At 39.7% G+C, this 144179-nt stretch overlaps 2 long non-coding RNA genes across 2 annotated transcripts; both read left to right on the top strand.

Annotated features, from left to right (window-relative positions):
- Window positions 1-59136: 59136 nt before the first annotated feature.
- On the top strand, window positions 59137-102583 carry LOC122230108. Its single transcript, XR_006207285.1, has 3 exons — window positions 59137-59228; window positions 93312-93353; window positions 101539-102583. It is a non-coding gene; the product is annotated as an uncharacterized LOC122230108 (long non-coding RNA).
- Window positions 102584-104209: 1626 nt separating this feature from the next.
- On the top strand, window positions 104210-108739 carry LOC122230109. Its single transcript, XR_006207286.1, has 3 exons — window positions 104210-104482; window positions 105026-105108; window positions 108656-108739. It is a non-coding gene; the product is annotated as an uncharacterized LOC122230109 (long non-coding RNA).
- Window positions 108740-144179: the final 35440 nt, after the last annotated feature.

The following is a 144179-nucleotide window of genomic DNA, read 5'->3' as shown; positions in this document are numbered from 1 at the left end:
AAGAACATTATATAAACAAATAGTCAAAAGATATCAATTATAGTCAGAGGAGCCAAGATGGCGGAACAGCATGGAAGTTTTTTATGTGTCTCGCATCCATGAAATACAGCCAGACCAACACTAAACCATCTCACACCTAGAAAACTGGGGGATTAACACAACAATCTGCACAACCTGAACCACAGAATTCAGCAGGTACGCAGCACAGAGAAGGTGACCCTAGGGAGCTGAACTTGGGGAGCGAGAAGCCGCAAGGGGCAGGGAGGTGCTTTTGCGGGTGGAGACAAGATGGAGATGGGGGGGAGGGGAGAATATGAGGAAAGCACCCCTCCCCAAAAGCAGCTGGAGAGAAAGTGGAAAATTGGAAACAGCTGCAGGGACTAAACTAAAATGGGAGAAAGGAGAAAGGAGAGGGTTTAATTAAGACTGTAAACAAGGGGAGCACAGACTCTGCAACTCCGCGGCTCCATACCTGGCGGTGCTCTGGTGGGAAGGGCGAATCCCCAGGAGCAGAGTGGGGTCCGGGAGGTTCTCGGGCCACACGGGGAAAAGCGGTTTCACTGCTGGAAGGACATTTGGTAGAGACCGTTGAAGCCACCTGGTCCCGGCAGACCCCGGAAGGTGGCCACATTCGCTGGTGCTGGAACAAGGTCGTTAAGGGTGAAGCCTGGTGCCGGATGTGTGTTGCGATTTTCCATAATCCCTGAAACACTGCTGCTACAGTCTCGTGAACTTTTTCCGGGGCGGGTGGCACCTGGCCGCAGTCTTGGGGCACCGGCACCAACAGGGTCCAGTAGACGTACCTGGGTGCAGCTGATATTCGGCCCTTGCTCATTCGGCCATTGCTCAGTGAGACCCTCCTGCAGAAGGGCGGAAGGAGTCAAAGTCGCAGTCCTTCGGAAGTAAGGGGCCAGGGAAAACAGCCGCATCTGAGACAAAACGGGAGAGAGGTGCTGCCTGGGACCTGGTCACGGAGAGTGAAAGAGCGGGGAGTGGACGAAAGCTGAGGACAGAGGACGGGTGTGCTGCTGACCCAGGAGAACAGCCTGGGTGGCTGGGTGACGCCATTTTAACCGCTCCAGCGGATGCGCATGCGCACCTACGAGCACCACGCTCCGCCCCAGTAGGCCAGCAGCGCTATCTAGTGGAGAGCAGAGCCATTACACTGAGCCCCGCCCAACTGCGCCAACCTCGCTCTTCAAGAACACAAGTCTCATCACCTGCTTAATTTATGGACTATAAAGCGCTTCATAGTCTGACTTCTAGGGGAAAACGAAGCAACTTCAGTCCTACTTCAATCTGTTAGCAGGTTCATCTATTCAATTTTCTTTCTTTTTTTCTCTGTTACACTACATTTCTTTTTCTCCAATACAGAGAAAAAATTTATTTTTATTTTCAATTTTTATTAAAAATATTTTTCTTTCATTTTTTTACTATATGTTTTACTTTTGTGTAAATTGTTTCAAATTCTATTTTACTTCCGTTATTTTATTTTAGTCTACTTCAGTGTATTCACTTTTTCAAATTTTCAAACGATTTCTTTTTTTCTCTTTTTTCTTTCTTTTCTTTTTCTTGAATACAGAAAGAGAAAAAATTCATTTTTCTTTTTAATTTTTCCTGAAAATATTTTTCTTTAATTTTTTCTACTATATTCTTTACTTTTGTGTAAATTTCTTCAAATTCTATTTTACTCCCATCATCTCCATTTAGTCTACTTCAGTGCATTCATTTTCTCAAAATCTCAAACGATTTCCTTTTTTTCCCCATTTTTTTCTCTAATCAGTCAAACCACTTTCACCACCCAGACCAAAACAAACCTAGGATCTAACATCATTTATGTGACTTTGTGTGTGTATGTTTAATTTTTTAACTTTAATTTTTTTAATTTTAATTTTTCTACCTAATTAATTCCTTTTCTCCCTTCAAAATGGCAAAAAGAAGGAATTCACCCCAAAAGAAAGAGCACGAAGAAATGACAGCCAGGGATTTAACCAATACAGATACAAGCAAGATGTCTGAACCAGAATTTCGAATCACGATAGTAAGAATACTAGCTGGAGTCGAAAATAGATTAGAATCCCTTGCTGCAGAGATAAAAGGAGTAAAAACTAGTCAGAATGAAATAAAAAATGCTACAGCTGAGCTGCAATCATGAATGGATGCCGTGGCAGCAAGGATGGATGAGACAGAACAGAGAATCAGGGATATGGAGGACAAACTTATAGAGAATAATGAAGCAGAAAAAAAAGAGGGAGATTAAGGCAAAAGAGCAGGAGTTAAGAAATAGAGAAATCAGTGACTCATTAAAAAGGAACAACATCAGAATCATAGGGGTCCCAGAAGAGGAACAGAGACAGAAATGGGGGCAGAAGAGTTCTTCGTGAGCAAATCATAGCGGAAAACTTTTCTAACCTGGGGAAAGACACAGACATCAAAATCCAGGAAGCACAGAGGACTCCCATTAGATTCAACAAAAAACGACCATCAACAAGGCATAACATAGTCAAATTCACAAAATACTCAGGCAAGGAGAGACTCATGAAAGCAGCAAGGGAAAAAAGTCCCTACCCTACAAGGGAAGGCAGATCAGGTTTGCAGCAGACCTATCCACAGAAACTTGGCAGGCCAAAAAGGAGTGGCACGATACATTCAATGTGCTGAATCAGAAAAATAGGCAGCCAAGAATTCTTTCTCCAGCAAGGCTGTCCTTCAAAAGAGAAGGGGAGATTAAAAGTTTCTCAGAGAAACAAAAATTAAAGGAGTTTGTGACCACTAAACCAGGCCTGCAAGAAATTTTAAGGGGGACTCTCTGAGGGGAGACAAGATGAATAAATAAATAAGTAAATAAATAAATAAATAAATACCAAAAGCAACAAAGATTAGAAAGGACGAGAGAACACCACGAGAAACTCCAACTCGACAAGCATCATAATGGCAATAAATTCATATCTTTCAGTACTCACTCTAAACAAAAGCAGGAGGCATCACAATCCCTGACTTCAAACTGTACTACAAAGCTATAACCATCAAGACAGTGTGGTACTGGCACAAGAACAGACACTCAGATCAATGGAACAGATTAGAGAATCCAGAAATGGACCCACAAACATATGGCCAACTAATCTTTGACAAAGCAGGAAAGAATAACCAATGGAATAAAGACAGTCTCTTCAGCAAGTGGTGCTGGGAAAACTGGACAGTTACATGCAGAAGAATGAACATGGACCACTTTCTTACACCATACACAAAAATAAACTCAAAATGGATGAAAGACCTCAATGTAAGACAGGAAGCCATCAAACTCCTCAAGGAGAGAGCAGGAAAAAACCTCTTTGATCTTGGCCACGGCAACTTCTTACTCAACACGTCTCTGGAGGCAAGGGAAACAAAAGCAAAAATGAACTACTGGGACCTCATCAAAATAAAAAGCTTCTGCACAGAAAAGGAAACAATCAGCAAAGCTTAAAGGCAACCGACAGAATGGGAGAAGATATTTGCAAATGACAAATCAGTTAAAGGGTTCATATCCAAAATGTATAAAGAACTCATCAAACTCAACACCCCAACAAACAAATAATCTAGTGAAGAAATGGGCAAAAGACATGAAAAGACACTTCTCCAAAGAAGACATCCAGATGGCCAACCGACACATGAAAAAAATGCTCAACGTCACTCATCATCAGGGAAATACAAATCAAAACCACAATGAGATTACCACCTCACACCTGTCAGAATGGCTAACATGAACAACTCAGGCAACAACAGATGTTGGCGAGGATGCGGAGAAAGAGGATCTCTTTTGCACTGCTGGTGGGAATGCAAACTGGTGCAGCCACTCTGGAAAACAATATGGGGTTCCTCAAAAAACTAAAAATAGAACTACCCTACGACCCAGCAATTGCACTACTAGGCATTTATCCCTGGGATACAGGTGTGCTGTTTCGAAGGGACACATGCACCCTCATGTTTCTAGCAGCACTATCAACAATAGCCAAAGTATGGAAAGAGCCCAAATGTCCATCGACAGATGAATGGATAAAGAAGGTGTGGCATATATATACAACGACAATCAAAAAGAATGAAATGTTGCCCTTTGCAATTACGTGGGTGGAACTGGAGGGCATTATGCTAAGTGAAGTTAGTCAGAGAAAGACAAAAATCATATGACTTCACTCATATGAGGACTTCAAGAGACAAAACAGTTGAACATAAGGGAAGGGAAACAAAAATAACAGAAAAACAGGAAGGGGGACAAAACAGAAGAGACACATAGATATGGAGAACAAACTGAGGGCTACTGGAGGGGTTGTGGGAGCGGGGGATGGGCTAAATGGGTAGGGGGCACTAAGGAATCTACTCCTGAAGTCATTGTTGCACACTATGCTAACTATTTTGGATGTACATTTAAAATAAGATAATAAAATAAAATAAAATAAAATAAAATAAAATAAAATAAAATAAAATACATAAAAAAATGAATAAATAAAATGACTTGGTCAGGCTATGCCACTTTGAAAACCTATAGTAGAGCAAAGACTGGAAGGAGGTGGTAGATTGAGCCACGCAGCTATGTGGTAAGTCGCGTGGAATAGCAGTGCAGGAAGAGGGAACACCTTTAAAAAAGCAAGGTGGTGTGGGTATGGTAACGAAGCCAGTGGGCTAGGGCAAGGAAGCAAAGAGGAGAGTACTGGAGAGGTCAGAGGGTATGAGGGATAAAAAACAATGAGTGACCTGTTACAACTGTGCAGATGTGCTTGAGTAAGACGGGAAGTCATCCAAGGATTTGCTAAACTGAATTATGTTTGCAAAATCCTTTGTCTGCTATGTAAGAATACAACATAGAGGCAAAGGTGGAAGTCAGGGGACCAGATAGAAGGCTTGTACATTTTTCTGGAGGCGAGCCACAACGGTAACTCCGAGTTCAAGACCAAGTTCATGAAAATGGAGGTAGTAAAGGTTCTTAACTGGGGATATCTTTTAAATGAAAGTCAAAAGGATTTCTTGACCACTAGGATATAGGTAAGGGAGAAAGAGTTAAGGATGACTCTAGGATTTGTAGCCTGGGAAACTAAATAGACTTGCCATTTAATGAAGTGGACTAGGTTTGGAGAGGAAGATCAGGAGTTTAGTTTTGAATGCGTCAAGTTTGAGAAGTTTATCACATATGTAAGTTGAGCTGTTGAGTGTAGTTGAACCTATGATTCTAGAGTTTAAGAGAAAAAAATGGAGAAGGAAATATACATTTGGGGGTCAACAATATATTCATAGGACACTAAGCCATGAGACTGAATGATTTCTAAAGGAGTGGGGAGAAAATGGACAGAAAGGAGGAAAAAGAACACACACACACACACACACACACACACACACACACACACCAAGGACTAGTCAACTGCCATATTTCTGGGAGAAAAACAAAAATTTTTTAGTTAAAGGTGAAACTTACATCACAAAAGGCAGAGCATCTGTTTCCACATCTTTCAGTAGGTGAAATGGTTTTATCTTATTTGTGTTGGGTCACAGCCAGAGCTATAAACCAAAAGATTATTTAACCTTAGAGTTGCTCTGCCAGACATGCTTAGGCACCATTAGATTGGTTGTACCCAATTCTCTTCACTTTGTTTTATGTTACGTGCAGAACATAGGAAAGATTATAGGCTCCCTGGATTTTTTCCCCCTAAGTTCCTAGAATCATCTAGCATCACATGGTTTCTAGGTAGCTTTGCTAATGTTTTAGGGCTGCAGACTGTGGCTTCCACCAGACAGAAATGGGAAGGTAATGAAATGAGCCAGTCCAAGGAATGGCCTATAATCTGTTAATCTATTGAAAATATAACTTATATTTCAACGGAAATGGAGGGAAATTTGAAAGACACATCATAAGTACAATGAGCTAAAATGCATTAAAGTAAGCTTGTGCACAGAATATACAGTCTTTGGAAATAGAAACAGAAGCAGAATAAGGGGAAACTTCTGGACAGTTTAAGTTAATCAAAAAATTTTGGCCCAAGACATGGAGAAGGACTTTACATTGAGAAGCTTCTATTTTGAGAAAGACAACTGGGAAAATATCAAGACATCTTCAGAGGAAGGCCAAGTCTTGGAAAAAATATAACTCCTTCCCCTCAAGAATTTGAGATCTAAGAAAATACAGAGAGCTATTGTGTTAAAGTCACAGATAGAGCACCGGCTATATAAGCTTGTGAGAAATTGTGCCCATGATACTCGGGCTAGTGGAACCAAGTAGCTACAGAAAATAGGGGCTGATGTGAGAGGGATTCCTCCTGGGTGGGCAGGTAAGTTCTAATATACCATAGTTGTTTTTAGTAGGCTTATTAGGCATTTGATGCCTGAGGAAAATGTACAGAATGAGGACCCCTACAGAACAAGGGTGACCACATAATTTATTATCTAAACTGGGACACATCTTGAGACTGAAAGCGGTGTTATTAACCTGTCAGCTTCCTGGGGCCGCCATAACAAATTACCACAAACAGAGTCAGAAATATATCCTCTGACAATTCTGGACACTCGAAGTCTCTGTGGGATCTCAGGGGAGGATCCCTGCATTACTCCTTCTACCTTCTGGTGGCTTCCAGCAACCCCTGGTGTTCCTTGACTTGTAGCTACATCACTCCAATGTCTGTCTGCCTTGCTCTTCACATGGCCTTCTTCTCTGTGTCTTCTCCCTTTCTTATAAGGACAGCATCAGTGAATTTAGAGCCCATCCCATTCTATCCAGGTAGGTCTCATCTTGAGAACCTTACCTTAATTACATCTGCAAATACCCTTATTCCAAATAAGATTACATTATGAGTGTTTCCAGAGATATATTTCTTTTGGGGGGGACCACTATTCAACCCACCACAAATAATTTCACCAGACCAATCAGATTAAACCAGGACTGTTGTGAGCAAACAGGGATATAAGATAAATCTAATAGAAAGTGCAAGAAAGATGGGATTTATGAAGGGAAGCAAGACAATACAATGACAGAACAACCCTATGTCCAGCTTGGGGGCTAGTTGAATGGAGACTCCTTCCGGGTGAGATTTTCTTACTCAAGGAAGTGAATGAAGACAATATTTTGTTGAACAATGGATGCCCTTGCCTGTCTAATTCTCAGTGGTTTCAAATCTCTCCAACAGCCGTTGGTACCACAAGGGGAAAAAAAAATCTCAGAGTATGTTAGAAAAAAAAATGCATAAGAACAAGGTTAAAGTAAAGAACAAGTTCAGATTCTGAAAACAGTGCTATCCTAATGAGAAAGAGAGAAGGAAAGGAAAGGAAATGACTTTAAAATATTGTTAAAATGGTAAAAACTTTGGTGAGACATCCCAAAAGGAAAAGGGGAACAATACAGGGAAATTCAATCCCACCAGGGATATGTATATACCTCGTTTCAAAAATATGAGGAGACAGGAAGAAATGCCACTGCTGTTATTGAGCTAAAAACTAACGATTCAAGGTCTACAAATAAATGTTGTGATTATTTTTATGTTTTAGTAAATTTTCATTTAAGAATAACAGGCAGAAAAGGGCACAAATCACAAGCATACATCCAGGTGACTGAATTTTCAGACTGAATACAACCTTGTAACCAGCCTCAGAAACTTCCCTTATGCCCTCTTCTGATTGCTACCCCTTGAGAGTAACCTTACCCTGTTTCTAGCAGCATAGCTTAGTTCTGTCTAGTGTTGAACACTGTATAAATAGAATTATGCAGCGTGTACTCTTTCGTGTCTTATTTGACCTAACTGTGGTTTGTGAGAAGCTTCCATATTTATTTTGTATATATCGCAATAGTTTGCATGGAACTACACTCTCTGAGTATTCTTCACCATATTTATCATTGTTAATGAATACTGAGATGGTTTCCAACTTGGGGATGTTATCAAAGGGCTGCTGTGGACATTCTTGTACATGTCTCTTGGTGAGCATATGTTTGCATTTCTGTGGACACACACCTAGCAGTGGAATTTCTGGGTCAAGGGGTATGTTTATGTTCAGTTTTAGCGGATACTGCCAGATAGTTTTCCAAAGTGAATATACCAGTTAAGGGCTAGACATTTCATTCTAAAAATAGAAAGGATTCCTGAGAAGGGCTTGTGGCAGAGATCTTGGTCCTTACAGGGCCCCAAGGGCCTTGGGTTTCAGAATCATCAATGGCAGCTTCGCTTCAGGAATTTGCTGGAATTCTGCTGCTGAAGCCAAGGTAGGGAAGAGAAGGAAATAGCCCACAGTGGGCAGAGTTCAGAAACCAAGCGAATCAACTCCATAGCAAGAAGCAGTGATGGTACACCTTTGGAAAAGGGCTAAAATCACTTCCTAAAATGCCCAGAAGTAGCAGTTACTGTACCAGACAGAGGTGTCGCTCAGCCCTGGAGAAGCATTGGACTCAATGGACGCTGGACACTTAGAAGCTTTGGGTATGTAACATGGGGACCAGGGAGACTAGAGCAAGATGTAATGCTGGAAAGTATGGTGGGCATGATGACATCGTTCAGTGACAGACTTGTTCACCTGGTGGGAAGACCGCTAGTGGGGAAAGTGCCTTCAGTATCAATTCCCTCAGGGGTCACCTCAGAGGCAGAGAGTCACCCGGCCCGAGGTCACACCCTTGTCTGGACAACCCACATCCAATGCCTGGTCAGTGAAGTAGGACAAAGTCCCGGACACCTTGGCCTAAAACTCAGGACAATTCTTAATCCTTCTAGCTCCCCATGGAAGTTGGCCAACACTGTCTGGGGACTATATCACCATTTTCCTCCCTTTACCTACTTGTTTCCTTGTCCTCCCTTCCACAAGTTTTAATCCCTTGGGAACTCATTACTACACATCCTACATACTACATTCTGTTTCAGAGTCTACTTTCCAGGAAAGCCAACCTGAGACAAGGCCACTTTGCAAAAATGACAGGAGTATCTCCAATGTCCCTCCCTGCTTCTATAATAAGTATGTCCTGCTAATTTGGAGACTCTTCAAATAGCATCCATACAATGTGAGACTCAGTCTTGAATTACTTCAATTTCAGGGATCACCAATCCAATGAGAGATCACTAGGTTCCAGCTGCTAAAATCATTCCATTTATACCTTGGCATCTAGGTAAGGAACCTCTGGCTGAGACTAAAGGGAATTAGGCACTGGGGAGAAGGATTTGGACTTTAATTTCTTTAGACTTTAACCTAAAATGGCAAAAGGATTTAATTTGAAGCCTTGTATTTTACCCCAGATTTAATAAGAAGAAGGAAGCTATATTATTCAAAGTAAGGACATTTTCATTGTGCTACTGCTGTATTATTTGTGATGGTTTTGTGCTGTCTTTAGGATGAACAGCTCTTGACCTATATTGGACAAAAAGGCTGGACATGATAATGGAAGTAGAATGGGGGGCAGTCATTTAACTCAGGGCACAGCATGAGTTCATAGTTGATGTAATGAATGTCCTGTTCTGAACCATTTCATAATCTTCTCTTGCTGAAAACTAACATGCCCACCAGAAGGTGTAGCTGAATGAGGGTAGGAAAAAAGTCACTTTATTGAAACATACACCATTGTTTGCCCAGTGGATTAAGAAATCAAAAAGATGCTAAATGTTGGGAAGAATCCCCTGGACAGATTCTGTATCCCCATAAAACGTCTGCAAATGGGTTGCCTGGGTGGCTCAGCTGGTTGAACATGTTACTCTTGATTTCGGCTCAGGTCATGGTCCCAGGGTCATAGGATCAAGCCTGATATTAGGCTCTGTGCTGAGCATTGAGCCTGATTAATATTCTCCCTCTCTCTCTCAATCTCTCTCTAAAAAAAAAAAAAAAAAAAAAAAAAAAAAAAAAGTCTGCAAAAATAACATATCTGTGCTCTCTCTTTCTCTGTCTGTCCCTTTGTCTCTGTCTTTGTCTCTTTCCCAACTTCCCAGGAAGGAGGAGTGACTATTCTGACTGATGAAAATGGGAAGATCTGAGTATGCATGAATTGGCCCAATTCCGTGTGGAAAGAACACATTGTAATGGCCAAGACTTGCGTTTGAAAGCAAGTGTGGAAACCCCTAAGTCTCTACACATGACGTCACGGTGGAACTAAGGCATCAATTCCGGGAAAGCATTTTGCTCGGCAGACCCAAATTCATTCTTGAGTGGACTGTCTCAAAATCAGGATTTGGGGAAATCTCATTGTGATTATGGATGCAAGAAGCCTAGCAAATAGAAAGCTAACGTCTTACCATCATTAGTTTGATTCATGTGTCTATTCCTCAAATACTCTGAACTTTGGAAGATAGAGACGAGAGTTATTTACTGGATGGGAAGATTGGAGGCATATCAGAGAGGGCCTCAAGTGACAAACTAAGGATTGGGACATTTTCAAGAAGATTTATAAGACTATTTGAAGACAGAAAAGGGTATTATTGTTGCAAAGGAGGTTTTCCCCCTTCAAACCCCTGGCTCTGGGTACACTCATTTAAACCTCAAATGTTCATTTGTGCCTCAGGCATCAATGATGGGCATGTATGCGGTCCATTACTCATCCAGCTCTGATGGGTTCAGAGGCAGGCGCCTGCCCTGAATTTCACACCAGACGAGGCGGTCTGAGTTTAACACTTTGGACCTCAGACTTCACAACATAGCTTCTATTCCTCAATGAATACTTGAGATGTTTTCGCCCACGCTTCTTATTCAGTTTTGTTAATTACTTTCACATTGAGGAAATTTGCCCAAAGGCTATTAGAAAGTAATAGAGGGATAAGAACGATTACTGATTTAAATAAATAAACATTATTGATATTCTCTTCTGGTGTGTAGTTTGCCTATCGTTTTAGCAAATGTAAAATACCTAGGAGATTTTTCATATTTTTATTCAAGACTTGATTCCTCTAATGCTGGTGCCCTCAACTTCCATTGTTCCCTGTAAAGAAGAACTTCATCCACTAACCCCAGGCTTTTACACCCCTCACTGTGGGGAAAGGACACGATCCTTTGGATATCACATCAGGTCATTGTGCTTGCTTGGGGTACTCTTGACCCCCGGTCTTCATTGCTGGCTTTCTATCATATTCCATGACACTGTTTTCTCTTCTTGATATTGTATGAGATTTTTCTCATGTCATCACTTACTCACTTATTTATGGTAGAAAACCACATGGAAAAAGAGAAGCCACTGTATGCTCAGCCCAGAAAAGTGCCTGGTAAGTATGTGATGAAGAAATGCCCCTGGGCCTAGAAAAGGAAATCTGTTTCAGCTTTACACGAATTCTAGATTACGGCTAAACAGGAAAAGAAGTCCAGTGGTTTCTCTGCTCTGAAATAACTTCTGGAGTAGTTGAGGAGAGACAAGAGTTAAGAATAAAATCACTCAGCTTACAAAGCAACAAAATTGTAAATACCTGAAACAGGGACCAAGCATATGTGCTGATACAGACATTCATCTACAGACGTCTCGGGTTAAACATGAGCTGGAGAAACTCCCATTTTCCAGAAAGGCTGCACCAGTTGGAACACTTACTCCAGTGGATTGAATCACTAATCCTGGAATTTCAGGCACAAGTGCAGTTTTATTTGAGCTAGGATGTCAGGGAGAGGTGAGCAGAGGGAAAGAAACTCTCTTAAGAATAGGAATTTAGTGCTGGGATTGCTCTTCGGGTAGATGCCGATGTGCATGTTACAAACTGGAAAATCAATGACCATTCAGCTTTCCCAAACCCTGCTCCTAAGGGGGCACTCTTATATGGGGCCTTAATAATCATACTTTCAACAAATAGTAATAATAATAATAATAATAATAATGGTAGTAATTACAATTACAAGAGCAGCTGTTCAGTTTCTATGTAAAAGTATCTGGCAAGAGAGAAATTTAGAGTTGTTTTCTTTGTTCGTTTGTTTTAACTTACTACAGATGTAATTATTCTCATCTCAGTTAAGAAGTCACCTCAGATGGATGCCTGGCTGGCTGGGAGGGAAAAGCATGTGACTCTTGATCTCAGGGTCATGAGTTCCAGCCCCACGTTGGGTGTAGAGATTACTTAAATAAATAAACTTTAAAAAAGAAAGAAAGAATGTCATCAACTGCTCTATCTCTTTGGCAGATAAACTCTTCAATTCCTCCTGCAACCTGGCAGAATCCTTGAATGGTTTACACACAGTTAGACTTTTTCACACTTCCTGATTTGGGAAACGTCTGGAGAAGTCCCTCCACAAGCTCAGGAATGCACTGAGTGAGAAGATAGCACCGCGGCAAGACTCAGATATGATGGATGCCCATTGCATGGTTTGGGAAAGTTGTTTTCCATGGGAGATGTGGTTCAGACAATCATTTATCATAACCTGTGGCTCCACTTCCTGCCCCCACCAACTCACCTCTAATCAGGTCTGTCTGTCCACCATGGTAGAAAAGCAGTGGTTTGGACCCAGGTAGCCCTAGATTCAAACTAGTCACGTCACATTGCAGAGGCTTGGTCTCTCCATTTGGGGAATAAGAAAAATAGTGTCATGAAGGCTGTACTACATATAACTCTCCTGCTGCATAGCTGGTGTTCAATAAACATCACCAACTGTCATAAGCTTTGGAGAGGAAAAATGCAAGGATGAAATCCTTCGTTCATCCATTTCTCTTGGTTGGCCATTCATATTTCTTCTGCCTAATAAATTGCCAGAAACCCTCATTTAAAAAAAATGACAGACTGTTCTGTTTAGATCACTGATTATGAAAACTGAATAAATTGTCTGTTTTACTCTTCCCTCCTGATTGACCCAGAAGTGAGATGCCTTGATTCTCAGCCCCAGTGGATTCTCAAATCTCACTCCCAAACAAAACCACGGACAAAGGCATAAGACGCACAATCAAGAACGTTGGGAGATTTCCCTTTTAGAATCACTGCTAGGGACTTAATAATTATTCAAATGACTTATCAAGCATGTGTCAAGTCCGTTCACGTCTCGCAAGTGATGATTTCAAACTAGCAGGGTCCCTGGCTCCTTTTGCTTCAGTGTTTGAGCTGCGTTAGTGTTCTAGCTGAGGGTTTACTAAAGAAATACAAATTGGTGGCATTTAGATTACAGTTATGCAATTATGCTACATATTAGCAATCCATAGGAAAAGAGTAGAAGGGGAGCGTGATGTGAAGATTTCCTTAAATAAGAGTCGGGATTGTACAAGGTTTAATGTAGCATGACAAAGGTCATGCATTATCATACCCTTGCATAGCATCCTAATGTACAATGCACTTTCACATGCCACGTATATTTCACTGAATACCAACAACTACACTATGATGGAGTTATTAACAGTGCCATTTTACAGATAAACAATTGATCCATGGGAAGACTGACATGCATGACATATAATAATAAATGGCAGATCTTGTATTTAAACTCAGGTAAAGATAAAATTCACATACCTACTAAGGCTCAGGGGCCTTAGATATAATATAATCCTTATTCTATAAGTCAACCATGCAAGAAAGGTGACATACCCCTGATACGTACCTACTGTGTAGAAGCACTTAGGTAAAGGCACCTTTCAATGGATGGATACTGGGGTACCCCACCCAATCATAAAAAAGGGGGTGTGTGTGAAAAAGTCAAACATATCAAAGGTAGGAATATAGTTAGGCTTCAGCAAAAGCTCAATCTAGGAATTTAAAGACTTTCTCCAGCCCATCTCTACTTCCTTAAAAAAAGTTTTTTTTTTTTAATGTTTATATTCATTTATTGAGAGAGCATGAGTCAGGGGGTGGGCAGAGAGAGAAAGAGAGAGAGAGAGAGAGAGAGAGAGAGAATTCAAAGCAAGCTCCGGGCTCCAAGCTATCAACACAGAACCTGGCACGGGGCTCGAACCCATGCACCGTGAGATCATGACTTGTGCCAAAGTCAGAAGCGTAACCAACCGAGCCACCCAGGTGCCCCTCATCTCAGCTTCTGACTCTGATGGCTTCATTTCTGTCACTGAAGTCCTGCTCCTTCTGCATGGCAAATGTCAGAGTTAACTGTCTCCTGTATCCCAGCTTCATCACTAAAAATGAGAAGCATATTTCCCCTCAGTTACTGCTTGAAAAATCCAGCTGGATGACCTATTTGCCCAATTTGGTTTGGGTGTCCGCTCCTGGACAAATGAATTGTGGCCAGTGTAACAGGGCCATCTAAGAACATAGCGACTTACTCTGTGACCACACCAATGAGATATGTAAAGAAATAATGGGGCAAGAAAGCAGTGTTCTATTCTAGAAGGGGAGAATGCTAGGTACAGAAAAGAACCGTCCACCTCCAAACTGTAGCATATTGGCCTAACTTGTACCTTATGGGCCATCAGCCTCATGAACCACTCTCTCCATGTCTATCACAGGTGGATCAAGCCTGTTACTTAAAGAGTAGGGAAGTAAGGAGAGGGTAGGCGAGGAGCTAGGACATGTTCCAGGTACTAAGTCATCCACATCCTCATAACAATTCTTTTTATGGAAGAGAAAACTTAGGCCCAGGTTAGCTAGATAACTTGACCCAAACCCCAGAGCGCCTACGTGACAGAAGCAGGATTCAAACCCAAGCTGGCGGTTACAGAAGCCACTACCCCCTAAAGCCTCTCAATGAGAACAGAGAATAAGATATGACAAGCACAAGATGGCGGAGAAGCTGTGTTTCAAGCCTGTCCTGAGGCTGAGGAGCAGTCGTCAAGCAACAGAGGCTTAGGGGCCCTGCTGCCGGCCAACTGTGGGATCTTGCACGACAACTTGACATCCTTTAGACAGTTTCTTCATTACCAGGAGAGCGCACTGAACAAGCTTACGCGTTCCCAGGATCTGTCGTGCCATACGGTCAACTGCATCCGAAAGTCCAGACGGGTGACTTGGGTTACTCTCCTTTTCCTAGAATAGAGCCTCTGGGTGAATCGGACGCTGTGTCTTGAGATTCTTGCCAGGCCTGCCTCCCTAGCTACGTGCGGTGCTCCCTGGGAGTGGTTAGAGAATCGCCAGTTGCTCAGCCCAACTGTGATAAACTCATGAATCAGGGTTACTGGATCTCAACGAATATGATGAGGCAGGGAAAATCTCTCCAGGACACACACGCCAGAGAGGCCACAAACGAACCACTGCCTTTTTTTTTTTTTCTTTTTCAAGTCATGACATCATTCAGATTCCTTTACCCTTTTTCACAACTCATGCACTCCTCCAGCCCCAACTCATCCACACCCCAACATGGCTCGCATGTCCTTGCCTTCCACCGAAACCCCTAAGTCAGAACTGTCTTAAATGCTTATCCTAATGGAAGGAGCCTGGCCCCGTCGAGCTAAGAGGTGAGAAGAAGGGCTGGCTGTGGAAAGACAAATTTGATGAATGTCTGCTGCTGAATAATGCATGTGCTCTGTTTGTGAAGCTAATTAACTGAATTCACTTAATGGAAAAAACGGTGCTAAGAATTCTTTTTCTTTCAGAAAGGGCTGAGGAGCTGAATAGAAAAATGCTCCCTCAACAGCATACCCCTGCTCTAAGTGTCACCGGGAAGTCACATCAAATGCTCTGAAGGTGCCGGATATATTCTTCCAATTGCTTTTTAGCTTTGTAATTACAAGGATCTAAAAACCTTGATTTGCCTTTTCAATAACTTACGGCGAAACCCCGTTGCCAGCACAGGCAAAGCGATTTCCAGCGTGCCTGTGGGACGGATTGGACTGTGAAGAGCAGAAGGCTAGGAAAGCGATATTTCTTTTTCTCTCTCCTCCAGTGTTCTAGTTTGTCACTCATTTTCATTTCCTATTTTTAACTGCTAGCTAGTGAGCATCCAATTCGGCATGCAGGGATTGTTTTCCGATTTCAAAGCCCTGCAAGGCCACATTCAAATAGGAACGGGGACTTATTTCAGTTAAACTCTGGAGAGCATGGAAATGAGATTTTTGTTTCCCTCACTGCATGTGTATTATTCATCATTCTCTGCTATTTCGGTGAATTTTAAGGACAAGGCAATGTGTTGGTACCGTCTTTCACCATTACTCAAATGCCATTCAGGGCCTTTAATTTGTTCTTTTCTGATTCACTTTGTGCAGGATTTGTTTTTGTGCTGTTATTTTTTGCTTGGTTATTTCCTTTTTCCTTTTTTTTTTTTTTTTTTAATTTAATCTACCCTAAGTTTTTTTTTTTTTTCCTTAAATAATCACCCAATGTTTGTATTCATCTTAAAATCATTCACACCTTTCAATAACTGCTTAGTCTACTGACAGTTGACTTTAATAGCACATATACTGAACTTTCAGTCTTGAAATCCACATCACTGATAGCGAATAAGGGAGCCTACGATATCTGCAGGGAGAGAAAAGCCACTGGGCCTGTCCCCAGATTTTCTCACCTGGAGTTGTCCCACTTGGCTACCTTAAGGCTCTCTGGAGGGCAATTCAAAAGCTTGGGAGACTTTTCTTATGAGCCCCAGTGGGGCTTTGAGCTCAACCCAACCCAGCTTAAACCACAAGCTGCCTCTGTCTCTTGGATCTGTGAGTTTCCTCTGCTCTTATACCGAGGGGCTATGAGCAATCAGCCAGCTATGCTATCCCCAGACTTGGGTGGATCCTAGAACAAAAGGAGTTTCCCTGGGTCTATGCCCTCTGCATGCCATTGGCCCAAACTTCCCCAACATGTAGCTACTGTACATTTTCATTCTGTGAAGAAAACGATAGGGAACAAAGATTACGTCAACATCACTTGAGAGGGTACAAAAGCCAGATCAAAGATGGGGATGTTCTCCAGAGCAGCATTCCTTCAAGGGGTAAAAATGGTCACAACTGATTGTGTCGTCTGAGAAGAGAGTTGGCATGACTGTTCTTACCAGGATCCACTCAAAGGTGCCCTCACGGGTATCTACCTGATATGATACCAAAGGCCTGGGAAGATTTCCACATACAGAAAAACTGAAAAAGAAAGAAAGGCAAGAGAGAGGACGAGAGAGAGAGAGAGAGAGAGAGAGAGAGAGAGAGAGAGAGTGAAAACAACCCCACCCAGTCACCCTGATTACTGTAAGATCTCTACGATTTCACTAATGAGAATATATTCCTTCCAACTCTCAGCCTCCTTGGAGAGGCGGGCCTGGGGCCTCTTTTGAACATCATTAGTCACTGATTTTCTCAGTTGAAATCAGTGATGGGAGATTACTAGGCCTCGGGGCCAGGACTGGAGTGAGGCAAGCCAGGTGTCCAGGGACAAATATTTCAGGAGGCTCTCACTCTCAGGTGCTGACAGAGGAAGATAGAATAAAGACGACTGAAACAAGAGTATCCAAAGTGCACTTTTAAGAAAATGGGTTGGGGGCTTCTGAGTGGCTCAGTAGATTAGGCATCTGACTTTGGCTCAGGTCATGATCTCACAGTTCGTGAGTTCGAGCCCCACGTCAAGCTCTGTGCTGACAGCTCAGAGCCTGGAGCCTGCTTCAGATTCTGTGTGTGTGTGTGTCTCTCTCTCTACCCCTCCCCTACTCACACTCTGCCTCTTTCGCTCTCTCTCAAAAATAAACATTAAAAAAAAAAAATTTAAAGAGAGTTGGGACACCAGGCAGGAAAGGAAAGATGAGAAAAATAAAGTGACTTATCCTAAGCACATGCAGCAAAGTAAAGGAAACACAGATCTTCTGACTTCTGCCTGGACTGCTTTACCTGCTTGTTTTTGACTGCTTTGGGATCCAAGATTTTTGTTTTATGCTGGTTGCTGCAAGAACGTTTTATTATCTCTGCATTTTTTGTGTGCTTTTTGACTTAATTGAAATAGCTAAGCTTTGGGGTAGGAGAGACTGGATTCCAGTTTTACCGCTTACAAATTTATGCAGCTTTGGAGAAATTATTTACCATTCGTGAGTCACAGTTGCTCATCTGTAAAGTGGGGCTGTTTGAGAACTGATGAGATCATTTAGATGGGTTTAAGCAGGCATTCATTCAGCAAAGTGTATTGAATGTCTGTCTAAGCCAAGTCCTGTGCCAAGAGCTGCAGTTGAAATAGTAAGCAAAACCAACATACCCCCGGTTTTCAGTCACGTGAAGGAAACAGAGAAACAAGATCTTTTGAGTAGATCAAACATTAATGAACACCTGCAAATGGTTTTAGGTGGACTAGATACCAATACCCGTGGATTCACTTCTTCTTCATAAAGGGGCGCAAGGATTAGTTGGCATAAAGAATTATTTCTTCTTTATTCACAGGTTTCATTTTTTCCCCCCAGTGGATTAATTTAGCTTTAAACCTCACCAGGCAGACATTAGAGCTTATTGAATGGATAATGCACTTTTCATAAATTCCCTGACATAAAGGAGTACAATGAGTCATGCTTCCAAAAGTGTCTAAAGGTGGATTTACACCACATGATAGTCATAACGGTTCATTTGGAGCAGTTATATAGTCTGTTGGGTAAATAATGAAAGTTGTATAAATCACATCAATGCTGTGTTTACACAATAGACCGTAACTACTCCAGAGGAGCTCAAACAATCTGATACAAGAACATTTTATAAATGATGTAAATACAGTTCAAGTTTAAGTTAATCAAGTGAAGCAGCCCCAAAGGAGGACAGGGTTGTCGGGAAGGCCTGCAGGAGACAAGAGGAATGAAATATTTATCTTTGGTGAAAGTTTATATCAGTTAAGCCTCCTGGCTTTCAAATAGCGGGAGCCAACTTAAGCTCCCTTAATAAGAAACAAAAAGGGGTGGGGTGGGGAGAAGGGCAGGACAATTTCTTACAAATATACAGGGGTGCTTCACAGAGCCTGAAAGTCAGCATACATCTAGGTTTTAAGGAGAAACTGCAATGAGGAGAGACAATGCTGCAACACCCCAGAAAGTGTGTCCTGTCTGTTGTTTTCTTGAAACTTCATTCTACTCGCTGCAAATCTGCATTCTCTACGTTCTTGTCCTTGTGTCTTCCATAGCTTCCCTGTTTACTGTTCTGTTCTGTTACTGTTTCTATCCCTGGTTACTGTTGCAGCTGCATGTAGAAATAGATTCCCTGCCTCTCTAGGTCAGAGTTTCAATTTCCCAGAGAGGGAGTTTCAGGGGCTCAGTTTGAGTCAGACACACACACACACACACACACACACACACACACACACACACACACACACATGTCCGCCCTGCTCCCAGTAAGTTCTGAGAGAAGGCTGGGGACAGAAAGTATAATCATGGCCAACCGTGGCACATGCCTGTGTGTAACGAGAGAGTTCTCAGAGAGGAGAATGACTTCTGAGCAGGAGAGACTAGATAATCATCTACTGGAAGTGTTACAGTCTTGTTAGAGCCCAGGGGCAGAGACATACACTGTGACGAGACCCGAGAGATATTGAGCCTCTGTAGAGCCAGCCCATTCCTTGCTACAACCAGGAGAGAGAAGAGCCAAGAAATTTACTGGCATGTTGCCTATTTTATGACTCAACTTACCTTATAATTCTTCTTCTAGGGAAGTGCTTTTTATAACGAAGCACTCATGTCTTGGCAGTATGCACTGCAAAACAAACAAAACCAAAAATTCGAAACACCAGAAGGACAGGTTTTTTGGTGTTTCCCTTCATGCCCTGTACCCATAAAAGGAACTCAATAAATATTTGCAAATTTTCATACTTTATATAGAATCCAGAGTAGAAACCTCTTAAGAGAGTAGGCACTTGATGAGTATCGTGGGATTATTATGGGATGACCATTACCTTTTTAAGTGCATTATTTATAAAATTCATTAGCCTATCTCAAAGTGCTTCAGTACCTGTGTGACTTTGGCTCGCCCCAGTTTTGCCAGAAAAAAATGACTGCAGACTATTTTCATCATCATAGTGTTAGGATAGTTCTTTGAATATACAACACATGTGCTCACCACCTCCTCCAACCTCAGTGGTCACCCTCTAAGGAAGCCCAGAACCTCTGCTTTCCTCTCCTTGTCTCTTTTCTTCATTCCCCTTTCTGGATGGCTCTCAGAACCAAAGAAAAAAATTCATCAGCTCACTAGTTGAGCTTGGACATGACACTTTATTTACCTTATCAAACAGTCCAGTGTATATGTAAATGGACCAGCGCCCTTTGTGGAGTGTCTGGGAGAACCCTGCTTCCTTTTCTTCCATCACAGACATAATCAGTGTCAGAAACGCCCATCAAATTTGTCGTGATATTTGCCGAAAGTTTGTTGGTTGTTTTTCTCCCTTTGTAAAAAACAAATACAAGAAAGTGTAAGAAGGAAAGCAAACAACAACAAAACACACATAATTCCACCAATCAAGAGACGATCAAGGTCAACATTTGAGTTTATTTCTTTTTGGTTATATTTATTAATAGGCTTAGCTGAGCCCACATGGTGTCAGCAGAATTATACAGGACTTTTGTCCAAGTATTAAACATCTTCATAAATATTTTAAGGGATACAACATATTATTTCTTATGCAGGTTCTATCATTTTCCTAACTGCATCCTCATTTTTCATATTTATGTTTTTTGCAATGATTTTGATGTATATTACCAAATTATCTTTCACAAAGATGGTATAAATTAATATTCCCACCAGAAAAACCCCCTCACATGTACTGACTACTGACGAGAAATTTAAAATGTAAAATGTCCTGCCCTTATTTTAATGCACAGTTCTCTATGTTACATTTCATGTATTTATTAACCATCTTATTGCTTCTTATATTATTTATGCTGTGTCTCTCTATATAATTGATATCTTTTTTTAATTTATTTTTTTATTTTTTGTAATTTATATCCAAATTAGTTAGCATATAGTGCAACAATGATTTCAGGAGTAGATTCCTTAGTGCCCCTTACCCATTTAGCCCATCCCTCTCCACAACCCCTTCCGTAACCCTCAGTTTGTTCTCCATATTTATTAGTCTGTTATATTTTGTCCCCCTCCCTGTTTTTATATTATTTTTGTCTCCCTTCCCTTATGTTCATCTGTTTTGTCTCTTAAAGTCCCCATACAAGTGAAGTCATATGTCTTTGTCTCCCTCTGACTAATTTCACTTAGCATAAAACCCTCCAGTTCCATCCACGTAGTAGCAAATGGCAAGATTTCATTCTTTTAGATTGCCGAGTAATACTCCATTATATATACATACCACATCTTCTTTATCCATTAATCCATCAGTGGACATTTGGGCTCTTTCCATACTTTGGCTATTGTTGATAGTGCTGCTAGAAACATTGGGGTGCATGTATCCCTTCAGAACAGCACACCTGTATCCCGGGGATAAATGCCTAGTAGTGCAATTGCTGGGTCGTAGGGTAGTTCTATTTTTAGTTTTTTTGAGGAACCCCCATATTGTTTTCCAGAGTGGTTCCACCAGTTTGCATTACAATCAACAATGCAAAAGAGATCCTCTTTCTCCGCATCCTCGCCAACATCTGTTGTTGCCTGAGTTGTTCATGTTAGCCATTCTGACAGGTGTGAGGTGGTATCTCATTGTGGTTTTGATTTGTATTTCCCTGATGATGAGTGATGTTGAGCATTTTTTCATGTGTTGGTTGGCCATCTGGATGTCTTCTTTGGAGAAGTGTCTATTCATGTCTTTCTCCCATTTCTTTACTGGATTATTTGTTTTTTGGGTGTTGAGTTTGATAAGATCTTTATAGATTTTGGATACCAACCCTTTATTTGATATGTCATTTGCAAATATCTTCTTCCATTCTGTCAGTTGACTTTTAGTTTTGCTGATTGTTTCCTTTTCTGTGCAGAAGCTTTTTATTTTGATGAGGTCCCAGTAGTTCATTTTTGCTTTTGTTTCCCTTGCCTCCAGAGACGTGTTGAGTAAGAAGTTGCCGTGGCCAAGATCAAAGAGGTTTTTGTCTGCTTTCTCCTCGAGGATTTTGATGGCTTCCTGTCTTACATTGAGGTCTTTTATCCATTTTGAGTTTATTTTTGTGTATGGTGTAAGAAAGTGGTCCAGGTTCATTCTTCCGCATGTCGCTGTCCAGTTTTCCCAGCACCCCTTGCTGAAGTGACTGCCTTTATTCCATTGGATATTCTTTCCTGCTTTGTCAAAGATTAGTTGGCCATATGTTTGTGGGTCCATTTCTGGATTCTCTAATCTGTTCCATTGATCTGAGTGTCTGTTCTTGTGCCAGTACCACACTGTCTTGATGGTTATAGCTTTGTAGTACAGTTTGAAGTCAGGGATTGTGATGCCTCCTGCTTTTGTTTAGAGTGAGTACTGAAAGATATGAATTTATTGCCATTATGATGCTTGTCGAGTTGGAGTTTCTCGTGGTGTTCTCTCGTCCTTTCTAATCTTTGTTGCTTTTGGTATTTATTTATTTATTTATTTACTTATTTATTTATTCATCTTGTCTCCCCTCAGAGAGTCCCCCTTAAAATTTCTTGCAGGCCTGGTTTAGTGGTCACAAACTCCTTTAATTTTTGTTTCTCTGAGAAACTTTTAATCTCCCCTTCTCTTTTGAAGGACAGCCTTGCTGGAGAAAGAATTCTTGGCTGCCTATTTTTCTGATTCAGCACATTGAATGTATCGTGCCACTCCTTTTTGGCCTGCCAAGTTTCTGTGGATAGGTCTGCTGCAAACCTGATCTGCCTTCCCTTGTAGGGTAGGGACTTTTTTCCCTTGCTGCTTTCATGAGTCTCTCCTTGCCTGAGTATTTTGTGAATTTGACTATGTTATGCCTTGTTGATGGTCGTTTTTTGTTGAATCTAATGGGAGTCCTCTGTGCTTCCTGGATTTTGATGTCTGTGTCTTTCCCCAGGTTAGAAAAGTTTTCCGCTATGATTTGCTCACGAAGAACTCTTCTGCCCCCATTTCTCTCTCTCTTCCTCTTCTGGGACCCCTATGATTCTGATGTTGTTCCTTTTTAATGAGTCACTGATTTCTCTACTTCTTAACTCCTGCTCTTTTGCCTTAATCTCCCTCTTTTTTTTCTGCTTCATTATCCTCTATAAGTTTGTCCTCCATATCCCTGATTCTCTGTTCTGTCTCATCCATCCTTGCTGCCACGGCATCCATTCATGATTGCAGCTCAGTTATAGCATTTTTTATTTCATTCTGACTAGTTTTTACTCCTTTTATCTCTGCAGCAAGGGACTCTAATCTATTTTCAACTCCACCTAGTATTCTTACTATCGTGATTCTAAATTCTGGTTCAGACATCTTGCTTGTATCTGTGCTGGTTAAATCCTTGGCTGTCATTTCTTCATGCTCTTTCTTTTGGGGTGAATTCCTTCTTTTTGTCATTTTGAAGGGAGAAAAGGAATTAATTAGGTAGAAAAATTAAAATTAAAAAATATTAAAGTTAAAAAATTAAACATACACACACAAAGTCACATAAATGATGCTAGATCCTAGGTTTGTTTTGGTCTGGGTGGTGAAAGTGGTTTGACTGATTAGAGAAAAAAATGGGAGAAAAAAGGAAATCGTTTGAGATTTTGAAAAAAATGAATACACTGAAGTAGACTAAATGGAGATGATGGCAGTAAAATAGAATTTGAAGAAATTATTCAAAAGTAAAGAATATAGTAGAAAAAATTAAAGAAAAATATTTTCAGGAAAAATTAAAAAGAAAAATGAATTTTTTCTCTTTCTGTATTCAAGAAAAAGAAAAGAAAGAAAAAAGAGAAAAAAGAGAAAAAAATGAAATCGTTTGAAAATTTGAAAAAGTGAATACATTGTAGTAGACTAAAATAAAATGAGGGAAGTAAAGTAGAATTTGAAAAAATTTATATAAAAGTGAAAAACATAGTAAGAAATATTTAAAGAAAAATATTTTTAATAGAAATTGAAAGTAAAAATGAAGTTTTTCTCTTTCTTCATTCAAGAATAAGAAAAGAAACAAAAAAGAGAAAAAAGAAAAAGCAAAAAAGGAAATCGTTTGAAAATTGGAAAAAGTGAATACACTGAAGTAGACTAAAATAAAATAACGGAAGTAAAATAGAATTTGAAACAATTTACACAAAAGTAAAACATATAGTAAAAAAATGAAAGAAAATATTTTTAATAAAAGTTGAAAATAAAAATAAATTTTTTCTCTGTATTGGAGAAAAAGAAATGTAGTGTAAAAGAGAAAAAAAGAAAGAAAATTGAATAGATGAACCTGCTAACAGATTGAAGTAGGACTGAAATTGCTTCTTTTTCCCCTAGAAGTCAGTCTATGTAGTGCTTTAGAGTCCATAAATTAAGCAGGTGGTGAGACTTGTGTTCTTGAAGAGCGAGGTTGGCGCAGTTGGGCGGGGCTCAGTGTAATGGCTCCGCTCTCCACTAGATGGCGCTGCTGGCCTACTGGGGCGGAGCCTTGCGGTGCTTGTAGGTGCGTCTGCGCATCGTGGGAGTGGTTAAGATGGCACCACCCAGCCACCCAGGCTGTTCTCCCGGGTCAGCAGCGCACCCGTCCTCTGTCTTCAGCTTTCGTCCACTCCCCGCTCTTTCACTCTCCGTGACCAGGTCCCAGGCAGCACCTCTCTCCCGTTTTGTCTCAGATGCGGCTGTTTTCCCTGGCCCCTTACTTCCGAAGGACTGCGACTTTGACCCATTCCGTCCTTCTGCAGGAGGGTCTCACTGAGCAGTGGTCGAATGAGCAATGGCCGAATTATCAGCTGCACCCAGGTACGTCCACTGGACCCTGCTGCTGTCGGTGCCCCGAGACTGCGGCCAGGTGCCGCCCGGCCCAGAAAAAGTTCACGAGACTGTGTAGCAGCAGCGTTTCAGGGATTATGGAAAATCGCAACACACATGCGGCACCAGGCTTCACCCTTAACGACCTTGTTCCAGCACCAGCGAATGTGGCCGCCTTCCGGGGGCTGCCGGGACCAGGTGGCTTCAACGGTCTCTACCAAATGTCCTTCCAGCAGTGGAGCCGCTTTTCCCCGTGTGGCCCGAGAACCTCCCGGACCCCACTCTGCTCCTGGGGCTTCGCCCTTCCCACCAGAGCACCGCCAGGTATGGAGCCGCGGAGTTGCAGAGTCTGTGCTCCCCTTGTTTACAGTCTTAATGGAGTTTAAACCCTCTCCTTTCTCCCTTTTTAGTTTAGTCCCTGCAGCTGTTTCCAATTTTCCACTTTCTCTCCAGCTCTTTTTGGGGGGAGGGGTGCTTTTCCCATATTCCACACTCTCCCCCCTGTGTCCAACCTCTCTCCGCCCGCAAAAGTACCTCCCTGCCAGCTTCAGCTTCTGGCTCCCCAAGTTTACCTCGCCGCACCGCATACCTGCTGAATTCGGTGGTTCAGGTTGTGCAGATTGTTGTGTTAATCCTCAGATCAGTTTTCTAGGTGTGCAGGATGGTTTAGTGTTGGTCTGGCTGTATTTCATGGACGCGAGACACACAAAAAACTTCCATGCTGTTCTGCCATTTTGGCTCCTCTCTCTGACCAAGTCATTTTCCATTGGAAACCCTCCTCCAACCTCTGGAAATTCCAATCTTTCTTTTCTTCTTTTTACCCTTTGCTCACTGGTGTCTGATACGTAGTAGGTCCTTATGAAGTATTTGTGCATCTGAATGAATGGATGTAGATATATTCCCTGCTAAAGCCCAATCTGCGCCCATAAAAACAGTTCAGGGCAATTTGTAGAGGCACCTATAGCCCATGCCTGTAACAAAATAGCTGCATAATCACCATGGAAGCTACTATAAATAGAGAGGCTTGAGTTTATGAAACATTGAAGCTTAAGACCTAATTTTCTTGCCCTGATTGATCCAATAACTTCCTTGTCTCCATGGGTTCCACGGATTATTTCAGTCTCTGAATATCAGTGCTTACAGCTATCTATCCAGATTCCCAGTTGATTCATTCATTGGAAGTTTAATGAAATAATAAATAACATTTCTCTCTTGCCTTTCTGAGTTCAAAAATAAGGAATAGGTAAATGAATTAATGAGATGTACATCAAAATATCAACTCTATTTACGGCAGAGGAGAAAGCAGCTCAAGGCTATCACTATAATCAGGTTCCTGATGTATCCCCCGTTCCTTTGTATTTGTTTATTAATAAAGTTCACCACAACTCTGTAGGTCAATTTTAAGACTTCAAAGTACTGAGTCCTGAGGAAAGAGGACTTTATGTCTTGGTGTGTGGGGAGGGAGAGTGGTTGGAAGTAAAGATAAATTTTATCTATGGCTAGCTTTCACTATAGGGACAGTTGTTTGGTTTTTTTTTATTTTTAATTTTTTTTTATGTTTATTTCTTTTTGAGACAGAGAGAGACAGAGCATGCACGGGGGAGGGTCAGAGAGAGGGAGACACAGAATCTAAAACGGGCTCCAGGCTCTGAGCTGTCAGCACAGAGCCCGATGCGGGGCTCAAACTCACGGATCTCGAGATCATGACTTGAGCTGAAGTCGGACGCTCAACCGACTGAGCCACCCAGGCGCCCCACTGTAGGGACAATTGTAAAGAATGGATCTTTCAGAATTAGTTTCCATAGTGTCCTTGGTGACATGAGCCAGCATATTCCATCAAATAAGAGAATCTTGTCAACTACCTATGGTCTTGATTTCTTTATTTTTCTACTTTTATATGGCTTCCAAAAGGGAAAAGAGGAAAGGAAAGATACCACTCCTGTCAGTTCCACAAGCTAATTATTTTCTCCTTCTCCTCATCCATCGTTCTCTCCTTCTTCTCTTCCACCTTTTTTATTCTCCTTCCTGACTGCAGTATTTTCCTTTTTTGACCTAAGGAAAAGAGATCTGAAACTTTTGATTACTTGAATTTCCCTTCCCTCCCCTTCCCTCCCCTCCCCTTCCTGCCTCTCCTGTCTTTTGCTCTCCTCCATGCACTCTCTGCTTGGATTTTGGGTAGTTGTAATTTATTCCACACTTCATGAGTTCAGATGCTTTAAAGTTTGTTGCAAAGAGTTGTGTTTTCTTATTTCCCATCATCTTTTCCTAGGATGATAAGTTCTAAAATTCTTTTTTTTTCAATGTTTATTAATTTACTTTGAGAGGGAGAGAGAGTACACAAGTGGGGGAGGGGCAGAAAGAAAGGGAGAGACAGAGGCAGAGAGAGAGAGAGAGAGAGAGAGAGAGAGAGAGAGAGAGAGAGAGAGAGAGAGAGAGAGAGAATCCCAAGCAGGCTCCACATTCTCAGCACCTGATGCAGGGCTTAATCCCATGAACCTCGAGATCATGTGCTGAGCCAAAATCAAAATCAGGAGTTGAACGTTTAACTGACTGAACCACCCAGGTGCCCCTAAGTTCTAAAATTCTTGAGCCAGTGAATTCCTGACATATAAACAAAGACTAGGGAAAGCACCCTGTGACTGAGGCATTTTAATAACTATGGTAATCCCAGCACCAAATGTTTTCTATCGCCTTCTCTGCAGCTGACTGCTGCTTCAGATACGATTGGTTCATGAAATCATTTAAGATTCAGTTCCAAAGCACAGGCATGGTTGATATTTCTAGACATGTCCCTGATATAAAAACATTCAGCGTTTTTCATTTAAACATTTATGAAAGATCCCAAACATGTTAGCATTTTTATGGTCTCAGCAGTGATATTTATAATGTTACCAATTTTCACAGATTGAGGAAATGTTTATCATAAAATGTAAAGCACACTATGGAATATCTATATGGCTTAGCATCTGATAGCAAGAGACATAACCCCCTCACCCTGCATTTAAATCCCCACTCCCATTATAGGCTTACATTATGCATTGACCCACTCCTTTCTCACTGACCTCTTTAAAGCTATGGACAAACTCAAATACCCACAGACATCAGAGAGGTAATATAAATGAGAGAGATGTTTGAATACAAGAAAACCAGAAGAACAAATGTGAAGATAAACAGTAAGTCCCTGCAGTCTCAGAGATACACTAAAGAGTGGTAGAGATTGTGGTGTATTAGAAACCACATACCCTGTCTAAAGGGAACAGGATACTCTCTGCATTGTTACCTGGGAAGAATATAGCCATGCATTGCCAGATCTTCCAAATTTTTTGGAGAAGCTGGACTTTGGATATTGATGTAGAATATTCTATTAGCCCAAGTGCTAGCAACTTACTCAGATAACTTAAAAGCACTGTGTGGAACGAAGATCGTCTGAAGAGTAGAACTGGCTCAAAAAAGCTACAGCTTTGGTGTGGAACAATTGAAACCCACCGTCTCTGACAATTCTATTGCTTTGCCATGGACTCCAAAGTCATTAATTGACTAATGAAGGAGAAGCAAAAATAAGAAGGAAATAAGATTTAATTGGAACCTACTATGGTCCAGGCAGAGTGCAATTACTTCAATACCATTTAGAAAATGTTGGTTGAGTATATACTTCATGCCAGACATGAGGCAAAATTCTTGGGATATACCAGTGAACAAAATAGACAAAATCTCTAACCTCATTGAGTTCATTCTATCTACAGCTCCTATTGAATGTCAACTTCAATCCCGAAGAGAAGAAGTGTTATTAGCATCAAGTTTTAGATCGGCCAAAAACTGATGGAAAACACGTTTGAACCCAGTTGAGCAAGACTTCAAATCCTTATTTGTTCCCACTGTGCCAAATTCCAAATCCCACTGTGCCCAAGACAAAGGAGATGGGGAGATGGCCTTCGAGATAAAGTGGTTTTTATGTGTATTGAGGGAGTGGGGTCTCACTGAGTTACAAATGACAGTTGAGCCTTGAACAATGTGGGGGTTAGGGGCACTGACCTCCCCAGCCCCAGCCCCTGTGAAGTAAAAAACCTCCTATAACTTTTCACTCTCCCAAAACTTAACTACTTAACTCTTAACAGCCTACTATTGACCAGAAGCCTTACTGATAATGTACACAGTTGATAACACATATTTTGTATGTTATATGTATTATACATTGTATTCTTATAATAAAAGAAGCTAGGAAAAAACCATTATTAAGAAAGTCATGAAGAAGAGAACACACACGTATAATACTGTACTGTATTAACTGAAAAAAGTACACATGTAAGTGGGCCATGTAGTTCAAACCTATGTTGCTTGAAGGTCAACTGTACATCTCGCAACTGTAATAACAATAGCCATATCAGCACACGTTTATTAAGTATATTCTTGGCTCAGCACTGTGCTAAGTACTTTTCATATACTAAATTTTACTGCAATAGTATTGTTAGGTAACTGCTATTACTCTCATTTTAGAGATAAGGTAACCGAGGCTTAAAAAGAATAAAAAATCTACTCAGGCTCACACAGATAATCAATGGTATATATCCAATTCAAGATCAGATGTGTCCTGATCCAAAGCTTGTGCTCTAAAAGCCAGCTCTACTCTGAGTCCCATCATTCAGTCCTTTTGAGATCAGCAAAGACAGTGGAGTGAAAAGCTACACACTAGAATGCAAGTTTGATACACTATCATTACCCATTGGCAGGAAGCCCATGGCAAGGATCCATTCTTAAAGAGTGTGGTCAGGGACTTGAACTCTGCCCTGCTCAGTATGAAAAGCATAACAGCAGGAAAACCAAACCCTTCTTTCCCCCCTGCTCCAAGTCTTTAGTTCATAGGCTGCCTGGCAGACTTGGCTGTTGTCCATCCTTGTGCTTTCTCTTACTGATAGAGCCGGCCGTCTCAGGAAATTCAGTAGACCACGTAGATATCAAAGTAAGAAACCCACTAAGCCAATTATAAGTGGGAGAAGTCATGATGTAGACTAGTTGCATTAAAGCCACCTGTTCTTTGCATAATATACACACAGCTAACAATTATTAGCAAGTAATTTACCTCTCTAATTTGAGTGAAGCTGGGAAAATATTTGGGCTATTTATAAAGAAATGCCTTCTCCTTTTCAAGTATTTATGAATAAATACTGCGTTCTATAGATTATATAGTAAACTCTTTATCTTCTCCTATAAGTCTGTTTCTTGTTTTCTGTTTTCTCCTCAGTAAATGCACCTAGTCACCCAAGCTAGAAATTTGATTTTTTAAAAAATTTTCCTCTACTTTAGTCCTTATCTTAATCATCAAGGCCCTTTTAGGCACCTCTGAAATTTCTTGAAATTTTTGTTCTTCTTCGTATCTGCTGTCTTTGGCATAGATTGGTCTCATAATCAACTGCATGAATGATATGATAGCCTGCATACTGGTTTGTCTGCTTTCATTTTTTTCAACATGATTGGTTTCAAGACATGTTAGAATATGATTCTGTTCTGTTAAGACCCTTCATGAGTACCTTATGGTCTATAGAGTAAAGTTCAAACTCTGCCATGCATAATGTTTAAGTCCATTTATTCATTTAAACTTTTATTAAGCTTCTGTTTACTACCTAGAGGAAAAATAATAAAAAAGGAGAATTTCCTGTCATTGACAGAAACTACCTAGAGTCTAGTGGAGGACTTGTATATATAAGGACATATACAATATGTATAATAGGTGTAGTTAGAAGTTTGTTTGAGGTAGTATAAGGGTTTAATGAGGGAGTGGTTAATTAATTCCTGTGGGGTATAACTGTTAGTTGATCTTGTAACATCCATTCTGTAATTTTCCATAATCCCACATCATGCTGCTCTTGGGTTTAGTCACAGAAAATGTGATATAGGTTAAGCCAAATCGTGTTTTCTTTGTCCCTGGTCTCAGACAATGGTTTAGGGAGGCACTTATGAACTTGCTGGTCAAACAAAAATGAGTGTTGGGACTTCTGTAGGAGGCTCTGGATCAGAGATGCTCTGTTTCTTTCTGGACAAGGAAGCATGATAAGCCAGGACTTGCTGGCAGCCATTTGGAAAATAATATGGGAGCCAGGTCAAGATGCAACTTGATTTTGCTTGAAAAATCAAGCAAAAAGATGATAGGAAATGTATCTTTAATGATGCTGTTGAGCTGGGGGATTAAGTATTCTTAAACTCTGTCCTAATTCTGAACTTTTTAGTTAGGTGAGACTCCTTATTGTTTGGCCAAGATTATATATAATTTTGCCTCCAGTTTTTAATTCCTATTCTCTTGGAAACTGTTGGGAACCTTACTTTTGCAGCTTAAAGAAGACCTCATATCTGGTCTAGATTCCTTCCTGCGAGGCCTACTTTATTCTTGCCAGCTATGTTCTTATGTGTTGAAATGTCTACTTTTTGCTTTAGGATTCTCATTACTAAGACAAATCTTTCTCTCTCTCTCCCTCTCCCACTCCCTCCCTTTAACCACATGCTCTTTCAGATGGACTGTGCTGTTTGCACTTCCTTAAAATCAATTCTTCACACTTTATCTTTGGGAAACTACCCCTCTCTTATTCTCGGTCTGTATAATGTTGGTATCTGTGACTGTAGCCTATGGGTCTAGGAGAGCTAATTAGTGGCTAATGAGCTCACTGTGTTTCTCTGGTTCCAAATATTAGGTTAGCAGGGGATCCGTGGCCACTCCTGGTCAATATGAATGAATAAGCACCCTCGCTGGTGTATCAGTCAGGGCCCAGTCAAGAAAGATTAATTGATAACTTGATAATTATAATAATTTGATAGTAAAAATATGATAATTTGAAGAGGAAAATTTACTATAAAAGATTGTTAATGACAAAAAGAGGTAGAAAAGAAATCTAAAGCACATCCTAGGGCTCTAGGGCTGAAGGAGGATATCTAAGGAAGAAACAAACTTGGTAGGTGGGAAACTCTCACCAAGGCCAGGATTCAGGCCCCACTGGAGAGGATGTGATTGTAGACACTAGATGGTGGAGAGGTTCCTTAGGTTGCTCAGACCAGAGCTGGCTCAAAGTTGGTGGAACTTGGCCGGTAAGCAGAGAACCACCAGTTGGGAGTGCTCATGAAATCACCAGGAAGCTGCCTGTAGGAGCTGCTGTGGAATCTGCTGTAAATCAAGCTGGAGTAGAGTGGAGGTAGGGTTTTAGGGCCCAATGAAGACACCGGGGAGCTGTCACCAGAAAGCTGATAGCAAGTGAGCTATGGCACGTATAGAACTCACCCTGAGGAAGCCTGCTCTGTCACTCCCATAGCTTGCCTGGAAGCTCTTCAAGATGAGTTTGTTCTAAGGATCTCACTGCTGGGAAGCCACCTAAGGAGGTGAGTTTTACTGAGTGTCTCACATGCTAGCACAGCACAATAGCAGCAAGAAAAAACCAAGCATACCGGAACTAGGAAGAGAATCCCTTTATTTTCCAGGGTCCCTCCAGCACCTTCTACTGACAAAGTTTAACATCATTCTAGCCGGAAAGGGGAAAATGTTCCAATTATCACAAGAAGGGCAATGAAGCCTGGCTTTGTAGGTAAGAGGCTATAATGAATCGCTGTCACATTTGGAATTTTTATTATAATATGAAAAAAGAGAGGCTCCCTGATGTCTACTGATGATCGCTCAGAGCAAAATGGTGGCTATTTTGCCAACAGGAGGGAAAAGTTCACCTTAGAATAAAACCAGCACAGAAAAAAACAGAGCTGAGAGATGAGGAAAGGCAAGTCATTACAACATTGTTTGAGTGCCTGGATCCATCCATGCCTTCAATCCACATTGAGGAGGAGCAAAATATGTGACCCTAAAATATGTCATTTGGCACGTGGATTATTTTGAGCTGAAGGCAATCAAGAATCAGCAGACTCAAGGAAAACTTTTATCTTCTCCTTTAACTACCTGAAAGAAGAACTATTATCAAAAATAACTTTTTATCTGAAAGACCTATCTGTATAGAAGGGCGAACATCTAATTATCAAACATTTGCTCTTCTTACCATTCTGTGAATTACCCTCTTTCTCTTTGAAGCCCCAGGCTTCTATCCTATTCCTTAGCTCAGGACAGCATATCAGCCTTGATTGACCTACTTGTCTTGAGGTCTTATATTCTTATGGGATTCCCATAAGTGCGTAATTAAGTTTTTTTTTTCTGTTAATCTATCTTATGTCAATTTAATTAATAGACCAGTCAAAATAACCTAGAAGGGAAGAACAGAAAAGTTTTTCTCCCCTGCAACATACACTTGGACTTTTTAGTTATAAAGCTAATGAGTTTTTTCCCCTAACTAAACCAGTTTGAGCTGGACTTAAGTGGCTTACAGTCTAAAGTGTGCTGACCAAATCTTCAATAAATCCTTAAGCATTCAGATCAGTTCAGTGTTGTCTTTTTAATCTGCATATATTGTCTCAATTTTTGATTCTGGTTCCTGAATACATCATCCCAGATACCGTGGTGACCTAGAATCTCCACATTTGCACAGCCCCATAAACTTCTTATGGAACGTCCTCAGGCTTCCTGTGTCATGCCCTTTGCAGGTGTATCTCAGGCTTTTATGGTTCAATCATTTCATGTGCAATATCATATTAATTACAGTGGAACAAACAAGATTGAAACGGGTTGAGTGACAGTGATAGGGGGAAAGTTCTTAATGAGAGAATCTAGGTTTGAGAGCCTTAGTATTTGTTTTCCAGATTTGGGGAAATTCCTGGCTGGATAAAGTCTTTCCAGAGAGCCAAGATGCTCAACAAAACCCAAAGTATTACCTGCTCTTTTCTGAACTGAATGATTTCAATGTGAAAGATGAATGAATAGCTGTAATATGGTCCCATAAACTTAAATGGTCACAATTTAAGAAATTGAATTGGTTTTGATGGGTACTTTTTCCTACTGCTGTTGAAAGGTAATTTGCCTGAAAGTCAAAGACAAGGGGAGAGAATTTTGTTGAACACACAGAGGAATGGTTTCCAGGTGAACCATTAGCTCTGCTCCATGATCTCAGTGCCCTCAACCGAGGCTGAAGTTGTATCAATAGCAATCACTCATGTAATCTGACAGGGGAGGGATTGCCTGATGGAGAATATTTCCAAACACACAATAGCCCAGAAATTGCTTTCAAATAACCTGGCACTGTTCTCAGAGATGACAGCCTCTATTATATATATATATATATCTTTGTAAGAAAAGATTTCTGCATTTCTCAGATTCCACAAATTTAGTCCAAGTTAGAAGGTTTGCAGCAGAACAGAACTTGATGTTGGAAGAGGCAATAGAATTGAAATACTCATCTCATTGATCTTGGCAACTTTCAACCTTCTCCAGCTTATTCTACATGAAACTTTGGCCTGACATAGGTTTTGAATGTGGAAAAGGAGAATGAAAAGGAGAAAATAGGAGGAATGTGGGGGAAGTGAAGAAGAGCCATTGAAGGATCTTCATTCATAGTCAGGAACTTGACACAATGATGATTGGGGAATCAATTTCTTCTTCCCTGATATTCCTCTCCTTTCAGAGAGAGAATCAGGGTGTGAATTGAAGCTAAATGTTCACCTTGAGGATTCTGAGTCACCAGGGTAGATTACTGGGAGTCCTCTTTCATAAAGGACCATAGATCTTCTAGGATAAACAGTGCATATTCGAAGATGTGAGCCCAGAGCTCTCTAGTTGGAAGATAAGTGGTGCCCCAACCTATCAGTAAACAAAGTTTACGTTTTCTCAGAGGGCAGAAAATTCCTCCTGAGGGAAGAGTGTTCTAAAAGATACAGATAGCACACCTGAATGTTGTGCTTGCTGATGATTCACTAAGCACAGGCCCTTGGGGAGCTTAGTCTAACTTCTTAGAAAAGGATGATTGTTACACTGGATTTTTAAGACAATCAGTTGGTCTTTGGAAGACCCAAGAGACTGACAAGTGTACCCACCTACAGTAGGTCAGAAAAACCCTGCTCACTTTATTTGTAATATCCAAAAACTAGGAGAACCCCAAGTGTCTATTTTTGGATGTATGGATAAAAAAAAAATTGTGAATATCCTTCTAATGGAATACTATTCAGCAACAAAAACAAATGAGAGAGGGATACATGTAACAATACGGAGGAACTTCCAAATAATTATGCTGATTACACAGAAACGCAAACAAATCTATAGTGACGGAAAACAGTTCAGTAATTTCTTGAATATTTGGGGAGGGCGAGGAAGATGGGAAGGAGGAATTACAAAGGGGCACGAGGAAATTTTGGGTGATGATGCATATATTCACTGTCCTGATTGTGGTGTTTGCTTTATATATATACCTGTCAAACATATCCAATTATACACTTTGAATTTTGTACGCTAATTATGCCTCAGGAAAGCTGTTAAATATATAAACAAACAACTCTGCTCACCTCGTGGCCAGAGTAATTACATTTGTCTTTAAGACCTGGAAAAGAAAACTGCCTCCTGACTTCAGGATGCGTTTCATGGAGATGATGAGAACATCACAGTGGCACATTGGTTGTGGAATAGCCACGGGCTACTGGATTTGGAATTGTAATGATGAGATGAAGCACGAGTTTAGAGATGAATCAATTTAACTTTGTTGTTGACATGCAAGTCCTTGATTATAGCTAAGACTTGAATTGAAGTCAGGGATAAGAAAAGATTACATGATACATACTACAAATGTGGACTTGTCACTTACAGCCATGAAACTGGGATGTTCTGAAGAGACTAGAAAGCAGGAAGATCAATCTCAGTGGCCCGGACCAATGCCTCAATTTGTTCTAGTTCAGTCCACAGAAAACAAGGCCTACTTGTTTTCTTTTTCGTTTTATTGAGAAGGCATTTACCAATTGGGATTGTATGGGCTCAGGATTGATAAAACAAATGAAGGGAAAATATGCCAGTTTCCATACTATGCCATGCATACAAGGAATAAGAGTTCTTTGTGGCTCAAGAGGACTGAACGTAGAGTGAATGGATAAAAACTATTGGGTGATAGCACTTGATTTAATATGAAGAAGTTATTAAGAATATGGGTAATATTTTAAAAATGAAATGGGTTCTTAGACAGTAATCTCCGTGTCAACAAGAGTATTGGATCTTAAGCTAATTATAGATACTATTTCTATAGTTTGTGCTCCCTTAGCTAAATAATACAATCTGTATTATGCAGACCACTATTAGTTATAACATGACAACTAACTATACGGGCATAGAAAAAATATTGCAGGAAGCATAGTAATACATAGATTTTCAGTGGCTGCTTACTTAATTTGCGTTACATTCCCTTGTTTGATATATGCAATTGTAAATTGTGTTACAATTTTGTAAAGTTTTGTAATATAATTTGAATTATGTTCGTTTTGTAAACCGTGTGCAGTGTAGGTGATAGGGAAGTATATCTGTGGATTAATTGCCTTTATGACATGATTTTTTTATAAAGTAAGATTTCTTATGATTAAAACTCTAACAACTATAGTGTCACAGCCCCTGTAGAAGGGATGATCACACTGGACAATATTAGACTAGATCCTCTAAGGTGAATGACAATTCTTCAGTTGTCTGATTCTAATAATTGTAGAAAAGTTCATCGATGGGGATAGAGTTCCTTCTGCTGGGAACATTCCCCTCATCCCACCCCCACTCTTTGCCTGAATTCCTCCTTCTTATTACTTAGGTCTCAACTCAGAGCCTCTGGGAGGACATTTTGGAGAGAAAGGATCAGTAGTTTGTTTTCAGCCATGTCACAATGTTAGATACTTTTTTGACACTCAAAGAAAGAGGTGAGTTGGAGGCTGAGTGTCAAACGAGCGAAGAGAGAGCATTGTACTGAGGGTACCTGTTTCCATGAGATTTCGATAAAACAAGCAAGAAAGAATGTGGATAGAAGAGGGGGGAGAACACAGGGAGCACCCTGGGCCCCTTTGACATTTAGAGATCCAATAGAGAAGACAAGATGCAATAGCCAGAGAGGTAGGAGAAATTCAGATGAGCACCGTGCGACAAGCGCCTGGAGAATTTCCAAAAGGAGGAAAGGCTACACCACCTGAGTTTTGTGCTCTTTTTATCAAAAATGTATAACTGAATACGATCATGGAGAAACATCAGACAAACTCAAATTGAGGGAGAGTCAGCAAGATAATAAGTGGCCTGGAGTCTTCAAACATATCGAGGACATGTCTGATAAGAAAAAAGTGAGAAATTGCTCCAGATTAAAAAGAATAAAGGGACATCATGCATAATGCAATGGATCTTGGATTGGACCCTGGTATAAAAATAATATAGGGCCGCCTGGGTGGTCCAGTCAGTTGAATGTCCGACTCTTGATTTTGGTTCAGGTCATGGTTCCAGGGTCATTGAATGGAACCCCGTACCAGGCTCAGCACTGAGCATGGAGCCTGCCTGAGATTCTCTCTTCTCTCCTTCTGCCCCTCTCCCCAGCTTGCGCTCTTGCTCTCTCTCTCTCTAAAAACAAATATATATATGTGTATATATATAATATATATGTGTATATATGTATTTATAAATAAGTTTATAAAATATATAAATATATAAGGTAAAAATATATAAATATATAAAATAAATAAATTTATAAATATATATACACATATATTATATATATATATATATTGCTATAAAAGATTATCGGAACAACTGGCAAAATTTGGGTTAGGTCTGTTTGATAATATTATTTATATCAATATTAACATCCTGATTTTGATAACTCTAATGCAGTTGGGTAAGAGTGTCTTTGGGTGTTAAAGGTAAAAGAGCCTAATGTTCAGAATATGTTCTCAAATAGTTCAGAAAAAATACCATCTATCTATCTATTATCTATCTAATCTGTCTTCTATCTATCTATCTATCTATCTATCATTAATCTATATAGATAAAGTAAATGTAAAATTTTAATTTGGAGAAATATGAGTGAAATATAGTAATAATTGTACTATCTTTACAACTTCTTTTTATCTAAAATTATTTCAAACTACAAATTTCATTAAAAATTTGAAAAACAGAGGAGAAAATGAAAATAGAAACATGTCCCTGTCAATTATCACAGACTATCATTATTATAGACTATTCAGTCTATCATTATTATAGACTGAAAAATGTGGCCTTTCATGACCCCTAACACCTACCATCTGTTGTACATTTGTCTTTTAACCTCACACGTGACTTTCGATCTTCTTTCTGCTTCAGAAATTCAGAACAAGTTCTCTAGACGCAAGGTGCCTTAGACCATTTTTTTCCCATAGAAGGATTTCTAATGATCCCGGATACAATTAAGCCCTGGTGAAAGAGTACTTCAGTATGGTTTATGGGACTATTCTGCTCGACATATAAGTCTATTAAAATGACTTTTCTCATGAAGAGATTCTTTGATACATTAGAACAACAATGATATTATTGTCACTCAACCATTTCATTCCAAGAGCCAGAGCTATATATAAGTCATAAGAATGCATTCATAAGAGATGGAAAACACAGCTTTGTGAGATTGACAAGAAGACGTTTTAGTATTAGAACAGGCATGCTTTCTGAAGAGCATTTCAGAAATTGGGGTCAAGAAAATGGCAGCTGGGTCTGTAGGATATTCACATCAGCACTTTTTCCCTTTAACATTTGCAGTTTTACAGAGGCCAAAAATTATATCTTTGTTTCCCTCAGATTTTCTTGACTTCTCAGACATCTGAGTGATTCCTTAGTTGTTGCTCACCAACAAAGACTTAACATTTACCAGAGGACTTGAGAGCAAATTCCTCAGGCCTTGAAACCATGGATGATTAGAAAAGCCAGCATTTAGTAATTAAACCATGAAATGAATGTGAACCACGGAATATTTGGAAGGTTATTGCAGAATGTCCCCAGCAGCTGTCAAGCATGAAGGACTTCTCCTAGAAGAGAAGCCCTTCAGTCTTCAAGATGTCCAGGGGACCCCTCTAGCTATGTTACAGTTTTTCTCTAGCTGGATATTTTCTCATACTTCTTAATAGCTAATATAAATCACAAAATTTCATAATGGTAGACAGGCATCCTAGGGTTGGCTTAATATGTATCATCTAGCAATTTGCAACACAACCTACTGGGTAACTCTGCATAAGTTATTTTGATCAGTTTATGCAGCATAATGATAATGGCTTTTGTAAATTGCTTGTTTTTCCTTTTGTGTGATAGATTTACTGCTCCGGATTCTGAGGGAGCTCAGAGACTCATAACTTTGGAGAAATATCAAGCCTTCACCCCTCTGTGTTAAAACATGAAAGTTTTCATGAATCAAGAAAATGTACTCTGTATTTCCAGAGCTTACACAATCACAGGACACCCATCAAAATATCTGTCTGCTGAGAGTATTTACTAGTATCTGCTTCTGTAGCAGCATTTCCTGATGGACCCACGTTGAATGATAATTATTGTTTTATTCATGAAGGGTAATTCTTTCTTCAGTTGGATTAATGATCAGGCTTTTTCTAGATTGGTACTCTTCCATCAACTCAGAATGCATGCACCAAAGTCGAAGAAAAAAATAAATGAGAACAACAGTATGGTAGGCCCTTTTTAAACCTTACCCAAGGTGAATAAAGTATTCCATCTTTATTCTACTGTCTGCACAAGTTATCAGTAAATAGTCAGCAAATAGTCCCTGGGTACCATCATGAGCAATCCGATGGGGGTAATCAAAAATAACATATTTTGCTAGGTTTGCCACCCTGTCATATCTCTGTTATTTTTGATAAGGAAGAACAGCCTCGTTGGCTGGTCCAATGGATGTAGATGTTAACACCTGCATAAAAATACACCAGTATTCCTATCTTTGTTGTCATAACTTTCAGTGACTTTTCTTTAAAGGTATAGCTTTGGCAGGTAAAAACCTCTGATCAAGGCTCTTGGTCTGGTGACCAGGAAATGATAAGGAGAGGTGAAATTAAAAATGGGTAGCTACGGGGTTCCTGGGTGGCTCAGTCAGTTAAGTGTCTGACTTTGGCTCAGGTCATGATCTCGTGGTTCATGCGTGGGATTCTGTCTCCCTTTCTCTGTCCCTCCCCTGCTTGCTCTCTATCGCTCTCTCAAAACAAAACAAAACACTTAAAACAAATGATTAAGAACACAGGTAGCTCCTACTAATATGACACTTCTTTGTCAGCTTAGACTTTTGAAGTTGAAAGGAGCTTTAAAAGTTGCCCGAGAAAATTTATTTCTTGTTCTTGGATTTCTTCCTCAATTAGTAATTGTCCTGACTTTGGATTGTTTGGGTTGATATGGCTTGAGATTGGAAACTCACTACCTCTTAAGAAACCTCTGTAAAAAACACCTTTTCTTATTAAAATTTTTTTTCTTATATTCAGGGAAATAATTTTATTATTGGTTTCTTCCTATGTGTCAAGCATAGTTTAATTGACACCTTTTGACTCAATTCCTAGGTTTTGGTGCCATACAAAACAAGTCCAATTCCTTTGTATGTGAGACATATTTAAGCACCTGAGGCTGGTAATGACATTCCTTTATTCAGGTTAAATACCTTCCATTTTCAACTGGACTTCATAGTTTCAAGTTTTCTCCTCATCATTTTACCAGTTAACCATTTACTTGTGACCCAGATCCAGACAATGTCCCTTGTTTTACATACTCTATTTCCATGTACATCCCCTAAGATGTAATTAGTTCCTGTTTTTGGCAGCTGCACTATATTTTTGATTTATTTTAATTAGTGTTTATCAAGGAACTACTTTTTACCAAGTACTGTTATGTGTTAAAGATAAAATAAAAGAGAGACATGGCCCTTGACATGGAATCTGTATTTGTATAAGGTCAACAAGCAGGATGAATACATGACTAAGGGTGATACAATGTACTTCATATTCTATCAGAAACATAAAATGCTCTGGGAGCGTAGGGGAAGGCTTTATTACTTCTACACGGCTGTGTTGCTGCTGCTGGTAAAATCAGAAGGCTTATCTAAGAGCAACTGTTGAGCTAGATTATAAGCATGCCAATAAAACAGCAGATGAGTTGGAATTCTGGAATATTCTAGGAAGATACAAGATAGAGGCCAAGCAGAAGTGTAAAAATATGAGCTTTGTTTCAACAATGGCTAATAGAGCAAGAGTCAAGGCCAAGGACAGAGAGGAAAGTGGTAGAAATGGAAGGTAGAAATGAGCTGAAGCAACGACTTCTAAAGAAAAGCGTTTAGAGTTTGTATGATGGGTCCTCACCTCTCCAAGTGTGGTTTGTGTGTTAGCAGTAACATCACTGCCTGGGAGCTTGTTAGAAATGCAGAATCTCAGAACTGCATCTTAAGAAGGCTGCCAGGTGGCTTGTGTCCACACTGAAGTTTGAGAAACATTGCTACAGGTTACAGAGAGCTCTTTATGTGGAGTTTGGGGGCAGAGAAAGAGGTGAAAAGGAAAGGTGTATGGTTTGGGCACCAGTGTTATCTCAATAAGTCCTCACAAGGAACTTCTGTTACCTTCTTTGCATAGAGAGGAAAGCTGACACCTGAGGAGGTTAATTATATCATCCAACGTCATGATTCAATAAACAGCAAAGCAAGAATTCAGACTCTGGTATTTCTAGCTCCAAAGAATGTCTGGCTCCATTTTGAGACTAATGGTGATTTCATCAGCATTGAGTTTTAGAAAGTTAAATGTGAGAGAGTCCATGAAGGGAGTTGAGTCTGCCTGTCAGCTGGAAACTACCCTTTTTGTTCTTGTAAGGACTGAATGAGATGGTTTAGGGAATGAGTGACATATGGCAGGGAGGTGAGATCTCTTATTTTTAGTTATCAAGCCCTAGAGTCTTTGCTACAGTCCTCTTTCCAGGCTATGCTTATGTAACCAAGTGTCTTCATGGTCTTTTCCCCCTTTAATATCCAAATATCAACCATCCGAGCTGTCTTCCTGAGTGGGGAAAGTCTGGTCTTTTGTTTTATCCCCACTCCAAGCATATCTGGGAATGCAAAGGCTTGTTTACATGTGTGATGATCCCTGTGTGGCTTTCACTTTTCAAGTTTGCCAGCCTTCTTTTTGATAACTCTTTCCTCATTAGTTTCACTCTAACAGTGGAGATGAGCATCTCTATTAATTCCCCAAAGGACTATTAAGGTCAGTGTTTGGGCGCAAGAGTAGGAAACAACAATGCAGAAAATATAATTGGATCCTGAACAGCTTTTAAAGTCTCTTTTAGTATCCTCCTCTCTTTCCTTAGCTTCGGTTTGCTCTGATGTTTCAGGGACCAACCTCACTTTTCTCCACGTGGGTGTTTTGATCATTTCTACTCTGCCTTGAAGACAGGCTCACAGCTTCTTCCTGGGCTCAATAAGAAGGATAAAGGGTTCTTGACTTCCCCAATTCCAGACTTGCTTTTTTTTCCTTATTCCCCAAGATTCACGAAAGTGGAAATGTTCATTTCCTTTAGAAGAAATATCAATCTCTATCTGAAGGGTGTAAATTGGCCTCCATGTCTAAATCAGGCAGTTGCAGTACTCAACATTTTATTTCCTGTTTGGCTACTGTAAGCTAAAATAACACCATGAGGGGGATACCAAACTATGAGGATAGCTCCCCTTAGCCCTCTAGCGCTTTATTCCTACTGATGTGGCTTGGTATCATAATTAGTAAGAAGCTACTTTTCAAACACACCTACACAGTAAGAACAAATAGCTTCCTTACAGAGGAAAGTCTGAAGTCTAAACAACATTTAATATCGTGAGCTGAAGTAGGCCTTCCCAAGGACAGTAAGTAGATAGTACATCTGCATAACTCAGTGGGCTTAGTAAGCCCATCCTACACTGTCCATTATGACTGGCACATGACATCACTCTTAGAAGACGTACATTTATTAGTAGGTATATGTGTGTGTAGAAGTAACCACAAGGTTATAGAAAAAATAAATCCATCCAACTGCTATATTCTTTGACACCATCTTGACACAATAAACCACAGAAACTGGCAGTATCTAAACACTGATTCATAGTTCCTGCTTGATTTAAAGGTCACTCTATATTAAGGACTGGAGGAGTGGTCTCCAAAGAGGGTACACGTACCCCAGAGACAAAGTTTACATCTACCTTGAAAGCAAAAACTTCCTGTAATCCATCAAATGATACAATAAGCTTCGACAGTTTTAATATATTTCCCTCCATGAACTACCCTATTACTTGTGCTCTGTTGTTTGCCTTGGATACAAAACGAAGACTTTGCCTTCACACCTATGAAAATTATTCAAGGTATGTTTAAGCCACAGAATAAGTTTTTTATGTCCTTACTGGATGAAGTCTATATTTTCAGTTTGGAGTTTGAAGGAGTAGGAAGAAAGAAAGAACTGACACTTGTATTGAGTTTTATGCTTTTGTGGACACACATCCTTATGTACCTAGAAGCTGTGGGCTTAGCCTCTAAAAATGCACTCACAGATAACATTAAGAATATAATTTGACCTGATATATTCTTTCAAACCTTTCATGGATCCCTCCATGAAGACTTTTGATTTAAGATTATTTTAGAAAAATGGGGACAATATCTTGGTACTGTTAACTGGAAGAAAATGTTAATACCTTTAAGGTAGCGGAAAACTTTAAACCTCTAAAGAGTAATCTCGGCATCATGTTATTGCTTCAGTCTGAGGTAAAAGATGGACTTCATCTGTTACCATGATGGTTTTCCTGAGGCCAACCAAGTTGTTGACCAGATTTATCCCTGCAGTAGTTAATGCTGGATGCCTGCGGCTTGAATGGCTTTTGAAAGTGGGTAGGAGCTATAAATCAATGGTTGTATATTGCTAGTTTCTGTGGCTTAGTCTTCAAAATGGAGCCAAGAACAATAGCAATTTAAAGGATTTAGTTTCTTAGTGATCAGGTATTTCCTTTTCTTTCACACCCACACTTACTCACTGAGTGATGGTGTGTGACAATCACTCCTGCTCTTTGAACACTTGCAAAGTATTTGATCACTGTAACTTACAGAGTTGCTTTAATGGAACCTTCCTCATGACTTTTCTTCTGGTAAAGGGACAATTGCTGAGTGTTCTCTAAAACCTAATGGGGAAAGAGAGAGTGAGTGACAGAGAATATCACGTCAATGAGTCAACCAGGGTCGTTGATTTGTGGATAGTGGGAGATTCTGTGTTTCTCAAAGTAAGGAAGGGAGGGCAGGGCAGGATTAACATCATTTATGTTTTCGACACACAGGCAAAACAACAGTAGATCTTATTGCTTAAGTAGTGTGGATTTCAGCAGGTGCTTCTCTGAGGTGTAGGTTATTTTTTGAAACAAAATTTTAAGAATGTCAAAGTGCACTTAATTCAGTCAAATGTCACTTCATTTCAAATCTTGGAAATTCCAGTAGTACATGTCTCTGATATAGAAACACTGGTGTGTAAATTATTCAGATAAGGTCTCAAATGTTAAATGTTAATGCAAACTAATGGCTTGAGTTCCTGGGAAACGAAAACTTGTGTAATCGGGTCCAAGTCACTAGCATGTCTAACTAAGATCATTGTTTTTCTCTCCTTGCTCCCTATGGTCCATTCTCCACAAAGAAGGCAAGAAAACATTGCAAAAAAACCAAAAAACAAAAAACTTAAGACTTTAACATTTATTCATTTGTGAGAAACAGAGACAGAGTGTGAGCAGGGGAGGGGCCAAGAGAGAGGGAGTCACAGAATCCGAAGCAGGCTCCAGGCTCTGAACTGTCAGCACAGAGCCCGACTCAGGGCTGGAACTCACAGACTGTGAGATCATGACCTGAGCTGAAGTTGGACGCTCAATCTGACTGAGCCACCCAGGTGCCCTTGTCTTATTTTCTTTTATTATATTTATAATATAATCATATACACACACACACACACACACGTATGTGTATATATATATATATATATATATACACATACGTGTGTGTATATATTACTTAAAAATAGGAAATTGATTAATTTTGTTTACATGTTTATCTTCTACTTCCTCAGTAGGATGTAATTTTCCCAAGGGCAAAGACTTTCTTTTATCCAGAATTATATCCCCAAGTTTTAAACAGTGCCTGCCGTAGAAATAAGTACTCAAAACAGCTGTTTGGAGTACTGAATGAATGAAAGGGCTAGCTTTCACTGAGATTTCACTTTGCTGGATCTCATGATGAAATACAGAATGTTAGAGAAAAAAATATCTATTTCTCAGACTCATTGGGCCCCCCTTCAACACAATCTCAAACCTGTCTCTTTTGTGAGCGAACGAAGAGAGATCCCATGGAAGACATAGTCTGTGATATTTGGGACTCCTATCACCATTGGAGGGAGGGCAGGGAGAAGCTTCAAAAGCCAATGACAAATACAGAAATGGAGAGAAACCTGGAACATAGCAGTTCATGTCTCTGAACATAGCACCCGATTAAGTCACTTTAATGGTTCTATTCCTTGGGTAGAGAAGGGCTTTGAGCTCAGAATATAAACTCAAGTCCTATTCTTGCTAAACATAAACCCCTGCAAATCTGGACAACGTCCAGACTCCTGGGCCTGTTTTATCATCTGTGAAGTGGGAATACTAATAGAAAGAGCCAATAATTTTATTGAGTCTTTACTTTATTCCAAGCCCTATGTAAATATTTGCATGTATTATTTTATTTAGTTCTTACAATCGTCCCCATGATATGGGTGTTATTGCTATACCCACCCCCACCTCCACATCACAGATGAACATCAAGAGGCATTTGGTAATTATGGAAGGGCTATAACAGAGCTGGGATTGAGGCTTCATGTCACTTTGAACTAGAAACTTAGCATCTTTAAAAAAATTTTTTTAACTTTTTTTTTTTTTGAAGGAGAGAGAGACAGAGTGTGAGTGGGAGATAGAGAAGGGCAGAGAGGGAGACACAGAATCCGAAGCAGGCTCCAGGCTCCGAGCCATCAGCACAGAGCCCAACGCGGGACTTGAACTCACAAACTTGAGATCATGATGTGAGCTGAAGTGAGACACTTAACTGACTGAGCCGCCCAAGCGCCCCAAGAAACTTAGGATCTTAACAGATAGGCTATTATCATTCACCCTTTTAACACAGTTGGAAAAACAAAATGAAATAAATATGTAGCTCTAACTGAATTTATCATACGCTCTTGCAATTGTCGTAAACACATAGAGCTTCCGCCATTAGACTGGGAGAATTTCAAGGTTACAAACATGCCTTTTATTTACCTCTGTGTCTCCAGGATCTAGTGTAGAGCTCATAAAATTAAATAAGTTCCCTCTCCCTTCTCACTCCCTTCCTTGCTTTCTTTCTCCTCTAGTGATAGAACTTACAGGTGCCTTACCCCACAGGGTCATAACAAAGGTGTTCCTGTGCAAGGAGAAGCGGATCATGGCCCAGGCACACTCCCCAGCTTTCCCTCTTGCAACCAGCTGGAAATCCACACTGCCGCTCTGCTTCCTGCAGATGCAGCTTTGCCAAGTACTTTGCACAATTCCCGGGCAGGTTAGGGTGAGTGCTATGTTTAGAGCACAACTATAAGTCTGTAGGAGTTTTAAAATTCTAGGAAGTATCATTAGCTCTGTCTGAAGCACAGGGCTTGGCTTCATTAACTTCATAAAGTACAGGAACAAGGCTTCTGGTCACATATTGTATTTAGATTCAGTGGTGGTAATTTCACAGAGGGTTGGGGGGAAAAGCTCTGTGATTCAGGAGCAGGAGGCGGGGATTCAACAAATACTACAGGTTACACAAAGAAAACAGATTTATTTATTTATTCATTTATTTATTTAGTGCCACCCACTGTTGAAGTTATGGGGGAAATCATTTAGTTCTTACTTGGTTCTGATCAGGGTCCCAAAGGAAATGTCAACAGCTGTTCTCAGCTGTGTGATTTTTGTTTATAAGTGTTTTAAGTTTATGTTTGTGCAATATGTAATTTCCCTTTGGATCCTTTTATGTATGTAGATAGTAAATAATAATGTGACAGTCCACACACCAGGGTGTATTAATCATTCTTGGCAGGTAGAGAGCTGCTACTCGTTTTTCAAATAGAGGGAATAAAAGTTCAAGAACATTAAATGGCATGCCTTGGATCAGTGGATGGGACAGTCATGATCAAGACTGAAGAGGAAAGGCCAAACCTGAAAACTTCCTCATTAACTCAGTAATCAGAATCTGATTATGTAGAAGCACATTGGAAAGAAAACAAGAAAGCAGGCTGATACTTCAAACTAAAAATAAGCTTGGGGAGTTTTTAATTGTTTACCTTGGCTGTCCTCTGCCCTTTAAATGACCTTGACTGGATAGCCATTTGGGGATCCTTAAGGCTGATCTCCTTTTCCCTAAGCAAACAAGACTTTCACTGCAGTTAGAGGAAGTTGAATATTGGAAGGGAAAGTTGTACCACACCATGTTCACTTTTGCTAATTTCACTTAGTCTGTAAATGGTCATCACTTGAGAAATGAAAATAGAGTCACCCTATTATGCAAAGGTACAAAGTGCAGGAGCAGGCAAATAGATTCACTTCTTGATGCTGAGATGAGCTTTTGTGCTTTAGAACTCTTAAAATTCCACAAATAAGTATGGGGCAAGCCTACCCATTCACGGCACTCTGCACAGACTCAGAGGGCTGGATGGAGTGCTGGAGATTACCCAGAATCATGCTCCATTTAACAGATGAGGAAACTAAGACTCCAGAAGGACAACTGTGACTGGAACCCAGCTCGCTTAGTTAACAGTATTCTTCTCAAGTCCTATCCACCATTTCTCAGGGCCACCATCACTGATTTCCAAGCCTCACAGAAAGTCATTCAACTAGCACATTACAAAACGCAGATTTTTGGACTCAGTCCATTGGTCTTTCCATTTTTGTGCTGGACTTGCTTTTGTAACAAATAAGAAAATTGTGCCATTGTACCTTCTGGTCTCTAGACCTTATTCTGCAAAATGACATCCTAATTTCTGTTCTCAGAGCGAAAATATTTCATAGAAATAATGGGTTGAACCACAGAACCACAGAAAGAGTCCCAAGGCATTCTGCTGATGGAATTGATTTTTCAGAGTTGTCTCCTTTGTTCTGAAAGGAAACAAGTTGGCAATCTCACTGGAAATGAGGACCACATTAATTATTTATTATAAGTTATAACCATTTACACAGAGATATAACAAAAGCAGGTTTGGACATGTTTATTAATAATCCCAAAGCTATTTTTTAGTACTTGACTTATTATAATTCCATGACCAACGTAGGAAATCGAAGAAAAATGACTTCCCTTCAAGATACATTGAGAAAATGTTATTTTAAAATATCTTCCAATTCTGAAAGATAACACGGTGTTTTATTTTAAATTTATATCTAGAGCTCTCTGGCGTTTTCTTGGTGATTGTTCTTTAGTGGCAACAACTAAAATCTTAAAAGAAAGCACAGGGAGATTCCTGAAAGAAAAGATACAGGAAGTTGTTTCTAAAAATGGAGCTGCTTTTCTGTTGCAAGGGGGGACATAATTGATAGTCCCCAACATTTTTTTTACAGTTCTGATGAACTGAGTTCAGTGCAGAAAGTAAGCCCCACTCTACAAGGACCATGGGGCCATTACCAAGTAGGGAAAAATTGGCCAGAATGGTTGTGAGGGCAAGAAGGGCCAGGGCTAAGTTGATCTAGTGGTATTAGGGCATACAAAGGAATTTCTTGATAACCGATGCTCTTATTTTCAAAAGTAGTGTGAGGTGGCATATAAAAAAAGACACAGGGATGTTAAGGGAACGAAATGAGGAACAGAAAGTTGAGCTTCCTGTAGAAAGGCTCTTTATGAATAGACTATCCTGCTGTCAGTTACTGAGACAGTTGCCCCCACCTGGTCCCTCTGATAACTCTGAAGAGAGTTCTTCATTCTTCTCAGTGAACGACACCCATTGTTCATCCCAGAACAGGAGCGCCTTCTTTCTTTGCCTCCGCCACTTTATTTTTAATTCAAGGTACAATTTATATGTGAATTATACAGTGAAATATACAGGTCGAAAGTATAGAATCTGATGAGCTTTGACAAATAGATGCATCTCTTTGACCCAGACCCCAATGAAAGTATAGAACATTTCCAGAAAATTCTGTTGTGCCTGCTGTCTCCTAAGAAATAAATTGTTGATTTTAAAAATAATTTGTTTGTTTTCCTCGGTGACCTGGCAATGTTTCTGTGGCCTCCTTTGTCAGATAACTGGGAATCGAGATTGTATGAAACCATACTGCTTTCAGTGGCCTTGGCTAATTGAATGTTTAGTGAATTTCTCGGTGTAATTATCACTGATGATATTAAATCAACTCTGCAAATAAGGTGACATGGTCAGAATGCCTAGGTCTTCGATATAAAACCGTCATTTCACTTTCTGCAGGAGCAGTGTGTCCGTGTGTATTAAATAGAATGGTCCCTAATGCCAAAGGTGTTCCCTGGCTGTAGGGCAGGAAATATTGGGAGCTGCCTTTTTATGACTCTCCTGCTGGTTAAGCAAATTCTCATATCTCTCAAAGGAGTGAACTTAATTTCAGGACGAATAAGCACTGGGGAAATAAAGTTTCACATGGGTAAGCAGGCAGAATTCTGTGTGTTTTTATAGCTGGCTCTTGAAAAGTCTTTGAGCTGGATATATCATTCACACCACGGAGGAGACTGGTCACATGACAGGCTTGCTGAAAGTTGCTCAACCAGGGTTTTGTTGAGAGGCTCCCAAATGCTGGTCTCTGGTAGAACCTATGTTGACTTTATGGCAAGCAGTTATTTAATGTGCTTAGTCTTTGGGGACCAAAGCAATATGTAGACACCGCCTACAAAATTCCACTCCTACCACCAGGCCTGTGAAAATGCTTGTTAGGGAAAGAGAGAGATGGAGATTTATCCTGCTTTTTAAAATTAAAGATGCCTTTCCTATACTAGGGCCTCCTGAGAAACATGAACTTTCTTTAACTGCAGTTTGTGCCAGCAGCAAAAGTACCAGCAGGGGAGCTGTTTAGCTGAAACTGGGTTGAGGCGCTATAGTTTATTTTAGATTAATGGGCTTCTCTGGTTTCATTCCCAAAGTCCCTACCTGATGGATGTTGACATTTCTCCAGTCCTGGAACAATTATACCTGCTCTGGGTCTATAGCATGATTCTATCTGCAGATGTTGTCATTCATTTTTCTGGGGCGTACGAGTTGTTTTCTTAAGGATAAAAGATGTAGGATCAAAGGATGATGAAGTCCCACTGGGAGACTGGTCTGACTAAAATTTGTTGGTATATTTGTAGAAACCCCTTGCATAACATCAGGAGTACATTCATACTCAAATCATGCAGCTAAAAAAGACTTAACCCTGCTGATGGAGTTTAGGAAGGATGCAGTTATGAAGCTTCGAGGATGTGTTGGCATTATTCATGAGGCACCATGGTATAGGAACGCATACTGGACTGAGAGCTTGGAGGCCAGCATTCTCGTCTCAACTTCACCGCTAAATTGATGAGTCACTTGCCAAGTAGGGGGATTAGAAAGAGATACACACTGAAGTCTTCTTCAGCTATAAAATTTTAGGTAGTATCAAATCAGATGCAGTTTTATGGGAATGAAATTAAAATTTCAAGATTGGCAATAATGATGACCTGAAACTCACATAAAAATTTCCATCAGCAAATCTTTAACAGAATGTGACTTCTGCTTTTTGCAGTGATGGAGTAGTTTATACAGGCTGATCATTCTGCTTAGACACCAAAAAAAACCAAAACCAAAACCAAAACCAAAAAACCAAAAAAACCCTAGGTAAAATAAAAACAAAATAAAGCAAACCCCCCTCAGGCATTTGAAGGCCTTGGAGAGCAAGAATGATTTTGAAGAAAAAAATGCATCATGGTGAGCAATGTTCCTAGCTACTTTTCTCCTTGAGGCATTAACAAATTTGTAAGAGGTGTGGGGCAAAGAAGCCAAGTAGAAGAGAACTCAAGCCTCTGTAGTCTCACCAGCTGTAGGAGACAAAGAGTGGTGTTCATGTTTATCAAGCTAGCTGGAACTTGGGGGTCTAACATCTCAGAGAAAAGAGAACTCCAGTGAAGTGATTCTAAAATCCTACACAGGTTTTACGCTCAAAGTGTTTGCAAAATCATAAAATACATGGAGTGAAAGCCTACATGAAAACAGGGAGCAGAGGCTAGAAACTAAAATGTTAATTAAGCACAGTTTTTTAGTAAGTTCATGATGCTGGGGAGACCGAATTTGAATATCAGGGCACTTCAAAGGAGGTTCCTGGTGAACCTGAGAGGCTTTGGAGGAGGCTATATCCTAGGAGTAAGTCAAAAATTAGAAATAGATCAGCCCTTACAGCAAACAGAAGCTCAGGCTTTAGTTATCTTCATTCTTGGATTAAGATTGGATCATGGTGATCTGGCCCCTAAACTACCTATCAGAAGGAAATAAAATTTTCTCTGAGAAAAATAACATGAGTAACATGAGACAGATCTTTTGCAGTATTTCATTCACAATGCCCAGCGTTCATTTAAAATTACCACATTTACCAGGAGATAGGGCAAAATAAATGTAAACTGAGAAGAAGAAAAGAATAGTCAAGAGAAACAGGCCCATAGGTGATCCATATATCAAAATTGCTAGTCATGGAATTTAAAATAAATGTAATTTTCTTTGGAATATTAATGAAAAATATTCTAAATTGTAGTGATCATTGTGCAACTATATGAATATAGTTCATGTAACCCATTGTATTTTACATTTTAAATGGGTGAACTGTACTATATAAAGTTGGCCAAACAAATCCTAAGAAATAATCCACCAGAAAAATTCAATACTAAATTTGTGTAACATCAAAATATATACGGCAAAAATTAACAAAGTGTTAAAAAGAAATACAGAAATTCACAATCATCGAGGCAGATTACAACATAATCCTCAGTAACTAATTGAACAAACAGATAAACAAAAAGTAAAAATAAAAAGTTGATTTATTAATTGACCTAACGATCACTGCAATCAATAAATGCAATGTCCAAATTTAAGTACAGAATGAAAATTAAGCAAAATTGATCATAAGCTGTGTCATAAAAGCAAGTCTCGACCAGTTTGAGAGGATTAAAATCTAGCAGGTTATATTCTCTGCCCAGGATGGAATTACGCTGGAAAAAAATTTATTGAAAGCTAATTAGAAATCCTACTAGCTGTAAACGATGTAAATCCTACTAGATAAAAGATGTAAAAACAGATGTAAATAACCAATGGTTCAAAAACATCACAATGCAAATTAGAAAATATTTTAAGCTCAATGGAAAAGAAAATATTTTACATCAAACCTTTTAGAATGTATGCAAAGCCTCATTTGGAGAATTTAAAGCCATAATTGGAAATCTTAGAAATTAAGGAAGTGCTAAAAGTTAATGACCCAAGTATCTAGTTCAAGTAATTAGAAAAAACAAAATTAGAAAAGAAAGTAGAAAGAAGAAAATAATAAACATAAGAAAATTGATAAAATTAATAAAGTAGAAAACCAAGACATAATAGATGTGATCAATAATCAAAAGTTGGTTATTTGGAAACATTTTTGAGGTGGTAAAATTCTGGGGCACCTGGGTGGCTCAGTTGGTTAAGCTTCTCACTCTTGATTTTGGCTCAGGTCATGATTTCACGGTTTATGAGATCAAGTCCTGCATTGGACTCTGTGCTGCCAGCATGGACCCTACTTGGGATTCTCTCTCCCTCTCTTTCTGCTCCTTGTCTGCTTGCATGCACATGCACAAGCTCATGCTCTCTCCCTCTCTCTCAAAATAAATAAGCATTTTTTTTAAAGTGGTAAAATTCTGACTTGATGGATTAAAAAAAAGTAGTGAGAAATAAAAAAAATCACAATATAATGAATGAGAAACATCATCATAGATCCTATAAACAACAAAGAGATAATAAAAGAATTTTATGAGCTACATTATTCCAATGTATTTTAAACCTTATATTGAATGAACGACTTTTTGTGTGAAAAACTACCCAAAATGACACAAGGGATAGATAATTTGAATAGGATGATGTTTATTAAAGTAATAAAATTCATAATGTAAAAAAATCCAACAAAGAAAACTCAGAGACAAGTGGATTTTCTGGCAATTTTTTTCCCAAACATTAAAGGAGAAAAATATCAGCCTTACTAACTGGAAAACAAGGAACATTTTCCAGCTTGTTTTACAAGGCCAGCAAAACTCCGATGGAATTTTTGACAAGAAAGGGCCACTATAAGTCAGTCTTTCTCATGATCATTGGCAGAAAAACCCTAAACAAAACATTTGAAAAGAAAGCCCATCGATGTATAAAATTTATAGTATCACAACCATATTGGGTTCATATCAGAAAAGTATGGGTGATCAACATTTAAAAGATCAATCAATTCAAACTCATACATTAACAAGACAGAGAAGAAAATGATATGATTATCTCAATAGATGCAGAGAAAGCATTGATAAAATCCAATATATATTCATGATTAAAAATTTACTTTTTAGTGATTTTGAGTGGAAGAGAACTTTTTCAATGTATGTATCTATAAGCCTATATATATAACAAAGAAAATGCTTAATGGTGAAATATTGAAAGTAGCACTGCTAATGTTAGGATGGAGGCTAGGAAGGTCATTATCATGGTGATAATGTTGCTGCAGTAGGCAACGTCCAACATGGCCCCTAGGAATCTCAGAATCCTGGTGTTCATGTTTTTATGTCATCCTCTCCCCTTCAGTAAAGGCTGTATTCACTTATAAGAAATTAAATATGGCAGAAGCAATAAGATGTTATTCTGAGATTCTTTATTAAAAAATTGTCACTTCCACTTACTCTCTCTCATTGTCTTAAGTCACTCTCCATGAGAGAAGCCATCTGCCATGACCTGACACAGACCTGTGAAGATGCCCAAAGTGAGGGAGCTAGACCTGCTAACATGTGAGCTGGGTTGGAAATGAATCACCTCCTCCATACTTCTCCATTTGAGTCTTCAATTAAACCACAGCCTCTGCCTAGTGCTTTGACCACAGTTTCATAAAACACCTTAAACCAGAGGCCCTCAGATAAGTTTCATCCACATACATGGCCTGTGAAATAATACATATTTGTTGTTTGAAGCTACTAAGTGTAGAGGTAATTTGTTATGGAGTAATAGATAACTACTATAACTACCATTCAGCATTATCTTGTCGGTCTTAGAATGCTCCATAAGGAAAGATATTATCATTGAGTATATAGAAAATAAGATAAATTTATTATACTTAGAGGTTACAAGATCAATATACAAAAATAATTGTATTATATTCATATAGATATAAAGTATGTATTAGCAATAAACAATTTAAAAATAAAATTTAAAACATCAAAAAAGCACTGATAATAAAGAGATTAATAAATTGAACCTCATGAATGTTAAGAATTTCTATTTACCAAAAGATATCATTAAAAGATTGAAAGTCAGGCCATAGGTTAGGAGAATATATTTTAGAACATATGTTCAAAAAAATAAACTTATTCAGAATATATTAAGAATACATACTAATCAAAAGCAAAAAGAATCCACCATTTAAAAATGGACAAAAGTCCTGAATTGGCATTTCACAAAAAAAAGGATATCCAAATAGCCAATAAACATGTGGGAATTGCTCAACATCATTAGTCATCAGAAAAATACAAAGCAAAAGTCCAGTGAGATACCATTCATTATACACCAAACAGAAAGGCTAAAAAAAGAAATAAATTGTAACACTAAATGTCAGTGACAGTATGGAAAAATTGGACTCTCATCTATCATTAGTGACAGTGTAAATGATACAATCGCTTTAGGAAACTGTTGGCAGTATCTGTCAAAGCTATATTTATGCCTTCTTTCCCACGTAGCAATTCCATTTTTAAGTATATACCCCAAAAAGTCATACATATGTGCATCAAAGCACATGTAAAAGAATGTCCACAGAAGCATTGTAAGCAAGTGCTACAAACTAGAAGCAATACATAGGAATGGGTAAATAAATTGTGATCTGTTCACACAATGGAATACTATACAGTAAAGAAAATGAGTAATTCTTGCTATAAGAAATAACAGGAATGAATTTCAAAGTCACTATATAGACTTAAACTATTTACAAAAGAGTACATTAGTGGTATACCATTTTTAAAAGTGCAAAGCCAGCCCAAATGAGTCTGCAGTGTTAGAATTCACAATAGTTGTATTCTTTGGTTAGTAATGACTTGGCCAGGGGATGGGGGGGGGGCAGGTGCAGGGGACAGATGTGAAGGAGGATGCTGAGTTGCTATAATATTCTTGTTTGTTTGTTTGTTTTTTTGTTCTGGGTGGTGGTTCTACAAGTGAGTTCATTCTGTGAAAGCTCATTGAGCTCTACTGATTCATGTTATACTTCAGTAAAATGTGGACTAAAAAATTCTTCTTAAACGTCATCCTTTTTCTTGTTGGGGTAAACTCATGAAGCCCAAGGCAGGGGCACCACACTCAGAATGCACAGTGTCCAGCAGGTACAATGAAGACAGTAAGTACGCACGGAGGGAATTCTGGCAAAGTGGAGCCTGCCCACCAGCTCCGCCTAAATGGCCAGTCACTGCAGCTTGGTCCACGGTGGACTTTTGGGAATACAGGCCAGCCTGATATACCTCTCAGTTTTTCAAGGGACTTCAGAAATTCACATTTGTTTATGAAATCTTCTGACTTTTAATGTTGGCATCAAATTACAATTCCTTTTGTTTTTTTTTTTAATTTTCTTATGTTCGTTTGTTTTTGAGAGAAACAGACAGAGCATGAGCAGGGAAAGGTTAGAGAAGAGAAGGAGACACAGAATCGGAAGCAGGCTCCAGGCCCAGAGCTGTCAACCCAGAGCCCCACGCGGGGCTCAAACTCCCAAGCCGCGAGATCATGACCTGAGCTGAAGTCGGACGCTTATCCCACTGAACCACTCAGGCTCCCCAAATTAGAATTCTTTAAAACACTACAGAGAGAGAGAAGAGAAGAGGGGCTAGTACAAGGCTGTGGGGCCCTCTGACATTTATGCTACTCATAGAAAAAAGAAGGGCCAAACAGATGATTTACAAGGAGCAGCCAGTGGAATGAGAAAAAAACAAGGTAGGTGTAGACTCACAGAAGCCCACAGACACAATAGGAGGAGAGAAAATCCAAGTACAGTCTTGGGTCAGTGACCACTCTATAAGATGGAGCCCCCTATGCCTTTAACACTCCTGTAACACCGTAGGCTCCAGCCTCTTCGACTATGTCATGCTGCTCTTTCCTTCGTTCATGACATTACAGGCACACTGGCCTTCCTCCAGAGTCCCAGGCAAACCGAGCAGGCTCTCACCACTAGGGCTTTGACCTTACTGTTGCTTCTACTTGGAAAACATCCCTCCTGGCATCTCACTTGGTTTGCTCCTCATCCTATATATGTCTCATCTTAAATACCACTCCTCACAAAGGCCTTCCCGGTGGACTCCCTAAAGCAGACCCTACTCTAGGCCCTGTATCATTTCAGTCTGTTTAATCTCCCTCAGCACTTCAGTGAAGTTTCACTGTGTACATTTTTGTTTGATCTTTTATCATCTGTTCACCTCAGGGAGAACAGAGCTCCATGAGGGCAAGGATGTTTTTGATTGTGTCCAATGCTGATCCTAGCATCTGGGGAAGTGTCTGTTTTGTTCGAATAAGTAAATAAGTTGGAGGAAGAAAGCTAATTGAGTTCACAATAGGAAATCTTGATGGCAATATTAAAACAGTCATATATCCTTATTTGTCCTATTTTATTAGCCTGCTAGTCCTGCCATAACAAAATACCATAATTTCTCACTCTTCTGTAACCTGGAAGTTTAAGATCAAGGTGTCAACAGGTTTGATTTTTTTTTTTTTCCTGAGGCCTCTTTCCTTGGCCTGCAGATGGCCGCCTTCTTGCTGTGCCTTCACATGGCCTCTCCTCTGTGCTTGAGTATCTCTGGTGTCTCTCCCTCTTCTTATGAAAACAAGTCCAGTCCTATTGGAATAGGGCCCCACCCTTATGACCTAATTTAATCTTTTTTTTTTCATTTTTTTTTAACGTTTATTTATTATTTTTGAGACAGAGAGAGACAGAGCATGAACGGGGGAGGAGCAGAGAGAGAGGGAGACACAGAATCGGAAGCAGGCTCCAGGCTCTGAGCCATCAGCCCAGAGCCCGACGCGGGGCTCGAACTCACGGACCGCGAGATCGTGACCCAGGCTGAAGTGGGACGCTTAACCGACTGAGCTACCCAGGCGCCCCATGACGTAATTTAATCTTAAAGGGTCCTTAAAAGACCCTGTCTCCAAATACAGTTTCACTGGGGATTAGGGGTGCGACCTATGAATTTGGAGGAGGGGCAGGGCACAATTGTGTCCATAACACCTGCGTTTATCTCTGGCATGTCCACTCTCCCATTGTGTGAGTCTGTGACTCGATTCCACAGTGTGACTGAGTGCCATTTGTATTCTCCTTGAATCAGCTGAGAAGGGGGTGGGTAGAGCCCTTATTTAGTTACATATAAATGACTTTGCCGAGACTCAAAAGGACAGAATCTAGAGGACAGAAATGGGTAGTACACTCTTTTCTTTAAAAAATATTCTACCAGGAAACTTGGATATTTCCATCACCCACTCCAGAACATTAGCTTTCTTCCTCCAGAGATGTGGAAATTCAAGCGTGAAATTCTGTTATTAAAGACCTCATTGTTTCTCTTCAAATAGCACATAAGGCCTAGAAATACAGTTTAATTATTTAAAGCGACCATGTTATAAGTAATGATTGACTACTACATTGCTTAGGTAGGGAAAAAAATCATGTTGGCGCATTTAATTTTGTTGAGTAGTGAGCAGTGACTTCTTTTTGATTAATGGCTTCACATTAAGTGCTTCTCATTTTGCTCTCTGAAACAATAAAGATTAGGTACAATTAGAATAACCTTCACCTTTCAACCTGGAGAGCTCTCCTGGTCTGCTTGTATCTTCACTATTTAACTGGAAAACTGCATGAAACAAAGGAATGACACTGAAAGAAACAAGACCACTGTGATTTTCCCAGGGATTCTTGGGTAAAAACAGAAATGACTGATGCATTTTCCTTTTGCCCCCATGCAAGGATTGATCATTAAATGGAGGTTCCCGGCATTCCCTGAAGCTGCCTATTATAATATAACGTACCAGCCTTACAGGACACCCAACCATGTGTGGAATACAACAAACTAACAGTGCCTAGGCTGGCTCTGGGGTGGAGATTTTAAGCTGTATTGGACTGGGGCTTCTCAGTGTGTTGTCTAGAAAGTGCGTTCAACCAAGTCTGAGACTCGCTGTGAAAAACGTGTTTTGTTTGTTTGTTTTTTAAGAAAAGCACTGAGTTCATTTTTGCAGAAGCTTTTTCCTATCAGACTATTGAGTGAGAACACTTTGATCCTAGCAAGTAATAAAGACACGGGTGCTTCCATTCCTGCTGACACACCGATATCCTCCCAATTGGGGGATCCCGAGCATCCTTGTGAGATGAAGTTCATCTGGTGTTTGGGGGCTTTCCTGCTGCAGTCTGACCTTTGTCATACTTTGAACACAACCAGATCTAAAAAAGGCAATTTGTTGAGAAGCAGAATGTAACTTTGCTCCTTTCGAGTTGGTTTTCAGCCGCCACACAGCTGTGGTCTCCTATCGGAAGGTGGGGATTTCTTCACAAACAGGACAATCAGGAAGCCTGGCAGCAGAGTCTATCCACATATGAGTAGAATCCTCTGTGACCCTTACAGGCCAGGATCTACCTGAACTGAGTCTGTTTTACCCCCAGGTCAGCCATAACTTGAAGCTCAGTTTTTCAACCGTTTTCACAGATACCCTCCTCAAAAACACTGGGGAGTCTACAGAAAACTCCGGAGGTTTTCTGCTTACCCTTTTTTCCTTCTACCTCAAGAAAGCAATACAAATTCCTTTTCTGGTCCTTTATTCCCTTGTCATTTCATCAAGAACCAAAGGTAACATCAGAAACAGGGTGAGGGTAGGTGGGCTTATCAAAGAATGTCTTCAATACAGTACCTCTCTTTCCAAGAATACTTCTGATGAATACAATTTTGGCTGACCCTAGGATAAATCTTTATTCCCTTGGAGTTATCTACAATTTGAAGGTAGTAGAGAAATCATGGGCCTTAGAATGACACCTATCTGGATGCAAATTTTAGGTTTCTGGCCTGTCAAAATCTGCTGTCCTCTATTAACTCAGCACAACCAACAGTAAAATGCCGTGTCAATAAGGTAAGATACAAAGCTCCCAGAAAAGGCTGGCAGTTTCCTTATTTCTTTTCTCTTCTTTACATCATGCGTAGTACCTAGCTTAGCTCCCGGAGCCTGCGACATGTTTACGTGTTTGATAAGTTGAAACCAGTTTACAGCAAGCTCTGGAAGAGGGACTTCTTTATCCTGGAAGGACTTTGCAGGCCAGGAAGAGCAGTCTCTTATGAGAAGAGAGCAAATGTGAGTTTTACATGGCTGTTTTAGCGTTGTTTTTTAGAAATACAATGTCTGCTGTGCTAGGTCCAGTTATGAATACATAAGAATCTGTTGCTTCTGAACGTAGGGCAGTAACCTTAGCATCATTATTTTGCAGAGAGTGAAATATTTTGAAAAAAACATCTGAGACCTGTTAAGAAACTGAAGAAGAATCTACAGCTGCTGGTGTGGGGAAGAGACATAAAGAGGTATAGTGAGAAATTCACATTAAGGTTATTATTTTGGGTCAGAAGAAAATAAAATACCTGTCTCACCTCAGTCCCTGCTCTAAGTATGTTCTCTCTAGAGAAGCACGGCATCCCCCCAATTCCATCCCACACTGGAGTAATTTCTATAGTTAACTCCTTCCCGCCTTCATGTTTAAAAGCTTATTGTAGAGTGCTCCCTATTGTAAAATCCAATAAAAACAAAGGGCTTGTTTCCCATCTAGGCTGTTTTCCTAACTGAGTTTCTCCCAATGAGTTTAATGAGCATTGATTCAATTTATAGGCGGTGCGAGCGCTTCAATAGCCCCCAAGACTATAACACCACGAGAGGCAAATACCCTTATTCCAGGTGGTAAAGTGTAAATGCATCCTCTATCCCACCTGTTTTCATTTAATCTTGGATTGTTTGCCTCATTTTGTTCTTCCCACATGAAATGGAAATGCCTGGTGCTGCTGAGAGAAGCCAACCAAATTGTAACATTTCAACTTTTAAATCTCTCCTGAGTCGGTTAGAGAATAAATTCAAAGTTCTTTTTTTCCTGTTTGGAATTGGATCTGGTCCTCCCACCCCCCACCCCATGATAGGGGAACATACACCGCATTTTGCATTTTAAAGTTTCTGACCTCTTCTTTGTCTAGGAAAAGGCAATGTAGAAGATTATTTATATGATAATTTTTCTTTCCCCAAGCTTTTCCAACTCTAGCCTAAAGATTGCCCTTCCACTTCCCCACCCCTCCCCCCCAATCCATACCAAGAATTTCAAAGCTCAAAAGGAAACAGTGAGATGAAGAAAAATGGTGGTGGAAGCTTAGAAATAGAACCCAGAGTCTCCCGAGGACTCTGGGTTTCCCTGGCCCTGCCAATCTAGTCCCTTTTTTTATTGAGCAGACAGATCTTTTCAAGGAAATGAGCCAGACTTCCCTATCCAAAAGACACTTCTGATACAGTCCCAGCATTGACAGATGTGGATCAGATAGGAGGAAGAAAGGGAAAAGAACAATTTGTAAAAGCGAATGAGGAAGGAAAAAGCGGGTGGACAGCTATTCAACTTTTCTTTTCCCAGTTTTTTCCCCCAGAAGTCTTTTTCACACCGTCTGCTGGGAGGCAGTTTTAATTTTTCCCACTTAATACTATTTCCATTATATGATGAAGTGTTAACTTTAGAAGAATTGAGTAACTTGCCCCAAATCACATGCTCATTAGGTGGTAGATGGATTTCAATCTGAGTCTGCTGTTTCCATGACAATCTCCTCTTTTTTGGGTAGAATGAAGAAAGGATGAAAAGATAAAGGAGAAAAAGGACTCTGAAGAACAATATAGTGCTATCAGATAATTACTTATATTTGAGATATTTAATACTTTAAAAAATGTGTGTGTATGTATAGGATCAAAAAATTGGAAAATCCTGTAAGATATAAAAGAAGAAATAGAAATGATCTCTCATCTCAGTACCTACAAACACTGTTAATTTCTGGTACATTTCCTTCCACGGCTTAAAATTTTCTTTGGTATTTGCCATATGTTTATATATACCTCGAGGTCATCTATTTTTAATCTGCTTTCTTCACTTAATATATTATGAACATTTTTCTTTGTCTACATATACTCTTCTATAATATGATTTTAAATAACTGAGTAGTTTATTCAATTAAAAAAAAGGCTTCATTGAACATGTCCTATATGTCCCAGGAACCATACTAGGAAATAGGGATTCACAATAAATGAGTGAATGAATAAAGCAAACGTTATCCTGGACCTCAGAAAGTTAATAAGAGGAGGCAGATAATAAACAATGAACAAATAAACAAGGCAAATACAGAATATGATTTACAAAGCATGATGAAGAAAATGCATATAAGAATATAATAAAAAATAACTATTTTGGTTAGGAAAATCAGAGAGCATTTGTGAAGCTGTGATATTGGAGTTGAGAATTAAAGAACAAAAAGGAAGTTTAAAAAATAAACTAAGAAATTACATTTCAAGCAAAGGAACAGCAGTCCACAGGGCCCAGCAAGTAAAAAGACTTTGGACAGGAGAGATCTTGCTCTGCTCAAAAAGAAAGTCTGTGCTGCTGGAATAATCATGGGAGGAAAGGAGAGCTGAAAGTTGTAATCAAGGAGGAGAGCATATGGGGTCTTGCAGCCCCAGAGTTTGGATTTTATTCAAAGCACAACTGAGAAGCAATGCAGCATTGCCCAGCAAGGATAGCCCTGATTTGATGAAGGTTTAATAGGCATGAATTTCTCAGTCACAGACTCAGGCATGTAAAAAAAGAATTTATTTCTTAACCCAGTTTAATTTCTGACTTTTAGCCTCAAGCTTGCCCAGCAGCAATCAAATCTATCCATTTGCAGGTTTCTCTCGGTTCAATCCAGTGATTTTCTAGTAAATCCTCAAGTATAATCACATTCTACCCTTCATCTCCTTTTTCTAGGAAGAAGAGGGTATGGACATGTGTTAAGATATATGTGTGTGTGTGTGTGTGTGTGTGTGTGTGTGTGTGTGTGTGCATGTGTGCGTGTGTGTGTGTGGCTGTGTGCTCGAGCGTGTGCATATGCATGGGTGTGTGTGATGGCATGTGATAGTGGTGGTGATGTGGGAAACAAAGGCAACTGGAAAATTAAATTTCCTTCCAATTTATAGCCCATTGACAAGTCCTTGTGACCGAAAGTGACATTCTTCCTGGGGCTCAATTGTTAATGCTTTGCTAGAGGAAAAACAAGTGGTTAACTGATAGAGATCACAGTCCTGCAAGACCTCACTCTACCAGTTTGCAACTGTCTTGATGATTTATAAGAAAAAAGCAATTTTTGTGTTTTTTTATTATTATAATTTTTTTTTTAATCAATAGCTAGGCCTCCAGGGTCCTGTGAGTCTTCTTTAGCATATAAAAGTCCTTTTGGAAACTTCCCCTTGCCTTCACCTCCCCCAGCTCCCAAGTATATCATTAGTCACTCCTCACAGCCCCAGTGCAGCTCTTTCTGTCCATGGGTCCTGTCCCCTGCTTTAACAAAACCACCTTTTTGCACTAAAGATGTCTAAAGAATTCTTTCCTGGCTGTTGGCTCTGAACCCCTACATTTTCCACATCAGTGGATTATTGCTTCTTTGCTGGCCTTCACTGCTGATATAACTGGTCCAGTCCTCAGGCACATTTCCCATCCATGTGGATATCTGTGAATTGTCCACTTGTTAACCAATGCTCCCATTAATATTATCAGCGTAAAATTTCAACTTTGAAAGTCTTCTCCTATAGAAAGTATATTTTTGTGATTTAAATTACTTTCCTTTGACATGCGTATTTTCACTTTAATACCACACCTTTAATTATTGTCTCATATATGTTTCATATTTAGCTGGGAAGTTTCTTTTCAGTATTCCTTGTTTATTCAAAGTATCCTTGGCAAGTATCATCCCTATATTTTTAAAAATGAATTTTTATCATTAATCTGCCACATTTTTAATAAGCAAACACCTTGAGTTTTTTTTACAAACTTTGTATTAATTTTTACATTTACTTGGCAAGAATTTATTTTCATTCCATGTGCATAACAACCTATTTTTTCTTATAAAATTATTTTGTACATATTTTTTTCTATTGGGCATAGCTCTAGATATTAAATGTCTTGTTTTCTGTTGTGAAAGTATTCATTTTTCCACCATGGCTATTGGTTTTTACATATTTACTTTGTCTCTGGACATTAGTTCTGTATGATTTTCTAGCTGATTTCTCTTCATTTTTCTAGTCAAATGATAGTACCTACAAATAATAATTGTAACCTCTTTTGCAATTGTTGAACATCTTATTTATACTTCTTGTTTTATGTTACTGATTAAATCTTTCAAAACAAGGTTTAAGAAAAGTTAGTGGCGGGGCACCTGGGTGGCTCTGTCGGTTGAGCATCCAACTTGGCCTCAGGTCATGATCTCACAGTTCGTGAGTTTGAGCCCTGCATCAGGCTCTGTGCTGACAGCCTGTTAGTGCAGAGTCTGCTTCAGATCCGCTGTCCCCCTCTTTCTGCTCCTCCCCCACTTGCACTCTACCAAAAAATAAATAAATATTTTTTAAAAAAAAAGGAAAGAAAGAAAAGTTAGTGGCAATAGTCCAAATTTCTGTCTCTTTCCTTATTTTAATGGAAATGTTTCTTGCATTTTATTCTCTTTGTCTAAGTTTATTTATTTATTTTGAGAGAGAGAGAGAACAGGAGAAGAGCAGAGAGAGAGGGAGACAATCCCAAGCAGGCTCTGCACCACCAGCATGGAGCTCGATGCGGGCTCGAACTAATGAACAATGAGATCATGACCTGAGCCAAAATCAGCAGTTGGTTACTTAACTTGACTGAGCCACTCAGGTGCCCCCCTCTTGCATTTTATTCTTATACTGTAAACTAGCCTTAGATTATCTTTTAACTGTGTAAATGTTCCTTCTGTTTGTAGTTCAAGATTTTCCGTATAATGTATTCATAGTCACTGAATGCCTTTTCAACTTATTACATAGTTTTTCATTTGATGTGATAAATTATATCATTATATTTTTTACTGAGAGATCACAATACAAGATTTTTACTTTATGTCCTACTTGCTCTTGACATATCACTTTTTAATAAACGACTGAATTTGTCTATTATTCAAGAGCTTAGAAATGATATCAATAAGTTTTATATTTTTATATTCTAACTTTATTGAAATGTAGCATTTATATGAAAAAATTCACGCATATATTTATTGTGAAACAATCACATGAAATTTGTTTTTATTTTATGGTTTACTTTATTTTAAAATGTTATGTGTTGGTCTTGTCTGTTAGATTATAGTCTCTGGATTAGGCTCATTATATAAAATGAGCTGTGAAGCTTTCCATCATTTTCAGTGATGGAAAAAGTTTGTATGATATGAAAATTTTCTGTTGCCTAATACTTTGAAATAACTAATCTATAAAACCAGTCTGAGCCTACATCTTTTTTTATGAAGCTTATTCTTTGGAACATTTTCCATTTCTTCCATAGCTATTGTTCCATATTTCATCTGTGTACAATTTTATACTATTTTGTGTAGGAATTGTTAATATATTTTATTTTCTTATTCTTTGAAAGCAATATCCATTTCTCTGGTTATATTTTTAAAGTTGATTTTGTGAATTTATGCTTTTCAATTTCTTTTTGAGATTACATTTGCCAGAAAAATTCATTGTTTTTCTCGAGAACTTGTTCTTTGATTATGCAATCTATTTCTTTCAGTGTAATTATTTATTTTCTGCTTTTGGCTTTATTAATTCCTTCCACTTTATTAAGTTTATTTTATTGTTCTTCATTATTAATTCCCTCCATTTTATTAAGTTTATTTTATTGTTCTTCATATAATTTCTTGAGTTAAATTCTTTACTCATTTGTGTTATTTTTCTTGTTTAATAATGAAAGCATTTATAACAATGAAATAACTCTGAGAACATGCCGTGTGTTCTTATATGAGTTATCTAATTTTTTATCCTCTTAAAATCTTGCAGTTGTTCTCTGAATTAGAGTTCAGGAAGCTTGAAGTGTCTAAATTGGGTTTTAGTGGTCTTTAAACTTAAAAATAAAAGGTAGAAGCTTACTTCTCTTCCACATATTAAGAGTTCCAAGATGGTCCATAGCCAGTAAGATGGTTCTTCACATGGTTGTCCAAGGTCCCAAGATTCTTCAAAGGATTTGCACCAACATCTTATCAGAGAGAGAGAGAGAGAGAGAGAGAGAGAGAAACACTTTCAGAAATATGACTCCAAAGTTCATCTAAATTATAATTGTTTGTAGTAAAACACTTTGCCCAGGGTATTTGTTTTAATTCATTCTTGTGCACCCATGTGCAGACACCTATCAACAGGTAATTCAAGAATTACGTGAATTGGCATTAGAACATGAATTCTTTAAAATCAATCAGGAGAGTCCTTTGCCAAATTATATGGCTACTGAAAAATATTGTGCAGTTCAGTTGTGAACTGGAGGCTTCAGTGCTGAACTGTAAGATATTTGAGGCCTGGCACAAACACTGCCAAGGAGACAAGAGCTCTTTAAGAGGGACCCTGGAGTGTCTTCCTGAGGTCAACCCTCAGAATGGAGTGGGACCAGCACCGAGTTTTCACTAGCCTAGGGATGTTAGCATGGAGGAAAATAAGGACCACACTGATAAGTTCGTATAAACTAATATATATTTATTAGAAGGGAGGAATTTAGGGGAGCCTGGGTGGCTCAGTTGGTTGAGCATCGGACTCGTGGTTTCAGCTTGGGTCATGATCTCGCGGTTTCGTGGGTTTGAGCCCTGCGTGGGGCTCTGCACAGACAGTGCTATGGAGACTGCTTGGGATTCTCTCTCTCTCTCTCCCTCTTTCTCTGCCCCTCCTCCACTTGTGCTGTCTCTGTCTCTCTCAAAATAAATAAATAAACTTAAATTTTTTTAAAGGAGGGAAGAATTCAAATGTCCCTTGTTTTTACAACAGTGGCACTGATGAGTGCTATTTGTTTGTAGGCTGTTTTTTCTAAATGTCTTTACTCAGTAAAATTAGAAGTTTGCAAATCTTGTGTTGGGTCACCCATTTTTTAATTGTTAGTTTTACCTCTCTTTCATTCCTAAAGCCTGGTAGCCTTAGTATAAGGGACATGATGGTTTTCAATGTTCAGATTTGTCAGCCCTTGTTCTGTGTCATCCATCCGCAAATGTCTCCTGCATGTCATTGAACCCATTTTTCCCCTCTGACGACATCTCTTCAAAGAAATGATAGCTGCCTCTGGCTTCATCAAAGGTCCTATGCAAATGGAATACAGGCTCCTCCCATCTCCTCTGAGCTTGTTCTAGACTGGAGGGCCATGAATCCTTGTGCTGCCCCCCTTCCATGTGCCTGAGAAATTGACCTAGGACCAGCACTTGCATCAATGACAAGAGGTCAGAGGGAAGGGAAAATACTTAGGATACAGCTTGTAAAAATACAAGACAATTGAAATATTACACAAAATATCTGAGAAAATTTTTTTCTTTAGATGTAAAAGCATGTATCTTTCCATTAGAAAGTAAGATTACTCTCTCTCCTATTTTATGACAGCTGCAGCATCTTGGGCATATATGCAGTGATGGCAGTGATCCAGGTTTCTGGTCTCCACTCATAACTCCCATGATATTCTTCTTAAGGAGTTATTTGATTTCTAACTTTGCAATAATAGGCCACATCCACCCTTTTTAATTACTGGGTTTTAAAATATTTGATAACTAAGTCCTGGTTTCTGGATAGTATGGAATAAGAAGTCTTTACTCTTGTACTTGTTTTCCTTTTTAAATCTATTTATATTCACTTTCTTCCTAAAGGTAAGAAATCAAGTTATGCCATAAAGAGCAAGTTAAATTTTATTTTTCATTGTCATAAAAGATAACGGTACTGAATTATGAGTATCACACTCACTAATCTCAAAGTATTTCAAAATGGCGGAATGATGAGTATCATATTGGCATCTTCGGATGTTTGTGGGGGAGAGGGAAAGAGAGAGGAAGAGAGAATCTAGGGAGATAATTCTTTAGTCATTTTCTGGATTCCCCCCCCTTTTTTTTTTTTTGGTCCAAAAAACCCACACCTAAATTATTATGTCTCTGCTTAGTTTGTATGTATGCATGTATACATAAAGCATTGTACATATGTGTCAGGCTTGTTTCATGCAGGATAACACTAACAAGGTGGTTTTTGTAGGCAGGGTGCACTTGGTGGATGGAAGGAAAGTAGGAGAAAGTGTCACAGAAAGGGCTTGTATGTACCTGCACTCGCCATCCCCACGTGATGGCCTCACTGCTGGGAGAAGGGAGCTTACGTGCCTATAAAGGGAATCCATGCATAAACATCCTGAGGCCCTGTGAAAGGCAGGGTGGTAGAGTCTGTTTAGAGTAAATGATTGCTCCTGCTTCCTGTGGTCCAGAAGTGGAAGATAATAATCCTTTACAAGTGTTCTCATCCCCTCTGGGAAACAGTGTTTCCGGTGCGATCAAGAGATGAACAGCTTTGAGGACAGAAGCATAGAGAAGATGGGCGGATCCGTTCTTGTGTTGGAATTTTTGGCAGAGACTACTAATTAGCGCCCAAAGGCATTCTTCTCTGTGGCAGATTGTATCATTGCTCTAAATACTTTCCGTCCCTCCATCTCAGTTTGGATTCCCAGAAGGAGACCCTGAAGCAAAAACTCAAGTGCAAGTAGTTTATTTGGGAAGTGATCATAGGAAATACTAACATGGAAATGAAAATCAAGACAAAAAATGGACAGACGCCAAACAAAGGGCATGTTATGAAGCAAGTTACCGCTGAGAGCAACCGGAGCTTGATTTTATCCCAGTAGAGACCATGAACTTCAGAGTTGCCCTGAGGGATGAGAGACCTGGGATGTTTACTGGATGAGGTTGCCCATGGGAGCGGTGGGAGGAGGCTTTAATTGCTCAGCATTATGGGCCTGTTCTAGACAGGGACAAGGAAGAATCCATGCTAGCAACTGGATGTAAGGCTGATTTGTACTGAAATAGCAAGCACTAAGCAAATATTCATGGCGGGCTCACTGTATCCACTTTACCCTCCTGACTACTTAATTCAGAATTATTTTATATGGAAAAGAAACACAAACTTTAATCTTTTTAAGGCCACTGGAATTTTTTATTTCTATTACTAATATCTGAATGCGAATTGAAGCTGATTTAATGTAGTCATAAGACTCAGAGGAGGGTTGGCTCTAGAAAATGTCCAAGACTTTGGTGAGCATGGGCAGAGTTTGATCGGTGTGCATTCCTCTGGGAAGGCCAAGATTGAGGCACCAGGTTGAGATGAGGAGTATGTACCTCCATGCCAGGGGATGCTGCACAGTGGTTTGTGGATAGGCTAGCAGGAAGGGCCGGGACAGTAAGCGGCTGGCTTAGCTGATGGTGGCCTGAAACATCAGCCGTTAGTTCTCCTTAGGCTTGCCTAGGAATGTCACACGGTACACCTCTGGTAGGAGTTTGTATTGTCTGCCAATCACTATGAGTGATCCTTCAGGACGAAGGGGTTATTCTTCTCATTATTTGTATAGTAATTCCTCTTGTAATTATTTGTGGCAAAATGTGAGATAAGGACTCTTCCTTATCTACCTCTTCCTCTTGGTATTTTACTGTACTTATGGAGTCATCTTGAGCACATTCTACAGAATTCTGATGAAAAGCATGCAATTCCATGACATGGAGAACTTGGTGATAATTAGCTTTATGTTTTTGACAAACAAAGGAGTGCTTGTTCAGCACAGAGATGGGGCCGATTTAGGGCAAGTATGGATTCCTTTATCAATACTGAAGTTCACCTTCCCCTTAGTGAACACATCCTGTAGCTACTGGCCTCACAGGACTGTGAAAGCATTAACAAAACCATTGAAACATAAAATAGGCCTTCTTTTTCCAGGGTCCATTAATTATTTGCAAAGAATTACCATGTCTGGTTAGTAAAGAAAACCTCAATAAATTCCAAATGTGTGTGTGTGTGTGTGTGTTGTCATGGAAAAAAAAGTGAGAACGTTACTTCACTAGACTCACAAGTCACTAGACTTCAGCAAATATAAAGCATTGATTTGTTTAGATTCAGATTCAAACAAACCAGCTATAAAAAAAAAAGGTTTTTGAGAGAGTTGGTCAAACTAGTTATGGGCTAAGATTTATATGATGCCAAAGAATTATTGTTGATTTTGTTAGGGTGATAATCACAGCACTGATTCTTCCTTCCAAACTTACGAGTTTCTAATAAAATAAAATTTGTTGAGTGGGAGGCAGAGGATTTGGCTACTGTGGACAACCTGTCACAGCCTGGCCCTGCCACTTCTCCAGCACCATCTGTAACCATCATAACAATATGTGTTCCAGCCAGGCTGCTATCCTTGAAATTACTCAAACATACTCTCCTTTTCCAGAATTCAGTATCTTTGCAAAAGCCATTCCCAGGAGTTTGCCTGAAACCCCCTAACCCTGACAAAACTATCCTGTAAGACTCAGCTCAAAAATTGCCTTCCTATGTTCTTTCCTCAGCAGATGTGGCACATAAGTCCTTGTGTTTCCACATTTTTAAAGCACTTACGCCATTAGACAGTATCTATTTCTTGGAACATCTGTCTTTTCCTGGTGTGCCCTGTATATGCTTCCATCCTGTCACCTCAGTCTGTCCATTTCCTTCAGAAGAGAGGAGTCTCCATTTTCTTACCTCTCCTTACTTTACTCCACACTCTATTTCATTATTGCTTCCCCACCCACCTCTTCAGTGAACTGATTAACAGTTCCAACCTTGACTAAGGAAATCACAATTATGGGCCATAGGACTTCATCTTGCTAACAACTGTGTAATGAGCTATGAGGATGCACTTGAGAATGTTCATCCTGAGGTTCATAAGAAAGTCATATTTACTCACCATTTTCCATCCCCACTGGTCAAGGGTTGCTCCATCGGCTGTTAACAACCTTGTGCTTCTATGCTTCCATGAGTGGAAGACTTGTGGAGTGGATCCTTGCAGGTGCCCTTCTTGCTGATGGCAGCAAATCCCCACAGCAAAAATTTCCAGTTACTTGTTATAGCTGTGACAAGATACTTTCAGATTACATTTGAGCTCAGCTGGTTGCTCCAAAAATGACAAGGTTAAGAGTGGAAGTCCTAGCCTCAGCAATCAGACAACAAGAAGAAATAAAAGGCATCCAAATCAACAAAGGAAGAAGTCAAACTCTCACTCTTTGCGGATGACAAGATACTCTATATAGAAAAACTCACTGTTTGCGGATGTCAGGATACTCTATATAGAAAACCTAAAAGACTCCACCAAAAAATTGCTAAAACTGATACATGAATTCAGTAAAGTCACAGGATACAAAATCAACATACAGAAATCTGCTGCATTGCTATACACAAATAATGAAGCAGCAGAGAGAGAAATCAAGGAATCAATCCCATTTACAATTGCACCAAAAACTATAAGATACCTAGGAATAAAACTAACCAAAGAGGTAAAAGATCTGTACTCTTAAAACTATAAAATACTGATGAAAGGAACTGAAGATGACACAAAGAAATGGAAAAATGTTCCATGCTCATAGATAGAAAGAACAAATATTGGTAAAATGTCTCAGTAATCTACACATTTACTGCAATCTCTGTCAAAATACCACCAGCATTTTTCACAAAACTAGAACAAATAATCTGTGTACGAAATCACAGAAGACCCCAAATAGCCAAGGCAATCTTGAAAAAGAAAAGCAAAGCGGGGTGCATCGCAATTCTGGACTTCAAGTTTTATTACAAAGTTGTAATTACCAAGACAGTATGGTACTGGGACAAAAACAGACACATAGATCAATGGAACAGAATAGAAAACCCAGAAATCGATCTGCAAATATATGTAAACTAATCTTTGACAAAGCAGGAAAGAATATCCCATGGAAAAAAGATAGTCCCTTCAAAAAATGGTGTTGAGAAAACTGGACATCAACATGTAAAAGAATGAAATTGGACCACTTTCTTACACCATACACAAAAATAAATTCAAAATGGGTGAAAGACCTAATGTGAGACAGGACCCCATAAAAATCTTAAAGAACACGGGCAGTAACCTCTTTGACATCAGCCATAGCAAATTCTTACTAGATATGTCTTCTGACACATCTAGGAATCAAAGCATAAATAAACTATTGGGAAACAAAAGCAAAAAACAAAAAACAACAAACAAACAAAATACAAAAAAAACTGTTGGGACTTCATCACTATAAAAAGCTTTTGTGCAATAAAGGATACAATCAACCAACCTAAAAGACAGCCTACATAATGGGAGAAGATATTTTCAAATGACATATCAGATAAAGGGTTAGTATCCAAAATCTATAAAGAACTTATCAAGCTAACATCCCCAAAACAAATAATCCAGTTAAAAATGGGCAGAAGACATGAATGGACATTTTTCCAAAGAAGACATCCAGATGGCTAACAGACACATGAAAAGATGCTCAACATCACTCATCATCAGGGAAATACAAATCAAAACTACAATGAGATAGCACCTCATACCACTCAGAATGGCTAAAATTAACAACACAGGAAATGACAGGTGTTGGTGAGGATGCCAAGATAGGGGAAGTCTCTTACACTGTTGGTGGGAATGCAAACTTGTTCAGCTACTCTGGAGAACAGTATGGAAGTTCCTCAAAAAGTTAAAAATAGAATTACCCTATGCTACAGCAACTGTACTACTAGGTATTTACCCTAAGGACACAAAAATCCTAATTTGAATGGCTACATGCACCCCGATGTTAATAGCAGCATTATCAACAATAGCCAAATTATAGAAAGAACCCAAATGTCCATCGACTGATGAATGGATAAAGATGTATGTTTATATATACATATAGTAGAATATCACTCAGCCATCAAAAAGAATGAAATCTTGCCATTTGCAAGCTCATGGATGGAGCTAGAGAGTATTCTGCTAAGCAAAATAAGTCAGTCAGAGAAAGACAAATACCATAAGATTTCTCTCATATGTGAAATTTAAGAAACAAAACAGATGAACATAGGGGAAAAGAAAGAGAGAGGCAAACCAGAAAACAGACTCTTAACTATAGAAAACAACTGAGAGTTGCTAGAGAGGAGGTGGGCAGGGGGATGGGTTAAGCAGGTGATGGGGATTAAGGAGGGCACTTGTGATGAACACTGGGTGTTGTATGGAAATGATGAATCACTACATTCTACACCTGAAACTAATATTACACTGTGTGTTAACTGGAATTTAAATGAAAACTTGAAAAAGAAAAAAACAAAAACAAAAAAAATGAAATAATAAAATAAATGTCTGCAGAATTATAAAAGGAAGGAAGGAAAGAAGGAAGGAAGGAAGGAAGGAAGGAAATCAATAGGGCACAAGAAATGTTCATTTTTTTCCTGGATCCTTGTACCCTACTAGTCACTTACATATTGGTGTTCCTCAAGGCTAGTCCTCAATCAAATGCTACATATTCATTCATCCTTTCATTCATTCAGGAAATATATATTGCAAACCTATTATTTTTTAGGCAGTTGAGATTCATTAATAGACATCATATAAAGGTACCTGCATTTATGGGTTCAGCATTATGGTATTACATAATAAATAAGTAAATTAGCGTATCAGAAATATTATGCAAAAAAAAAATAAAAGAAGATTGGAGAAATCAGGAGTTTTGGGAACAGGGGTGGGTTTGCCAGGGGAGACTACATTAAGGAAGTGACATTTTAATAAAGTCTTAAAGGAGGTGAGTGCATTCTCTATATGAACATCTGGAGGAGGAGATTTCCTGACAGAGGGAAGAGCTGGTTCAAAGGCCCTGAGGCAGCAGCATGACTAGCTACCATGTTTGAAGGCTAGTGAGGAGGCCAGTGCAGTTGGTCATGCTGAGCGTGGAGAAGGTGGTAGGAGACAAGAGCAGAAATGTAACAGGGACTGGATAATGTAGAGCATGGGAAGCCGTTGTAAGAACTTTGGATTTTACTTAGGGTGAAATGGGAGTCATTGTAAGGTTTTCTAAAAGGGAGTGACATGACCTGACTTACAAAGACATCATCTGGCTGCTGTGTTGCAAATAGGCTGCTAGGAACCACATGCAGCGGCAAGTTAACCAGAGAGGAAGCTGTGGTAGGCAGACTACTGAGAGAGCCCCCAGTGATTCCCAACTTCTGGAATTCACATTTTTCATGGGATATCCTACCCTTGAATGTGGGCTGGACCTAATGAACAGACTATGGCAAATAACGATGTCACTTCCCAGATTAGGTAATAAATTCCTCTCACTTGCCCCGATGAAGCAAGCTGGCGTATTGTGAGCCACCCTACAGAGAGGTTCATATGACAAAGAACTGCAGGAGGTCTCTGCTCAGGAGCCACTGAGGAGCTGAGGCCCTCAGTCCTATCGTCAATCCACAGGAAATGGATCCTGCCTGCAACCTCATGCGTGAGCTAAGAAGTAGATCCTTCCACGTTTGTGCCATGCTAGGTAGCTCCAATGGGCACCTTGGAGCCTGTGAGAGACTGCAGAGTAGATGTGTCAGCCAAGCCACTCCTGGATTCCTAACCTACGGGAACCGTGAGGTAATCAGTGTTGCTGTTTCAAGCCACTAAGGTTTGGGGGGAATTTGTTATACAGCAATAGATAACCATATGGCTGTTATTGCTGTATTCCGAGTAAGAGGGGATCATGGTTTGGAATAGGGTGCTAGTGGTGGAAGTGGTGAGAAGCAGTCAGCTTTGGCTTTGAAGGAAGAGTCAGGAGGATGTAGGAAATGAGAAAGAGAAATGGGCCAAGAGTGATGTGCAAAGGGCTCAAGTGACATGAGTGACAGAAGGTCGTCAGGTGAACAGGTTCTCTGTTCCTAGGTTGTCTATGAAGGGATATTCTTGGGCCAAGAAGCAGATGGATTAGCTTAAAGAGAAGGGACCTACTCTCCTCTTGTCCTCCTTTTTACAGGAGGGGGGAGGGAGAGAGCAGTCTTACCAGTAAGGATAAACAGATCTCTGAGGTGTCAAGCCGGCTAGGTCTAGGTCATAGGTATTTACAAAAAATTGCTACAAAGGCCAACTGCTGGGGTGCCTGGTGGCTCAGTTGGTTAAGCGCCTGACTCTTGATTTCAGCTCAGGTCGTGATCTCATGTTTCGTGAGATGGAGCCCCGAGTCGGGCTCTGCACTGACAGCGTGCAGCCTGCTTGGGATTCTCTCTCTCCCTCTTTCTCTGCCCCTGCCCAGATATCTCTCTCTCTCTCTCTGTCTCTCTCTCTCTCTGTCTCTCTCCACCCTCTCTCTCTCTCAAGATGAATAAATAAACATTAAAAAAAAAAGCCAACTGCTAACTCCTGACAAACTTATGGGAGGCTGAGTTTGAGTGCAATCTCTCTAACTGTAATAAACTGGACCAAAATATGTATTTTTAAGATGGAAGAAATAACAAGATTTTCCAATGGCAATGATCCAGTAAAAGGGGGAAAATCAGGTAAGAAAAGACAGAATTGCTGGAACAAAGTCCAAGAGTAAGGGATCCACTACATGAGTTTGGTTTTAGATAGGCACACACAGCATTTCATCATTCTGTCTACATGTTCTCTCTCGGTAAAGCAGGAGCAGTAAAATCAAATTAAATGCCTCCATTAGACTGTGGCATGCAGGAGAACACCCGCCTTGTCCAACAGAGTCACTTTCGAGACACCTCAAGCTTCAGCCAATTGTTGACAGCTCAGGAATGTGGACCTGGCCTTGCCAAGTCTTTTGATTTTCAAAAGAAGCCTGTTATGCTGCTTTTATGTGAGATCTTCCAATTTTTAAATGCTTGCCAACTAATTCGGAAAGGGGAAAAAAAGCACTCCACAGGCCAAAGCACATTAGCAGGTTGAATTGAATTGTGGTCTTTGCCCTAGGTAATCACATGCAGGTTCACTATTTTAATTAATACCTCCTTTTCCACATGGTAGCTGGAGTGGGTTTTTAGAATACAAATCTAATCATATCACTACCCTGCTAAAAATCCCGTCAGTTGCACGAGGGACAAAGTTTTGCACACTGGATAAAGTTTAAACTCTATAAAGCAGGTTTTCCCCATGATTGTGCCTGAGCTAATTTTCCCAGTCTCGGCTCCTGCCATTCTGCTCTTAGACCTGACACTCCAGCCAATGGAACTTCTTCGTCTTCCTCAAGACTGCCGTGCTCACTCCTGCTTTCTGGTCATTGCACACAAAGCTTCCACTGCTTAGAAAGTTCTTTTCTTCCCTCCTTTACTAACTTTTCCATTCCTACTAACTCCTCAGGTCTTGTCTTCATTTTCTTTTTTCCTAGGCTGCCTGCCCCATTCCCCTCCCCCCACCTATGCCACCTGGAGACCAAACTCTGTAAGGAACACTTTCTATGTTCTCGTCATACCTTGTATTTCCTCCAATAGCATGAGTATCTTCTGCTACATTTGCCTTCTCATAAATCCCCTAGATTCTAATACCTTTGGGGGTAGGGACATTTTTGATCTTATCCACTGGGTGTCTAGTCTAGTGACCATTATGTGGCAGGCATTAAGTAAAAAAGTGATAGAATTTGGTGCTATCCATATCTTGATACCAATTGTTTCTCCTAATCTCTGTAGGGCCATTCTCCAATTATCTCTGGATGTCTACTGGCCCTCCAAATTCAATATGCCCCCTCTCCTTATTTTCCCTTCTCAACTGATGATACCAAAATCCCTTCATTTACATGGGCCACAGAACTGAAGTCTTTCTGAGCCCCACATTAGGCATCACCAGATTCTGCTGATTATTTCTTGACCATCTCTTAAATTAAGCTGTTGTTTTCCTTCCCACTACTACTGCCTCCGATAAGATCCTCTTATCTCTCAGCTTATGTATATACCCAGAAACATCTCCCTCTACCTGTCATCCACTCATCTCTGCATCTACTCACAACCCCGTTGGCAAAACCAGTCCTATTTTCTTCTGCTTCAAATGCTTCACTGATGCCTCATAGGCATTTAGGTCTACTTCAAATGTGGTAAGAGGTTCCTGACATTCAACTCTTACCCATTCATGACCTACCCAGCTTACATTCCCTATGGCCTCCCACCACACTGCCCCATCTTGCACATTATGCTCTAAAATATCAAGCCTCTTGTAGTATCCTAAATGTGATTTCCGTACCATGTCTTAGGTGCACTTACCCGGACTGTTATTTCTACCAATATTCTGTTTCATCTCTCCAGAGAGACTGTTACTCATCTTCTGAATTAGGCTCAAATATCCCCTTATCTAGGAATCCCTTTGTAAAATTTCCCTCTAAGAATTACTCACTTCCTATGAGCTGCTTGGATGTTTATTTATATTTCTGTTGTACTTACTTGTAAATCTGTTTCTTCCCCTAGACTATGAGATCTTTAAGAACAGAGACCCGGCTTCACTCATCCCTGTTGTCCCAGCAACAAGCACAGAACCAGACACACAGTGATTGTTTATAGACTGTTTCATTTAATGGCGGCCATACTTTTTCATGGGCATCTCGAATGTACCATTGATTCTGAGACCACTAAATACTCCTGTTTGTATTTAAAGTAGTTACCAAAGCGTTTAGATTTTAATGTACAAGGAAATAGAAAGGATCTTGTTGCCCTGCACTTGAAGTCAATAAGCATTTATCTGCTCATATCTGCTGCGGAGTAACCAGGAAAAGTCTACGCAAAATTGTGAGGAAGTTGTCTTTGGTATCTTCCTTGTTTCCTTTCTACTGTTCATTTTTCTCTTCTGAAATGTTTTTCCTTCTAACTTTCTCCCTTTACCCCCAACATGCTTTTCATATTTTCTCTTCCCAAGGCACATCATTTTCTGGAATTGCACAGTATCAGAAATTTTGATCAGCAATAATCTTTAGAGTAAATTGAGTTTCTTCTTTGAACTCTTGGTCTGAAAGAAAGGAAATCACTGGTGAGAACAGAGGGACAGGATGTTTGAAATTGAGTCTATTCCAGAAAATGTATGATATATGTCCCATGTTACTGGGACAAGGAAACTGAAGGACTCCATAAAAATCTGCTTTTTGCTCCTTTTCTTGTTTCTGTTCTCACTAGGACCTGCACCCCAACCCCACTTTACATATGCCTTGTAATACAGATGGCATGTGTCCTCCTTGTGAGGGACAAGGAGCTAATGATTCTTTAAAATAAATAGCATCTAAGGAAGGACCAGTTGAGAATGATAGGACGAACCTATCATATGCAAATTCCAGACCACTTAAGCTAGACATCTCTACACCAAGGCCCCCTTGGCTCCAGGAAATAGCACCTGGGTCCTCATCTTTGTTCTAACTGGTTCCTGGATGCCTGAGAGGATGCATACACCAGGTCACCATAAACCCCAGACCCGAGACAAAGATGAGATCCCTTCCTTTTCCAAATCTCCCAGATTCTCTGAGTGTCTATTTTATATATCTTCAATAAACTCTGCTTTCACCTCCTGCTGGCTTGCATTTGATTTCCATCCTGCAAGAAAGCCACATACCCTCTTGGAGGGTCCTGTAGGACCCCCTCTGGGTCCTTGGACCCAGCCTGCTGGCATCATAACCAGAAATGACTTTGCTTCATACCTTGTTTTATGGATGAGAAAGCCAAAACCCTCAGACACTGCCCAAGGTTGCACTGCTTAGTGGTTCCAGGACAGTCTTCCATACTGCCATTCACAAATTCTCACAAGGTATTAGGCAGGTAAGAGCAAATAGTTTTTCTACCACATTTCGAGAGGGAACTCTTAACACTGGAATACCATAGAGGATATAGATAAATAAATCTCCACTGATAAAATTCTGAACACAAGTGAGTGAATATTACATGACATTTAATTACAGGCATTATAATGAACCAGAAATGCCACATGGCACAAAGAAGAAAACAAAGTCAGGCCAACTTCCTATAATTTTTCTGTTCAGAATCTCAGAGGGACAAAAAAAGTGAGCACACAAACCCAGTTCTGGTTTTCATGGACTAAATTTGTGATGGCACATTATAGGAAATACCTATTGTCACTAGGATAGATCTGGGAGGTTTTCTTCTTTCCTTTAGATGAACAACCAGTATGGTGGGTGTCCTTTGGGGAAGATAGCAATGGCATGGTTTTAAACAGCTGATGCTTCAGATGCTACAAATGAGGACAAAAAAGGCTGGTAAGATTTTGGAATTGTGGCTAATCAACAGGCCTGGCCTTGCTAATCGTAGTGAGTGTCAAAATGCAAATTTTGCTGATTGCAGGGCCTGTCTGGGAACTACAGACCCCGTCTCATAATGAGTGGGAACAGCATTAATAATCTTCCGACAAACACCTTCACCCAGCTCTTTGTTTTTCTGTTCAATTCCTATAGCTCTTTTCCCTGGGTTTTCTCTCTGGAGTTGGAGTTAGGAAGCTAGATGATAAACACTGAATACTAATTATTCACTAGTCACTGTGAAACATGTATTATTTCATTTCATTATTAAACAAGCTACAATAAAGCCCATACTCTCATCTACAGATGTGGAGACTGAGGCAAAGGAAGTTTAAATAATTTGTTAGAGATCATAACAACTAGGAAGCACATTGCCACATCTTTGACAAGCCTTTTTTCCCTTAATTTGGAGATACAGGTGTGTAGTGGGTAGGACCTTCAGTTCCCAGACTCAGGTGGGCAAGAAACATAACTTCAGGTTTCCACACAGAACACAATTTCCACTATAAATCTTCCATCTGACCAGTTGATAGAACCTTCGGCTCCATCAATTCTGGATTCCTCCTCTTTGCCCTTTCCTTGGTAGAAATTCATTTTGGTCAATTCTTTCTCTCTTGCCTATTTCTTGGAGTACTAATTCCTGGAGGGCTTGTGTCGCAATATCAGTGCTTCAAAGGAAACACAGAGGGTGGGCCATCAACTCTCCAAGCTGGCATCCACTAGGGTGGCTTCATTTCGGCCTGTCTTTGGGTGCTGATCCAGGCAGGTCCTTCCTGAGTTGGTCTTAATAACCAGGCTCAATCCCCATAGCCAGGTTCCTTTGGATCCAGCCCTCTCTCCTTTAACTCTCAGAACCTTCTTGGGATTTGGAGTCATTTCCAAAATCCAGACTACCCTGGGATTAGGAAATTTGGTTTGACCACCTATGGCTCTCCCGTTATTTCCATGTTTGTTTTGGATGCTTGCACACTTCTACTGTGCCTGTGTCACAATGGAGCAGTGGGCAGATTTTGAAGCTGTCAGTGCCTCGTGCCTGGACAGTCCACACAGCCATTTCTATTCAGACATCTTGCTATTACCCTGAGCTTGGTCTGTGAAAGGGAGCATAGGTCTCCCCTGCACTGGAATCTCCAAAGTTATCTCAGGTGACTTGCATATCTGTATACCCCAAACTGATGCCAGAAAGGGGCAGGATCCAGCCCAACCCATACCTCCATGGCTTATACCACCATTCCACCCTTTGTTAACTCTTTCAATCCTTTCTTCTACCTCACCAGGGTGGTTTTCGTTTGGGGAGGGTAGTGTATCCCGATTCTTATTCAGAGTAAATCCATCTTTTGTCCCAATTCTTCTATATATTTTACACGTATACTTCTTTTATCTTGAAAAATCTAGATTTTGAAAGAAAAAAATGTAATATATTCCTTTATTTTATCTGTTAGCATTTCCACCTTTCCTTGAGGCAATGGCCATAGACCTCTCTAAACATCTGCGTGAAAAGAAGGATCACGAAGTAACAAGAAATCTATAAGATGGAAGCACATTGGTTAATTTTTCAAAAATATTATTTGACCACATTCCAACATGGAGGAATTAGTCATAAAGAGTTAAGGCTGGACTGTGATTGGAAACGGAAGAGAACACAGGCGGTATAGCACAAATTAAATGAAAGTAGATTCTAGAAAATAATCAACAGTATAATGTAAACCTAGAGAAGCACCTGTTTTGTGTCAGGCTCACTGCTCTGCACTTTTAAGAAATTCCCTTTTATCTTCTTCACAAATCTACTGGACAGGTTTCATGGTCTTCATTTTACAGATGATGAAAATCGAAGTTTAGAGAGAGAAAATGACTTGTACAAACTCATCTTGCACAGCATTTTCCAGAGTTAGAAAGGACTAGAAGCACAGATACTAGCCATGTACAAAGTCTTCCAAAAAATATGAATAAAAAGGAAATTATCCCTTTCTTTTTAAGATGCTAGAATTCCAAAACTGGATGAGGACTATAAAAGAGAGGTAATTATCCGGTCACTTCATTTATGATAATAGATGTAAACATTTTAACTAAAATATTAACTAACTGAATTTAGTAAAATATTAAAATACATCATGATCAATTAGGGCTTCTTCAAGGAGTGCAAAGAAAGTTTAGCATTAGAACATCTGTTTATGTTACTCATCTCCAGGATTGGGCCCAAGTGAGGTATGTGGGGGATCTACGGTGTACTATTTGAGCACTCCCAGCCTGAGAACTTGCTTACATTTTGTGCCCTACACTCTTGGTGTGCCTTCTTTAGTCCTGGCTCTGATGACCATATGAGGGATTGAAGAAAAAATTCACATCGGCTACATAAACAGCATTAAACAGCATTAAACGTCAACCAATTTGTATCAGAGACTCTCAGAAAATGATTATGAAAAGGGAACTACTTTCATTCATAAAAGCCGGACATCCAAAACTTAGATAAACATCAAATATGAGAGAAACCTTAGATGCATTTTCTTTTAAAATCCAGAAAAAGGTGAAGGACCTTGTATCGCCATTATTGTTCAACATAATTTTGAAGAGTCTGTCCAATTAAAGCACTAAATGTTTCAAACCCAGGAAGAGAAAAGATAAAACTGTTATTATTTGTAGATGACTTAATCATCTGCATAGAGCCATTAAAAATCACAAATTATTAGAATTAATAAGAGAGTTAGCAGGGTTGCCAAAGATAATATAGATAGAAATTGATAGTGTTCTTTTCACAGTAATAATCCAGGAGAAATTATAAGCAAAAATAAGATAACATTCTCAATGTGCTACAATATTTAGCAATAAACTTAACAAAGACAACAAAAGAACCATAGAAAGGAAATATTAAAGCTCTATTATAGGACATTGGTAAGAAGTTTGAATAAATGGAGAGCTATACATTGTTTATATTTGCAAAGACCTGTAAAGTGTCAATTCTATAATGTCAACCTATAAAGATGTCAGTTCTCCCAACGTTGGCTTATACATTCAATAAAATTCCAGAAAGATATTTGTGAATAAAATGGCAAACTTATTTTAAAATTCATATTGAAGAATGGAGGTCTAGCCAATTTGAAAAATAAGAACAAAGAAGAAGGGCTCCAGCGATCAAAGTCTTTGAGGCAGTGTGGTGGGAAAGGATTTTATAAATAAACACTACGCCCTCTTTCACGAATCATAAGGCAAAGATTAATGAACTTGACTAGTCAAAATTACTACTACAGCAAGTTTGTGTTTAGTGCAGGTCATACCGACCAAAGCTGACAGATGTCATCCTGGAAGATATTTGCAACAAAAAAAAAATGGCAGTTGTTAGTCCGAACATATCAGGAGTAGTCTAATCAACAGGACGAAAAGACAAAGGTTAGTGGGAGAGATTAGAATCAGCAATCGCCCAAAGGGTCAATAAGGATACAATATTGGAAGTGGGCACTGCATTTGGAGCAAAAGCCAAGGATAAAAGGAGCTAGAAGCACAAATTTAATTTGTCTTGAAACTCTGACATGGAGCTGGCATGTCGATGTTGAAATGATTAATGTTTGCAGCTGCTTCCCGTGGCATGTGCTGCTGTGATAGGATTTGTAGGCAACTCCTACCACACGGGAGGGTCGAATTTGGAATTCACAGATGGGACGGTGATGCACTCAGCACCTCCCCCCACCATGAGGGGTCTACTTCTCTTTTATTTACAATCGTGTTTCCCATTTGGATAAGGGAGTTCGTTAAGGGTGGGGACTACCTCTTACCATTACAATTGCCCTATGGACACAGCATAGCATTTGGCACCTTGTTTGGGTGTATGATCAACATTTGAAACACCGCAAAATTCAGTATTGGCTAAGGATGACGGTCGAAAGGAGCCCTCTAGAATGGCCTTTGATTCTGCAAGTGTTGCACACCTCTTTTAATAAAAGAAATATTTTTACAATTTGCCCTTAAAGAGGAACATTCCCTATCTCATTGCTTTTTTAAATTGACATATGTCAGATTAAAAGCTATATGAAATAGGCATGTAACGCGTTCTCAGAAATAATCTGTGTTACCTGCCTTATATTTATTCAGTTTCCCAAGCTGTAGAGTGTGTGTTTATTTCTACTTTAAACAGAAATCTAAGCAAGATACACATGCATTTAAAAGAGTTTTACAGGGCACCTGGGTGGCTCAGTCAATTGAACATCCGACTTCAGTTCAGGTCGTGATGTCATGGCTCCGGAGTTTGAGCCCTGCATCAGGCTCAGTGTTGTCAGCTCAGAGCCTGCTTCTGATCCTCTGTCTCCCTCTCTCCCTGCCCTTCCCCCATTCACTTCCTCTCTCTCAAAAATAAATAAAACATTAAAAAAAAAAACAGTTTTATAGTCTTTTTATTTCATCAGTTTATTTATAGATTTATTTATATATATATGTACATATATAATATGTATTATAAATTATAATATTGTATAATAATATCTTACGAAACATTAAACTATATACTTTTTTTTTTCCTTTCAGCATTTCAGCTCCCAATATAGTTACTAGCTTTGAAATGGTGAATATATTGACGATTTCTCTCAGGGGAAAATACTAAGCAAGTATCAGCTGCTTTGAGAGTCTGTTTTCATTTTTTAGTGCCTGACATGCTCTATCCATGAAACTATAGAATGTCTACAGTAAAAGGTGATGCTATGCTCATAATGAAATATCTTTATGTTTGAGTCTAAGCCAATTCATGTAGTAAACAATGTGAAGGGAACATAATTAACATTCTTGGTTTACTGTCGAGGCCTGAGTCATGGAAAAGAAGGTGGTGTATATGGCAATGTCTTTAGGAAAGCATGTTTGAAAAGTCAAAAAGACTAACAAGTAAAGCTAAAGGAAGGAAAAAGCAGCATTTCATTGGTTAGCAGGTTTTGAGAATAAATTTGTATTCAGCACAGTCCTGCGCGGCTTGCTGAATACTAAACATATGGAGAATGATATTAACACAGATCCCACTTCCCCCTATATGTTAACCAAATAACCTAAAAAATGAAAGTTATAACTGAAATACTAAAGCCATAACAATGTGTGAGGCAAACAAGCATCCCATTTTTAAAAGAAACTTGTGATTTTTAGGAAGGATGAAAGCTGTCCTAACACTGCAATCTGAAGGGGCTGGAACCCGCCCCAGGTGTGGCTTATTCCTTTCCATGTTAAACAAAAACTGAAAAAAATTGTTTAAAATAAATAGATCATCTTTTCTCCTCACATTTATTTTATCTACCCTGTTTCACTATGTTTGCAAATGGGTTCACTTTTATTCAAAGACAAGATGCATTTCATGTCGGTTTCAGACATTATGAACAAAGCAAGAAGCATTTCTTAGCAATTCTGTATTTTCTGTTCACCAAATAAATGTTTTCCTATTCTTTTATTTGTCAAAGAGGAAGTGTTTTCAGGAAAACTGGGTGTAAACTTGGATGGTCCAATTGACATCGATCTAAGACTTTGGTCTGGAAGACTGCACTGAGAATTTGGAAAGATTCATACAATTCAAACCCAAACAAGGGGATTCTGACTCCTCACAAATCTGTTCCACTAGAGGACATTTGTCATTTGTTATTCAGATACAATTTTAAACCATGTCTTTGTGTTCACAGAGTTGTCTAAGATAAGGTGAATGGTTTATTTGTTGTGGCTTTATAATGAATATTGTTGCCACAATAATCATGAGGAATCCATTACTGGGTAATACTTTTCTATTAGTAGTAAGGCACTTCAAATTAATTTTTTAAAAATAAATTTCTTAGCAAATAATGCAAATATTTGTTCCACCTTTTCATTCCCTATAAATAAAAAAGCAATTTGGTAAGTCAAATATCAGTGCTAGGATATGAGACTTTTCTCGTTGGGGAAAAGAATAGTAACTTGGATAATTAGACTTGAATTTTACCCTGGCCTGGTCCCTTATTAGCTGTGTGAACTGGACCATCACACTTCCCTTCTATGTGCCTCAGTTTCCTTTTCTGTACAACGCCCACCTCTTAGGGCATTTGTGAGGAGTGAATAAAATCACACTTGTAGAAGGCTGCACTTGTTAATGTGCGAGCTGAATCCTGCCCATCAATATGGTTTGCCTCTCTTATACAAAGTTTAAAGTTTTTTAAATTTGTTGATAATAGTTAAAAATTAGATAATTCAGATTTTTGCCAGTTTTTTTTTAAATCTAAACACTGCAAAACTTACAACTGGCTGGAACTGAGTGTTGGCTTAGACACATTCATACCACCATCTTTTGTGTTCACCCATAGTGCCTAATAGATGTTTCCCCATTATTATTATATATATATATTATATATCATACAATATTATAATTATATATATATATATATATATATATATATATATATATATATATATATACACACACACATGCATACACACACGTATACACACACATATATTTATTGGCTACCCTAGTGACATCCTATTAAAGAAAAATTTTTCAGACAAGGAGATCTCGAGCACAACAGGAAAGTAGCGACTATTCCAAAACAGGAGAGGAAAGAGATGTGTACCCAGATGACAGAATGTTCATACAAGTCACTGGACAGTGAAACACAGATACTGGCTTATTTCATAGAGCTGTAAAACCATCTCTTTTACAATTGGTGTGGATTACATTTTTAGGACATGTGTGATTTGAACCATTCACAGACATGAATTAGCTGTTCATCAGAAAAAAATAAGTAATCTGTGTCAGACATAATAAGTAAATTGATCTGTGGCTAGTAATTAGTAATAGCAAGCAACAAGGATTTATTCCTTATACAGTGAGTGAGCATGTATGCTGCAAACAGTGTTAAGTACAATTCAGCTAACAAAAACATGGGATCCTGATTCTTTTCAACCAGCTATAAAAACTTTCTCCACATTGTGAATTAAATATGTAAGCATAGTTTGATTACTTCTCAATTCAGACATAAATGCATTTTTCAACATCTTCTATCATCCCAGAGATCTATATTTCTTTTTTTTTTCATATTTTCATTAAAGTATAAAATTATACAGAAAAGTGCACAGGTAAGTGTCCAATTCATTGAATTTTCACAAATTGAACACACCTATGATCAAAAGCCAGGAGAGTTGTCCTGAATGTCTGCTACCTCTGTGTTCCCTCTGGACACTACCTGCCCACCCATTGCAAGGGTGACAGCTCTCATGACTTTAAATACTTTTGCTTGCTTTTGAGCCTCATTTAAATAGAATCATCAGATCTTTTCAATCTCTACTTTCTCGCACATATCATCATATTTATAAGATTCAACCATATTTTCAAGTATAGCTGTGAACCCTCTATTCACATCGCTGACTAGGATTTCATTGTGTAAAACTGCCACAATTTATTTATGCATCTACTGTTCGTGGCCATTTGGGTAGTTTCCAGTATAAGAGCTGTTATCAGTAGTGTGTCTAGGAATATTATTGTACATCGTTTTTGGCGCACACATGAATGCGTATCCGCTGAGCTTTCCCAATTATTCCTACCATCCACTCTAAGAGATTCGCCATATGCAGAGTTCAGCAGAACTCCTGGATGCCATCACAAGGGCTGTCCTCATTATCCTCTCTGAGGTAGAGGCTCCTCTGGGTTTCAAGTGTTCTTAAATTGCTGCTTTTCTGACCCCCTGCCTTCCTGGAGCATCTTCATTGTCCTCCTCTCTGTCATCTGACTACTCTCTCATCTGACTGTTTGCTGGTTCTGTTGTTCCGATGACATTTCTTGGGTCCGATCCCTCCTGTTTTTCCCTTCCCTTCTTGTCTTTCCTGTCCTTGTTTGCCATCTTGGTCTGAAGCACTCCTGTGCAGCCAATGATCCTAACATAGTTCTTTAGACTTTGCCATGTTAAAAAAACACTTGCCCATTAAAATAAGTAGGAAGATTGTAGAGCAGAGAAATGAAGAGCACAGGCCCTGAAGCCAGACTTTCTGGGGGGAAAATTCTGGTTACCATTTAACATAGATAGAACTTCTATCCAATGATGCTTGTAATAAACTTATCTCTCTCTCTCTCTCTCTCTCTCTCTCTCTCTCTTTTTTTTTCTAAACTACTTTTATTCTTCTTGGCCCTATCTTGTGTTTCTGGTGGTTTCATGTTAATAACTCTTTGTGTATTTTGCTTACCCAGTCCTGTGTTCACCTCATTTCTCTTTACATGCATATCTCAATTAGCATTATCTTGCATAGTGATTAATCTTTATAAAGCTTGTTAACCAGAACCACATCTGTCTTATGAACCAGACCGCACAGGTCTCAGTCTAAGGCACAATGGCTGCATTCCTTTCCTGTTGTTGCTCTGACCAATTGCCTCACATGCAATGGCTTAAAACTACATAAGTGTATTATCCTACAGGTAAGAAGTACAAAACAGTCTTGTGGACCTAAAATCAAGGGGTCAGCATTCGATCTGGAAACTCTTGGAAAGAATCTGTTTCCTTGTCTTTTTCAGATTCTAGAGGCATCCTGAATTTCTTGGCTTGTGGCCCCATCATCCACCTTCAAAGCTCATCACCCCAACCTCTACTTCTGTCCTCTCTTTGATCTTAATCTTCTTGACTCCCTCTTAGACAGACCCCCTGATTAGATAGGCCCATCTGGATAATCCAGGGTAATTTCCCATCTTAAAATCCTTAATTTAGTCACATCCACAAGGTCCTTTTTGCCACACGGGTTAACATAGGTGTGGGGCTCTAGGATGTGGACATCTTTGGGAGGCCATTATTCAGTCTACCACAATGGTCAAACCATTTGTTTTAACTACCTAAGGTAGTTTTTGTTACTTTCTTTCCCTCAGGGAAGCCTTACATTCACAGAAAATGATTTGCTTTCCAAAGGAATGAAAAACAAAAAACAGAGTATTATCCCAGTGACTAATGTGCTTGCTAGATATTAAAATTTAACTTTGTTATACTCTGGCAGGTAAATATCAGGAGAATGTGGGTTATGCTCTGTGTCTGGCTGTGCCTACACTTGAATAATACCACCTAATCTCCAGATAATAAAGACATCAATCAATGAGCATGTAATTACATATATAATAAATTCAGCATGCGGAAATTCCTCTACATAAGGATTACATCACAGTGGCTCTAATAGCCTTTATTCATTTAGCTCAAACAAATCCTCAGGGCTAAATGAGATGGGCCTGTGTCTTTTTGCTTTAACCTATTTACTATATATAGTCCTACCTCTTAGGAACATTTTTTAGGAAATGTGACTGCCCTAGGAGACCCAGAATGGGATAATCTCCACACATTTCCCATTTGTGACATATATTCATCTTTATATTTTAGAGCATCTTTTGGCTGAGGTATCAAAAAAGAGAAATATAATTAACTCCTTCCTAAATTTATCTCCGCTTCAGCTAAGACTAAGCTTCTGCTTCATTCCTACTATTCAGTAAAGCTCCAGAAGATTCCTTAGAGCATTGATCTGACCCAGCACTAGGTGTATATCTGGTGGCCTTCAGAGAATTTAGTATCATACATAAAGGGTCTAACAAGTTATTAAAATATAGACTGTGGACACAGAATCGCCTCTTGCTCATTTATCCTCTTTGGGGCCTATTTGTTGCCCAAAAGAAAACTTTTTTCTGAATTTGTGGAGACACATTTTTTTTTTTTTTTAAATTTCACGTTCTTATATATATGGAAGCCAATTGCATGGAGTATGATGCGACATTTTGGATAATAAACTGGTTCTGAGCATGGGGTTTGGACATGCATTTAGGATAGAATAGAATAGCAGGAAATGGATGTATTGGGAAAGGCGTGGGCCTTGTTCATGACAGGGACTGCCATTCTGACCCATGATTTACATGTGAAGCAAGTCCAAGGAGGTCATAGCAACAATTTTTTGAAGTCAAAAATGACTTTTTAGGGGCATCTGGGTGGCTCAGTTAAGCATCTGACTTCGGCTCAGGTCATGATCTCGCCGTTTGTGGGTTTGAGTCCCGATCAGACTCTGGGCTGACAGCTCAGAGCCTGCAGCCTGCTTTGGAGAGAGATGATCCCTCTCTCTCTGCCCCTCCCCCGCTTGCATTCTGTCTCTCTCTCAGAGATAAATAAACATTAAAAAAATTTTTTTTGAAGGCATTTAAAACTAACACATGAAGGGAAGCAGCAAAATACCTCTTTGCACCAATCCTTTTCTCTCATCCACGTGCAAAGAGCTAAATAGAGACTTTAACAATTACTAAGATAATTCAGTTGCAAAACTTGATAATCAAACATGTTTTAAAGAATCGAACTTACAGATACATAGAATATATTTGGTAGCTGCCAGAGGTGGGGTATGGGGTGAGTGAAGGGGGTCAAAAGGTATAAACTTCCAGGTGTAACACAAATGATGGGATGAAACGTACAGCATGGTGACTTTAGTTAGCAAAACTGCTGCGTATGTTTGAAAGTTACTAAGAGCAGATAACTAAAAGTTATCAACACAAGAAAAATAGTTTGTAACTGTATGTGGTCATGGATATTAATCAGACTTCCTGTGCTGATTATTTCACAGCGTATGTAAATATTGATCTATGTTGGACACCTGAAATTAATATGTCAATTATATCTCAATTAAAAATAATAGCAAAGGAGGTTTTGATTTTTTTTCTGACCTTTTCTATTCAAAAAAATTGTCCTCAGGTTTGAGGTCTGGGCAGTACTGTAAGAAGAATGATATGGGATACTTGTTAAAAATGCAGATTCCTGGCTCATGACACACATATACATCTGGAGGCAGGTTTGGGGAATCCTCAGTTGTCCTGATATAAATTGACGTTTGACACTTCCTGATTTAGGGAAAGGTATAGGATTGTAAAGGTAGAGAAGTGAGTTTGAATTTTTTAAAATTAAATGACAATTTCCTCATTTGTAGTTTCAATGAAATATTTGTGACACTCCTACGGCAAACACAATCGTTAAGTAATGGTATTGTTTCCATGTTAGACAAAATCTTCAATGGCCACAATTTGTGTCAGCACCAAAAATTGCTTTCCCACTTTGAAATGGCCTCACTAATTATGAACATATCAAGTGAATCTGCTTGTGTCTACTGAATGTGCACCCTATAGGAGGTATGTGATAACTACTGTGGGAATTATAAAAAAAAGATAATTTTAAATGCCCTTTGTTGTAATTCATTATTGCTAATACAGTACTACCAACAATGCTAATAATGATATTAATAATGATATCTATTTGCCTGTGGGCTAATCATTTGCTATCTTTGTCTTATTTAGTTCTTACAAACCCAAAGGTAGGTACTATCAACATCAACACTTAATGAAGAAATTAAATCTAAAGGATTGTAACTAAACTTGTAAATGTCACATAAGTGGTAATTCATGGAGCTGGTATTTATTTATTTTTATTTTTTATATTTTAATTTATGTTTTTATGGAGCTGATATTTAAATCCAAGTATGTCTAATTCTAGATTCCACAATCTTAACCAGGGTGTTATATTATTTCCAGATAAATTTCCACTTTAGGGATTGCCTGAGACATACTAAGACTCTCTCCTTGACTGAGGCAGTCTTAGGAACAGAGTCCTGGGGGTCAAACAACGAGTACTCTAAGCAGCCTGAGGCCACGAACTTTGGAACCTAGAACCACATATTTTATAGTCATAAGGCCAAATCTATAGCTATGATTACATTGTAATCAATCAAGTTGAAATCTTGGGGAAAGGGTGAAAAAACAGCAAAAAATGAGAACAGATGTCAGAAGGATAAAAATAAATATCAGAGAGGGAGTAAAAGGTGAGCACTGGGTTGGAGCTCAGGAGTCAGGTCAAAGACTGTGGTCTGGGAGCAACCATGGAAGAGAATGTAGAGGACTTGCACTGGGCTAGACTGTGTGCCCTTCCCTGCGCCCCCCAACTGGGAAATCTTGAACTTCAGAGTTATTACAGGAGGATGTTTCCATCCGGGTGGTTACTGATTCTCACTCTGCTTGCCTGGGTGGGGGATGGGAAAAGAGAGATTTTGAAAACCCTGATGATTATCTTTAGAGTTAAACTGTATCTTTCCTTCTCATTGAAAACCTTCCTTCTTTTATGATGATCCACAAAGCATTGATGTCTGCAGTTTGGAGGGCTGTCTGTATAACTGGTATTAGGAACAAGCCAGTTTGGAGCATTTTTATTAAGTATAGCATGAAGGTGGAGAAGCTATTTTTCTGTACAGAAGTGATTGAACTGTGCGGGAAAACAGAGCCCAGTTCAATCAGGCAGTGTTTGAAAAGTGAAGGCAATTAGCAAACTGGCCATTGTTCACACTACTAACAAATGTGTTTGTTATTCAGGACACTATCCAGAGATGAAAGTTAAAATAGCTTTGTGGCTTTTTCAGGGAAAATGCTAAGCTGTTAGAAGTGACAGCTAACTGTTCTGGGCATGGAGTCTGCTTCAAGAGCTTGGTTCAAGGCACACCTTAGATCATTGGTGAGCGTCAGGTTGATCTGAAAAGAAAAAAAATTACCTGAAATGAAGAGGGATAAAATTAGTTTTTCCTGGGTTGTATAAATAGGTCAAAACAGGCAAAAAGGATGTAATATTGTGAAGGCACCTATCCACGTGAAGAAAAATAAAGATGTATGGAGCAAATACCCAATAACCCATTCTAAATTACTTGCCACTTTTGTATAAAGAGTTAGGAATTTGTCTCCACTATCTTAAATTTGTATGCAAACAGGTAGAAAATCCAATAATGGATCAACAACAACCACAACGACCACAACAACAACATTGAACTTAAAAAGGGGAATTCATCTATTTTGTTCTCTCTCCACGCACCCCCCCAACTTCTCCCCAACTGTTTTGCATCTCACTGACTCTTGATTTAGATTTCTTTGACTACAGGAAGGCTTCTGGACACTTTTAGCATAGATAGGTTCTTTCCTCATTTATAATTCATAGAAATATGAATGTATGTTTGAGTATACGTATTACAGAATATGCATTATTATGTACTATTATTTTATGTAAGTATCAGTTGGGCTTATCTCCCACTAGACTATGTGGGGCCAGGTGGCCTCTGGGGTTCTGTCAGTGAGTTTGGGTCTGTTTGTTGACTCTTACACTTTTTAATACCCTGTACAGAACCCAGAACTTAAGAGATGTTCCAGAATATCTGGCGAATACCAGAATGAAACCAGATTATCTCCCTCTTTTATCAACAGAAGAAAATACGATTAAGAAGTCAGGTGCTTTGTCTGAAGACAGCAGGAAAGACAGAAAAAATAAAGGAATGTACATAGACATTCTAAGAAAGAGTAAAAGAGGAACGACTCGAAAGAAAAGGTGTTGGTGCAATTAACTCTCTCCAGCTTCTATTGCCCATTCTGTGAAACTGGCCAGTGTACTCACTGGCATTCGCTGCCTCCAGTCCTGCCACCCCACATGTTACCCTGGCTCTAGGGAACAGTCTCCAGGGAGGCTCTGTCCTCACTGAGCCAGCCGTTCTTCGACAAGAAGGGGCTGTGAGAGAAACTTTCCAGGGCTCCTCAGGCTGCTGACATCTGAGACACAGGTTGCCATCCAGCAATGCTATTCCCCTCCTGGAGCTCTGGGGTTTAAAAATGTGTTCTACATTTCAGGCAGGTTGGCTTGAAGTTACGTTTAAATATATCCACACTAATGTCTAAAAATAGCATTCATCTAAAGCTGGACAATATTGGAATGAGTGAAAAGAAGTAGAAACATGAAAGTCAAGAGCAAATAATGTCTTGAGGACATCAAATTATAGAACTGGTATCTGGGCCTCGGCTTTCCTGTTTGGCCGTGTGACTTTATCTAGGAATTGACATTCACATTTAGTTTTACAGGGTGTTGAAACCATTACAGCTTTCTTCTCTCTTTTTAGAATCTACCGCCAGTGAATTAGGTGACTAGAAAACTTGGTCTCTCTGTTAGAGAAAAAATGTAAATTGTTGGCTCTGTGGCAGTTTTTAAAACTGTCCACAGAGTATTTTGACTCTTGTCTCATTGAGAATCAGTATCTGTGTTCCCTCTCCTTCACTCTGGCAGGCTGTGGCTGCCCCCGCCAATGAAGCAGGGTTTCTCAACCTTGACACCATTGGCATTTGGGGCGACAGCTTCTTTACTCTTGGGGGCTATCGTAACAGACAGGATCGTGCACTGCAGAATGTTTGGCGGCAGCTGGGGCTTGAGGCACCAGATGCCTCTGGTCTTGTCCCCTACCACTCCCAACTTGTACAAACCAAAACGTCCTGTGGGGGGCAAAATTGCCCCTGACTGAGAGCCACTGCAATAGGGTATAGTGGAAATGAGGTTACAGGATGTCTAAAGATAGATCGTAAAAGGCCACTCAGCATTCTGGTTCTCTTGGGACACTTGTTCTGGGAGAAACCAATTGCTATGGAAACCTAACTGCCCTGAAACTGCCATGCTGGAGAGGCAATATTCTGGGGGACCATTCCAGCTGAGCCCAGGTGGTAGTCTCCCCTGAGTCCTGGCCAAACTGGTAACCCACAAAACCTGCGAAATGACGAAATTGTTGTTTTACCCCACTATGGGAAGGACAGTGCATTAATACAGCAATGGCAATTGAAAGAGAGTTATGGGGAAAAGGAGAAGAACACATAGTCAACTGCAGAGCCAGATTTGACTTGTATCACATGTGTAGCTTATCAAATGAGGAACAGATACACAAGTACCCACAGACTCGGATTCTGAGCCCTCGGTTATGTGGGTGTGTACTTGTGGTATGCTGAGAAAATAAGAATTGGCATCCGAAACTTGTTCTATTCCCCTTTTTTCCCTCTCTCAAGAGAAAATATTTTAAAGATGTAAGAGTTAAAGAAAACATCTGGTTTATGGGAAAATCATAAGAACATGTTCTCCCCTCCCCCACTTCCTACTACTCCCTCAGTGGAGCATTAGCAGATTCTCAGACCTTAGCAACAAAATCAATAACAACAGGCTAACATAATTACACTGTAGAGGGCAGATTGTGTCGGCTATTACTTTATTAAGAAAGAACAACATGTGTGAAAGAACAGCATCCTGCAAGGACGGAAGACTCGAGAGAATGCAGGAAAGAGGGCAAGGCGGTTCACAAATATGCTGAATTGAAAGAATCAGGATCACACCCTGAAATAGCAGGAAAATGAATGTTTGCTTTCTCTGGCTTATTATTTGCTTAGTGATACTTCAGCGTTTCTAAAAGATAAATGCCTTGGCTGTTGTTCTATCAGTCTCTCTGCTTTATTTAATTTTACAAAGAGGAATGCTCAGATGTTAAAATATTTGTTCTCTTTTCACTTAGGATTTGCTTCATTTTCTACTCAAAATGGAATGATCCTCCGAGGTAAGATTTCAAGCACAGAGATTACTTCGTGTTCATCTGGCGCTGTGATAAGTTCCTGGCATATTTTCACTATTTTACAAAACACCCTGGGAGGTGTTTTGAAACGAAATGATTTGTCCCCTTTCTCCTTGCTCGAGAAGGTCAAGATAAAATATTTAGAACCTCAAACCTTCCATACTAGCCCATTTTCCCTTCCGTTTTTTTCAACACTGAAGGTGAAGAAGCAATTCATATTGGGAGTGGACTGGTCATTTGCCCGTTTGCCCTCAAACCCTTTTCCTTGCTTTCCCCTGCTTTCCCTGCTGCTGTAGGGGCTGTACCCACCACGCCGCCTCTCCTGGACTCCTCTGCCACCTGCTTCCACTCCACTCAGCCACCAGGAGACACGGGAAGGACTGAGGTGGGGGGAGAAGGGAGACACAGCCATCCCCGCATGGTCCCAATCTCTCCAGACAACTCTAGTCTTGGAAGAGGTTTTAATCTAGCTCTGCTACAACATCTCCTCTGACTGTCCTTCCAGGCCTGGGGCAGGGAGTAGCTGATAGGTCCAGTATTAAATTTCATCTGCAGGACAACATGGCATAGGTTCTGTGTTTTTCTCCCCGGGCTCACTAATACCGGGAGAATCTCATTCCAAATGAAGTCCGGCTTGAGACGTAGATATTATATGTTGTGTTTTAAGAGAATGTAAAAAAAAACAAGAAAAGCTTTGTGGGTTTTTAAAACTTTATTTACTTTGAGAGAGAGAAGGAGAGAGAGCTTGCGCAGGGGAGGAGCAGAGAGAGGGAGAGGGAGAGAGAGAATCCCAAGAGGGCTCCTCACTCAGTGGCTCAGTGTGGAGCCTGACTTGGGTCTCCATCCCATGAACTGTGAGATCACGACCTGAGCCTAAATCAAAAGCCTCTTGCTTAACCAATTGAGCCACCCAGGGGCCCCAAGAAAACCTTTGTATTATCTCTTGGAGTTTATTCATTGAGTTTACAATTTAGGTCAGAATGCTAATAGGTCAGAATACTCTACTTTTTAGAGTAACATAAATTAAAATTCTAGAGAAAGCCAAACTAATGCACAGTGACAGAGAATAGATCAGTGGTTGTTGTGACCCAGGGATAGGACAGATGAACTGCAACGTGCAGGCTGGGAACTTCTTCGCACAATAGAGATATTCCAAATCATGATTTTTGTGATGGCTCCATAGGTGTGTATATTAGTCAAAATTCATCAAGCTGTAAACATAGAATGGGGCATTTTATTGTGTGCAAATTATACTGGGGCGAGTAGCCACCAATATTCCCCAAATCTTGTCTGCATCATTTATTTCTACGGTCCTTTCTCCATTTATTATTAATTTGGACACTCCTGTGAGGAAGAGCTGTGTCTTCTCCCATATTTACTTATTTGTTTCATTATCTGTCTACCATTACGGACTCGTGGATGTTTATTCACGGATTAAAATCCAGATTTGTTCCTAAAATTTTGTTGTCAATATTTTCCCAGTTGGGGCCATTAAGGCCTCCTTCAAGTGGGCTCCTGGGTGCTATTATCAAGAACCCACCGACTTTCTGAGCATATTGGCACCACACGATGTCACTGGGTCACTTGATACTTACGAGGCTCCACCCCTAGGATTAATCACTCTTGAAGGAGCTCTGGTTCTTTTTATTTGAATGTAGTGTTTAGAGCCAGTATCTGGGTGTTAGGTACTCTCATTGTTACTGGGGAGTCATTGCTCTGACCTTCAGGCAGACAGAGCTAGATTTTTTATGTATGTATACCTAATCCATATGTACATATTATATATTATGAATCTATATGAACATACATTAAAAATCTATATGGACATACATTAATACTGCTATCTCTGATTCTAAGTTTATACCATGAGGTTTATTTTTTTTAATTTTTTTTTTAAATTTATTTATTTTTGAGAGATAGAGCACAAACAGGGGAGGAACAGAGAGAAAGGGAGACACAGAATCCAAAGCAAGTTCCAGGCTCTGAGCTGTCAGCACAGAGCCCAATGCAGGGCTCGAACTCACAAACCGTGAGATCATGACCTGAGCCAAAGTCGGATGCTTAACTGACTTGAGCCACCCATGCACCCCCCCGTAGGGTTTATTTTAGCTCCTCTTTTTCCTTATTTATAAATTCTCTTTCTGACATTAAGAAACCCTGGCTCTCATTATGTATGATCTATTCACTTTTTTTTTCCCACTATAATCATGAAGTAATTTCAGAATTGCTAGACATTACCGCTGTTTAAAAACAAAAGCAAAAACTTAGTTCCTGACTAGGTTATAATTTTTATGTACAGTTATTTTTGTCTTTAGCCTTACAGTATCATCAAGGTATAGGTTTCCATAGCTACTTTGGATGGTTCTTTTCTTCCCATGCCCTTAGGTGTGGGTATGTTATTTGTTTGTAATATAGTCAGGTTCATTTGTTAGTGTTTGCACTCCACTCTGAGTTACCCACATGTCCTGATTGCTTTTTTTTTTTTTTTTTTTTCAACGTTTTTAATTTTTATTTTTGGGACAGAGAGAGACAGAGCATGAACGGGCGAGGGGCAGAGAGAGAGGGAGACACAGAATCGGAAACAGGCTGCAGGCTCCGAGCCATCAGCCCAGAGCCTGACGCGGGGCTCGAACTCACGGACCGTGAGATCGTGACCTGGCTGAAGTCGGCCGCTCAACCGACTGCGCCACCCAGGCGCCCCCTGATTGCTTTTAATTATTTGTTTAATTTGGGGGTATGTAAAGGATATATGAAGCATTACTATGGTTCTAAGAGTCTAAGTTCTACCAAAAGTTATGTTCAAGGAAGCGTAACTCCTTCTTCAACCCTGATACCCTATTCCGTCATCTCTTTATTCCCAAACTTTTCACACAAACTCCTCTCGCTAACCATTTTCTTAGACTCCAGTTTATCTTCCCAAAATTCCTTCAGAAATGTAGCAAACAGAAAATCACTGCTAGACAAATGAGGAGATACGGGTGTATTATCTTACATGCCTTTCTTACATGAAGTGTTAACATACTGCAGACAATTTTTGAAGGTTTAGCATTTTTTTCTCTTGAATCTATGTCTTGGAAATCCCTCGCTATTAGTTCAAAGAGATTTCCCTCGTCTTTAAATTTTTTTCATACCCGCATAATGTTCCATCAGGTTATGCCTGGAATTTTTTATTGACCTTGAGCTGCTGTAAAACTTATGTTATTAGAGCTGGATACTTTTGTATTCCTATATATATATATCTGTAAGCTTTGTACTGAGATTGCAGTGAAGTTCCTTGGAAACAGTCTGATCTTTTAGAGTCTGGCTCTCAAGTTTTGTTGGGCAGGAAGATGAAAGGCACTAGTGGGGCAAGACCCATTGGCCATCTACCCAAAGCCCCAGGAATCAGGAACGTTTCTACTCTGGCGGGTGGGAAATGGCATAGTTTCTAGACCTGTGTGAGTGCTGGGAACTACTACCTCTAATTCTTTGTGTGACTCTTTCCTGGCTTCTGGTAGTTTCCTCGCATGCACTGAGCAGTATTCTATTATATACCCTGCATAAATCCTATGTTCTCTCTTTATGCAGTTGTCTCCACTCCAGTAGGCTGTCCAGTAAATTCTGTCTGCCATGGTTCTTCTGGATGTCTAACTCCATCTCCTTAACTCAGGGAGTCCTTTCCCTGGGTTCCCTGCAACCTGCCCTGTCTCTTCAGTACAGCCTGGAAATGCTCTTCTGACGACAGTAAGATGAAGCCATTATGACTCATCTCATTTTCTTCTGTCTCTCGGGGATCACCGCCCTTCTTTATCTGATTTCAAATATCTTGAACACTTTTGTTTTATGTACTTTGTCCTTTAAAAAAAAAAATTGTTTCGGGAGGAAGGGTAAATCTGGTCTGTCTCATTCTGCTAAAAGTGGATGTCTTTGCTGTTGTAAATAAAATTTATTTCTCAATTTCAATCTCCACCTGTTCACTGCTAATGTATAAAAGCACAGTAGGTTTTTGTGAGTTGACTATTTTGCAAAATAGCGAAATAGTTATAGTAGCTTCCTTTTGGTAGATCATATTCGGGCTTTTTCTATGATCATGTTGTCAGTGAGTAAAGACAGTTTTACTTCATCCTTTTATTTATTTTTGTCGCCTTATCCATGACCTGTAGCACAATGATGAATAGAAATGGAAAGTGGATATCCTTGCCTTGTTCTTGATCTTAGGAATAAAGCATTCAGGATTTCACCTTCAAGGATGATGCTGTCTGTAGTTTCTTTGTTAGATCTTATCAGGTTGAGCTTCTAATTGTAGTTTTTTTTCTGAGTTTTTATCATGAATGAGGGATGAATTTTGTTAAATACTTCTTAGTCCTCTATGAAGATAATCATGAGTCTTCTTTCTTTTTCTGTTAATTTGGTGATTTACACTAATTGAAAGTTTTATAATAGCTTTATTGAGATATAATTCACACGCCATTAAAGTTCATCATTTTTAAGTATACAATTCAGTGATTTTTAGTGTATTCATTAGGTTTTGCAACCATTACCAATATCTAATTTCAGAACATTTTCTATTAATTGATTTTTGAATGTTAATCCAATTTTGCATTCCTGACAAAAATTCACTTGGCCATGATGCATTATCCTATTTATAAATGGATTCAATTTGTTAATATTTTCTTAGGGATATTTGAATTTATGTTCTTGAGGGACATTAGTCTGGCTTTCTTTTCTTTTAATGTGTTTCCTGGATATGGTATCTGAGCTATTCTGACCTTGTAAAATGAGTTTGGATATGTTTTTTCCTCCTCTATTTTCTGGGGGAGTTTGTATGGAATTTATATAATTTTCTCTTAACACTTTGATAGAATTCACCAGTGAAGTAAATCATCAGACCCTGGAATTTCTTTGTGGGAACACTTTAATTACAAATTCCATTTCTTTAATAGATATGAAGCTATTCACATATTCTATTTTTTCTTGTGACAGTTGTGATTATTTGTACAGCTGGAGGAATTTGTAATTTTTTCATTTAGGTTGTCAAATATATTGTCACTGAATAATTCCCAATTGCCTTAGTTATTTGATGTTGTGTTTCTTAAAATGTCCTCAAACTTAGGGGCTGAAAGCAGCAAAAAATATATTTTTATACTGCTAACAGTGTCTGTGATCCAGGAATTCAGGAGTGGCTTGATCGGTCCTGGTTCAGAGTTTTTCATCAGCTTGTGCTTAGAAGTCCCTCATGCTGCAGTTAACCGAGAGTATGACTGGGGTCAGCGGATCTCTTTCAACATAGCCCAACCACATGACCCGCAAGTTGGTGCTGGGTTTTGGTGGCCCAAGGGTGGGGGAGGTCTCAGTTTCCCCAACACGGCAGGCTTTTCTTAATGAGGTCTAAGAGACTAAGGTGGAGGCTCCAATCCTTTCCTGATCTAGCCTTAGAGGTCAAACCCTGTTACCTCCACAGTCTGCTAGTTGTCACACAGGTGAGCCGTGATCGACTATTTTGTTGTCTTTTCCAAAAGAGTGTTAGACTTTGTTCTCAAAGGAAGTTAAGTGACTTCAGAATCAGTTTGATCCTTCTGAAGCTTGTTTTCAAGTTTTGTAATGTTGCTATAGTGAGTCTAAGGTTGTGGCTAACGGGTAGTAGCTATGAGCCACATGCGGCTATTTAAATTTGTTAATACGGGGCACCTGGGTGGCTCAGTCGGTTAAGCATCCAACTGCAGCTCAGGTCGTGATCTCACAGCTCGTGAGTTCAAGCCCCAAGCTGGGCTCTGTGCTGACAGCTCGGAGCCTGGAGCCTGCTTCGGATTCTGTGTCTCCCTCTCTCTCTCTGCCCCAACCCACTCGCATTCTGTCTCTCTCTCTCTCTCTCAAAAATAAACGTTAAAAAAATAAATAAAATAAATAAATAAATTTGTTAATACTAAATATTAGAAGTTAATTTCCTTAGTCACACGAGCCACATTTTGAGTATTCAAGGAGCCACCGATGTCTTTTGGCAAGTGCTTTGAGCAACACAAATGCAACCCATTTCCATAAATGTAGCAAGTTCTACAGGACAGAGCTGGCCTCAAGTCGCCTTCACTCTAGGACTGGTTTAGTCCTATTACTATACTGTTTACTCTTCTTCGGTCTCCACGGAATGTCCCGGCTTCACGGCTTCACTAAGGACCCTCCCCACTGGTTTCCCAGAATTGCAGACTTCTGCCAGCTCTGTGACATCTCCAGAGAAGCATCAGTTTCCAGATCTCCAATCATTTTTGCCCAGCCTCATAGATTTTCACCCTATATATTATGTGGCTTAGAACTCAGCAACGCATTCAAGACCCTTATGTAGACCTCTGGAGCTATTTCGCTGCATGGCTTCCTCCTTTCCATTCTGCTCTGCAGATTCCAGCTGCCCCAGACTCCCCCCTCTCATCTGCGTTTCCTTAGCTCAGTCCAAATGCTGTAATATACTTGGATTGCCCTCCCTGCACGGTGGTCTGGAATATGCTACGAGGCAGAGAGCTGTGGTAATTCTAGGGCTCCCATCATTAGTTTCTTTGTCTCAAGGAGAATGTCCTGCTTTTTCCTGTAGCCCAATGTTTAAAAGATGTTACATGTATTTTTTCCAGTTTTCTAGTTTTTATGGTGGTAGTCTGGTTCTACTTGCTCCATAAGGGCTGGCAGCAAGTTCGTTCCCTTCCCTTTGAAGATATATATAGATATATATGTGTGTGTGTGTGTGTGTGTGTATAATTTTACTCTATTACTTGGCATGTTGACATAATTATCCCTGATCTACTTCTCAACTCTCATGATTGTTACTATATAAAAACACTGCTTCATAAAAATACGCTGTTTTGTGACAATTGTTTTGGTTTTATTGGGGTAGAGGTGCTTTCATTTTGTGTATGATTTTGTTGTTGTTGTTTATTTAAGTTTTTGAATTTAGCAAACCCGCCAAACATGCCAACCTATGCCAAAACCCAATAAATATGAAGAAAAGGTCAGTGAAAACTTTCACCTTTATCTGTTCTTTCATTTACTCAGTCACCAACCCCCAAACAGGTAACTATTCTTATTAGTTACTAGTGTATCTTCTTAGAAGTACTTTTTGCTTATTCAAGGCAATACAAATATAGGGTCATATTTTTCTTTTCTTTTTTAAATTTTTTTTAAAAATTAAAAGAATTTTATGTTTATGTATTTTTGAGGGAGAGAGACAAAGACAGAGCACAAGCAGGGGAGGGGTAGAGAGAGGGAGACACAGAATGTGAAGCAGGCTCCAGGCTCCGAGCTGTCAGCACAGAGCCCAACACGGGGCTTGAACTTATGAACTATGAGATCGTGGCCTGAGCTGAAGTTGGGCGCTCAACCAACTGAGCCACCCAGGTGTCCCCTATTTTTCTTGTTTAAATAGAATATCTTAAAGATCTTTCTGTAACAGACAATAATATGGAATGAGAGGCAGAAGCATTAAAATGTTCAGAAAAACCTACTTTTTAGTAATTTTTCTCCTAAGTTATCAAGTAATCCCTAAATGGGGAAAAAATGGAATTTTAAAACTTGAAAGATTGTCATAGATTGAGAAAATAACATCTTTTATTTTATTATTTTTTTTAATGTTTATTTATTTTTGAGACAGACAGAGACAGAGCATGAATGGGGGAGGGGCAGAGAGAGAAGGAGACACAGAATCGGAAGCAGGCTCCAGGCTCTGAGCCATCAGCCCAGAGCCCAACGCGGGGCTCAAACTCACGGACCGTGAGATCGTGACCTGAGCTGAAGTCGGACGCTTAACCGACTGAGCCACCCAGGCGTCCCAAGAAAATAACATCTTTTAAACCCAAAAGACTATGATAAATTTGCAAATAGAATATGGCTTCTCCATTCCTCACACCTGTGTCCTGGTCAAGATGGTGGTGCTTCTGAATCATAAGAACATTCGGTAACCAAACCAGTAATAGAGGCGATTCACGCCCTAGTAACTGTATACTCTACTTTCTTCCAGATATATATTTCAGAAGTTCAATGTGTGGCAATGCCACACATCATCGCAAGTTAAAATTAGGGCAAAAGGAGAGAGGTAGAACATAAAATTGGCGTTAAGATGTAGGTGGAGATAAGACGAAAAATGCACTCTGGGGTCACAAATCTGGCTTTGCGTATTCTGAAAACCACATTTAAACATTTTTTTTTTTTTTAGCTCCTTAGGGTAAAGACAGACAACTGCCCAGGGAAAGGATAGCTGATTTTGGAACAAGGCTCTGACGGGGACTTTTCCTCAGGGTGCTTCATAAAGAAGACACTGGGAGGTCGTGCTCAACTTCGTTGGCAGCAGGTATCCTAAATCCACTCCTGTGGCCTTAGCAGGCATGGCTGCCCAGTGACCAGCCTGTGTTTAATCATCAGCCTGCTGAGGTGATTTATTTTGTATCTTGTATTTTTTATTTTATTTGTTTGCTTTCTGCTGAGTTCTGACCAGGCAGCGATCCATGTAACAAAAAGATGATAACATTATGAGAAGAGAACACGTGTAGAATGTTAGCGGTCACTCAACAAGAGCTGGAGATTTCTAAAAGACAGGGTGAGAATACGTGATGTTTAGAAACCACAAATGGGACCCCTCTTCAGGTGGAAGCATATTTCCAATCAATCTGAACTATGTGCTGTTGCATGGGAATAGACTTTTGAGAAGTATGGGATGAGGTGATGAAGAAAATTTACTGTGCTTAGGGAAGGCAAATGATTGGTAAAGTATCTTATCTAGGGTAGTTAAAATACATACACACACCATGCTTTGATGAATTCAGCCTAGGCACAGGGGCATAATTGACATACCAGAGTCAACAAGGTCAAGAGTAGAATAGGGGAATCAATTGTGGCATATTCATACAATGGCATACAGCCACGTGCCATAATATGAGTTAATCTCACAAACATGTTGAGACCAAGAAAGAAGCCAGACATAAAGGACTATAGATTTGTGAATTCTGTTTATATGGAGTTCCAAACTAAGTAAAACTTAACAAGAGTATTAGAAACTAGGATCATGGTTAACTTTGGGGAGAAGGGTGGGTGTTTTGACTGATAAAAGACATAAGCAATATTTCTGGGGGTGTCAGTAATATTCTCTCTCTACATTTTAGTGATGGTAACATTGGCATTTGCTCTGAGAAATTCATTGTGTGATTCATTGAACTTCACAATTACGTTCTGTGTACTTTTCTATATGTGTGTTTTATTAAAAAACCAGCAAGAAAACTTTATTTAAAATTTTGAATAGTGAAAAATATTTTAAAGCTCAGTTTTTAAAATCAAAACAGGTTTATTTTTAAAATTAAAAGTGTATACAATTATCCTACAGACAATGGAAAGCAATGTTAACTATTTAACTAGAATTTTGGAGAACGTTCTGCAAACACTCCCTTCACCTAAATATATATGTATACAATGAATAGAATGTCAACTATAAGTAGTTTCTGGCTATTAATGGAACGACTTCAGGTTAACTGTATAACTTAGTGTATTTTTTTAGTGTTATAATGGGGAACTAAATGTGTTTCAGAGAGTAAAACACTGAAAGATTCATTCGGGACACTTGGTGAATGAAGGGGTTTTACTTTGTGTTCAGTTCTATATCTCCAGTTCTCAGAACAATGTTTACGACATAATAGGTGCCAGGTAAATAGCTGTTAAAAAAGAGTAAATGTGTATTTGAGTATTTTGCTCTCTGAGAGAAGATGGTGACCGTACTAGGGTGTGGCTGACAATCTTACTTCATGTCTATTAAATGCAGTGTTGCAATTGTAAATAAGTCTTAGCCTACTGGACATTTTTGTCATTCTCGTTGCCTTGGGAACAGAGATGAGGCAGAAGAAAACAACACTGGCCAAAGGCAAGGGTGTGGAACAGCCTGGCTCTGTGTGGGGAAGAGTGAGTAAGGAATTCCTTTTGGCTGAAGGGTAAGGGCTGGGGGGAAGGGAGGGAGTTAAGGATGGAAAATGGTAGAAATCATAAAGTTAGGATAAGGCCACGGTGTGACATTCAACATCAAATGATAGCTCCGCCCTTTTCATTTGAGCTCACACATGCCTGCATGCCATCATTCCGGCCCCTAATGCCACAGTGAAGGCCGATGAGATGAACGGGCCCCATGGTAGTTTATGTTCAATTTTCCTGAAACCTGCAAAGCTTTTTCTAGAATGTATCTGGGTGTCTAGAGAACATCAAGATAACTGGGAGAAAAAGGATCTGACTGCTGCTGTGTGGTACTAAATGCTCGATTCACTCTTTCATTCATTCAAAATGGGTCTACTTTTCAATGAGTAAATGTCTGAAGGTTGCAGGCATCTCCAAGACTCAGTCTTAGCTCTGGCCATCGCTCAAAACCACAAGACTTTTGGGGCACCTGGGTGGCTCAGTTGGTTAAGCATCAAACTTCGGCTCAGGTCATGATCTCATGGCTCGTAGGTTCGAGCCCCGTGTCAGGCTCTGTGCTGACAGCTCAGCCTGGAGCCTGCTTCTGATTCTGTGTCTCCCTCTCTCTCTTTGCCCCTCCCTCGCCTACGCTCTGTCTCTGTCTTTCTCTCTCAAAAATGAATAAACGTTAAAATATAAACAAACAAACAAAAAAACTGCAAGACTTTTGAGTCAGCCTGGTGGTATTCTAACTGGTTTGGCAAGGTCTTCTCTATGTGTCTTAACAACTATCAGAAATAACGCATAACCACAAGAGTGCCTCCTGGAATGCCTTGATTTCATGCATCGTAATAAAATGAATCATATGCGCTTAAGGAAAGGATTTAAAAAATGTAAAGCAAGCAGTACAAGCCTAAATGACGCTGCCACCATTGAGCAGTGCTGAATACGCAATTACATGCTAAACAATAGGTATTAACAAATCAGGCCGAATGCTCGTGAGAAAACGGTCCTCTAATTAAATAAAAGGAGAATCCGAGTTTCTTGTTGCAGGGATTGTTGGTGGGATTAAAGGATTGTTCTGGAGCCCAGTGCACAGAATGAGAGACCTGGCGGCCTGCCTCAGAGCTCTGCAGCCCCCACCTGCTGAGACGCCCCAAGCCCTGAGACCAACTTGGTTTCACTAAGTGGGAGGATTAAGACAGATCTTGGCCATCGCTCCCCCTTTGGTGAGGCTTTCATCATCTGGGCCACTGCGTGGCACAGTCTGAGCACTATACAAGAGTGCTGGGCAGGGGTCTGGGGATGGGGCAGGAGTCTGGTCCACAGGCTGGTGCCGAGCTGTGTGCCTTGGGGCAGAGCTGTCTGCCAAAGTAGTACCTTATTCGAATTCACTTAAGGATGCTCTGAATCCACAGGGTCTACCCATCTCTCATACTTGTTCTCTGGGGTTAGGGACTCTCCGGCTCTACACCAGGCCCAGCTTCACAGATTCTCATACCCAGTGCTGGACCTTCTGAACTGATGACCTACATCATCCCTCGTAGCGTGAGCCCAGCACCCATCACTGGTTATCTCCTGTCCTCAGCACCCTGCTTCTCCTGCTTTTGGAACCTATCAGACTGTAAAGGTTCTGCCTAGTCTCAAGGTCCCCCGGACACGTTTCCAGTTGATTCTGTGTACTGACCCCATTTAGGCTGGATGTTAGGTTTCCTATAGGTACAGGGGAGTGCCATAATGTATACGTTTAACATAAACCCCAACTCTTACAGGTCAGCAAAGAAAAAGAAAAAGAAAATGAGGAAAACAGCTCATTTTTCACTTGTCATTTCACGGAATGAGTATAAGACCCAGGGTAAGCATACATCCCATAGTGAGAATATATTGTTTAACTGAGTATGATTCTGCTTTTCATTTTTTACGTTTTTAAAGTTTATTTATTTTGAGAGAGAGAACGCACATGAAAGGGGAAGGGGCAGAGAGAAAGAGGGAGAAAGAATCTCAAGCAGGATCTGCGCTGAGCCGGACGCAAGGCTCAATCTCACGACCATGCTGAGATCATGACCTGAGAGGAAATCAAGAGTCGGACACTTAACCAACTGAAACACCCAGATGCCCCTAATTGTGCTTTTTTAAATAATATGCATATTTTTACATAACCCATCCCCTAAATGCAAGCCAATTGTCCACTCTGGAATTCAACTAAAGAATGATTTTTTTTTTTCAGTGCTTAGAATTAAAGGGCTGGGGGTGGAAGGCATCTGTTGAATTTAGACGAGATCGGGCGCGTTCAGGGTGGTATGGCCGTAGACACATCTGTTGAATTTATAGTATACTAGAAGCTATGGGAAGTCTTGGATATTCTCTAATGTTATTTTGACTATCCATGATTTTTGCCTTATTGCTTAGAGCCTACGCTGCAGTATAAAATATGAATCTGTTGCAAATATTTTTAGGTTTTTACTTACGTATTCTCCCAAAAGCTCATATGAAAGCCTCGCCTCTGACACTCTTGGCATGATGTGGGAAAGAATGATGCTTCTCCCATTCTCCAATCAGGGTCCTCCTGTTCCCAGTGGTTTGTGCGATAAAGCTTCACTCAGCAGGATGCAGAATGTGTATAGAATCCTTGTAAAACACCAGGAAATGTTTTCCTCAAAACGCTTTATTTGGGCTCAAGATTGTGGCCTTGTCTGAAATCCTGCAGCTGGAATGGGTCAGAAGCCTGGTGAGCTGGGACTGCAGTAAACCACAGAGGGGCAATTAAGACACAGAAGCAGAAAGACAAGAGTTGAGTCCAGCAGGCAAGCCATGCACAACAGTCAACTGAAAGAAAAATCGAGCTTAGCCTAAAGTACTCTGGACTCAAATAAAAGACCAGCCATAGAAGATTAGAGCTGGATTAAGTTCAGTGAATCAAATTAACAATAAATTAAGTTTAATAATCGAGTACCTTCTGTATACCAAGCACTCGTCTAGCCTTCAAAAATTCATAGACAAGCAGCCTCATCCTACCTTGTCATTTTAGAAATAAGGACACTAAAGCCCAAGGTGGCCAAAACTTATTCAGTTACACATGAGACACCAATGTATAATTGAAGGCAAAGGCTTTGTTTCCTAGAAAGATTTTATTTTGGGGGATGTGGGTGGCTCCATCGTTTAAGCATCCGACTTCAGCCCAGGTCACCATCTCGCAGTTTGTGAGTTGAAGCCCCATGTCAGTTCTGTGCGGACATCTTGGAGCCTGGAGCCTGCTTCGGATTCTGTGTCTCCCTCTCTCTCTCCCCCTCCCCCGCTCATGCTCTGTCTCTCTCTCTCTCTCTCAAAAATAAATACACATTTTAAAAGCTTTTTGTTTTTTAAACAAAGATGTTGTTTTATTTCTACATGGAAACCTCTTTTTACATTTCTTCAGTTCGTTTTCATCCAGTGTTCTCTGTTACCACCATTTTTTTTTTTTAAAGACTTCTTTACTGTTATTTTTTTAGAGCAGTTTTGGGTTCACAGCATAATGGGGAGGAAAGCATAGAGAGTTCCTATCTACTCCCTCCCCACCCACAGGCACAGCCTCCTCTACCTCCCCCACCACAGTGGCACTTTTGTTATAATTGATGGACCTCCATTGACACATCATTATCACCCAAAGTCCAGAGTTTACATGGAGATTCCCTCTCGGTGTTGCACATTCTATGGGTTTGGACAAATGTACAATGGCATCTATCCACCATTATACTGTCGTGCAAATTTTTTTCACTACCCTAAAACTCCTCTGTGCTCTGCCTATTCATCGCTCCCTCCTCCCTAACCCCTGGAAACCACTGATCTTCTCTCTCTCTCTCTCTCTCTCCCTCTTTTTAAGAGAGAGAAGGGGTGGGGAGAGGCAGAGAACGAGGGAGAGAGAATCCTAAGCAGGCTCCACGCTGTCAGTGCAGAGCCCAACTCAGGGTTCGATCTGATGACCGTGAGATCATGACCTGAGCCGAAACCCAGAGGCAGACGCTTAACCGACTGAGCCACTCGTGTGCTCCAACCACCGGTCTTTTTCTTGTCTCCGGAGTTTTGCCTTTTCCAGAATGTCATGACTATAATTTTCTTTAAATTATGAAATAATAAGATAAGCTGCTTTCAGTGTATTCAAGTGACAGAATTCCTCCCCCAGTTCACACAGGAATACGGCTTTCGTGCATCTTTAGAGCAGAACTGAATAAATAATGATGTGCGTGTCGTGGCCAAAAACGGCAGAGTAATCACAGGGCATGTATGTGTGCTCTATTCCATGCTGCCTCATACCGAAGTACTTTTAAAAACACTGTTTCTTAGAGCCAGTATTGAGAACATTTTATCATATACACAGAGTGTGGTCAAGTGGCTGTTTCAAAGAGACCCCTGACCGTGCCCAGTCAGTCGTATCAGAAAGGAAGAAGCCCAACGCTCTTAAAGCGCATAAATAAATCAAGCCCCAGCTTCATAGTCCAAGGTCCTCTAAGACTCCTGAGGAATATGCACATTTAGACAGATCGCAAGAACACGTGGTTGTCCCAAACTAGCTTCTGAGAGGCAGACTGTGCAGAGGAGGCCTCCCGGAGCCCAGGCCCTGCAGAGGCTTGGCTTGGGGGCACATACCCTGGGAGAGGCTTGCATGACTCCAGCCGCTCATGCTCTCCAGCTGCCATGAGAGGTCAGGCTCGTCTCGGGAAGGGGAGCCAAGAATAGTTAGATGCCGTTCCACTGGGAGCCCAGGTCCCCAGAGAGGGCTATTCTGGGAGGGAATGCATAGTTTACAGCATCCAGGTCATGGGGGCTGGAGCGCTAGTTGATCATACCCCCGGTGCCAGGGCGGGGCCTGCGTCCTGTGTGTTCAACTACCCTTAGCGTCTCCTCCAGCATCTAGTCCACAGTAGGCTTGCAGTGGATGCCTTCTGAGTAAATAAACAGCATTTTAGCTAATCCCCGAATACCAGATATCCTCTAAATGCTCAAAGTCTTTCTTTGTCTGGAGTTCTTAATATAGTCAGTCACAGAGACCGCTTCTGTGTTCTAGCTGTCAGCAAAATTGGTCCTATTATTACTGTGGCTGTGTATCATTTCACCTGGCACAGAGCTGGCACACTGTGGACCTTTAATTCAGCTCAGATAATAACTGCAGGAAGCAGTGTGCCTGCTAATGTGTACGGAAGGACGTGCTCAGGGCGGTGGCTTCTCCATTTGTGCGCTTTTTTTTTCCAAGTAGGATTTTTAAATTCAAAACATATGACTTGAATTAGAAACTTAATAAATAACATTACTTCTCTTTCTTTCTCGGTCATCTGTAAGAATAATGCCCTGAGATTATTTTCTTCTGGAATAGTTACCGTATTGCTATTTGGGTTAAACCCATATAAGTTATTTTGTCCTTTTTGTAGGTGATTCAATAAATAGATCATGGGACATTAACCATGGAGAGCTCTTTGGATTGCACATGGGAGTGCAATTACATTCACAATTATGAGAACATAAGTAGGCGTGTGTAAATTGTAGTAGCTTTTACCATAATTTTTGAGCAATTACAGCCCTATTGCATTTTGCTGAGAATGTTGCATTTTGCTTCTTGATTCAGATACACTAAATGGGCTTCCTTAGACCAGAGATTGGCAAACCGTTTCTGAAAGGCCTGGTGGTAAATATTTTATGGTTTGCAGGCCATGTGGTCTCTGTTGCTTGAGAGCAGACGTAGATAATCCATAATGAATAGCTGTGGCTGTGTTCCAATAAAACTTTATTTATGGTCACTGATATTGGGATTTCATATAATTTGCATGTGTCATGAAATATCATTCTTCCTTTGACTTTTTTTTTTAACCATTTAAAAGCTGTCAAGTCATTTTTAGCTCATGGACTATACACAAACAAATGGCAGGGCACATTGGGCCTATTGGCCATAGTTGGTTGACGCCCGCCTTAGACTCTCGCAACATCACTATCCAATGCCTCTCATTCACTCGCTTTTCCTCAGTGGCTGACTGATTCCATTCAGATCTGTCCATGGTGAGTTCTACCACCTGGGGCCAAGCACCTACTTGCACTGCCCTTGGCTACTACTGTAGAGCTAGCCTCACCAGTCACACACCTGGAACTCTTGTCTCCTCCTCCCATTTTTAGAATAGGGTTAAAAAACCTGCACTTCAGAGAATAAATCTGGCATGATAGAAGCCATGGAAGGGACCAGATCATATAACTCAGAAGCATAGAGAGGTTAACTTCCAATGGGACAAACTTGGACCAGTGGGACCCAGTAGGTGGGAAAGAGCCAATCCCTCTCTTTCTTCCACCTGTGATAACACAGTTTCTTATACAAATTGACCTGTGACATCTCACAGGGCTGAGGGTTTGCACCTGCCAAGGTCAGTGCTATGCCCAGCGACATGATACATCTCCTAGCAGCTGATTCCTGTGATTTCCTCTCTCACTTTCCTCTTTCTGTACTCCTGTTGCCCTAGGTTTGCACCTCTCAAATAAAGCATCAGCACTTAATCCTTGCCTCAGTCTCTAATCTCTAGGGAACACAGCTAAGACATTCTTAAGAATATATATAAACATTTACTGAAAGTTTCCCAGTCAAAAAGAAAAATGTCTACCAGTGTGTTCAAAATACATGGCAAGGATTGCAAATTAAGCAAGGGCCAGGTAGCTAACATAAATGCACTAGACAGTCAGGGGTGGTGGTAAACTGGAGACCCAAGTTTCATATAAAGAGGGGAAATAAAATTTGGCTTTGGTCATGACAATGCCACACAGGAAAGAGGGCTCAGTAGTCTCAGATCTTTCTATTTTTCAAGACTAACTGTCAGGCATTTTTGTGTGAATTTTCCTTATTTTTATTTTATTGTTTTAAGTTAATTTATTTATTTTGAGAGAGGGGGAGGAGAGAATGTGAGAGAGGGAGGGGCAGAGAGAGAGAAAGAGAGAGAGAATCCCAAGTAGGCTCCTTGCTGTCAGCACAGAGCCTGATGCAGGGCTGGAACTCATGAACCATGAGATCCTGACCTGAGCTGAAACCAAGAGTTGAGTACTAAACTGACTGAGCCACCCAGGTGCCCCATTTTTTCTTATTTTTAAATGTTGGAAACTGATTTTAAAACTATTAGTTCCAGTAGGGTTAAGCATATCTATCTGTGGGTTGGAACTGGTTTGGGTAACCTCTAGTGGATAATCTAGGGAGGGAGATTGGAAAGATTATAAAATGTAGAAGCAGCCATCAAGGAGAATTGGGAGGGTGTCACTGAGTAAAAGGTGTGTCCCAGTAGGTGACTTTTTGCTTGTCAGCTCCCCAGACAAATGAACAAAGCGCCCAAGTATTCACATTTTGGGGCTCTGTCCTGTTTCTTGAGCCGTAAGGACTTGACCTCTGATTTTTGGAAAGAGCATGTACTACCAGTCCTGGGATGGTGTTTATGATATGGATTAAGATAGGAAATGACTGTTGACATCATCTCTTTTCAGCCTCATGCCCAGTGTTTGCCTCTTCTTGGTGACATCCCCAGAAAGGAGGAGCCTGACTTCCTTCAAGACCGCTGCTCAAAACCTCTCAAAACATTTTATTTCATGTTTACATTTTTTGGGATATCAATACTATATTCAGAATACACTTATTTCCTCTACCTTTAACTCTTTCACTTTATGATTCATCCCCAGGCAATTCATTTCAAATTTGCCCTATTCTATGTAGGAGCTCTTTATATTGAAAACAGTTATTCTGTCTCATAAAATCTCTCTTCTTTAGGTTGAAACCATTCAGCTTTTTCAGCCATTCTTCCCAAGGCACTATTTTAAGTCTTTTCACTATTTTGGTAATCTTCACTGAACATTTTCCTGATTGCCTGAATCTTTTAGGACCTAGAACCATAAATGGAATAAATATTATAGAAAGGACCTGATTAATTTACAGTAAAATTAAATGATCAATTTCCACATACAAGATACTAAATCTTTATTAATTTAGTCTAACCCTACATTTGTTTTTCAGGCCTTCATGCTGCTGTTACCTGTTATACCCAATAGCACAGGAATTAATTGCTTGTATTGTTTTAAATTTGTACATTTTTTAAATTTTGCTTCAGACTAGCTCTGTTTTATATTTTGAGTCATATTTTTCCTCTGTTCTGCTTTCATCATCTGTTTTTATTTTATTTTATTTTATTTTATTTTATTTTATTTTGTTTTGTTTTGTTTTATTTTATTTTGTTATGTTATTTTATTTTATTGTACTTATTTTGCAAGCTCCCTCAAAGACTTTTGGAAATGAAATGGAGTATAAACAAGTAATATATGAAACACTGTAGCCAATCATTCTTATTTCTCAAAGTTACAGAGAGCAATGTTATTTTCTTCAAGCCAGCCTGGATTAAAGGTTCACATTTCAGTATTCCTGTAGCAGCCTATCAATTCATATTTATTTACAGCAATGAGTCCCATGGAGATGTTTGCTAGTGAACATGTTGTTTTTCTAACTTTCTGTGTGTGTATATACACTCATGTGTGTTTATAAATATATAGAGGTCTATACATATTAAATGAACATGCATTCCTTGCAACATTATCTAATCCAGAATTCTCAAGGTTTTCAGCTGTCAGTTTCATTGCTTTAGAATAGAGTTTATTGCCATCTGCTCCTGTCCCATTCTTCAACTCTGTAATTATGTTTTCATGAGTTAATTTTATCCGAAAGCTCAAGGGCTCCATTTTGCCTTATATCAAATCATCTGGTAAATAACCAGGTCAAGCCCAGCACCAAGAACACTGGTAAATTCTCTTCTGGAATTTAGATGGTGTCGGGCAGAGTCTGACCAGAGAAGAAGAACCACTAGGAGTGATATAGAATAAACTGTCTTTTTACAGAAATTTAACCATTCACAGTTACGGGAGGAGGTTAAGAGGTTTACGGGAAGCTGTTGTTTCTAACACTGTGGCCGGAGTCTGAAGCCAGCGAGGCAGGCAGTCAAGAAGGAAAGACAGACGTGAAGCAGGAGAGGGGGAAAAAAGACAAACAAATGCAAGAGGATGAGTTGGAATCCCCAACGACAAACTGAAGGGCCCAGCAGCCTGTGTCTCGAGCCTCCAGCTTCAATGATGTGAACAACCCACGGGAGAAACCTGCGCTTCCTCGCGGTGCTAAGCACGCATTGGCTTGGGAGCTGGGAAGCTAAAAGGGGCTGTGTTTGGGGACCTGAAGGGCCCGTGTGCCTGGCTTCTGCCCAAACCCACTTGTATATGTGCTGACCTTCAGAGCTTTAAAAGAATATGGTTTATGCTTAATTTCCAAATGCCACTATATGTATTTCTTGTGGCCCATGCTAACATGGAATTATGCAATGGAAACAATCCTGATAAACACAGTTCCTGCTCAGTTCAATTGACACAGCATCAATGTGCCACATAGATTATCCACCCAAGCCCATTTCTCCCTAGAGACAGTCTGAATTAAGAGTCTTAGAGTTTTGTCTTATTTATTTAAGACATCCTAAATCCTTGTCAGGTTCTTCTGGCCCAATTCCCAGCTGTGTCCTGGGGAGGACAGGCATGGTGGCTTCTTCCTGAGCACCGCAGTCCCAAGTTCAGAAAGAGATCATGTTGCGGAGGATGGGAGAAAGCCCTGGCGGGATCACAGCCTTTCCCAGATTGGGTTGTTTCTGCCCCCCTTGCGGTTGGGGCTGCCGCCTGGTTCTCATGGCAGTTCCCAAGTAAACAGCCCTTACTTCCTGGCTTTCTCTACTCAGGGTGGCAGGGGGATGTGTCCACCTCTGTAGCAGCCTTCCTGTGTTGACAACACTGTTTGTTCTTCCCGTCTCCCCAGGGAGAAGCTGCCTTATCTTTTCTGTGCAACATATTTGGGAAAAACACATTTTTCTCTCTTAAAGGAATTGATTATTGTTTCTTAAGACTAAAAAGAAAAGCCTTTCTGGATCCAAACACTGACTTAAAAAGATAACCTAAATTCCACTTACAGAGCAAGAGAAAAATTTGTACTAGTGGTGACTGGTGGTACATTTTGGATCATTCTGTGCACTTAAATTATACTGTGTGTGTGTGTGTGTGTGTGTGTATGTGTGTGTGTGTGTGTGTGTGAGAGAGAGAGAGAGAGAGAGAGAGAGAGAGAGAGAGAGAGAATCTGAAATATTTTTCAAACACAAGACCTACAGTTTTTGGTTTAAATAAACTGGGAATTTGTAGGTGTTCGTTGAGGTGTTTGTAACGATAACCTTTGTGAGACAGAAGTTTAAAAAATATATTTAATATAAACATATGTTAAAATATGTACATTTGCAATTACAAGAAAATTCATCACTACCTTTGTGTTTCAACTGTTTTTTTTTTCAGGTGGATTCCCATCTTTCATTTATTACAGAGAGCTACAGGAATTTCCTCTCCGCAATAGGATTCTATGTACAGGACTATTGGTCTGTTTTCCTTCCTTGATGTTTTCTGTGAGGCTAATTAAGTCTACAAATTTGGGAAGAGGGTGGAGTTGCCTCTGTGTCTTTCATTGATTAGAATAATACATTGTTCCCTTCAAAATATTGCATTGTCCAGTGAAGCTATGTGTACATTTTCACTTTTGAGACAAGTTTGCTGAACTACAATAAGTTACCTGCGTGTGTGTGTGTGTGTGTGTGTGTTCAGTGTCTTATTGTCCAAGAAAAAAAAATATTTTCTGGTCTCAATATTAATTAAAAAGGCACAGTTAACATTATTTGTTGTGCTGAAAGCATTAGGCTCTATTTGGAATCAGAGATGAGTCCTCAAGAATCCCCTAAATTAGCTGAGGAGATGGTCAATGCAATTAACCACAGTACCAAGCAGAAAGAACTAAGTGATGCAAGTAGGGACAGAAACAATGCGTTTTGGGAATTTAGAGAAAGGAGGAATGATTTCTCTGATTTTAGGTGCTGGAGCTTTATTAAGGTCAAGGTGAATTGAGCTCAGCCTTGAAAATAAGTAGAAAGGAGATAGGAGATGGATAAACTGATTTAAAGGAACGTATAGCATTGGCTGGACCAAGACCTCTTGTTTCATTTTCTTATAGATATTTCTTCATCATCTTTTTCTTGTTTTGGAACATGTTGGAACACTGCTTAGGGGTGTTTTTTTAAGCCAAGCTATAGTTCAGAGCAAAGATTCAGGTAATGAGCAGGATGTAATATTGAGAGCTAACGAACATTGAGTACCTACTCTTTGCCAAGCCCTTGGCACGGACTTTTTAACCCCTGCCATCAACCTGCAAGTGAGGCCATTTGAGGCTTTGATGGACATGGTCATGGCTTTCAAAAGACATGGTCAGCAGGTGATGGGACAAGGATTCAAATCCTGGCCATCTAAATCTGGAGACTGAACTCTTCAATATGCTAAAATGCTGCCTTAACAGAGAACTTGATGGCCTACGATTCTAACGCAGGTGGATCTGAAATTTGCACTGGCCCAGCTTTGACTGCTCATTTTTGTCACCTAGCAGACTCATGTCCTGGGTGTGGCTGTGTACTAGAGTGAGTCACCATCCTCTCTCCTTCCATGCTCCACATTATCCCTGGAGCCCTTTTCTCCCTCTCTTGCTACCATGCAGTAAGAACTTGATTCTTGTCCCACCTCTTACCCTCAAAGCCACCTGCTTTTTTTTTTCTGACTCACATTAGGAATCACTTGAGATTAATATCTCAGTGATTTTTATTTCAAGTTTTATTTTCCAGCTAATAGACATAGAATAGAAACATACAACTTCAACGAGCCAGAAATCCTCATCATAATAAACATTCTTTATGTTGTATCTGAGAATGATGTCTTCAGGATACACTGTAATCCCAGAAAGATCTTCTAAGATGTTTTTTCAAAATAACATAACCTGCCTTTATAAACCTGTGTTTTTAAAGGGTTAAATGAAACTGGCCAAGGCCTTAATTATTAATTTCCTAGGACGTGACATTCATTCATTTGATTTTATGCCCTGGATCCTGGGTACATTAAGAAAAAAGTATGAGACTAGCATAAAGCAATCTGATTCTGCTGCTCATCATTAAGCTAACATCTTCAAGATATGATCAGAACATAGGTCAGTCTTACTACAAACAAACCCTGTGTCCCCACCCCCCCCAAACTGTAAACATCTTACTTTGAGAGGACCACACACTGTACTTTTCAAAATTCCAGGCAGGAACAGGAGTTTCTTTTTCTGTTGAGAAAGACCTCTGTTGATGAGCCTCAGATGATCCAACTCCATGTAAATGTAAGGGACTGAGGCTTGAATACTTGTCTTTACAAAATAGCCCTGGCTACATGGCCTAGACACCTGGCCATATATTTCACTTCCTTTGGCGTAAGCTGTCCATTTTTCTTGCAGGTGGAAAATTACTAGTATTAATACAGTCTTGGCCCAGTTAATGAGGTGTACTTGAGCCCTCCCAGTGGGAGCAGGGCCTAATTGCATTTGCAAGCAGCCACCTGCAGGCATAAATTGTCAGTTCAGAGCTGCACATGGTGCTTCCAATGCTGTTCAGTTGTCCCTATGGACACGCAGTTTGGTTCAGAATGCTGAATGTGTGTAGGGGTGTGTGTGAGCATTCGATTTGTATGTGCAAGAAGGGGCGTGTGGAGGAGTAGGCAAAGAACAGCAGAGAAAGGCAATTGTCTTTGATGTAGAATTTAACCTACTCAAAAAATCCAAGCCTTTTGAAAATACCTCTTTAAAAACATCACAAATGTTTGCTTCCACTGAGGAAGCACTGATGACCACTCCAGGGACCATCTCTTCCTTAGAGAAGTTCGGAACCAAGTTATTTACCCAAGGATTGCCATTGACCCATATAGAACTGGACTTCTGGGGACTGGTCTAGGCCATGTGCCCGCCTGCTTAGTTTCTTGGGAAGTCTTTCAAAATGAAGCTCGTTTAGTAAATATAATGTGAGAATAAATAAAGAAAATGGTGAGATCTTTCCTTTATTTGGGTATTTTCCTGTGCTCTACCATTTAAAAGGAATTTGCCCCAATTTAAAAAAAAAAAAAAAAAACAGCAAACTTGACTTTATTTTTATAGACTGGATTGTAATACTAACCAGAGATTTTAGTATGAGTTTTGGTAAAACATCTTGGGAAAGATCAAAACCGGAATTAAGTTGAACAAGGGTAAAATCGTGGTGACTCAATCAGCTGAACGTGTTAGAAGTGGTCTGTAACACTAGGATGGAAACTCATCTCCTGTCGGAATTGATGTCCTTCTAAATAATAAAAAAAATATTGTCTAGCAATTCGAAATCGGCAGGAGAGGTCATTTATTACAATGCAGGAGAAAAGAGAGAGCCTGTTTCAGTGCCAATCTTTTCTCCCTTTACCCTTGACTTCATCTCTTTGTCTACCTTTTAAAAAATTTCTCTAACAGTTTCCTCCTCTTGCTTTCAGTAGCATGGGAGTCACGTGGAGCTGTGATGATGGCACTAAGAAAAATCCGGAGTTAAAAAAACTCACCTGGATCTAATGAACTACACTGCCACCTGCTAGGCTGTGACATTGGGAAAAATACTCAACCTCTCTGGTGTCGATTTCATCATGATAAAATGGGAATAATGATCAATCTAATGTCATGAAGTTGTTGGGAGAATTCAGTGATTCGAATTATATAGGGCAATTAGCTACTGTAACACCTGCCCCATTGGAACTGCTCAGTACGGGACAAGAATTACTGTTACTACTTTCAAGAGACCAAATGAATATTTTCTTCCTTAATAAAATGGTAACCTCTAAGCTATCCAGAGGTTTTAGTCAGGGAAGAGATATGTGTTATGTCATTTGTAATTTTTTATCACAATATCATTACCTGTCTATTTATTCAGCATATAATATGTGTATGTATATGTATACTTATGTGCACCTGTATATGTATGTGTGTGTATTGTTATTGCTGCAATGCTTGTACCCGCCAACCCCAAATTCAATTCTTTGGGGAAATCCTAACCCCAAAGATGATGATATTTGTAGGCAAACCTGTTGGGTGATTAGGTCATGAGTGGGGAACCCTCACAAATGGGATTAGTGCTAAAGAGACCCCACAGAGTTCCCTAGCCTCTTGAATCTTCCAGGATACTACAAGAAGTCTACAACACAGAAGCCGGCTTTTTGACCTCCGACTTCCAGCCTCCAAAACTGTGAGTAATACAGTTGTTGTTTATAAGCTGCCCGGTCTGTGGTATTGTTATATACATCGCATATTTCTATAGCAGCCTGAATGGACTCACATATATGCATATGCGGATAGGTACTTAGGTAGCTAGCTAGCTAGCTAGTCAGACAGGTAGATAGATATCCACGTAACTAACACTCCGATCAAAATATGGAATATTGCCATCACCCCAAAATGTCCCTGTGTATTTCTTTCCAGTCTGTCATCCTCTCCTCTGGAGTCAAACCCTATTCTGACTTTTATCCCTGTGAACCAGTTTGTCTGTTCTTGAACTTCCATAGAGATGGACTCATACAGAAAACACTTTTTGCTTTTGGCTTTTTTAGTTCTATGTAGTGTTTTTGAGATTCGTCCATGTTGTTGCAGGCATTAGTCATCTGTTTTTTTTCATTCCTGGACTATTCCATTGTGTGAATATAACACGTTGTCTCTTGTTCATGGGCATTTGCGTTATTTCCAGTGTTGTTTGTAATTTGAAGTGCTTCAGTTGAAATGGCATGGTATATATACTTTTGCATTAGATGACTTTATTCTACATCTTAGGATATGTCACATTTTATAGGCCTTTCCAAGCTTAAATGAATAGGGTATAAGAATCCATTAAACCTAGATTGTATGCTTCAGAATGGAACTTTAGATTCTAAAGGAAAGATAGATGATAGATAGATAGATAGATAGATAGATAGACAGAGGTGTAGATAGGTTCCAAAATAGCCCATTTACAGTTGTAGATTCCTAGGTTTTTTGTTTGCCTGACTCTTGCCAGTGAAATATTGTTACATTTATCCTAAGGGGATCTTGCTGTCAGACCACTTAGGACAGCGGGCTGACGCTTTTTGAGTTTACTCATTAGTTTATAAACTGTTACACCTGTTTGATAATAAATGTTTATATGTGTGAAAGAATTGGTTCTTAGACTTGTTTCCATTGCAGCCTGGTCATGATAGTTGGGAAAGAGGCCAATGGCCCTCCTGTGTCACCAACAATTGGAAGTTCCTGATACTGCCCCCCAAAAAGCGTGATGGTTTTGAATGGCTTAATACAAAACAATATATTTTAGGAAATTTACCTGTAAAACAGAATCATTATAAAGCAAATTGCCATTTTGTTTTTCATTGAACTAACCATCTTTCCAATGGCACCAGGTGAGGGTTTTTGTTTAGCAAGAGTTTAGAGTTTATACAAACTAATGCACCTTAGACATTAATTTCCCATTTCCAAGTCAAAAGAAGTTATGGTCAATGTGGACCAAGGGAGGCTCACATTTGGCTGATGCCCTTGTAGATATGACCTTTTAGGCCTCAGATTCCTCACCTACCACCGTGGTCCTGTTTCTTCATTGCCTGCCAAGGACTGTCTTGGGGATTATTTTGATCCTACTATTATGTTTAGAACCATGCCTTTCTACGGTGTTCTGGTTTTTGTCTGTCTGTTTGCTGGATATTTTGCTTGCTTATTTTTATTTGTTTTGCCCTCCTTTTCTTTTTTTCTTTTTTTTTTTTTTGATACTTCAATACCAAATGGGACTGTTGGTTGAATTATATGCCTTTACCCATCTTATCATTACCTTTCCTTCAAATGAAAGTTTGCCATTCACATGCTCTTACTTCCTAATGATCTCATTCATGCAAAAAAAAAAAAAAACCCACAAAAAAAACAAAAAACTGAAACTTGGAATCTGAGGCACAGATTTTTCTCTGACTCAGTTTCCTGTGTTCTGAAAGAAACTCCTTTTTCCTAAGTGAGTTGTCATTCTTCCTTTGTTAAGACTTAAGTGGTGTTAAGGTAAATTCTCATGTTATCCTCTAATGCCAATTTGAGCCTTTAAAAATATTGGAAGCACTCCCACCAATGAATTATGTTCCCACAATTTCCTAGCATCATTCGTTGCTCTCATTTCACAGATGCAAACACAAAAACACATCCTTTTGCACATAACAATCATAAATACTTTCCCAAGGTCAAGAATATTTGTGTCAGGAAAGCCTTATTTTACCAAAGAACAGGATGTCCTGATAAATTCAATATTCTGAGAATTATCATATGTACCTATCAAGGTTCCCATTGTGAAACCTTCTACTCTCTTCGCTGAGAAAGGGGTAAACCCTTGGTCCGTCCTCACTACCTTCCAAGGGATCCAAGTTTTAACTCAAGGGTTCACAAATTATGAGAGACAAATATTTATATCACAAGGGAAAAGAAGGAAGCTTTGATGATTGAGCATTTTTAAGGTTATCCCGATATATTAATCCTGGTACTATTTTTGCTTTGACTCTAATTTTATTTTGTTTGGTTTTGAGGGTTTTTTTTTTTTTTTTTTTTTTTTGCTTTTGACTTTCATCTTGATGTTTATTTTTGTCAGCTCTAGAATTTCTGTTTTTCACTGTTGGCTGGACTCCTGTGCTAGTCAGTTTTTGGTTGCTTTTATTTTTGTTACTTCTTTTGGTGGTTGGCAAGGCATAACTCCTTACCTCAGCCAAAAGCTGATCCTGACCCAAAGGATTGATCACTGGAGTCTAGGTCACTTTGTTATCATATCTCATGCATTTACTTAAGAGTGCTCTTACTTTAGGGGCGCCTGGGTGGCTTAGTCAGTTAAGTGTCCGACTTCAGCTCAGGTCATGATCTCATGGTTCGTGGGTTCGAGCCCCGTGTCGGGCTCCATGTTCAGAGCCTGCAGCCTGCTTCAGATTCTGTCTCCAGCCCTCTCTGCCACTCCCCTGCTTGTGCTCTCTCTGTCTCTCTGTGTTTGAAATAAAAATAAACATTAAAGGAATAATAAAACAAAAGAGTGCTCTTACTTTGTGAGAAGTTAATGGGTGTTTTGTAAACAAACAAACAAAAACGATGCCAGCTGTTTTTTGCTTTAATAATCTAAATATATATCAACTATGAGAAAAAGAGAGCACACATAAATAGCTGTTATTACTCACAATAATTTACCTTTCAAAATGATAAGAAAACCAGGACATTGCAAGTAGGTAATGTGATGGTGATATTATTATTCGGACAAGATTGCCTGACAAAGTGTGGATTTTCCCTAATGTGGAATCAGGCTTAGATAACTGATCTGTCCCTGCCAAGAGTGACTTGTTAGTGACTCTTAGAAGACACTAGCATGGAAAGGTTGGACCCCAGGGACTTTGGAGTCAAACGTATTCACCCAAGTTTTTCGTCCAGCTGTGATATCCTGAGCGTATTCCTTACATGTTTGAGATTTGGTTATTTCTCTTGTAAACGAGGATCCAAAATCCATCTCACAACATAGTTGTAAAGACCTAATAGCCTAATGTATACACACATGCATACAGCAGATAAAATGGAGTAAAATTGGTGGCTCTGATTATCCTGATAATGATCATAAGGCAGAATTTATAGGAAAAAAAAAACATATCTGCTAAGAGTCTGAGAAATTTATAACTTGTAACTCACGTGAGTTCAATTTTATTTAGAAGCTTTGTTGTGCAAACATTAAAGGGTAGAGGCAATCAAATCCAGTATGTAACTTTTACATGAGGCAGGTTATGATGACCCAAGGTTCCCATCTCACAGGATGAGTGTATCTGCATCCAGGACCACACAGGTGGAGACACAGAGAAGGGGCATTCTTGATTTCAGTGAGCATTGACAGCGTTTCCTTTCCGATCTCTCTGCACCCCTGCGCCAGGACACATTCTTGCATCCGTGAAGACCTTCAGTCTAGGTCTAGGCACACTCTGCTGGTCTTTGATAAGCTCTCTCACTAAAATAGTGCTACATTCCTTTTCTGATCTATTTTGGGAAAGTACACCTCTCTTTACACTTACGTGCTTAATAGTTGGGAGACTCAAGATGGCAATTAGGTTTCTTATTGAATAATAAGAAAAAGTGCAGTGACTAAGGAGGGTGTGAGAAGGTTCTCACATCACATCCACTTAAGTGGGAAGGGAGGAGCATGGCTGATAAGTGATGGGTGGGTGAAGGGCCGGGCAGGGTTCAGGGTGATGGCTGAATGCAGAACATTTGTTGGCATTGCTTTAGATCCTACACTATAGCCTGGGCCTTTTGCATGTCTGATAATTATTTGCCTAAACCCTTTTCTTATGAAAGTGGGAGGCAGAATATGCACTATCATCTTTCATTTTTGGGGAGTCCATCTTCCCTCTCGGCTTACCCCTTGTCAACTTTCTTCGTACTTCCAGATGCCAGCCAACTTCCAGAAGCCGATTCACTGAATGCCCAAGTCAAATGCATTCAGTGTGACCGATCCACAAAACTTCCATTTTCTAAAGCTATTTTTGATGGACTACTTTTCATTTTTGCCTTCGTAACGGTGGGCTAAGACATCTTCAATATGTTTCTGCCCTGCTTTCTGCTGCTACTAGCTGGAGAATGAGAGAGACAGAGACAGAGACATGGAGACGGGAGACATAAGGAAGATATTTCACCTGGGTAATTATTGAATATGAAAATGGCTACGCATATATCATTATGCACGAGGAGATTATATTGGTAGGGATTCTTCACATACTCAAAAAAGATACACATTCTGGAATATTTTCTTGAATATCAGGAACGATTACCATTGTCTGCTTGTATGAGTAAGGATATATTCTTGAAAAATATATTCATAGGAATGCTTCATATTTGAGAATATAGTCTGATAATATGTCCCTCTTACGTCTGCAGTGTTTCTCTTCTGCCCCGTGCCTTCCTTTTCCCAGTTCTCATTCCTCCCCTGTTTCTTTGGGTTCTTCCTCTCTTTGCCCTTTGGCTCCAGCGAGAGCAGTGGTGACTGTGACAAAAACAAGTTAAGCATTCCTTAAAATGCTGTAACAAGGACAAAAACAAAACCCATGAGCCACGGCTAAATAGTTGAAAAGTCTAAGTAAATTCGATGTATCAGCCATTTGGCGAATTCTCTTTTCTACTAACTGGCTTTAGGCGAATTGTCCACTCAGCAAATGGACTTCTACTGACTTCATCCAGATGCTGGGTTTTGTGAAAAGAGGTCGCCTGGTGAACACATGGAGCTTGGAAGAGATCAGTTTTGTTTTGTTTTTTTTTTTAACATAAATTGCCGTGGGAACGTACAGTAAAATGTAGTTCTGTCTAAGCAATAGTGGCATGGCTCAGCTGATCCCCGGCCTGGATATGTAGGTGCTCTAGTCATGTCCAGCGCTGATGATTGAACGTGACTTAGTATCTCTGTGTTCACTGGGAACCTCATCAATTTTATCGAATTCAGGAAATAAGGAGAATGAGCACGGCAAAGTTTCTGTGATGTGTATAACCAAAACTACTTTAAAAATAATTGGCAACACGGGGCACCTGGGTGGCTTAGTTGGTTAAGTGTCCGACTCTTGTTTTCAGCTCAGGTCATGATCTCCTGGTTCATGGGATCAAGCTCCAAGTCCAGCTCTCTGCCGACAGTGCTTGGGATTCTCTCTCTCCTCCCCCTGCCCCTCTACGGCTCACACTTGCACTCCTACTCTCTTCATAAATAAATAAACTGTTTAAAAAAATGGCAACAAAGATTACTAAAGTGCCTAATTACTTTATTTGGCATAATTTAAAAATACGAAGCTTCAAATGATTTTTGTTTGGTGGTCCTTGTTGAAATGCCAATGCTATAGCTCAACTTCCAAGAGTCATCATGGTAACTCTAGGAAGAAAAAACTTTTATTATTCCCCGTTTGCAAGGGAAAACTGAACTCGGCGAATTTGATCTGATCACAATCTTTTTGCCAGTAAATAGGGATTCAGAATCTGAACAAAGTAGCATTACTCAACCTAGACCAGCACTCTCCAATAAAAATAGAATACGAGCCACATATGTAATTTTACATTTAAAAAGTAAAAAGAGGGGCGCCTGGGTGGCTCAGTCAGTTAGGCGTCCGACTTCGGCTCAGGTCATGATCTTGCAGTTTGTGTGTTTGAGCCCCGCGTGGGGCTCTGTGCTGACAGCTGGGAGCCTGGAGCCTGCTGCGGATTCTGTGTCTCCCTCTCTGCCCCTCCCCCACTTGTGCTCTGTCTCTCTCTATCAAAAATAAATAAAATATAAAAAATAAATTTAAAAAAGTAAAAAAGAAATAAGTGAAATTAATTTAATTTTAATAGCATATCTTATTTAATCCAGTATAACCAAAATGCTATAAAAATATTAATGAGATATTTTGTATTCTTTTTTTCATACTAACTCTTCGAAATCCCCTGTGGATTGTACATTTACTGCACAGTACGGGTCAATTCAGAGTAGCCACATTTCAAGTATACTGGATAGTGCAAGTTGTTTCTCAGAGTGTTCCATGGACCAGCAGCTTAGCTATTACCTACAAGCTTGTTAGAAATACAGGCTCTCAGACTTACCCCATTTCTACTGAATCGGAATCTTCATTTTAAAGAGATGCGGAGGTCATGTGCACATTGGAGTTTGACAAGAACAGCTCACGAGACGGTGCTTTTCACCATTTTGCTGCTGGTGGTCCAAGGCGCTCATTGCTACCTCACTGCACAAATGGGTATTGAATATCTACTACCTGGCAACTGTTTGCAAGGTAACATTGATGACAGTGTGTTACACTGTGAAAAGTGCTTTGGCTTAGGAATAACTGGATCACTGGCTGTAACATCTTATGATTATGCACAACTTTTTTTTTTTTTTTTTAATTTTTTTTTTTAACGTTTATTTATTTTTGAGACAGAGAGAGACAGAGCATGAACGGGGGAGGGGCAGAGAGAGAGGGAGACACAGAACTGGAAGCAGGCTCCAGGCTCTGAGCCATCAGCCCAGAGCCTGACGCGGGGCTCGAACTCACGGTCCGTGAGATCGTGACCTGAGCTGAAGTCGGACGCTCAACCGACTGAGCCACCCAGGCGCCCCAATTATGCACAACTTTTTGACCACAACAAACCTTAATGTCTGCATCTGTAACATGGAGACGACATTGACATCAGTTGCCTATTAAATATCATTCTTCTCTTCTTTGGCTACAGGCTCTCAATTTTTTTAAGCCAGCACACGGTCTCCAGGAATACATGTGTTTCTCAGTGTCCTTGTAACTAAGTTCTCACCAATAAGATGTTAGCCTAAGTGTTCCTTCCTAACTTCTGAAAAAGGTTCTTTAAAGTTTCTGACACAGTTGAGAGTTGTATCCCCTTTCCCTTCTTCTTTTCTCTTTCGTTCTGGAACAAGAACGTAATAGCTGGAGCTCCAGCAGCCATACTGAACCCTGGGATGGTCTGGAGGCTGGAAGTCACACACCAGGATGGTAAAGTAGAAAGATAGAATGCTCCCAGATCCTGGCATCCGCACAGTGGAGCATCCGTACAAGCCTAATTGCCTTCTTTGTACTTCTTTTCTGTGTTGCACAGGTAAAATAAGTTACTATATGTATATAGCCTTAGTAAGCGGTAAATAAATGTCTTACAGACACGAGAGACATGGTACTGGCCCTCAAGGAGCTCAAAACAGAGGGTGGACAATAAAGTAAATAAAAATTTACAATAAATGTTTATCTGGCATGCTGTGAACTATTTCTTGCCCTGGACATGTAAATGTAAATGCATATCTAGTGACCTACTAAAATTTATAATAGTTCAATGTTGTCGCTGATGCCAAACATATCTGTGTCTAGGTAAGCGTCCTTCCTCGAATTAATAATAAGATATTGCCAGTAGCAATGATGCATCTTAGTTAAATCTGTCTCTATTGAATTGCTTTAACGTTTTTATGTGGTATCTGCTACCTTAGCAACATTGCAAAGATCACAAGGCTCTGGAATCACATACTCTGGATTGCTCCTGGTCATCTATGAGGAAATAGATCTATATTTTATGATCAGTCGCCATAGAACAAGGAAACAGAGCCTTTATTTAGGTGTACTTATCATCCGTTGTTTGTTTGAGGTTGAAGGATATACTTGGGAGAGAATGGACACTTGGATTTATGGAAACCTTAGAAAAAGTTTTTAGGTCACGAAGAAACCTCGTGGTAAGCTCATCCAACCATGTTACAGTATAGGTGAGGAAATTGCAATCCACAGATGGAAAAGGGCTTATGTGTGTTCATGGCAAGCTGCTTATAAGGAGCAGAGCTGGCACCAGAGCGTAGCATCCCTGCTTCCTAGTGCAACGTGCCTTCTAGAGCACTAGTCCATGTGAACATACGTACAAATGTTTCTGTGTACATATATGTGGTGGCCAATGATTTTTATATACGGGCAGTGCATTACAGCTTAACAAAGTGCTTTTACAAACATGGTCACATGGGTTCTGAGAAGTAGAAATTCTTTTCCTATTCTACAGATAAGGAAACTGAGATACAAAAACTTAAGTCACTGCGAAAGGCCATCACACACTGTGGCAGACCTGGCCTTGCAAGGGGCTCTCCGATGTTAAGAGAATAAAGCCCTGAGTATTTTGCAGCACATAGCATGGTTTTTGAGGACATCTCCAAAATCATCAAATTTTGGGTTTTGTATATACACATGGATCATCATACTGCCTAATTTTCTCTCATTATGACTCACAGAAGACAGTTACTAAAAGAACTCTTAGAGTATATCCTGGGATAGAAAACAGGATCTGTCTACTCCATCAAGTATCAGAAATATTAGGAGAGGATACATATACGTATTTCAGGGGTAAAAGTTTGTAGTTTTAGAATATATATTCAAAATATATGAAAAAACATCCAAAATGTTTTTATGATATGAAACTCAAAATAACATAAAACCTTGGTTTGCGAGCATAGCTTGTTCCAGAAACATGCTTGTAATCCAAAGCACTCGTATGTCAAAGTGAGTTTCCCCATACGAAATAATGGAAATTCAGACAATTCATTCCACAGCCCAAAAGTATTCATATAAAAATGATTACAATACTGTAATACAATACAAAATAATAAAGAAAATACAAAATATAAAGACAAACAAATTAACCTGCACTTACCTTCAAAACCTTTATGGCTAGTGTGAGAGGGCAAGACAGAGGAGGGTTATTGAGTAGGACGGCTTTCACTATCACCAAGGGAATCACCACTGTCTATTGGCTCAATGGAATCTTTTTCTTTTCATGCAAACAGGAAACTATCCAATGATACTTGCCTTTGCCTCCTTTCGAGGATTTTGCAGAAATGTGACATTGGATTGAGGATCACCCACAATCCCACAGTGAGAAACAGAGAACCATTGGCTCAGTTGGGATCATGCGATGTTCGGCATCACCTACTAGTCATATTGCAAGACATTGCTTGTTTATCAAGTTACAATTTATTAGAAATGTTTGCTCATCTTGGGGAATACTCGTAGAACAAGTTACTCACAATGCAAAGTTTTACTGTACCTTCTTAATGGAGAGTCCGAGAAGATACGATGATTTTGTAACAAGAATATAGTCCCTTTAGGAGGCCAAACCGTAATATTTGAAGAGGGAGGTCTGAGGTTTTCAGATTAGGGAAATAGGCGAAAACAATTGAAGTTTCGATCAAGATGTTGCATGGCTTGAAAGATCTAAGTAACACCAAAGAACTGAAAGTTCACCTTTCTTCTTCCCAAAGAAACTTCAATATTGACGCTGGCACTTTCGGAGGGGGGGTAAATGTGTGTAGTTAGACACCTTGAGGGAGGGCCACGCACCGCGTAGTCTGGGTGAATGAATGGTGCCTCCAGGAAGGGTACAGAACCCAGCTGGCACTGTGTAGGGGGCATCCCCAGGCACCTTAGATGTCTCTTTTCAACACACAGACTGAGAACACAAGGAAGGAACAAGGATGGACTTTGTAGCAGGTTTTCATATGTGAGACTTGACTTCTTTCAGTGGTAAAAGGAGAATAATAAAACTTAACTGCTCAAGACTCCTCCAGGTTGCTCTGTAGAGATTAAGGCTTTTAAGAACAGCAAACATCTTCAATGTAGAGGCAAAATCATTCACAGAAATGATGTTACTTGGTCACTGAAAATGAGAAAACAAAAGAGACATTTGTGGTCACTGAAGTGAGGTTAGGTCCTTCGTCCTCTGGGGCGAGTTGTGACACAGAGTTAAAACAAGGAAGTATCGTGGTCACTGTAGCAGACCCTTCATGCTCACCCATATCCCCAGGATCCCTTTTACTCAGCATCCTTCCTCCAGCTTCTGTGTGCCTTTGCTTCCAGTATGGGGGAGGAGGGGCTCCTACAGCTCCCTTCAGAGTTTGTGCCTTAGGCTAATGGTGCCACTTTTCCACTTTGCATGGAAATCTGGAGGTGCTTGGGAGAGGATAATCTCTAGGGAAGACCCCCACGCTAGGACTGACTCCCGCAGTTGTGCAAAAGCCTAACTCTTGTGCCTTGAGGCCAGACAATGGTGAGACGTAAGTTGGTCTCCAGAGTTCCTGTAGTCTCAGTTTGACTGGGACTTTGCCTGAAGTCACACTCTCTTTTAGACTCTTCCTTTCCCTGTCCTGTTTCCCCATGCCATTACAGGATTCTCCTGGAAGCTTCCTTGATAAACTGCTAGCACACGAGCTCATGTCTCCAAGGCTGCATCTAGAGAACTGGACTGGACACAAATATCCACTAGGGAGAGGCATGATTAGAATGGACACGTGGGTGATGCGATGACTATGGAATGTTCCCACTTGCTAAGAATCCAGTGTTGGAGATCACTGGATAAACCAATGTCAATTTCAAAATAAAGTCCATTCTGCCACAAAATCTGGATGCTCTTGCAAAATTAGATTCTTTTTTAGGTTACTGGTTTGGGGATTTCTATATAAAGTTATAGGCTAGGGAGAAAAGTTAATTGCTCATGCAGTCCAGATGTCACCTGGAGCCCTGCTGTGCAGGGAAATTAGGTTCAACTTGGCTGAACCCCAAGTCTGAGTCCTGAGAAAGTGAAGTCCAGCCAACCATCTCTGCGTGAGTCAGGCTCCACTTCCATGGGCTTCTCTTCTTTTCCTTCCACCCACATCATTTGCCTCATCCTGCTGATAATTTCAACACTCTCAGTGGCTTTTGAATTATTGGAGAAAATGGAATCATAAGCTTTGTAGAATACCTCAGAAAGAAACACAACCATAGCAGAACTCCTGCAGGCTAAAAAAAAAAGAAAGAAAGGAAAGGAAAGGAAAGGAAAGGAAAGTTAAGGAAAGGAAAGGAAAGGAGGAAGGAAGGAAGGAAGGAAGGAAGGAAGGAAGGAAGGAAGGAAAATGGAAGGAAAGAAAGAAAGAAAGAAAGAAAGAGAGACAACGAAATAGAAAAAGAAAAAGAAAGGAAAGGAATAGAAAAAAAGAAAGAAAAGAAAAAGGAAAAGGAAAAGAAAAAAAAAAAAAGTCCTTGAATAGAATCATGACGCAAGAGAGCTAATAGCTCTCAGTGAGAGCAGAGGTGGTATCCATTCATTCTGCACAGAGCTTTGTTTTATCTATGACTATTTGCAAGTTGAAAGTTATTGAGTATACAGATATATTTTAGGTAAAAATAGAAGAATTCCAGACCAAGTGCATGAGTGCATGCTATATGTCATACACACACACACACACACACACACACACACACACACACAGATATGAAGGAAATATTCCAAAATGTAAAGGTAGCACTGAGTTTTGAGGTGATGAATGATTTTAAAAGCTCAGTATTTATTGAGGTACAGTGTAAAGTGTTTAAACTATATAATTTAATTAATTTTTTAAACATGTGTTCCCTATGTCGTCATAGAGACGGCAACCTACAGGTTGAGCTACCTGGAAGTCTCCATTGTGTCTCTTTTAGTCAATATAACCCCCTGCATTCCTCTATACCCTTTCTGAGAGAGTTACTCTCTGACTTTTACCATGTAAGGCAATTTTTATCGTCTATATACTTGTGGTAATATTTTCAGGATTTTCTACAGTAAACGTGGGTTGTTTTAATAATTACTACATAGAGCAAAGTGGATAAAAGGATAGCTTTATCTAACAGTCTAGGTGTCTCATATTAAGGAGGAAAGTGATTTCCAGAATTCCAAAGCACGGGCCGCTAGCAAGGAGGAGCATAGGACAGTAGGATATATTTGCCAATGGGGTAAAGGGAGCAAAAGAGGGTTCACAGCCAGAGGGATCTTGTCGAATGAGGCCTGCGTTTCCACCCCTGTGCTTTTGTTGTGAGGAGAGGCTCTCGGTGCTCATGGTGTCATCACTCTTCCGGACCTTTTGCTTTCTAAGCAGTAAAATGGGATTACAGGTTTCAAGGATCCCGTTCTTACTGACCTACCTCAGACCCATGTATTTCCAGCCTGTCATTATTCAGTTGAAGAGTCTGATGTTCCTGAGGAGAGGCAAATGATTGCCTCTGAAGAGCTTTGCTGGCAGAAAGGAGCACATCACTGCTAGGGTGGTCCACTAATTATCTTCAAGTCTGTGCTGAAGTCTACAGCGGCAAGACTGAGAGAAAACTTCATTACACCTGTAAAGCCCTTCATTTTGGAAGGGGTCTGATGACGGGGAAGTAACCATCCTGCCACAATTGAAAAGCTCTGCTTCAGAGCGCCTTCTCTTGAAGGTTTCAAAGTTGGGAAGAATTTCTGAGACTCTGAGATGAGATTTTTCAAAGAATCGCATTCTGCCAGCCTGCCACCATCTTCAAACTCCGACAGTTCTTAAATAGGAGTTTTTGTGCTGATTCCTGAGGGCATTTTCTATTAAGATTGTTCATTTGTCCCCGAATTTTAGAGGCAGGAGGGGAAAAGTGTGTGTTGTGGTACAGCGAGAAAATAAATCATTCATTCAGTAAAGTCCCATGTTAGCACCTTGGCCTGGGAAATTACATGTCCTTAAAATTTTGTGACACCCTTCTTAACATAATGAAACAATATTTAATAGAATAAACGAGAGATTTGGAGTCAAGCAAGGTCCCATTCAAACCACATGGAAAATTATCTCGGACAAAGTGCGTTTAGTCAGCACCTAAGCCTAACAGATTTATTATTTTTTTCAGCTGTAAATCAGAAATAATACAATTTTCTCACAAAATTATTGTGGGGATTAAATTTAAAAAAACAGAAAAAGAATCTAAAGCATCCAATGGAAACTCTAGAAGTGTTGGTTTCATCTCTCTCTGTCTTTAATGAGATATCCTAAGAAAGAGATATTAAGGGAACTAGAAGACTCACAAAGCTGGTGACACATTTTTCATTTAGGCACAAATAGTTTCAAAAATGATCTTCCAAATTCTCGCTGTACAAACTTGGACAGGTTACTTATCCTCTCTGATCCTTGGTATCCTCATTTGAAAAAGGGGATTGGGATTAACTACTAATTTGTAGGTTAAGAGAATACATAAGATAAACATCTATGAAGTTCTTAGTGCAATGCCTCACACTTAGAACAAAATCAATAAAAAACAGTTTTGTTATTTAGATTAGACTTTAGCTATTGTTCACACGAGTGGAGAGGGATGCTAATATTTTCATGTTACATTAAATGAAACTTCTTATATATAAATATGATGATTTCTGTAAATATGAGAACGTTTCTTAAGGGTGGTATTAGAACCTGAGCCACAGTACTCAAAACCTCTGCTCAGTGTTTACCCCATTGACTCCTTAGATTTACATTTCCTTCTTAATTTGGCATTGTCTTATTAAGAATCTCTTAATTGGAGGGCATCTGGGTGTCTCCTTTGGTTGAGCGTCCGACTTTGGCTCAGGTCATGATCTCACAGTTTGGGAGTTTGCGAGTTTGAGCCCTGCATCGGGCTCTGTGCTGACAGCTTGGAGCCTGGAGCCAGCTTCAGATTCTGTGTCTCCCTCTCTCTCTGTCCCTCCTCTGCTTGTGCTCTCTTACTCTCTCAAAAACAATTAAACATTTATTTATTTTTTTTTAAAAAGAATCTCTTATTTCAGTAAGGACATAGAATTCTTAACATTAGCTGGAAATAATAGATATTCCTATATAGAACGGAACTCCTTAGAATTATGTGTACATGTGTAAGTCTGTAACCAGTCCAGTCTCAAGGAGAGGAAACCTCTATTTGTTAAACCATGAAGGGAAATTAAAGGTTCAGTGAGAAGGACAGTGATGACAACATCCAATTCCAAAGGCAAATGCTGTGCCCTTTAATCTTGAAATGCCTTTATTAAAAGAAGAGTTCATTCCTACATCCATAATCACTCCTTAGAATCCATTTGTCTCGTGGTGACCTATGTAATACATCATATTCTACAATTCATAAAAATACTTCATTCTCTCTTTTGGCACATATCAGTTCGTGATGTGAAAGGATGAATACTTCAATAATATATCTATGCTGATAATTTTGTTTTGTTTTATTTTGTTTTAACTACACTATTTTTAGAGCAGTTTTAGGCTCATGGCAACATTGAGCAGAAGACATAGCCTGCCCCATTATCGACATTGTGCTATACGGTGATACACTTGTTACAGTCTATGAACCTGCACTGACACATCATTATCACCCACAGTCCGTAGATTACATAAGCGTTCACTCTTGGTGTTATATAAACTGTGGGTTTTGACAAATACATAATGACAGGTTTCCATCCTTGTAGTATCATACAGACCAGTCTCACTAAAAATCCCCTGAGTTCTACCTATTCATCCTTCCCTCCACTTTAATTCTTGGCAATAACTGTATTTTCACAGGCAACGTAGTTTATCTTCTCTGGAATATCATATGGTTGGAATCACATAGTAAGTAGCCTTTTCAGATTGGTTTTTTTTTTTTTCACTTAGTAATATGTATTTAAGTTTCTTCCATGTCTTTTCACGCCTTGACAGCTCAGTTCTTTTTAGCTCTGAATAATGTTTCATTGTCTGGACAGTCCACAGTTTATCAACTCACCTACTGAGGGATATCTTTGTTGCTTCCAAGTTTTGGCAACTCTGAATAAAGTGCAGGTGCAGGATTTTGTACGGACGTAAGTTCTCAACTCATTTGGGTAGATACTGAGAAGCGAAATTGCTGGATTGTGTAAGAATATTTTTAGTTTTGTGAGAAACCACAACTGTCTTCCAAAGTGGCTGTACCATTTTTTATTCCCAGCAGCACTGAATGAGACTTCTTGTTGCTCCATATCCACACCAGCATTTGTCAGTATTTGTCTAGAATCCGTCTTCGTGTAGTGACATATCGGTTCCTATCAGGTTTCCTTTTAATTTGTGTCGTTTTCCATTCGTTTTAGAAATATATTCTATTTTGACTATTTTTTTAATTTTATTTTTTATTTTTTAAAATTGACATCCAAATTAGTTAGCATATACTGCAACAATGATTTCAGGAGTAGATTCCTTAATGCCCCTTATCCATTTAGCCCATCCCCCCCCCCACAACCCCTCCAGTAGCCCTCAGTTTGTTCTCCATATTTATGAGTCTCTTCTGTTTTGTCCCCCTCCCTGTTTTTATATTATTTTTGTTTCCCTTCCCTTATGTTCATCTGTTTTGTCTCTTAAAGTCCTCATAGGAGTGAAGTCATATGATTTTTGTCTTTCTCAAACTGACTAATTTCACTTAGCATAATACCCTTCAGTTCCATCCATGTAGTTGCAAATGCCAAGATTTCATTCTTTTTGATTGCTGAGTAATACTCCATTGTATATATGTACCACTTCTTCTTTATCCATTCGTCTGTTGATGGACATTTGGGCTCTTTCCATACTTTGGCTATTGTCAATAGCGCTGTTATAAACATGGGGGTGCATGTGTCCCTTCGAAACAGCACACCTGTATCCCTTGGATAAATACCTAGTAGTGCAATTGCTGGGTCGTAGGGTAGTTCTATTTTTAGTTTTTTGAGGAACCCCATACTGTTTTCCAGAGTGGCCGCACCAGCTTGCATTGCCACCAACAATGCAAAAGAGATCCTCTTTCTCCACATCCTCGCCAACATCTGTTGTTGCCTGAGTTGTTAATGTGAGCCATTCTGACAGGTGTGAGGTGGTATCTCATTGTGGTTTTGATTTGTATTTCCCTGATGATGAGTGATGGTGAGCATTTTTTCATGTGTTGGTTGGCCATCTGGATGTCTTCCTTGCAGAAGTGTCTATTCACGTCTTTTGCCCATTTCTTCACTGGATTTTTTGGTTGGGGGGTGTTGAGTTTGGTAAGTTCTTTATAGATTTTGGACACTAACCCTTTATCTGATATGTCATTTGCAAATATCTTCTCCCATTCTGTCGGTTGCCTTTTAGTTTTGCTGATTGTTTCCTTCGCTGTGCAGAAGCTTTTTATTTTGATGAGGTCCCAGTAGTTTATTTTTGCTTTTTTTTCCCTCCCTCCAGAGACGTGTTGAGTAAGAAGTTGCTGTGGCCAAGATCAAAGAGGTTTTTGTCTGCTTTCTCCTTGAGGATTTTGATGGCTTTCTGTCTTACATTGAGGTCTTTGATCCATTTTGAGTTTATTTTTGTGTATGGTGTAAGAAAGTGGTCCAGGTTCATTCTTCTATATGTCGCTGTCCAGTTTTCCCAGCACCACTTGCTGAAGAGACTGTCTTTATTCCACTGGATATTCTTTCCTGCTTTGTCAAAGATTAGTTGGCCATACGTTTGTGGGTCCATTTCTGGGTTCTCTATATTCTTCCACTGATCTGAGTGCCTGTTTTTGTGCCAGTACCATACTGTCTTGATGATTACAGCTTTGTAGTACAGTTTGAAGTCCGGGATTGTGATGCCTCCTGTTTTGGTTTTCTTTCTCAAGATTGCTTTGGCTATTCGGGGTCTTTTCTGGTTCCATACAAATTTTAGGATTATTTGTTCTAGCTCTGTGAAGAATGCTGGTGTTATTTTGATAGGGATTGCATTGAATATGTAAATTGCTTTGGGTAGTATCGACATTTTAACAATATTTGTTCTTCCCATCCAGGAACATGGAATATTTTTCCTTTTTTTGTGTGTGTGTTCTTCAGTTTCTTTCATAAGCTTTCTGTAGTTTTCAGTGTATAGATTTTTTTACCTCTTTGGTTAGATTTAGCCCTAGGTATTTTATGGTTTTTGGTACAACTGTAAATGGGACTGATTCCTTGATTTCTCTTTCTGTCACTTCATTGTTGGTGTACAGGAATGCAACCAATTTCTATGCATTGATTTTATATCCTGCAACATTGCTGAATTCATGAATAAGTTCTAGCAGTTTTTGGTGGAATCTTTTGGGTTTTCCATATAGGGTATCATGTCATCTGTGAAGAGTGAAAGTTTGACTTTCTCTGCATCTATTGAGAGGACCATATGGTTCTTGTCCTTTCTTTCATTGATGTGATGAATCACGTTAATTGTTTTGCAAATATTGAACCAGCCCTGCATCCCAGGTATAAATCCTATTTGGTCGTGGTGAATAATTTTTTTCATGTGTTGTTGGATCTGGTTGGCTAATATCTTGTTGAGGATTTTTGCATCCATGTTCATCAGGGAAATTGGTCTATAGTTCTCCTTTTTAGTGGGGTCTCTGTCTGGTTTTGGAATCAAGGTAATGCTGGCTTCATAGAAAGATTTCGGAAGTTTTCCTTACATTTCTATTTTTTGGAACAGCTTCAAGAGAATAGGTGTTAACTTAAATGTTCCTTAAATGTTTGGTAGAATTCCCCCGGAAAGCCATCTGGCCCTGGACTCTTGTTTTTTGGCAGATTTTTGATTACTAATTCTATTTCCTTACTGGTTATGGGTATATTCAAATTTTGTATTTCTTCCTGTTTCAGTTTTGGTAGTGTATGTGTTTCTAGGAATTTGTCCATTTCTTCCAGATTGCCCATTTTATTGGCATATAATTGCTCATAATATTCTCTTATTATTGTTTTTATTTCTGCTGTGTTGGTTGTGATCTCTCCTCTTTCATTCTTGATTTTGTTTTTTGGGGTCCTTTCCTTTTTCTTTTTGATCAAACTTTGCTAGTGGTTTATCAATTTTGTTAATTCTTTCCAAGAACCAGCTTCTGGTTACATCGATCTGTTTTGGTTTTTTGGTTTTGATAGCATTAATTTCTGCTTTAATCTTTATTATTTCCTGTTTTCTGCTGGTTTGGGGTTTTATTTGCTCTTATTTTTCCAGCTCCTTAAGGCATAAGGTTAGGTTGTGTATCTGAGATCTTTCTTCCTTCTTTAGGAAGGCCTGGATTGCTATATACTTACTCTTATGACTGCCTTTGCTGCGTCCCAGAGGTTTTGGGCTGTGGTGTTATCATTTTAATTGACTTCCATATACTTTTTAATTTCCTCTTTAACTGCTTGGTTAGCCCATTCATTCTTTAGTAGGAAGTTCTTCAGTCTCCAAGTATTTGTTACATTTTCAAATTTTTTCTTGTAGTTGATTTCGAGTTTCATAGCGTTGTGGTCTGAAAATATGCATGGTATGACCTCGATATTTTTGTACTTACTGAGGGCTGATTTGTGTCCCAGTATGTGGTCTATTCTGCAGAACGTTCCATGTGCACTGGAGAAGAATGGATATTCTGCTGCTTTAGGATGAAATGTTCTGAATATATCTGTTAAGTCCATCTGGTCCAGTGTGTCATTCAAAGCCATTGTTTCCTTGTTGATTTGTTGATTAGATGATCTCTCCATTGCAGTGAGGGGGGTGTTGAAGTCTCCTACTATTATGCTTTACTATCGATGAGTTTCTTTATGTTTGTGACTAATTGATTTATATATTTGGGTGCTCCACATTTGGCACATAAATGTTTACAATTGTTAGGTCTTCTTGGTGGATAGACCCCTTGATTGTGATATAATTCCCTTCTGCATCTTTTGATACAGTCTATTTTAAAGTCTAGATTGCCTGATATAAGTATGGCTACTTGGGCTTTCTTTTGTTGACCATTAGCAAGATAGATGGTTCTCCATCCACTTACTTTCAATCTGAAGGTGTCTTTAGGTCTAAAGTGGGTCTCTTGTAAACAGCATATAGATGGAACTTGTTTTCTTATCCATTCTGTTACCCTATGTCTTTTGATTGGAGCACCGAGTCTTTTGATTGGAGCACTGACGTTTAGAGTAAGTACCGAGAGATATGAATTTATTGCCATTATGATGCTTGTCGAGTTGGAGTTTCTGGTAGTGTTCTCTGGTCCTTTCTAATCTTTTTGCTTTTGGTATTTATTTATTTATTTATTTATTTATTTATTTATTTCCTTATTTATGTATTTACTTATTTATTTATTTTTTCATCTTTTCTCCCCTCAGAGAGTCTCCCCTTAAAATTTCTTGCAGGGCTGGTTTAGTGGTCACAAACTCCTTTAATTTTTGTTTCTCTGGGAAACTTTTAGTCTCTCCTTCTATTTTGAATGACAGCCTTGTTGGATAAAGAATTCTTGGCTGCATATTTTTCTGATTCAGCATATTGAATATATCCTGCCACTCCTTTCTGGCCTGTCGATTTCTGTGGATAGGTCTGCTGCAAACCTGATCTGTCTTCCCTTGTAGGTTAAGGACTTTTTTTCCCTTGCTGCTTTCAAGATTCTCTCCTTGCCTGAGTATTTGGTGAATATGACTATGATATGCCTTATTGATGGTCGGTTTTTGTTGAATCTAATGGGGGTGCTCTGTGATTCCTGGATTTTGATGTCTGTGTCTTTCCCCAGATTAGGGAAGATTTCTGCTATGATTTGCTCACATAACCCTTCTACTCCTATTTCCCTCTCTACCTCTTCTGGGACCCCTATGATTCTGATGTTGTTCCTTTTTAATGAGTCACTGATTTCTCTAGTTCTTAAATTGTGCTCTTTTGCCTTAATCTCCCTCTTTTTTTTCTGCTTCATTATTCTCCATAAGTTTGTCGTCTATATCTCTGATTCTCTGTTCTGTCTCATCCTTCATAGCCACCAGAGCATCCATCCATGACTACAGCTCAGTTATAGTATTTTTTATTTCATTTTGACTAGTTCTTACTTCCTTTGTCTCTGCAGCAAAGGATTCTAATCTATTTTCGACTCCAGCTAGTATTCTTATTATTGTGATTCTAAATTCTGTTTCAGACATCTTGCTTGTATCTGTGTTGGTTAAATCCCTGGCTGTCGTTTCTTCCTGCTCTTTCTTTTGGGGTGACTTCCTTCGTTTTGTCATTTTGAAGGGAGAAAAGGAATTAATGAGGTTGAAAAATTAAAATTAAAAAAAATTAAAAATATTAAAATTAAATAATTAAAACACACACACACATGCACGCACACACACACACAAAATCGAATAAATGATGCTAGATCCTAGGTGTGTTTTGGTCTTGTTGAAAGCGGTTTGACAGGTTAGAGAACAAAAGGGGAGAAGGGAAGGAAATTGTTTGAGAATTTGAAAAAAATGAATACATTGAGGTAGACTAAAATGCGATGATGGGAGTAAAATAGAATTTGAGGAAATGTACACAAAAGTAAAGAATATAGTAGAAAAAAATAAAGAAAAATATTTTTAATAAAAATTAAAAATAAAAATGATTTTTTCTCTTTCTGAATTCAAGAAAAAGTAAAGAAATGAAAAAGAGAAAAAAGAGAAAAAAAGGAAATCATTTGAAAATTTGAAAAAGTGAATACAATGAAGTAGACTAAAATAAAATGATGCAAGTAAAATATAATTTCAAAAAATTTACACAAAAGTAAATACTATAATAAGAAAAATTAAAGAAAAATATATTTAATAAAAATTGGAAATAAAAATGAATTTTTTCTCTTTCTGTATTCAAGAAAAAGAAGTAAAAAAGAGAAAAAAGAAAGAACGAAAATTGAATAGATGGACCTGCTAACAGATTGAAGTAGGACTGAAATGATTTCGTTTTGCCCTAGAAGTCAGTCTATGTAGTGCTTTAGAGTCCATAAACTAAGCAGGCGGTGAGACTTGTCTTCTTGAAGAGCGGGGTTGGCGCAGTTGGGCGGGGCTCAGTGTAACGGCTCCGCTCTCCACTAGATGGCGCTGCTGGCCTCCGGGGCGGAGCGTTGCGGTGCTCGTAGGTGCGCCTGCGCATCTGCTGGAGCGGTTAAAATGGCGTCACCCAGCCACCCAGGCTGTTCTCCCGGGTCAGCAGCGCACCCGTCCTCTGTCTTCAGCTTTCGTCCACTCCCCGCTCTTTCACTCTCCGTGACCAGGTCCCAGGCAGCACCTCTCTCCCGAGTTTTGTCTCAGATGCATCTCTTTTCCCCGGCCCCTTACTTCTGAAGGACTGCGGCTTCGACCCATTCCGTCCTTCTGCGGGAGGGTCTCACCGAGCAGTGGCTGAATGAGCAAGGGCCGAATGTCGGCCGCACCCAGGAACGCTTGCTGGACCCTGCTGCTGTCGGTGCCCCGAGACTGCGGCCAGGTGCCACCCGCCCCAGAAAAAGTTCACGAGACTGTAGCAGCAGCGTTTCAGGGATTATGGAAAATCTCAACACACCTCTGGCGCCAGGCTTCACCCTTAACGACCTTGTTCCAGCACCAGCGAATGTGGCCGCCTTCCGGGGTCTGCCGGGACCAGGTGGCTTCAACGGTCTCTACCAAATGTCCTTCCAGCAGTGGAGCCGCTTTTCCCCGTGTGGCCCGAGAACCTCCCGGACCCCACTCTGCTCCTGGGGATTCGCCCTTCCCACCAGAGCACCGCCAGGTAGGGAGCCGCGGAGTTGCAGCCTTTGCGCTCCCCTTGTTTACAGTCTTAATAGAATTAAACCCTCTGCTTTCTCCTTTCTCCCTTTTTAGTTTAGTCCCTGCGGCTGTTTCCAATTTTCCACTTTCTCTCCAGCTCTTTTTGGGGGGAGGGGTGCTTTTCCCATATTCCACACTCTCCCCCCTGTGTCCAACCTCTCTCCGCCCGCAAAAGTACCTCCCTGCCAGCTTCAGCTTCTGGCTCCCCAAGTTTACCTCGCCGCACAGCATACCTGCTGAATTTGGTGGTTCAGGTTGTGCAGATTGTTGTGTTAATCCTCCAATCGGCTTTCTAGGTGTGCAGGATGGTTTAGTGTCGGTCTGGCTGTATTTCATGGATGCGAGACACACAAAAAACTTCCATGCTCTTCCGCCATCTTGAACTCCCTATTCTATTTTGACTTTAATGATATTTTCTCTTTCATTTTGGGGGCTTTTTTTCATTAAGGACACCAATTAGGTTTTTGGTGGACACCTTTATCCACTGTGATATCTCTTTTCTGTAGTTATATTAATATATGAGTATTTTTTTCTCCATATCTTATATTCTGCACGTTAGCATTTTCTTCTTGTCAGCAGTTTGGTTGCCATCCATGTTTATTTATTTATGTTTGTCTAAAAAATGTATATCTAATTTTTTTATAACTGTAAAATTTTGTCCTCGATTTTTTTCTTTAACACTGAAATCTCCATCTTAATCTCATCTTGTTCATTTTTCTTTCTCTGAATTTTTATCTTATCTTTGAACCCTTATTTCTTAAATTTGTGGTCTCATTTAGTTTATTTATAGTCTGAAGCACTTCTAGGAACTTTTGCTTTCTTATGAAGTCTTCTATTTTCACCTTTCAACAGAGTCTTCATCTATTTTTGCCATGCTATAGGTCTCGTCCTCATTATTTTACTGCCCATGCTTGGAGAGATGCATTATGGCCCCCTCTCTTTTTTATGTCTCTTTTATACTGGAAACACTTAACTAAGCAGTAGTGTCTGAGTTTAAAACAGTGGGAGAATTCTCATTGACTCCCTTTCCAATCCAGTTGAAAACTGTTTTTATTTTTTTAGAATTTAAAACTTAAAGGTCTTGTTTATTTAGCCAGAGGGGTAGAATAGAGTGGGAAACATTGGGATGTTGGAGCCTGCTCACCCCAGCCATGAGAATAGGTTATTAAATATTCAGTATTTTTTGTGAGACAGCTGTTAAGAAACATGGCCATCATGAAAAATTAAATTATATTAGTTTACATATAAATATCTTACATTATATTAAAAAAAAAAAAGGTAACACATCCTCAAAACTCATCTTTCCTGATGACTTTATTTACTACCATCCGTGCTATTGAGGTTATTTAGGACAGTTTTTTTGCATTTAATGACATCACATTCGTTGCTTGAAATTGGCCATGATCAGAGTTTTTCCATCGTGGAAATTGGCAAATGCTACAGATCAGGCCCTGACTTATTGTTTTGTTGATGATCTAGACTCAATGAAGTGATGGAAAGAATGTTAATAATGCAGGTAAGATTTCAATGTGTTGTGTTTTTTACCATTACATTGTGATTAGCAAGATAATTGAGAAAATATTTTTTGGTTTGTTCCGGTTTGTTCTAGTTTGGTTTCAGGAATAGAATTTAGTGATTCGTCACATACATACAACACCCAGTACTCATCATACCATGTGCCTTCCTTGATACCCATTACCCATTTAGCCAATCCCCTAACCACCTCCCTCCAGCAGCCTTCAGTTTGCTGTCTGTAGTTAAGAGTCTCTTATGGTTTGCCTCCCTCTCTGTTTTCAGTATTTGGAAACTACTATCCTATTCAGAAAGAAGTTGTTTGCTTTACTTACAAATGATGAATATCCTTGTGGCTTCACTTTATTCGTATTTAATAAAATAAAGAAAAATATCAATGAACATTTATGTGGGAACTTTACTTGTTTATTAATTGCAACCATAGTTTAGTCATGGGTACAAGAGTTCAGCAAAGTTCAACGAAAACATATTATGAGAACCAACTGACTCTATGGAATGTGTGGCAGAATCTATTATTACTTGTAAAATCATAATTATAAATTTATCATTTTTAACTTCATGAGTGTCTCTTCCCCTGCTGCCTGCCCCCCTGAAAATCTTATTGTGGTTGTCTCTTCCCTCCTCCCTCTTCCTTCTCCTCCTCCTCCTCCTCCTCCTCCTCCTCCTCCTCCTCCTCCTCCTCCTCCTCCTTTGCCTCCTCCTTTGCCTCCTCCTTTGCCTCCTCCTTCTCCTTCCTCTCATCTTTCTTCCCTTTCTCCTTCTTGCCACCTCTTTGTCTAAACCTCTATATACTGCTGGAGACAATTAGATTGGGAAGTAATAATCCTTTTGTCTATTTTCCTATCTTTCTTCTAAAATTAAAACCTTGAAGTCTTGTTCTTAGCTCTGCTTGGACTGAGAGGTGGTCAGGGTGGAGTTTTCATGGAAATTGTTACTTCTTCCGGAACTGACTACAGTAACTGTCCTTCTACCCCTTTCCAAGTTGGATATGTGTTTTAAGTTTTGTGTGTTTCTGTGTGTGTGAGTGTGGATGTGTGTGTCAGGAGAGAAGGGTGGGGTATGTTTACCTTCTTCTTACGTTGGCCCTTGCGTGTCTTCTGTGGAAGGTAGGTTTGGAATCGCTTGGATGCTTGCCAAGCCCAGTATATTAGCTTTCTATTACCAAATAACAAATTACTACAAACTTAGTGCCTCACGACAATGTACATATTTCATCTCTTACAATGTCCATGGGCCAGGACCCAGGGCTTTGCTGGATCCTCGGATCACCTCTGATGCACTTGGAAAAAGTTGTTCATTTTATTGATCGATTGGCAGCTTTAATTTCTTTGTGGTTGTATGACTGAGTTCCTTCTCCTTTTTACCAGCTCCCAACCAGGGACCACTCTTAGCAACCAGAAGCCATGCTCAGGTCCTTGCCCCCAAACTCTGTAGGTGGTTTACAAGACGGTTGTTCATTTTCTTCAAGACCCCTTCTTCCACTTGATCAAATCAGGTCAATCCAGGATAACCTCTCTTTTGATTAACTTCAAGTCAACTGGTTAGTAACCTAATCACAGGTGTGATATTTCCTCATATTTATAGGTTCTACCCACACTTAACAGGGATGGGGTCATTATATAATGCATGTACGTACATAACGGGTTGGGAATTGTGGGTGTGGAGTCGTTTATAATCCTGCCTACCATACTCAGACTCGCTGATTGTTAATACTCTCAAAGTTTCTTACTGGCAACCAACTTATTCTATATTCTTATGATTGCTCCTAGTTTATTATAGCTGCATTTTTTGTTTGCTTGCTTGCTTTTTCCTCTTGGGAAGGAAAAGAAAAAAAAAGAAAGGAAAAGGAAGATTTTGAGGTTTGGCTTTACTGTGCTATTTTAATCTTGAATAAATAACTGCTTCTATTTATTATTTGCTATATTTTAATGTTCCAAATAGTTTTTGCATATAATGGAATAATATTTATGCAAAACCTCCTAACAGATATTTTATAATCCCTCTTACTTCCTTCTTCTGCACCCCTTCATAAATTGACATCTAAGTCATGAATACTATCATGTGAAGAAAAGAAAAGAGGGCCAACCCTAGAATAAAGAATTCCAAGGGAGGTATGATGTAGGAAGCGTTCCCAGAGAGAAAGAGCAAATAGCACCTTTTCAGAAGGGAGGAGTAAAGAGATTTGGAAGGATAAAATGAAATAAAGATAAAGCCTGAGACTCAGTAACAGAGTGTTCCCTGCCATAGGCTCCAGATACATTGAGAAGTAAACCAAGGGCAAGATGGGCAGTGGCTGAGAGGGTGTCCATGGTGAGAAGTGAGCTGACTGCTGAGTCCCTGGCAGTCTGTACTATAAGAAATAGCTGAACAGGTACCAAGGCAGCGATGTGAGGAAACCAAGTCTTTACTGTGCCAAGAGGCCAACCCATGAGTTGCAGCATCCGTGAACACTTCAGAAGTGAATGCAAGGAAGGCAGAGCCCGATGCCTAGAGAACAGGCACAAGGAGCTACACTTCACCTGTGGGTCAACAGACGCCATGGGGAATGGCAGCATGGAGACGGGAGATTCCCTGAGGCTATGTGAACTCTCCCTGTGTCTAGATGCCACCTTTGGAAGAAGGTGGGAGAGGAAGAGGACTTTCAGAAAGAAATGCAAACCTTGTCTTACTTAACCCTAAATGAGACTGCTTACAATAGGAGAAACTTTATCAGCTGTAATTAGAAAGTATGCCATTATTTCTGCCATCATTGGAAAGAAGAATGGCAAAAAAGTTTGTATTTGTTACAGAGACAGGGAATCTAAATTCCATGTACATTCTAGGTTGTATCGCACTAAACTGTGACCATACTCTTCATGCATTATCTCACTTAACCATTCCAGAAACTCCATTACTATTCTCATTTTAGAGGAGATTATACTGAAATGAAAGGAATCCTGATAATTTGGGCCACATCAAAAAGCTAGTAAGTCAGAGATGTGAAATACTGTTCGACCCCAAAGCGGCCTAACTTAATCATCTTGATTTGTAACACAGGATCCATATTGTTTCAGCAACAATTTGAGTGACATCATTGTGGGCTTCAGTTCTGGATTCAGTACATTCACTTCTCATTTGGACTCACAGATACTCACAAAATATATTTAAAGTTTAAAGGAGAATATTGAACTGCCAGATGACTATCTTTATATCTTTGTCCACATCAGGACTTGGTTATTGGCTCTGCTTGAAGAGAAAAAAGTCAGGCTACATTAAAGATGCTTTCTTCAGAATCCTTCTAACTGTTCAAAATGGTACTACACGTCTCTTTTAGTGTTTCCACAGTGCTTGGTTCCAGATAGTTTCTTTTACCTAGACCTATCACTGTAAGAACACAAACCCAAGGAGACAGAATTGGGGTCAAATTTAGTCTACTTCCATTTGCCACCTTCAGCACAGACAACATTCATCTTAAGATCCAGTGGTGGCCCTGGATTGCAAATTTCTGATTGCCCAAACTCCTGTAGACTCTAGATCCTGAAGGGCTGAAACTGTCTTGGCCTTGCTTAACTATCCTGCCTTCAATTACCTCATTTCTGTGTGTTTTTCATGCTCCATTCTATGTCATTCTTTTTGCTCCTTCTCTGAATGTCATTTTACCCATAGGCAGAGGG

The sequence above is a fragment of the Panthera leo genome, chromosome C2 (genome assembly GCF_018350215.1).
Source record: "Panthera leo isolate Ple1 chromosome C2, P.leo_Ple1_pat1.1, whole genome shotgun sequence".
NCBI lineage: Eukaryota > Metazoa > Chordata > Mammalia > Carnivora > Felidae > Panthera > Panthera leo.
Note: the sequence above shows the minus strand (reverse complement) of the source record. Positions and strands in the feature narration are given on the sequence as shown.